This window comes from Glycine soja, chromosome 8, assembly GCF_004193775.1.
Source record: "Glycine soja cultivar W05 chromosome 8, ASM419377v2, whole genome shotgun sequence".
Classification (NCBI taxonomy): domain Eukaryota; kingdom Viridiplantae; phylum Streptophyta; class Magnoliopsida; order Fabales; family Fabaceae; genus Glycine; species Glycine soja.
This window is the reverse complement of record NC_041009.1, coordinates 15516414-15659723: the sequence shown is the minus strand read 5'-3', so window position 1 is coordinate 15659723 and position 143310 is coordinate 15516414. Positions and strand designations below refer to the sequence as shown.

The 143310-nt window shown below is 31.4% G+C and overlaps 13 protein-coding genes, 1 non-coding gene and 2 pseudogenes across 26 annotated transcripts; 8 read left to right on the top strand and 8 right to left on the bottom strand.

The window, feature by feature from the left end:
- Positions 1–3653: 3653 nt before the first annotated feature.
- LOC114421762 (receptor-like serine/threonine-protein kinase ALE2) lies at positions 3654–5965 on the top strand. The gene is made up of 2 exons (XM_028387829.1): positions 3654–5374; positions 5483–5965. Exons 1-2 carry the CDS (start codon positions 5248–5250, stop codon positions 5764–5766), a joined length of 411 nt encoding a protein of 136 aa, XP_028243630.1. The 5' UTR covers positions 3654–5247; the 3' UTR covers positions 5767–5965.
- Positions 5966–5982: 17 nt separating this feature from the next.
- LOC114424851 lies at positions 5983–6105 on the top strand. The gene has a single exon (XR_003669141.1). It is a non-coding gene; the product is annotated as a U5 spliceosomal RNA (small nuclear RNA).
- Positions 6106–13207: 7102 nt separating this feature from the next.
- LOC114422303 (protein ROOT HAIR DEFECTIVE 3 homolog 1-like) lies at positions 13208–22043 on the top strand. Its single transcript, XM_028388596.1, has 23 exons — positions 13208–13351; positions 14246–14395; positions 14933–14999; positions 15082–15184; positions 15639–15709; positions 15882–15945; positions 16045–16110; positions 16223–16270; positions 16360–16422; positions 16530–16586; positions 16809–16967; positions 17489–17557; positions 17649–17740; positions 18274–18352; positions 18555–18720; positions 18972–19096; positions 19501–19763; positions 19850–19946; positions 20030–20194; positions 20480–20584; positions 20671–20765; positions 21048–21144; positions 21364–22043. The coding sequence occupies exons 1-23, from the start codon at positions 13348–13350 to the stop codon at positions 21583–21585; spliced, it is 2427 nt and encodes an 808-aa protein (XP_028244397.1). The 5' UTR covers positions 13208–13347; the 3' UTR covers positions 21586–22043.
- A 4704-nt stretch (positions 22044–26747) lies between these two features.
- Positions 26748–34330, top strand: LOC114422302 (protein HOTHEAD-like). Its single transcript, XM_028388595.1, has 6 exons — positions 26748–27058; positions 27915–28287; positions 31626–31936; positions 32333–32718; positions 33186–33754; positions 33854–34330. The coding sequence occupies exons 1-6, from the start codon at positions 26977–26979 to the stop codon at positions 33906–33908; spliced, it is 1776 nt and encodes a 591-aa protein (XP_028244396.1). The 5' UTR covers positions 26748–26976; the 3' UTR covers positions 33909–34330.
- Positions 34331–34385: 55 nt separating this feature from the next.
- Positions 34386–40687, bottom strand: LOC114422301 (receptor-like serine/threonine-protein kinase ALE2). 4 transcript variants are annotated; one of them, XM_028388590.1, is made up of 9 exons: positions 40141–40687; positions 38225–38533; positions 38001–38108; positions 37802–37909; positions 37279–37650; positions 36861–37154; positions 35948–36349; positions 35605–35848; positions 34386–35218 (listed from the first exon to the last, which is right to left on the bottom strand). In XM_028388590.1, exons 1-9 carry the CDS (start codon positions 40214–40216, stop codon positions 34570–34572), a joined length of 2562 nt encoding a protein of 853 aa, XP_028244391.1. In that variant the 5' UTR covers positions 40217–40687; the 3' UTR covers positions 34386–34569. The 4 variants fall into 4 exon arrangements, with proteins under 4 accessions (XP_028244391.1, XP_028244393.1, XP_028244395.1 ...); XM_028388592.1 differs by having other exon boundaries at positions 35605–35845; XM_028388594.1 differs by having other exon boundaries at positions 37802–37876.
- A 6192-nt stretch (positions 40688–46879) lies between these two features.
- LOC114423944 lies at positions 46880–47224 on the top strand. Its single transcript, XM_028390844.1, has one exon. The coding sequence runs from the start codon at positions 46880–46882 to the stop codon at positions 47222–47224; it is 345 nt and encodes a 114-aa protein (XP_028246645.1).
- A 5725-nt stretch (positions 47225–52949) lies between these two features.
- Positions 52950–58812, bottom strand: LOC114422727 (disease resistance-like protein DSC1). 5 transcript variants are annotated; one of them, XM_028389228.1, is made up of 7 exons: positions 58257–58812; positions 56726–57842; positions 56309–56614; positions 54727–56183; positions 54440–54585; positions 53582–53767; positions 52950–53386 (listed from the first exon to the last, which is right to left on the bottom strand). In XM_028389228.1, the coding sequence occupies exons 1-5, from the start codon at positions 58736–58738 to the stop codon at positions 54534–54536; spliced, it is 3414 nt and encodes a 1137-aa protein (XP_028245029.1). In that variant the 5' UTR covers positions 58739–58812; the 3' UTR covers positions 52950–53386; positions 53582–53767; positions 54440–54533. The 5 variants fall into 5 exon arrangements, with proteins under 5 accessions (XP_028245029.1, XP_028245027.1, XP_028245028.1 ...); XM_028389226.1 differs by having other exon boundaries at positions 53622–53767; XM_028389227.1 differs by having other exon boundaries at positions 53582–53699; positions 58257–58811.
- A 5948-nt stretch (positions 58813–64760) lies between these two features.
- LOC114423485 (chaperonin CPN60-like 2, mitochondrial) lies at positions 64761–72953 on the top strand. Of its 3 annotated transcripts, none has more exons than XM_028390256.1 (17): positions 64761–64953; positions 65166–65297; positions 65539–65695; positions 66151–66329; positions 66561–66656; positions 66738–66842; positions 67585–67671; positions 67762–67851; positions 70245–70325; positions 70479–70547; positions 70634–70711; positions 71270–71365; positions 71452–71551; positions 71676–71779; positions 71906–72011; positions 72215–72293; positions 72526–72953. In XM_028390256.1, exons 1-17 carry the CDS (start codon positions 64894–64896, stop codon positions 72629–72631), a joined length of 1725 nt encoding a protein of 574 aa, XP_028246057.1. In that variant the 5' UTR covers positions 64761–64893; the 3' UTR covers positions 72632–72953. The 3 variants fall into 3 exon arrangements, with proteins under 3 accessions (XP_028246057.1, XP_028246055.1, XP_028246054.1); XM_028390254.1 differs by having other exon boundaries at positions 64762–64953; positions 65580–65705; positions 66154–66329; XM_028390253.1 differs by having other exon boundaries at positions 64763–64953; positions 65539–65705; positions 66154–66329.
- Positions 72954–74977: 2024 nt separating this feature from the next.
- Positions 74978–77843, bottom strand: LOC114422614 (LOB domain-containing protein 22-like). The gene is made up of 3 exons (XM_028389065.1): positions 77288–77843; positions 76515–76997; positions 74978–75341 (listed from the first exon to the last, which is right to left on the bottom strand). The coding sequence occupies exons 1-3, from the start codon at positions 77638–77640 to the stop codon at positions 75209–75211; spliced, it is 969 nt and encodes a 322-aa protein (XP_028244866.1). The 5' UTR covers positions 77641–77843; the 3' UTR covers positions 74978–75208.
- A 1867-nt stretch (positions 77844–79710) lies between these two features.
- On the bottom strand, positions 79711–82315 carry LOC114422299 (mediator of RNA polymerase II transcription subunit 9-like). The gene is made up of 7 exons (XM_028388588.1): positions 82195–82315; positions 81790–82072; positions 81639–81701; positions 81445–81525; positions 81002–81060; positions 80832–80911; positions 79711–80128 (listed from the first exon to the last, which is right to left on the bottom strand). Exons 2-6 carry the CDS (start codon positions 82045–82047, stop codon positions 80836–80838), a joined length of 537 nt encoding a protein of 178 aa, XP_028244389.1. The 5' UTR covers positions 82048–82072; positions 82195–82315; the 3' UTR covers positions 79711–80128; positions 80832–80835.
- Positions 82316–94909: 12594 nt separating this feature from the next.
- On the bottom strand, positions 94910–98517 carry LOC114422297 (protein indeterminate-domain 7-like). Its single transcript, XM_028388586.1, has 3 exons — positions 97305–98517; positions 96770–97166; positions 94910–96192 (listed from the first exon to the last, which is right to left on the bottom strand). The coding sequence occupies exons 1-3, from the start codon at positions 97507–97509 to the stop codon at positions 95202–95204; spliced, it is 1593 nt and encodes a 530-aa protein (XP_028244387.1). The 5' UTR covers positions 97510–98517; the 3' UTR covers positions 94910–95201.
- A 7394-nt stretch (positions 98518–105911) lies between these two features.
- Positions 105912–110640, bottom strand: LOC114423023 (putative hydrolase C777.06c). 3 transcript variants are annotated; one of them, XM_028389623.1, is made up of 13 exons: positions 110414–110638; positions 110029–110162; positions 109787–109902; positions 109103–109144; positions 108537–108592; positions 108332–108408; positions 107210–107329; positions 106969–107045; positions 106810–106873; positions 106645–106695; positions 106526–106574; positions 106180–106301; positions 105912–106080 (listed from the first exon to the last, which is right to left on the bottom strand). In XM_028389623.1, exons 1-12 carry the CDS (start codon positions 110538–110540, stop codon positions 106183–106185), a joined length of 1032 nt encoding a protein of 343 aa, XP_028245424.1. In that variant the 5' UTR covers positions 110541–110638; the 3' UTR covers positions 105912–106080; positions 106180–106182. The 3 variants fall into 3 exon arrangements, with proteins under 3 accessions (XP_028245424.1, XP_028245425.1, XP_028245423.1); XM_028389624.1 differs by having other exon boundaries at positions 105912–106301; positions 110029–110159; positions 110414–110640; XM_028389622.1 differs by having other exon boundaries at positions 105925–106301.
- A 1633-nt stretch (positions 110641–112273) lies between these two features.
- Positions 112274–117455, bottom strand: LOC114422296 (putative F-box/FBD/LRR-repeat protein At1g78840). Its single transcript, XM_028388585.1, has 4 exons — positions 117105–117455; positions 115265–116499; positions 114933–115122; positions 112274–112548 (listed from the first exon to the last, which is right to left on the bottom strand). Exons 2-3 carry the CDS (start codon positions 116438–116440, stop codon positions 114946–114948), a joined length of 1353 nt encoding a protein of 450 aa, XP_028244386.1. The 5' UTR covers positions 116441–116499; positions 117105–117455; the 3' UTR covers positions 112274–112548; positions 114933–114945.
- A 4870-nt stretch (positions 117456–122325) lies between these two features.
- Positions 122326–127260, top strand: LOC114422294 (beta-fructofuranosidase, cell wall isozyme-like). The gene is made up of 7 exons (XM_028388583.1): positions 122326–122518; positions 122692–122700; positions 123408–124264; positions 124577–124735; positions 125912–126147; positions 126401–126491; positions 126940–127260. Exons 1-7 carry the CDS (start codon positions 122356–122358, stop codon positions 127117–127119), a joined length of 1695 nt encoding a protein of 564 aa, XP_028244384.1. The 5' UTR covers positions 122326–122355; the 3' UTR covers positions 127120–127260.
- A 2939-nt stretch (positions 127261–130199) lies between these two features.
- LOC114422295 lies at positions 130200–136803 on the top strand (annotated as a pseudogene).
- Positions 136804–137342: 539 nt separating this feature from the next.
- On the bottom strand, positions 137343–141343 carry LOC114422293 (annotated as a pseudogene). The gene is made up of 7 exons (XR_003668669.1): positions 141144–141343; positions 139640–139818; positions 139372–139479; positions 138636–139268; positions 138380–138544; positions 137912–138302; positions 137343–137821 (listed from the first exon to the last, which is right to left on the bottom strand). The product of XR_003668669.1 is annotated as a protein MAIN-LIKE 2-like (transcript).
- Positions 141344–143310: the final 1967 nt, after the last annotated feature.

Sequence of the window (143310 nt, the reverse complement as noted above, 5' to 3'; positions counted from 1 at the left end):
ATTGTATGTTTGCTGTATTGTCCTTAATGGAATTCACCACTCTCAGTATTATTTTGCTCCTTAAAGTGTTTAATGTTTTTTAATCTCATTGTGCATCTTAATTAAATATACTTTTAAATTTTTCATTCACATTAGAAATATATAAAATTGATTTATATATAAGGTGAAGAAGATTGATGAAATGATAATTAACTCTCACTTTCTAATCAAGTAGTTATTGAATCTCTATCTCTCTTTTTTTCAAATTTTACAATGTTATGAATTCCAAACCATTACTCCCAATTTCAATTAGTTTAAATACCAAAATCTATATGTACCACACACATTAATTTATGATATCCATTTTAGAATGCTATCATAATTTGCTTTTAACTCTTTCATATATTGCGAATGATCTGGTTACAGAACTATATTACCAATTAAAAAAATTGTAATAATTTAATTAATTAATTGAACATTTTGCATCTAAAAATTATAGAAGAACATTTTTTTAATTTTAGAAAAAAATCCTTATTTTTATATTTAAATGGGGTCTATTAAAGTATTGAGTCGGATTTCTTAGAACACAAATAATTGAATAACAAAAATTCGTATATCATATATGGGTATTATTGGATTCCTAAAAAAATATAAAGATAAAAGCTTCTGGCAGTAATTTATTTAAATCTATAAACACTGTATATTTGATTTAGGTAAAAGTTGAAATATATAAATTAGAAAATAGAATTACAGAGAGAATGTACGGATTTAACTCAAGATATTTAATGTGTATTTTTTTCATTTATAGGGTTTTTTTTTTAAATTCTGTGAATACTGACATAAGGGCACACATTGATAAAACCTCAAAGAACAAGTTAAATCAATAAACTAGTTTCTACATTTATCATTATTTTTAATTTTTTTGGCATGAAAAATCTTTAAGTTTTGATTCATACTTTAAAAAAACGAATTCATCTTTGTTATTTATTAAAATTATAAAAATGTTAATTTTTGCTGAGTTAGCTATATTTTATCTTAGACAACGAGACATTATTTTAAAGATTGTAAACAAATTAATAAAATCTAACGCCATTATAATCTTAGTAAAGAATCAAAATTAATTGGTAAATATTTTTTAAGTAAAGATTACATGTGGAGTCTGTGTTCATGTAAAAAACAATTAATATAGAGACAAAGTTTGACATATAAAAAATGTTGAGTTTTAATTAACTTATTTGACTAACATTTAAATTTATTTGACCAAATTAAGGTAAATATTAACTGATTTATAACTTATAAGTTATTAGCTCATGGTTTATAGATTTGTAACTTTTTTCTTTCATTTTCATCTTTACTATTAAAATATTGTTCCTTTTGTATCCCTTTTTTATAATTATTTCTATGTTTCCTTTTATACCCAACTTTTTTTAATTATATAAAGATAAGCAATGACAACCAATCAACTGTCACCAAAAGGGTGACTCATGACATAGCTTCCCACCTAAAAAGGATTTAGGTAGAAGTGAAAAAGAAATGAAAATTCTTGCAGTGAAACTTAATAATCAAGAAGGGTTTAATATGCAATGTAGGTGAAGGTGGTGAACCTTGCGTTATGTGTGTATTCATATGCAGGGGTTGTGTGGTGGGGTACTGGGGTTGGTAGAAGACTAGAAGGGTTTATAGGCCAATGTTGGGCCATTAGCAGTGAAGGAGATTTTATTTTTTTTCTTCTGTTTTTATTTGTTCAGCTTTCTGTACTTTGTTATCCAATATGATACAACTTGTGCTATATTGGATGATATTAATACATATTTCTTTGCCATTAAAAAAAAAAGGTCTGACTATTGAAAACGTTGAAGCTCTTGATTGAAATGTTCAGCTAGTCCCTCAAAGTTCAAAAACTCTTGATTGAAATATATGAATAGTTTTTTTTTTTTTTTTTTTTGACAAAAAGAAACATGGTGACTAACAAACAATCTTGATGTCCTAGCAAGTGTATGAAAGATAAAATTGACTAGTCTCCTAATGAAACCAAGTAAATGGTTTTTGCACATGACTTAAGCTCTCCTTGCACTTTCTGAGAATTGAACCAAATTCAGTAAGAAGATAATGAAATGACTTGATACTATCAACCACATACTTGCAATTCAACTCCAAGAGATACCATTTTGAAGATTCAACTCTTTAAGCCAATTAGCTGCCTGTAATGAACCAATTACCTCCGCTTCATGTACTGGTGGTGGTGGGATCCCATGATAATACAGTTTAATTTGGCCACAACAAAATTCCCTGCTGCATTTCTAATACACAATGCTGGGACGTCAATATAACATTTGAGGTAACCATGTTGAGGTTTTTCCAAATGTGCTGATTTGTCAGACAATACTACAAAAAAGTGTTTTAACGACTTCATTCCCTCGTCAGTTATACCAAAATCGTCATGGAAAAAAAGTGGCGACATTTTTGAAAATAAAGCAACCTTTTTTAATTGCAAAAAAGAAAAAAAGAGCCTAGTGTTAGAGGACAGAAAAAAGAAAAAAAGAAAACAGGAAGGCATTGTAATTACAAAGGAGGGAATGGAGGGGGAGGTGGTTGTGGAGGAGTGAAAGAGAGACGGTTGAAAAAATAAATCCCTAGTTCTCAGAATCTAAGCATCATTCTGATATGAAAAATAATACTATTAAAAGAGATTATGGGCAATGACTAGTGTTTTAAAACAAGCAAAAGAGTCTATTCAGTTATTGGAAGTCTATACGTGGTAATCCGATTGTAGGTTAATTTCGCTCCTAAATAGCCAAGTAAATCTATGCCTTGTACCTCATATCAAGAAAAGTCATGTACTGCATACTTGTATGCATACAACATACCAAAGTGTACCATTGTTCATGTTGTTGGAAATATTTTGTAAAATAAAATATAGAAATAGGGAGAACTTGCAGAAAAAATAGAGAAATTAACAATATAGGTAAATAACCAATATTATTCATAAAGTGAGGGGGCCTATATATATAGGCTTACAACCAATCTGAAAATCCTAAACAACCTAATCTATCTTCTATCATTTTTATTTAAATTAATTAACTGACACAAAATATAAAAGATAAAATCTGCAACAATAACCAAAACATTATCTAAAACTTATTCTAAATTCAAAATTCAGGTGAGGCAATATCTCATATCTCTAACACATGTAACACTTCTCCAGGGCTAGTTTCATATATCTATCTCATAGTTTGCCTGTCATCAATTTTCCTGATAATGAATCCATGATAGAGGCCTATTTCTTTTCCCTATGTTTTTGGATGTGTTTCAATCAGTTTCACATTGTTGTCGATAATTTAGATGTCAACAGCACCAATTCTGTTAACTCGAGAGCTGCAGTGTCAGCTGCTCTTCTCCTGCTTCCATCAGAATTCACAGAGGTATACTTCTTTCTTACTAAATTGTTTACTTTGAGAGGTGGAACAATTGAAATGATTCAACCACATCCTAGCAGGTAGATCTATATGCCAAAGTATGTAGTCTTTCATACACAGGTGACATACGCACGTTATTTGCTGAGGATAAAAACAAGGTATTCCTTGGCTGCTACTTAAGTAGGATGTGGTATGAAAATGTTAATGTCTTTTAAATTCTGATATAATATAAAGTTTTCTTTTCTGGTTTGTATGAAGCAGGGGTGCCTGATTTATCCGAGTATGGGGATGTGTACGAGCTAGGATTTGGATTGGGACATGATAAGCCTCCAACCAGTGCTTTGGTGAAGAAAGAATTTCAACGCAAAATCATCTATCCTTTGAGCCCTCATGAGGTACACAAATACAATAATAATATCTAACTACAAAAGAAATAAAAGGACATGCTATTGCTATGTTGCATTAATTAATTTTCAAGGCATATGATTCTAATGCACGTGCAGCATTCCTATTGCCATGCTAAGGAGTAGATCAAGATTAAAATCATAAATACCCACTACTACTATTATTGTTATTATTATAGTTTATATTAGTTGATCAGAGACATCTTTTAGATTTCAACCAGTATATGATTTTTTATACGTTTGTATTGCTTACCTTAGAAGCATAGGATTTTTCTGATGGCTCAGCTGAATACATTTTGTTATATGCAATGCTATTAGAATATTTCAATGTGACTTGCTATGGAGCAGTTGCTGATGGGAGGACAGAGTCTAGCTCTGTAAGCTGTAAGCTCTTGACTTGCATCTAAGAACTCAGTGATGGAGGATAACTTAGCAGGATTTGTAGCTTCTTTTGACTATTTATGCATTTTGCCAATGTAAAATAAAACTAGTGTAGCTAGAAGCAAGTAAACATCATGTTCTATGTTATGGTATTAGTATCACTAGGGATTTAAGGACAGAGCTTATCTAAATAGTTCCTAGTAGGGACAAATTATTATAAAGGACTTAGCCGTCTGTTTTGTATTTCCGGGTGATTTCTTTAAATTGGTTTTCATTTTTCACTTATCCCAAGTTTTATCTATTTAAGAATCATGCCCTTTCACACTTTCATTTAGAAATACAAATACTTACTCTGGTTAGGAAGTTGGAGAAGTCATGTCAGAAATGCGATTATAATATTTAAAACTGAGGATCTTTTGAAATTTGTCAGAGATGCAGGCTAGGAAGCCTCTTTTAGTTTTATATTTAAACATTAGTCACTGTTGTCAGTAGATAAACAAAAATATTGATTCTCATTTTATTATAATCAATGTTTTAAATTGCGGTCACATTTGCAGTTTTATCGTGGTTCTTGATATTGCAGAAAATTATGCGGCCCTCATTGTGGTCATGGAGACCCCATTGCAATCAAAATCGCAGTCGCAGACATTTTTTTAAACTTTGATTATAACAAATTATTTAGTAGTTAGTACTATATGCTTATATGGTAATGGTAAAATTTGAGGCAAAATTGCCAACAAGTTACAGTATAATGTTGCTAGGCATTCTTGGCAGCATGGGAAGATGCATGCTCTCATACAGGATCCTCAACTTTCTTTGGCCCAAAAGGAACATTCTTTCTTGGTCCAGTCTCATTTTCGGGGCCCTGCCACAATAATGGGTCCCCAAAGATAGAGATAATGGGAACTTTGAAGGCTCCAATCAGCCTCAATGACTTCCCCACCCCCTGAATGGGTTGTGTTTAAGAACTTATTCGGCTTCAATCTCACTGGACTCAATAGTAAGGCAACTTTGGATGCTCAAGGTCAAGAATCCTGGTCAAAAGCTGCTTGCTGCAGGGTCATGAAATGCCACAAGGAGTGAAGTTTGATGATATAACAACATTTTTAATATATAAGAAATTCTGGCAGACAGAGATTCTCAATGATGCTTCTGACTTTGGTGACTATGAAGTGCTCTATGTTCATTATCCAGGTTATACATTAACATAAATTTCTTAAGATCATTTTGTGTTTGTATTTATATGAAGTCAATAAATGTAGTATATTTGGTTTTATTTATCCTTTTGGATAACACACGCAGGCCTTCCACCATCTCCACCTTCAAATGTTCATGGTATAGATGTTGCACCATACCCTGGTCACGGCAACAACGGAACAATAGTGAAACCTTCGGGAGTAGATATCTCAGGGAAGAAAAAAGAAGGGGGTGGTGGAAGAATGGTTATTATGATCGAGCTGTCATCTTTTACTGCCTTTGTTCTATTCATTGGAGTTGCCTGGCTTTGTCTCTTGAAATATGGTTCTTGCACTCTCGAACCTGAACAAATTCCAGATGACAAAATTTCATCCTCTTCAAAGCAATAAGGTAACTTAAAAGTACTGATTCTGTCAAAATCTTGATGGCACTTTAGAAACACTAGTATGAAAATTTATGTTTTCTATAATGTCTTTAAACAAGTAAGCATCATAGTGATTTATTTCTTGCAATCACAAATACTTCTATCCTTTGTTTGAAATCTTGTAATTCTAAGTGAACTGCTTACACCATAAAATGAAAGGGCTGTCATGATGTTTCTTATGGAGTAGTATGACTGACACAAAGTGAATTATTCTTTCACCTTTTACTAAAGAAAACCTTGTGCTTGTTACTTTTAAACAGCACATATAACCTTATTTTTGAAAGAGACTTCCGATTAGAAGGGTTCTGCAATGTCAGTTTCAATTATAAATGTTTTTTTCAATCTAATTTGTATTATTAGGCTACAGGTGACTAGTAGTATGTACATAGATTTTTCGTACATCTAAATCTAATGTTAAGGAGCACTAAATCTAACGTTTGAAATACCTAATAATAATTGGTAATGTTAAGGAGTATCTTTACTTTTTTTGTAATTTTAAAAGACCTAATTTCAAGGACAGAATCGATGTTTTGCTCACTTTAAAATACTTCATCAATGCAGTTTTAAGCGTTTCAGGCTTTTAGCCTTTCAGGTTGCTATGCTAATCTAGTCTTTTACTTTTTGTGACTTCTCTGGACATTTTGCTTGGAAATATATATATTTATTTATTTTGCTTGTTTTAATTTGTCGATCTGATTTTATGAAATTACAGATTATGTTTGGGCTAACACAAAATAAACATTAAAAAAATAAATAATATTGTGTTTTTTGAAATCGTGTTAAAAAATATATTTTGTAAGATGATTTTTTAATAATTATCTTTAAATCCTTACATTTTTTTAAAACAACATATTCTAAGGTTTCACAAATGTAAAAATTAATATTTTAAGACGATTTATAAATCATCTTAAAAAATATAAAAAATGATCTTTAAAAGACTTTTATGTAATGGTGCGAATCTAATCGAGAGGCAGAATTCATGTTAATCAAATTGCGAGCAACTGATATATTGCACCATTCACAAGTATATGAATACCATGCTTTTATACTGTGGTCACGGTTGTGGGTGTGTCTGTTTTGCATCGAGTCAAAAAATATTTATATTGTGAGTAATTATGATGGAAAGATGTGACTAATGCAGATACAATTATAATTTGATTGTGATAATTCAAAATATCTTCACATTGCAATCGTTATTTAAAATTATGATGAATATATTTTTAATAAGAATAATGAATATACGTGTATTAATAGTATAAAATTTTATCCTATCATCTAATTAAAAATCGATATTAGTGATAAGTTGATTAATTTATATATTTATTACTTTAAACATTATTCTAAGAATAACTTCTGATAAATCAACAATATAAAATTAAACTTTTATATTGACTTGACGTCAATCATTCAACTCTTAACAATACTTTCTAAAACAAATAGTAATAATATATAGTTTTTGCTTGAGATACTCTAAATTATTGTCTAAAATTTATTGATAATCATAAAATTATACATATAAGTCTCATTGTTAGTTTAATAAACCTTACTTTTAATTTTGAGATTTTTGACAAATTTTAACTAACAGTCAAAAGCGTGGTAGAATAATATTTTTTTTAGCGATCCTCTTAACAAGAGGTCTACTGTTAATTTAACTAAGTACCATGAAAAATTACTTTTCTTCTTTCTGGTTGGAGTGCCATCGGCTAGACCTCAAGAAATGTTTAGCATTCAATGTATACGTGTTGTGTAGGTGCAATATGTCTTCATCAGTAGAAAGTGATGGGCTAAGGAAAGCAGAGAGATTAAGAGCAAAGTCTTCATCAACTAGTAAATGTGGATTATAAAAGTACAAACTACAAAACATATTTTTTTCTTCCTTATATACACAAGTGGGTGTAGCTAGAATTCAACCATCTACAATAATGAATCATCACGGTGTTAGGTCCTGCTGCAAATATTTTGCTTATATTGCCACGGTGGAGTTTCCGAAAGTTATTTTCAAAATTGCAGTATTTAGGTCATTTTTCAAATTCATTTTAGGAATTTAGGAGTATTTTGTATAGTATAGTTATAATTATAAGTGAGTACATGCTTTAATTTGGAGTTTGTAAACTTAAGTTTGGATTAAATTTAAGTTTTTAAACTGAGTTTGCAAAAGTGTTTTAATAGTTGCTTCTTCCAAATTGAATTTCAAGCTAAATTTTAGTCTAATATACTTTTGGGAAGAATCAAACATGATGTTAAACTATGTTTTTTTTCAAACTGAGTTTGGAGTTTCCCACCAACAAACCAATAGCTAAATTATGTTGCTCAACAAGAGATTAAAATTGTTTAACAATTTTCAAATGTTATATGTTTTAATTTTATTATTGCCAAAATTTCCCTTCCAAACATAAGGTTATAATTTGGTTTAGGTTTACACAACTTGAATTTTGAGGGAATCAAGTTTAAGTTTTACTAGCAATGAAATAGTAAGAATTTGAGAATAAAAAATTCATTTAGTTTAAGTTTTCATTAAGGGGTGAGCAAGGTCCGATTCATTTTTTAATTTGACCTGACTCGAGATTGATTTGGATAAGTTTGAATTTTAAAAATTAGACTCAATGTATTTTGAGAACGAATTTGAGTTATATTTTGAGTCATCTCAATCTAATCTAATGTCTTTTATTTTTTAAAGAAAAATCTAAGTTTTTTTTTTACCTAATATATATTACTAATACTTTTTTAATGTATAAATATGTTATATAACAATATAATATATTTGTAATATTATTATTTATTTTGAAATATTTATTTTAAATATACCTTAATTTTAGTTTTATTATTCTTTCGCTCTAAGATTTAACTTTCTACAATTGTAAGATTAAGATATTGTGATAATAGGTTGGATTGGCCTAATTTTGTCTTTAATTAATTGAGTTTTAATTGTGTCGGATTGGGATAACCCTATAACCGTCCCAGGCTTACCTTTAATTTTCATGGGTTTAAAAATCCAAATCTGAACTCATTTGATGTCATTCATGGCTTTTTCTTCCTACAACCATCATTTTTTCTTGTACACCCAACACTTTTTGTAATATTCCAAAATTATTCTTTTTTGAAAACATACTGATTGTCAATTCGTATGAATGATTTATATGAATTGACAATTCGTATGAACGATTTATACGGATTCACAATCCGCAACGACGAATTTGTAAGGCCATTACCTTTCCCACCTCCTCCTCACCAACTATGCTATGCCACCTCTGTTGCGTCGCAGTACCGCCACCGTCCTTCACTCCAACCTCCGACGCGACGTAGCACCGCCACCTCCCTCTAGTCTCGCCCAATGGCATCGTCGTGCGAGGCTACTGAGATCCTCGTGATGACGCTGACCAAGGAGGGGGAGGGAATGGGTGTTGCATGCGCGAGGTCATCGCCAACTCCTCGCCACCGGCCTTCACTCCAACCTCGCACGCAGAGTGCCTCCCTTTGCTCCATCCTTGTCGTAAAGCGCCTTCCCCTCATGTCGCCTGCGTACTTTGTCATCGCCAATCTTGCCATGAAGGTCCATGACCTTACAGATTGCGAATCGATATAGATTATACGTAAGGTTATTTATGGTTTTTCACCCTAAATGCTTGGTGTAGGAAGAAAAAAGCCGTCATTCATTTGAAACCACCCGAAAACCCACCTGAACCCAAAACCATAATCAAACTTTTTTGGTCAAGTTTTTTGTTTTTGGATTGGGTCACAATACCTTACCCAATCCTAAATTAATTAATGTTTCGAACAACCTTATGATTAAGAGTCTAAGACTAGGTTTTCCATAACATAATTAGAAGTGAAGTCCCTCCGATGGTAAGAAATATTGCGACAAAAAGATCTCCTCATTAACCGTGCCCATTCAGGTTCGATCAATTTGTAGGAAAGAAAAATCAAACTTGACACCTCGACTTATTAGAAATAAAAAGGGAATAGGCATAAAACGATGAAAAACAAGCAGAGAATGCAAGGGTTTGTAATTGTATTATCACCACCAAGATTTGCGGGTAGTATCATGGAAAAAACGAAAGAACAAAGAAAGGTTAGGCATAGTTTATAGGATAGAGGAAATGAACCGAAGGGTTGTCCTTTGAAACAAGCAACGTCTTGGAAGGATAAAAGCACACAAAGACACACATAAATTTCCAGCATTTCCTATGCTCAAAAGCTTGACCTTCATGCTTATGCTTCTCGATATCTTAACCCTCTCGTTTGTCACTTTGTGTCTCATTTCCAATGCTGCATGTTCATATGTGCTTGTTCCCTAATCCTATTATGGCCTCCACATGACCACCACCACCACCCTTATCCAACATCCAAGGAATAATTGAGTTTGGCCACATGGTTAATTTCATTTCGGATCTCATTTACATGTGTCTGTAAATTAATCTGGCATGTTTACATTGAAAAAAGTAATAATATAATAAGCTATATTAGTCAGATAATTTTTATTTATCTGCTCATTTAATTTTTTTTAAATGCTTATTATTTTTGTTGACTTAATTTGCAAGCAATGTTTATAATCATAGTTAATGTGCTACATAATAATGCTAGTAGGTGCAACAAAAATATTTTTGGCCTGGTCACTTGCAGGGCATATATTTGGTTGAAGGGAAAGACACTTTTAATATTTTTGAATGAGGAGGGAGTCTCGATCTCTTCAAAGATTGAATTATTCTCATGAACAGCCAAGTTTGATAGAGTTCCTCTTTTATCTTTCTTCTCATTTGCTTTTATTTCTTTCATGGATTATAATTAAACTTTCTCATTATAATATTGATGTAGTCTTTTTTGAATCATATATAATATTGTTACTTAATTGGATTTGGTTTGTCAATCTAAGTGATCATTTTCGTTTGGTTTGAGGAAAGTTTGTTTATACGTTTATTGTTTTCTTTGGATTAGTTATTATTGGGTTGATTTTGGGCTCTTGACTGGGTTGGATGATCAATGAAGGTGTATAAAATGTCCATGATTGACAAATTTAGTGGATTGCTATTAAATCTATGGGAATGAATTGGGATTTGGGTAAATACATGATTTTTTTTAAGGCAAAGACACGATTGTATGTGAAGGAATAGATAAAATTAATATCCTAGTACATCCGTGGTTGAATTTGTTATTTACTGTCACTTGTCTTATCTACTACTTTTTTGTTTGCACCTTTTCAATTCAGATTCTTAACTCTTTTTGGTACAATCTATTTGAGTTTATCCAAGTACTAGTATTAATTTAAAATAGTACCTGATTACAATCAATTCTTATGGGATGATACTTATTTTAATTCTATATTACTTGAACAATTAAGTTAATGTTTTTTTAAAATTATTTTGAAATTAAATTTAAAATGGTTTTTAAATTTAAAAATAAAGTTCTCGAGTAGTTTTATAATATTCTAAGTTAAAAAATCACTTGTTAGTCAATATTTCTTAAGTAGTATACTCTTAAATCTTAAATTGTGAAATAAAGAAAGAAAGTGAGAAATAAAAGTCAAAACGTTTTTAAAATTATTTTTTGAAATTATCTTTATTAATGAAATTTATTTGATGAAATGTTTTATCTTAAATTTTATTTAATTCATATGACATTAAGTTTTAAAAATAATCTAAAAACCAATTATAAACTTTTAAAACACACGACATGACGTTAACAAGCATATAAGATATAGTGTCGTGGATGCCTTCTAACACTGAGATGAACCTTTACATGCCTAACCTTAATAAAATTATTATGAAAACCAAAACACAGGTTCTTTCTGTCTTCTTCTTTGGTTGTTTAACGATTGGCTTTAAATAAATAATGATTTCTTTAACATTAGTGAAGCTTTAACTGGTGAGTATTTTGATTTTTGAAGATTAAAATAAACAATGTAGGTTTTGAACAGTGAATACTGAATAACGCAACAATAGTTGGATCGTACGTGCGAATAACGCAAGTAATTTGTAGTGAGGAATGATGAGAAACGGAATTTGACGCGCTCTTAATGCATATTTAATTTGCAGTTAAAATGATCAAAATGAATACAAACAAACAAAACATAAGTAGAATATTTTTCCTCAAAAATCATTTTATATCCGATTCCCAAACATACACTTCAAAGTTATATTTCCACGTTTGCCGAAAGCAAGAACAAAGGGCGGCACAGTTGGGTCCCATTCTTCCACCGCCCCCAGGCCATTTCCCTCAGTTTAGAGCATTTTCAATTATTTAACAGTTTTGTACTTTATTATTTAATTTTTATACTCAAATATGACTTGTTTTTAATTTCATTTTCAGCACTATTTTGTTTTTTTTATACAAAATTTCATAATTTATTAATCGTAAATAACTATATGAGTTTAATTTTTATACACCATTATTATAATAATTTTTATATTGTTAATTAATAAAAGATTTTGCTGACAATAACTTTTAAAATAATTATTATAAATATAAATAAAATTATCAATTATAATAATTTTTATTGATCAGTAATATAAAAATTTTATATTGTTGGTAAATAATTTACTTTAATCATATTTTAAGCAAAATTTTAAATTGGTGTCATTTTAAATAAAATATTTTATTCAATTCAATTTATGCATTATAATTTAGATGAAAAATAAAAAATATGTATGCTAATTTTTTAAAATAATTATAACCATCAGTATTCATCTTATTTTAAAAAGAATATAACTATCCTTGTGCGAATATGATAGAAAAAAGTATAAAATCTCCTACTAGTTTTATTATTAAAAAATGACCTAAATTATTCAAGAAAATTAACATGATATTTGACTTAATAATAAAATATTAACATAACTATCAAAAAAACATTTTATCATCATGTGTTACTTGTGTTACTAATTCATCCAATGGATCATTCCACAAACAAAACACACCGATTGGTCACATACAATCATGTACACGACATCTTTCGAAAATTTCTCCTTTTGCCTTAATTTTCATTTACTCATATTTTTTTCTTTCTGAATTTCATTAACTCTAATATCTTTTATAGGTAAGAAGATATATTTTTTTAATAAAAGATACGAATACGAGTATGCAAAGAAATTTTCAAAAGCAAAAATTTCAACCTAAGTTTAAGAAAAACAAAACAAAAATTCAATTCGAAATCTTTTTTTTTTCTAATTCAATGCATTAAAAATAAAAAAATAGAAAAGAAAAAATGATTATGTATCGAGAACTTAATTTTTTTTACATAATCATTTAATTATATAAGATAAATTTTTTAATTTATAAAATAGTTCAATTTGAGATTTGTAATTGTATGATTTTGTAAACCTATTTTATGTTGTTACGAAGTATAATAAAAAAAGAAAAAAAAAAGAGAAAAGAAAAGAAAGAAAAGAAAAAGAGAAGCATAATTTGGAATCAAGTAGTATATGTGAGTAGTTATGGTGATGGCATGGCAATGGTAATGCCCCTGTGTCCTGTGAGAGTCTGAGATCGCTTTTCTCTCTTTCGATCTTCCTTTTCCGCATTTCTCAACAATCGAATCGTTTCCTATCCCACGCTAATGGGTACGCTATTTCCATTCTCTTCATCGTCGATCTGATTCCTGCATTTTTTTTATGATGATGATGATCTAAGCTTTATTCTTCACTTTTTGATTCTCTCTGCTTTCCCAATTCTAACTCCCATCAAAGTTTCAATCTTTTATAGATGACAATTGTTGGGTATTAACGGAAAATTGGTAGTTACACTTGCATGCGTTTTTTTTTCTAACTGTTGCTTAACTTTATTGTTGTTTTATTTCATTTTTTTTTTCAGTTTTAAGTGAAGGTTTGTGTGGGATTTATGGGAATTTGGTGATGTGATTGATTTTGACAATTTGATCCATAATTTGTGTTTTGTATGGCTGATTGGTTGGATCCGGGGCAAGGTTTAGATTGCTGCTATATGTTAAAGGGGAGATGAAAAGTTGAGAAGGGAGTGCCTGTTAGAAGTTCATTTAATTTAATTGTATGGAAAGGAGATTAGTATCCAGACATATAAGGTTGACCCAGTGGTTGGGGAAGGGTCGAATCTCCCCAACTGACATTTTTAACAAAACTAATATTTGCCGATAAAAAAAAAAGATTAGTATCCCTGCTCAGGTTTTTCAATGCTAGTGAAAGTATTGGGGTTTGAATTGATGAATGGAGTGTGGAACCAACAAACAAGTGTAAAGATTTGTTTGTTTATTTTTGGGTACTGAGAATGAAAACTAATGTTCTTACCAGGGCAGGGATGGTCAAGTTGAATTTCATGATTACATGTGTTTCTAGCTGTTTATGTCACAGTGCCATGCTGCAATCATTCCTAAAATTCCGGTTTTGCTTGTGGATCTCAATTAGTGCTGTACTTGAAATTTGTGCAAGTCTTTTGCAGCAATTTATTTTCCCTCTACTAACATGGAGTATTTCCTTATCCAGCAAATAGTGAGACTTGTTGTTCAACTCAGCTTATTGATGGAGATGGTACATTCAATGTTTCTGGGCTTGAAAGTTTCATGAAGGAGGTGAAGTTGGCTGAATGTGGGCTTTCGTATGCCGTAGTTTCTATAATGGGTCCACAAAGTAGTGGTATGCTCTCTGTTCTCCTTAACCTTATTGTTTTCCTTCCCTTCTCAAGCTAATTGGATTTTATAATTTCTTTAACCTGTCTGTGCACCTGAGGATCTTTAGGTAATTCAGATACTTTACTTGACACTGAATGGAGGTGGATTGCTATTTAAGATTCATGGAAAGATTAAATCAAAGTTTAATGAATAATAGCCTCCTAGTTGAATTTGATATAAATTTACAATTTGTTGTTGCATGAGTAGCAATGGGATTTGAACCCATGACCTTTTGCAAATTATCCAAACCGCTCAGGCGCTCACCACTAGCCCAATTGTAGTCTTAGATTTAAAACTTAATTATCGATACAAAATAGTGATTTATGATTATTAGATTTAGTCTCTTGGCCCTTTCAGTTTTTATGAAAATTTCATTTTACCTTTTTAAATTTATTTCTCCTGTTTGCATTTGTTTAAATTTATTTGCATAACGAGATGATTACTATTCCCAATAAAAGGATCTTTATATTATCTAGTTCTTTGTTTTCTTTGCTCTGGGCAGGCAAGAGCACGCTATTAAATAATTTGTTTGGTACCAACTTCAGAGAGATGGATGCTTTTAAGGGAAGGTATGTTGTTGCAATTCTGACATGTCACACAAACCTTTCTCAACTAACTGGGTGGTGATCTGATGTATATGCTTGTTTTCAGGTCTCAAACAACCAAAGGAATCTGGATGGCTAGATGTGCTGACATAGAGCCTTGTACACTTGTGATGGATTTGGAGGGTACAGATGGAAGAGAACGTGGAGAGGTGTTTTTTTTTTTTGGTTATACGTTAACTTACTTTGATAATAGCCAAGGTCACAATTCAATCTATTGCCAGTATCCAATTTCCGTTTGCATATATATTTCTCAATTAGGAATGCAAATATGCCAGTGTGTTTCTAGCCCTTGTGGAACGTATGATGCTTATTATAAAAATTTGTGGAGTTCATACATTCCTGTTGTTCTCTCGATTTACTTGTAACATATCCTCTTGATCTCTTTAAATTTTATTTGTTATTAAATTGTGACCAGAAGAAAGAGTTCCATAACAATTCTAATCTGTGTTAGCATTGTGATGGATTAGGAATAGTTCATAATAATTGGAACTCTTGATTATTTAAACATGTCATTCTCTGTCATTGGCAAAAATTAGAACAGTATGAGAAATGGATAGTTTTGCGTTTTGTTCTCCTTGTATACTGAAATTGTCTTTTTCTCAGGATGACACTGCTTTTGAAAAGCAGAGTGCTCTATTTGCTCTTGCTGTCTCAGATATAGTGCTAATAAACATGTGAGTTTTTTTTCCTCTTTTTTAGTTTTCACCCTTGTTCCATCTTAAATACTGACTAATTTCAGAATTTTTAAGTCTGTGGCTGCTTGTATTTCTTATTTTAATGCTTTTCCATTTTAATCTTCTTTCTTTATGCAACTAATTTCCCTCCCCCTCTGCGATGCTTGTAAAGGTGGTGCCATGACATTGGCCGTGAGCAAGCTGCAAATAAGCCACTTTTGAAAACTGTTTTTCAGGTATGTGTTGTTGGCCTATTGACTACAAGAACTTGAATCTTGAATCTTGAAACTTGTCAATTGTCATTTATTTAACTGCACACTAAATTTTACTTTCAGGTCATGATGAGATTGTTTAGTCCACGAAAAACAACGTTGCTGTTTGTCATACGTGATAAAACAAGGGTGTGTAATAGCTGTTTATTATTATTATTTTTGTAATTATTTGTATGTTATATGTTTTTAATTCTAAATACTTTTATTTGTTGTTGATGTGGTTAACCTTTCCCTTTTATAGACACCACTTGAAAATTTAGAACCTGTTTTGCGAGAAGATATTCAGAAGGTAATGCAGTGCTTTCATCTCTGTATATTGTTATTGAATTGTTATAGACTTTTTACTTACCTTTCTTGCTTTACTCTTTTCCTCTGCAGATATGGGATTCTGTTCCTAAACCACAGGCCCACAAGGAAACCCCATTAAGTGAATTTTTCAATGTAAGTTCTTCATTCCTTTGATATTGCTAATCTTACTGATGTTCTTGTATAGCAAGATTTTATATGAAGTTTATAGTAAATGTTTATTCTTGGTAACAAATGACCAGGTTGAAGTTGTTGCTCTTTCTAGTTATGAAGAAAAGGAAGAGCAGTTTAAAGAGCAGGTATTAAGTTTCCTTCTGATTTACTTGTTGATTGTATGACCCATTATAAGGATTTTGTGGTTGTTTGTCTTCATATCTGCATCAGTGACTATATGTCATCGCTTCTTGATCCATGTGCATAAATTATTGTATTAATTTTCCTTTCATAGTGGGAAACAGTCCTTTTTTCTTGGGTTTGTCTAATTTGCTGATATATTCTGTTCTGGTTTATTTTGAATGTAGGTTGCCAGCTTGCAGAAACGATTCCATCATTCTATCGCTCCTGGTGGGCTTGCAGGGGATCGGCGTGGAGTTGTTCCTGCTTCTGGCTTTTCTTTTAGTTCTGAGCATATATGGAAAGTCATTAAGGAGAACAAAGATCTTGACCTTCCTGCACATAAGGTAATATACATGCTATGACGATGCAACTTTTGCTTTCACGTGTATTGATTTTAGGTAAAATTAAAAATTTGCTCCCTACACTTGACACTTGTTTTCAGTTTAGTTCCTACATGAAAAACTCTAAATTTTGATCCCTACATGATTTTATTTACTAGTCCCCATTGTTTGATGACATTATAATGGTGTTATAGTATTTTTCCTGTAGGGGCTAAATTGAAAAAATGTGTGTTAGGTATAGGGACCAAAATGTAGAGATTTTTTCATGTAGGGACCAACCAAAATGTAAATTTATTTCATATAGGGACTAAAATGAAAAATATTGGCATTGAATTAAACCTAATACTGTTGTAATGTTGGCAAGTGGTGGCAAGGACCATTTCATAAACATTTTTCATGTAGGGACTGAAATGTAGAATTTTTTTTATGTAGGAACTAAAATGAAAAACAATATCAGGTGTAGGCACTAAATTTTTAATTTAACCTTCATTTTATTAATAATTTAAGGGTCAACCTAATTGTAGGTTATGGTTGCAACTGTACGATGTGAAGAAATCGCAAATGAGAAATATGCCTCTTTTGTTGCAAATGAGGTATTGACTTTTATTTTGGTGTGACCTCCAACATATTTTGGCATTCCTAGTTTTACTAATTTTGTTTAAATATCTTTTATTTTCCACTCAGGATTGGTGTCAATTGGAAGAGGCTGTGCAATCTGGTCCTATTCCTGGATTTGGGAAAAAGCTCAGTTCACTCCTTGATACTTGTTTTTCAGAGTGAGTACAGTTCAATTTATATGACATCTGTATTTGTACTTTGTAGTGGCTCAGTTATAGAATACCACATTACCTTATACTATATTATAAACTTTTTGTCCAACTCTTATTTTTTTACAATATTTAGTTTCAGTACTGTTGAGTAGAGCAACAGGACTCCCTCACCCCCGAGCTGTTTTTAATATTTTTTCCTTTTTTGATTTGAAAGTCTTGCTTATCTAGGTCCTATGACTCCATGAGTGAAATTGTAGGTTTAGAGAAAATTACTTAACTTGGTAGTTATGTGTGTTGCACTGTAATACCATCTAATGATTTCTGGTTTGTCTTTCATTACCATTTCATCTCTTTATTTTGCATATTAAGGACTGCTTCTATAGCTGTGATGTTATGTGTAATCATCAAGTAAACTGTAGCTTGAAATAGAATCTTAGAAGTTTGTTGTCTCTATGTTTCATGCTGTTGGCTGTTGCATCATGAAAGAATGAGTTGATGTGGAGTGAAGTTATATTGAGCTATTGCATTTTCTTTTAAAGGTATGATGCTGAAGCCACCTATTTTGATGAAGGTGTGAGATCTTCCAAACAAAAGCAACTACAAGAAAAATTGTTCCAAGTAATCCTTCTCAATTGGGCTCAACCGTTTTCCCTCTTAAAAAATGAATTAATAACTGTTGAAAAAGAAATGATTAATTGATGGTTTTTGAATCAATATGGCTATTTTAGATACTGGATATTGGCCTTACTTCTTCCTCATTAGTAGCCAGTATAGAATTGTGAGGTTTGTAGTGGTTCTTAACACCTTTTCAATTGGTTAGCTTGTCCAACCAGCATTCCAATCTGCGCTGGGACATATAAGATCTGGAACTTTGGATAAATTCAAGGAGGCATTTGACAAGGCTTTGAAGGGAGGGGAAGGGTTTTCTGTGGCTGCTAATAATTGCATCGGGTCTGGTCTGGTTCAGTTTGATGAAGCATGTACAGGTAATAAAAAAAACTCTTTATTTTGTTTATTAGTGAACAATAAATTGAAGTTGAAGGCCAAAGCATATAATGAACATTTGGAAAGGGAAAACTGAGAATATGGATAACCAAGAAGTGAATTGTGTACAATGATTGATTTGATGTGGGGTGCAGAATTGCTAGGTTTTTGGTTTATTACAATGTCTGCTGTCCAAGAAGTCAAACTTACTCTGACTGAATTACAAAATGAAACTGATATATTATTGTTGCAGATGTTGTTATTGAACAAACAAACTGGGATACATCTAAAGTACGAGAGAAACTGCTGCGTGATATTGATGCATATGTTGCAACTGTACGTGCAACCAAGATTTCTGAACTTACTTCATCATATGAGGTATGTTTTGGCATTGGTCATTAATGCCTTATGAATCTGTAAGTGATTTCTGTCAAGCACGGTAATGACGCTATGGTTTCAGGTTGCATATACTATATAGTAAACAGTTCTACCAAAAAATCAGTTTTGAAATTTTAGAATGGTAATATAAGATTATAACTAAGCAAGACTGCCCAATAGCAATACAATCATTCTAGTTAGGGATCAATTGATACAATGTATGTTGTCAATACTCTTTCTATTAATAATGATGAGTCAAAAGTATAAGATACTTCTCGTGCTTAGTTACTGTAGTGATTTAGGCAAGTAGTTTATGAAATTTTGTTAGGCTGTTCCAGTTGGTTTGCTTCTTAATTTGAAGGACTAACTTGTTGGGAAGTTGTCTGATAGTAGTACTATTGCAGGAAAAACTTAAACAAGCTTTGTCTGGACCTGTTGAAGCTCTTTTGGATGGAGCTAATAGAGATACTTGGCCATCAATAAGGAATCTTCTTAGGCGTGAGACTGAATCAGCTGTTTCAGGGTTCTCTGCTGCACTTACTGGGTTTGATATGGATGAAGAAACAAGGCAGAAAATGATTTTGAGTTTAGAGGCTTATGCAAGGGGTCTGGTAGAAGGAAAGGCTAGGGAAGAAGCTGGAAGAGTTCTAATGCGCATGAAGGACAGGTGTGAATCTTCTGCAACTTCTAAGTTGACTTTTACCTGTTCGATTGAGTTTTACTTAGACGCACTTACCTTAACTTTGAAAGCAGGTTTACAATGTTGTTTAGCCATGATTCTGATTCAATGCCTCGTGTTTGGACGGGGAAAGAAGATATACGAGCCATCACCAAGACTGCTCGCTCTTCTGTACGGCATGATTATGAATATTATATTGTTATTGAATTTGTATTTTTTTAATTATCTTTTTAACCATATTTAACGCTTTGCAGTCTTTGAAGTTGCTATCTGTTATGGCTGCAATTCGTTTGGATGATGATGACACTGACAATATTGAGAAAGTGTTAGCAGTTGCCTTGGTGGATTCGTCACCAAGCAGTAATGCTACAAGGAGCATCACAATGGTTGATCCACTAGCTTCTAGCAGCTGGGAACAGGTGCAAATTAATTGTTGGTAGTTCTATGTGATCAATGGATGATGATGATGACACTGACAATATTGACTTGTGTACCCATTTTGGTAGATGAATGGTCTGATTTGCATTAATTAGTGATCGATTGCCCTAAACTGAATATAAATATATCCCTTGCTGTGATGACTTGTGAATTGATTGATATACATTTTAGGCTGCAAAAATGCTATATTTTGGTTTCTCTTGTAATGTTTTGAGAGAATTTTCTATCTTAGGCACTGATCTGTTCTGTGTGAAATTTCCATGCAGGTTTCATCCTCTAAAACATTGATTACACCTGTCCAGTGCAAGTCTTTGTGGAGGCAATTCAAGACAGAGACAGAGTACAGTGTCTCTCAGGCCATTTCTGCACAGGCATGATGCATAAGTTATCAAGACATTTGAATTTCTTGTTGGAAAACATTTTACTAACTGATGTAATATATTCTTTTTATTTTCAGGAGGCCAACAAGCGCAACAACAACTGGTTACCTCCCCCATGGGCAATAGTTGCTTTGGTTATTCTGGGATTTAATGAATTTATGACACTTCTAAGGTGCATGTTAACCCTACTCATCTGCTGTATATTTTTCTAGTTTTCCTTCTCTGGTTTTATCTTTCTCTTAACTTGCTTCTTGCTCCTCTAACAGCGGCTCGGTCTAAAAGTAGTAACTGTAAAGGAGTATTTTTTGTGTTGGAGATAATAAACTGTTTTGAGTATTTGATGGGAATTTTAATAACATAATAATGTTACCTAAAGTACAAACCTAAAGAAAACTCTTCACTTTTATTGTACTATTTAATTGATCTCACCCAAGTTTAATGTTTTCCGTGGCAGAAATCCCTTGTATTTGGGTGTAATCTTTGTTGGTTTTCTTCTCATTAAAGCCCTATGGGTGCAGCTTGATGTTTCGGGTGAATTTCGCAATGGAGCTGTGAGTATGCTATTGTGGTCTTTATAATTTATTTTCCAATCCCGGTATTGATAACCGAGTCTGCCTTGCCTGTTTTGAATTTTTTACAATCTCTGAGCATTTGTAACAAAATCAGCTAATAAACTACTAGGCATTCTATAGTGTTCAAGGGTCTGTTGTCCACTGTTAAAGTTTATAGTAGCCTTCTTCCTTAACTTTTTTTTTTTTTTTTTCCTTCAGCTTCCAGGAATCATATCCTTGTCTAGCAAGTTTATTCCAACTATCATGAACCTTATGAGAAAACTAGCAGAGGAGGGACAAAACCCTGCAGCTAACAATCCTCAGAGAACCCCATCAAAAAACAGTTACAATGATGGTCATGCTGTGTCATCTAGCGCCTCATCTAACTTGACTGCATTGGACAACGGAACTGAGTATGCAAGTCCATTAAAAGATGAGTAGGTCTCATTTTACTGAATACCAATTTCTTCAGTTGGAAGATGGTGGTGTTTCTGGTGGCTGCATGCTTGTCCACAAAATTCATGACTTGTGAGCATTCAAGACATTCAAAGGCATTGGTTTTTTTTTTTTTTTTTTTGTGCAAGTGCCATATACAGGGGGCAATGATTTGTTATGTAGTCCCCCTCTTAAGATAGGTCTCTTTTTCCAATTTAGGCGCTTCAGTTAGTTGGAGAAGTTATGCTGGTTTTGCAATCAATTTTGTTTGTAATTTATCAGTGTACTGAGTGTTTTTTTTTTTTTTTTTTGTGGAAAATTTATTAATTGGATTGTGTGTTTATATTAGATTTTTTTCAAAGAGATACTAGAGTTGATCGTGCTTGCTGCTTGTAATGTCAACTATTGTTTTGCGTGTAACATGGTCTTGGAAGATAAGAGATTTTTTTCTTATATTTTTTGAATTTTCGGCATGCTTAACAATGTTGAATCAATTAAAATTTCAAGATTATCTTTGTTTCGATTTTGTTCATAATTATTTCAGGAGCAATGGTTAAGGAATTAAAAGTAAACAATTTTTTTTTTTTGAAAGTTGTCATGTAATGCTATAAATACATATAGATTTTTAATAAAATTTTATTTATTGATTATATAATAATGAATAACAAAGCCTTGTTTGTTTAATGCATGGATTGTGGCCATTAATGTTTTGGTGACCTGCTGCATTAGAACATCATTCCTTCATCCAAGAGAATAATAAGTATTACAAACGATTTTTTTTTCTTTTTCTCAAAGTCTTACCAAACAAAAATATTTATTTTTATTAAATTAACTTTTAAAAAATGATAGGTAATGAAATTAATTTTGGATAAAGAAAAAATGAGACATAAAAGATCAGCAATAAATATAATGTAAATTGTGATATGTAAGCCAGTAATGTAACAACCTTTGAAGTATCACTAAATTTAAGAAGTGGAATAAGTTGATTAAGGATCAAATTAAAACTTAAAACAACCACATGGACTAATCATATTATAACTGTTTTGCCATTTCCATTCTAACACCACTTAAGTAGAACAAATGAATTTATTAACATATTAATTTAAGATCCATTTGAATTGCCATTGCCATTTGATGTATAACTAACCTTCTACCAGATTTTTGCAGAAGCTCTTAGCAAGAGTAATAACATATTTGTATTAGAAAAATTCCAAGGGAAATATTGCATTATTAATTGTTTTCAATGTGTGTGGATTATTCCTAAAAAAGTGTTTTGATTAGCTTAAATTTTAGGTAAAGATCATTTTTCTTGTCAGAAGCCATTTAATTTGCCTTTGATATTATAATTATGAGCTTTTGAATGTGAAATAAGTTCATCCCAATATATATATATATATATAGACGCATGTTTTGCCTTAAGCCATCTTTGCATGATCTTCTAACAACGCAACATCAATTTGATAACGTATGCGACAGAATAATAGTACTATATAATATGCATTGTGTTACCTTTATTATCTAATATTACGGACATTCACGAACGGCATTAATGTATTATTGTGCCTTTGGTCAAGGACGAAAGTGACCACCATAAAGCTGCGAGCATCTGCCTAACTCTTAAGTTGTGATGCATAATAACTGTGACAAGATGAGAAGTAGTGCTCTGCCACAGGATAGCTAGCTGCTGAATAGCTGTAAATCAAGAAAAACAATATATATATATATATATATATATATATATATATATATATATATATATATATATATATATATATATATATATATATAGTTGCACAAATATATGTATAAAAGGTTTGAGTGAAATTCAGTTGTTATTCAATAACTCATGATAAAAAGAATAATGTTGAAATAATAAAGTTTTAGGTATAGAAGAGGAGAGAGACAAAATATAATGAAACATTAAATTATTTTTTTAGAAGGAAACATTAAATTAATATTAACTAATTTAATGAAAAAATCATAACAAAGTAAGAAAATAAGGAACATAATTATTCAGAAAAAATAAGGAACATAATTAAGGATCATTTTACGGGCTAAATTTGGTAAGACAATTTATTATTTGAAAGTAATGACTAATTAATTTTTAAGTGGGAGAGAGTAACAAACAAAAAGTAACCTCGTTTTATGAAGTTTTGTGTAATTACTCAAAATTTGCTTACTTTTTAAATATTTATAGTAACCTCGTAGCTTTTCAAATAATTAAGAGGGTTATTATAATATATAAGTGTCAATGCATATATATTTTAAACAATTAAGGACAATTAATGTAAAAATTAAAAAAATAGGATGAGTTTTTGTGATATTATGAAATCTGATTAGTATAATTTATTAACATAAGACTTAAATATGATATTAAAGTAATGATCAAATTTTATTTTGGATCTTTAATAATTTTTGTTTTGTTTTGAGTGATTGATATATAAATTTTTTTGTTTAATACTAACTCAATTAGTTATAAATTATATGAATAACCGGTTAGTTATAAAATTATATGAAGAGTGTAGTAGTATTAACATTAAATAACTTTTTAAAAAACTTGAAATAAAAAGTTTGGATCGGTCTGAATGCTCGATGACATGCAATTCCTTTCTTACTAGATCTTGAAGCGACTAGAGGTTCAACAATTAGTAAATCAAAGTTCAAGGAAAAGGAATGCTTGTGAAAGTTGAACCAAACTCATAAATATATACTTGACCTTGAAAGAGAAAAGTTGTGGGAATCTTTTCTCTTTTTAAACAAAAAAATGGTAAAATTATCATCCAATATTTACTTACCTACCCACCTAGCCAGTACTAATGTATCATATATGTGGAAAACTTACATTTTACAGAGATAGATTGGAAGAAATGAAATAGGCAACAAACACAGCTCAGCATGGGAGGCTCGGAACAACCAACCTATATGTCATTCATTGAAGGGTGGCGCCGGGCCCCACCCAGCCTTCCACTTCCATTTTTGGCCCAGGAATGATCAAATGACAAAAAAGTAGGTTTAGACTTGAGAACTTGTGGCACCTACCAATAACCACTGAATTTTTTGGACTTTAAATTTTCACTGATGGTTTTTGGATCACTTGGTCCTTGTTTGCTAGGTATGAAAGTGAGAGGTGTGAAAGTGTAAATATTTCTTATTATTTTTCTTATTTAGAAACATCTTGTTAAAATAATATCATGTTAAATAAGTTATATTAAGAGATTTAGCTCAATTGATTAATTTAACATTCTACATGAATTATATATTATAAATCTTTTATTATTGTCCTTGATTTTTACAGATAAAAAAAGTTAAATAAATTATATGTAGTAATATCATTTTTATCATATTATAATATTAATTGTACTAATTATTTATTTCTTATTTTTTCTTATTTCTTTAGGTTATACACTTGCGCATCTCGCAAGAAGAAAAGAGATAACTAAAAAATAACATCGATGAAAATAGAATAAAATAAAAGTGTTTGATTTAAGAAAAAAAATGAAAAATTAATAAAGTAAAAAAAAAAAACTAATGACGTCAAACCTTTAAATGTTTCTCTTCTCTATTTTCTCTACATTAACTTTATTTGTCACAAATTTCTCTCCTCATCTCCGCTCCATTTATTCTCTAATAAACAAAGGGTTAAGTTAAAGGCTGTAAAAAAATAATTTCCTTTTATTTTAACTTAAAAATGAGAAAAAAGGAACAAATATATGTTTTATTTGATGTCATACTAGCATGTGCAGATTAATGATTCTCGGTTGTCAATGAGATCGAAGCTAGTCATTGCTTGCAACATATATTAAATTAAATAAATGAATATTTCCGCCACGAATTGCCAACTCAATCCTCTTGTTTATATTACTGTCATGTCAAATGCATGATCTCATTTTTTCTTATCATTTTGTTCATATACATTTGCACCCAGCTTCCTTATTTTTATTTTCAACTTTCTATACATAGGAAATAACTTTTCAATTGGCTCGACCATGCGAACATATCACTATATATGTTCTCCGTTGAATGAATTGAATATTTGGATTAATTCTTCTCTTCTCCAATTTCTAGATAAATCAGACAACATTACATCACATGTGTCATGAATACTTTAGAGGTTCATTTTGGACTCATGCTAAAGTTGACAATCCAAGTCATAAAGAAGCAAAGAAATTAATAAAACAATGATCATATTCATATCCTTACATTTATTGAGATATGAGTTGCATTATATACTGCTCTTCCCTCTTCTGTTAGTGCGTGTGAAATTGTGGCTTTCTCTTTGTTAATTAAGATGGATGTATCCCCTTTCCAAAAATATAATGCTCCATGCCCCCACACTTCAGAATCTGTTGCAGCATATGTACAAGTTCGGTTGGTTCATTGGCATCAAAATTAAACAACTAATCAAAATGGGTTAGTAATTTCATATGCATGATTCAAAATGGGTTAGTACTTCTATTGCCATATGGATATATCCAATCCATAAATAGATTTACCAAACAATACCAGCTGTGATCGATGCAGACTATCACCTCAGATTATCAAAAGACAATGCAAAGCATGCAGAAAAATAAATTCTTATTAATAACCCAAAATACAATTTTCTTTTCTAATTTTCTTTCTCGGTGCAGTTTTGTAGATGCTGAGAATGAATGCTAGTATTAATCACTGCTAAGTTTATTACCAAAGGTTAGTTGAAGGGACAACTTTTAGGAAGTTCCCTCTAATCCAATCATCCAGGATAAAGGGCATGATTTTAAATAATGGTCTGCAATCATAATTGTAACTGCAACGTTAACGTATTTTGACTCACAACAACCACATTTATCATGACTGCATCAGTCACATTTTTCTACAATTGTCTGTAATGTAAAGATTTTCTAACTAAGGGCGACTGCAACCGTAATTTAAAATCATGATAATGGATAAAAAAATGAAAAGAAATCACAAATTTTTGGTGGCATATTAAATATGGAACTTTACTTCTCATAGTGTAGGCTGGTGAGTGAGCTGTCTTTGTACAAGCTCATGAACGTGATCAGAAAATACAATTGTCAAATCCAACGGCCAAAGTCTCTTGACTATAACCGCGGCATTCATTTCCTCATTAAATGGATTCAGTAATATTTTCTAGTGTTTTCTAAAAGTATGGTGGGGGCGTGGCATTAATGCATTATATGTGTTTTTTAATTTAGATTTTCTTCATCATTTCTCCTACTAACTGTTAGATTATGTTATTGTGACCATAATCTTGACAAGGTAAGAGGATATATGGAGTATTTTTCATATTTATATGATGTACACACAAAACAAGGCCAATGAGAGGAAGCCACTTATAGGTTGGGAAGAAGCAGCTTCAATTCAGAGAGTGAGTGCTTTTTCTCTGGCCCATGAGATTCCATGGCTTCATTTGGTGCAGTCAATTACAAATTCTTCTTGTGCCTACTTCTATGGCTCTGGAACTTTCTACCTCTATCTCAAGGTTGGTGATCTCTATCCACAACTTTACATCTTCACCCACCCTCTGTGCTTTCTTAATTACATTATTTGTTCAATTCCATCGATCTTTGTTCCTTCAACTTGTGTTTTCAACATTTAATCTATGTGGTTTATTAACTGATAGTAATGACATCTGGTTTGTAGCAACTTGCCACATCATAGATGAGAATTTATGAATGTAGTTTGTGGCAGCAATCTTATCGATCTCAGAATCTAGTGAAATATGAAACCAGTAGTTCTGGGTTTCTTCTGCTTTCATTTGGAGTTTCACTTCTAAAGCATATACACGGCTAGATCATAGACAAAGGTCTAATTTGCTAGTTCTTTAACCTTTAATCTGTTTTGATGATTATGATCATATTATTCATACATACATACATGTGTATGGATGGACTTTTCGATTAAAAAAATACTTTGTGGGCATTGGCTCACCTTGTTTTACGAAACAGTGTAATTTATTATAGTTCTTATTATTAATCAATGTACTTAGAATATTAGTTAAAGAATTATAAAATAAGAAATATTTTTATTGAGATAAGTAAAAATAAGTTTATTTATAACTTTTTTTATGCTTTCATATGATTTTCATAATAAATAGTTTTTTATTTTAATTCTTTAGCTGATGTTTAATGTCTAAGGAGACTGGTTAGCTTTCGTTTTCGTCATCATTTATTATTGTTAAAAATTTTACCATTTTTGTTTAATCTTTTGTGGAGGATGGCTTAAATTTAATTATAACAGTTATACGAATAACACATTGAAATTGAGAATGTAATTAATTAAACTAGTCAAGATGATGGGGGAGTAGTGTTTTGATGAGCAAAATTTCATTTTTGCAGGTAATCAGCACTGGCATGAAAATAGATACCCTTTTATCAGAAATGCAAGCTCATTCTCATCACCATCAATTTCAACTACGACAAGCAATAATGCCTATGACTACATAATAGTTGGAGGAGGCACAGCAGGGTGTCCTTTGGCTGCAACCCTCTCTCAGAACTTCAGTGTTTTGGTGCTTGAAAGAGGGGGTGTTCCTTTCACCAACCCCAATGTTTCATTTCTGGAGAACTTCCACATTACATTGGCCGACATTTCACCAACTTCAGCTTCTCAGTACTTCATTTCAACTGATGGAGTCTACAATTCAAGGGCAAGGGTCTTGGGAGGTGGAAGTTCTATCAATGCTGGCTTCTACACTAGAGCAAACCCAAGGTAACAACTTCTTCCTTTTTTCATTTTCATTTCTTTCTCAATGATATGCAAACTTATTTTGGATTCAAATATCCATTTTTATTATTAGGAAAAAATTTAGATGCAGTTTCTCAAATATTTTTTGTTCTTTTCTTTAATTAAAGTAATAAAGGTTTGCATTAAATATCAACCTAGATTATTGAAGTAAAATTTCAATTATGATGAAGGAATGAACAACATCAAAAACATATATGAAACTGTGTATAAGTTTTGTAATTACTATTATTAGTAGTAGAATACATGAGATATAGTTGAGATATGACCTGGCCTTAATAATAAACTTTAATAATAAATGCACATCATAAAATATTAAATATTTATTTATTTTAAATATTTTTTGAATGATCTTAACCGCACATTTTAACATAGACTTCGCATAATATTTAATAATTAAATATGAATTGTATTTTAATATTTCTAAAAGTTTTCCACTGTTATTTTCATCTATTTACTTTATTAAACTGGACCAGCGAATACACTAGTAATGAATTTGCTGGCAAAGGGTGTTAATAAAGTTCAACTACTTCTTGGTTGTCTGGTAAAAAAAACACCTTATTTTCAAGGGAAGAAAATAAAACTGTTGGTCTGCTATTATATGCTTATTATTATTTTTTTTACTTCACAGTAGTTATGAAAAAACACTTTTTATTTCATTTATATTTTTAATGATTTGAAAATAAAATAATAAAAACAAAATATTTTCTACAATATAGGAGTACTTGTATTTGTTAGCAACTTTTTTTTTTTACTATCTTGTTTTAATCAACATTAAATATGAGTATTCTTTTCTTTTACTATCTTGATTTAACCAACATTAAATGTAAATACTCATTTAACAATTAAATAGATTAAATGACTTATGTTAGTAAACTAATCCACCTCATGTCATATTTGGAAAAGATTAGGAAATACAGAACAAGCTCAGGCTGTGTATCATGTTTTTATAGCTAAGACAAATATTTTAGAAAAGATTAATATAATATTAATTACCAATCATTATATTAAAATTCTGGTTTTTTGAGCTGCAAAACTATTTACCAATATTTTATAATTAAATAGTTATAATATTTCCTTCTCAATAAATAAGACTGCACCAAAGAAAACACTCTCAATAAATAAGATTTTAATTCATCACTTAAAAGATAAGATAGTTAATCATCAATTCCATCTATCTACTCAAAAGATAAGATGTTGCTCTCATTCCAACTCTTATATAATGGAAATAGCTAGTTTCAACACTCAATTATTAGAACTTGCACACTTACAATAGGACCTAAGGTGAGTACCTTGATAACCTTACACTCTCCACGTACGGTCCCGACTATCAAATAATAAATATTTAAGTGAATAGTAATTTAATTTCATTTATAAAACTACTAATGTAAATTATTTTTTCTCCATTTTTAAATATAACTACCTTATTAATAGTTGAGGTAGGTATATTGAAATTATAATGGTATACATACACCATCACGTGCAATTGTATTCTGAAATTAAAGTACTAAGTTTTACATCCATTTGTTTGATTTTGTTCCGCCATGCACATTGTCAATGGAAATATGGATAAGAGATAGAAATCCAAACATATACTATGCTGACTTTTTTGATGAGGAATTTAGATGTTTTTGCTTTTTTGAATACATATTTAATTAATATTAATATGCTAATTAAAAGTAGTTATGCGTCGACATTAGAAGCAGGCACAAGTAGGAAAGAGAAGCAAGAAAATGTTTAGACAAAATTGCCATAAGGTTACAAAACTTCGATTGGGAATTGATTGGTCAGGGCTACCAAGAGGAAATAGTTGATAACCCTATCATTTTCACGGCATTTATGGTCACATCTATTATTATATGGAATTCTTTTCAACAATTAAATGCTGTTGTGGTCCTTTGTTACCCTATTTTATGCCATGGAAGTGATTAGGTGGAACCGTGAAAGTGTCAAATCAGAGGGAAAAAATGAGAGACATTCATTGTTACAAGGAAACTTCTATTTAGTTACAAGGTGCTCTTTATATGTTTGGTCCATCTTAGGAAGAAGCAACTACAGGAACCACTTAGCATAGCTTGTATCTAATCTTCACTTTTTTATTCATGCATGTATCTTTAACTTATATATCTATGTCTTCTTAAAAAGTATTTTTAACTATTTATTTATTTTGAAATACGCAAAAATTATGATAATAAGAATTATTTTAAACAAAATTATATATTTTTTAAAATGGTATAATTAAACTAGTAGTTGCCATAATGATCAATTATATATAATTAAGGTAATTACTTATAATTATTATATATTTTTTATTTTTTTTAGTATTAATTAATACAATTTCAAAAAATAAAATATTAAGGTAATTAATGTATATAATTTATTTTTTTCATTAAATGTAATTGTTAGTTGCTAAAAATTTCTATTTTTATTGATAAAACTACATAACTATATTACGAATCATTTGTGTGTGTATATATATCTATATATATTGCAATTTGTATTAACTAATATAATTACGATTAATATATTTTAATTATGTTAATATTTTTTTTAAAAAAACTAGTTAATTTTTTAATTGTATAATGAAATTAATTAATGTAATTATCAATTATATGCAACTAGGGTAATTACTAGCAATTATTATAGATGCTTGATTTTTTTGGAATTCAATTATTATACTAGCTTGCAGTTATTATTTGAATCAAAATTTTCTGAGTACTAATTAATACATTTTAAAAAAAAATATTAAGGTAATTGCATGTAATTAATGTATATAAGTTATTTTTTATTAAATGTAATTATTAAATATTGCTAAAAAAAATTATTCATAAAATTACATATATAATTATACTAATTATGGTCATAAAAATAGAGAGACAATATTCACATAAAAAAACTGAAAATGAGAAATAAATAAAAACTTCCTAATAGGTTCCTAGCACTTAAGTACAATATTAAAAAACAAGTACTTATCTAATGTAGCAAATCACGACACATGTTCACATTATTAGACAGTGTTAGATGGAGTATTGATGAAACATGTTCCTTATAACATGCACTATAAGAAAAACCTTCTTCTTCTAAAGACAAATGTTAGCTAAATACAGGAAATAAAAGTAAATAAAATATTTCTTGAAAAAGAATTAGCATTCAAAAGAGTAGCCTCTAATAGATGCACCCACTAACTGTGACATTGTCTCACTAAATTTGACTTGGTTGAGCCAACAATCTAGTAATGATCATACTGCTCAGGAACATTTATCTTAATCTCAAATGTCTTGTCTCAACATTACTATGGAATGCAGGTTTATAAAGAAGGTGGGGTGGGATGCCAAGCTAGTAAATGAATCATATCCATGGGTTGAGAAGCAAATTGTCCACCGTCCAAAGTTTTCACCTTATCAGAGAGCATTTAGAGACAGTCTTCTAGACTCTGGTGTGTCACCCTTTAATGGCTTCACCTATGATCATCTCTATGGAACAAAGGTTGGTGGAACCATTTTCGACAGATTTGGCCGCCGTCACACGGCTGCTGAACTGCTTGCTTCAGGGAACCATGACAAACTTACTGTTTTGGTCTGTGCCACTGTCCAAAAGATTGTGTTTGATAGAAAAGGTACATATAATATTCCCTCCCGCTCCAGATTATACAACGACTAAGGTTTTGACACATGTATCAAAGAAATTAATTAATTTGTTGAATTTCAAAGAAAACATTAGGTAACTTTCTAATATATTCTTTATCTCTCTAATTAATGACTCTTTTATTCTTCTTATATACTACTCCCAATCTCCCACTAAGTATTGATTAAGGGTAGTCTTGGGAAAAAAGTATTTAATGCAACATTGATTTTGTAAAACAACATATATTTTGTAACAATTTTTTTTCCCTCTAAAACATCATATGATTTGGAATGGAGGGAGTAACATATATAAAGTCAAAGAGGTATACTTTGAAAGTTTATGACTTTGCTAGGAACTTCAATGACTAAAATCAATGCTACTGTTGCAGGAAAGAGACCAAAAGCTGTGGGGGTTATTTTCCAAGATGAACATGGGAAACAGCATGAGGCTATTCTGTCAAATGATAAGCACAGTGAAGTGATAATGTCTAGTGGGGCAATTGGGACTCCTCAGTTGCTAATGCTTAGTGGAATTGGGCCAAAAGCAGAACTCCAGAAGTTGAGCATCCCAGTGGTCCTTGACAACCACTTTGTTGGGAAAGGAATGGTAGATAATCCCATGAACACAATGTTTGTTCCTTCTAATAGACCAGTTAATCAGTCACTCATAGAAACTGTTGGTATCACCAAAATGGGTGTCTACATTGAGGCTAGCAGTGGGTTTAGTCAGTCCAATGATAGCATTCACTGTCACCATGGTATCATGTCAGCTGAGGTATGCAATATTTCTTTAAATGTACAGAATCTGGCTATAAATAATATGGAGCACATTGGAATCCTTAACAATTACTTCCTCCATTTTGAAATAAGTGTCATTTTAACATTTCATTTGTTTCAATTTATTTGTCAATTTTACAATACCTGAAAAGTATTTATGATCTTTTCCTAACTTTGTCCTTCTTTCTCTGACCTAATACTTAATAACTAGTATTCTTCTTTTAAGAGAAAATATTAGAAACACATAAAAAATGATCATCTAGTCCTATAGTGATCCCTCTTGAATAATATAGGATTTCCTTAATCATAGAGCTCAAATTGCCTATCCTTATAACATTAGAGTCCAAATTCAACATAGCATTTAATATATTAATTATATGATAAGGTCTGCATAGTAGGTTAGAAGCAAGCTAGCTTGCAAGAAAATTGAAGTATTTTTTCATTTTTGACATGATACGACACCAGATTGGGCAGCTGTCTACAATTCCTCCTAAGGAAAGATCACCAGAAGCTGTTCAAGAATTTATCAAGAACAAGAAAGACATACCGGTTGAATTATTCAAGGGAGGTTTTATTTTGTCAAAAGTTGCCAATCCTTGGTCAGTAGGTGAACTCAGGCTGAACAACACCAATGTGAACGACAACCCTGTCGTTACCTTCAACTACTTCAGTCATCCATATGATCTTCATCGCTGTGTCAAGGGGATTCGCTTGGCCATTAAGGTTGTCCAGTCAAAACACTTCACAAACTACACTTTGTGTGACAAGAAAACCACAGAGGAACTGCTGAACCTCACTGTCAAGGCTAATGTCAACTTCATACCCAAGCATCCCAATGACACAGCGTCGATAGCACAGTTCTGCAAAGACACCGTGATCACAATTTGGCACTACCATGGAGGGTGCCATGTGGGGAAGGTAGTCAGCCCTGATTACAAGGTTCTTGGCGTTGACAGACTTCGTGTGGTAGACGGCTCAACATTTGACGAATCACCAGGAACAAATCCTCAAGCAACTGTCATGATGATGGGCAGGTATGTACACTGGGATCATGAAACTCAAAATTTTGATGCAATAGTTATGATACCTACATCTGCATTTGCATCTCAATAATCTATTTATGTTTGTGACAGGTACATGGGGCTGAAGATTTTGAGACATAGGTTGGGGAAATTGGCTGGTATATAAGGAGGAATCCCTTGTGTGAAGATCATGGCAAATCTTGAAAAAAGGTGTGTAAAAGGAAGATAAGAGAAGCACTGTTGCACATCAAGAAAAAAAAAAGCGTTAGTGGTAGGATTGAAAATGAATGTAGTTGGTAGTAATTTCTAGTAAAGGGTGATTTATTAGTAGTCAACAAAGTTATGGCTATTTTGGGACGAAAAAGTTATTGTAAGGACTTGTTTTAACCTTTTGTATTTCCAGGCAAAAAAGAAAACGCCATTCTGAATTATTTAGAAACCTGAAGGCAAATTATAGAAACAAACGTAGAGAGGGAAAGAAACAAAATGGTAGTGTCCTATCAACGCAATCTGTGTAAAAAGCAACAGTTGTTGCTTTCCCTTCCTATTTTATATATATATCTGCATGTGCCACTTAACTCCTTTCAACAAATTAGTCCATTTTTAAATATCAGACAACTAATATTATGGACACGTACCGCAGTACCAATTGTTCAAACATAGTTACCTAGAAACCAACATGGGGACATAGTTTATACATTGACAAAAGTTGTTGTAGTTTGTGACTTTGTTACATTATTATCACAATATTTTCTCTCAAGTGAATCTAACATGCGATTCATGGAACTCGATGAATTCGGTATGGAAAACGCAAGATTACGAAAAGCTTAATGGGATCCATGTTCACTGGAGCTACCTCTAGACAAACTTCTCAACTTCTGCCAGAACTGCCTTTTCTTCCCAATAATTAGAGGCCCTGAACGAGAATACTGCCTGAACGACTCAAATTCCTGACCTGAAGTACTGAGCAACTCTGATGCTGATAATCTTACCTTTTCTTCATTAGATTGATAGCCAGAAAAAGTTTTTTGACACTCTGAAAATTCCACTCTTTCACCTGAAGCTTCGGAAAAAATTCCTTTCACATCGGTTAGAAGACCCTCTTGAGAACCCTTTGATTTTATAAAGTCTGTTTCCTCAAACTCACTGCATACTAGCTTCAAGGCCTGAACAACTTCTCCCATGAAAGGACGTTGAGAGACTTCTGGTTGCACACACATGGATGCAATTGCCGCAACTTTTACCACAGTATCAACAGAAATGTTAGGCTTTACATATGGGTCTATGATCATTTGCAAGCCTTCCTTACTTGTGAGAAGTGGACGAACCCATGTCACGAGATTTTCTTGACCCGGTGGTTGTGACAAATCCACAGGCTTTCTTCCAGTTAGGAGCTCAAGGAGTACAACTCCATAACTATAAACATCACTCTTGACCAGAAGATGGCCAGTCATTGCATATTCAGGAGCTAAGTAGCTGCAAAACAACATGTCAATGAGATGAATTTAGTTTTCATCTTGAGGAACTGTTAAGAGATGAAATAAAACCTTTTAAATGACATCACCTAACAACTTAAGTTTTGCGAAAAGTTGGTTCATGATATAAAAAGTTGAATTTCAACAAAAGATATGGTGGGCTTGTACAATTTTCATACTTCAAACCCGACAACATATGTTTTTGGAGAGTTAGTTTATGACAGGAATGCATAGATAAGGTAAAGTACCTATACAATAAAAATTCACAGAAGTCTGCTAAACACCAAAGATACTGGAAAGAAATAAGTACATTGAATGATTGAATGCATGTTTAACTATCACATTCATCAAAGCATCAACATGAAATGGCTAGCAAGGGATTCTTACCCAAATGTTCCCATAACATGTGTGGAGATGTGCTTGTTTCTCTCATCCAGTGCTGTTCTAGCCAATCCAAAATCTGAGACCTTGGGTGTAAAATCGTACTCCAACAAGATGTTGCTGGCCTTGAAGTCTCGATGTATGACACATGGATTTGAATCTTCATGTAGATAGGCCAATCCCCGAGCTGCACCAAGAGCAATCTTCATCCGGGAATTCCAATCCAGTGGATCAGTTACCTTGTCAGCTACTGGGAAAATAGAGTATTCAAAAGTCAGTTTCTAAAAAAAATGGCGATTTTTTACTTCCAAAAGTATTGATGAAATTCTTGAACTGTGCTTTTGTTTACCATGTAAGTGAGATTCGACACTTCCATTAGGGACAAGCTCATAAACTAAGCAGCGAGTCTGTTTCTCTGTGCATATACCCAATAATTTAACTAAATTTCTATGATGTAGACGGCTAAGCATTTCAACTTCTGCCAAGAATTCACGGCCACCTCGCTGATCATCTCTTTTGAGAATCTTCACGGCTACATCCCTCCCATCATTTAGAATACCTTTGTAAACAAGCCCAAAGCCACCTTCTCCTAATATTCTTGAAGAGTCAAAGTTATTTGTTGCTTTCTCCAAGTCATTCAAAGTAAAAATCTTAGCAGACCCTGTATATGTTATTGTTCCAGAATTGAAGGACTGTGATCCAGAGCCTAGCCTGATCCCTTGAGTCAATGACCTAGCAGCCCCTGCTAAGACTAAATTTAGTTATATTTACTGTGAATTCCACATACAATCAAATATAGAAAACAAATTGATCAATAAATAGCTACGAAGTTTTGAAGCAAAATATCAAGAAAAGTCACTGATAGAGACCAAGATTGAATTAGGCATTACAACCCAATGTTTATCATATTCCAACTTTTGAATTTAAAAAAGCTCATTTGATATGAAATTATTTAGAAGTCCTATCAGATGTGGTAATTTACAAATCATGACATATTTCACATAAATGAATTAAATTTTAGATTAATAAGGTCATTCAAATCCAGTTTTATAAAAAAAATTCATCCATAAATGGAATCAATTCTTTCATTTGAAAGAGAGTCAAAATACTGGGTAAAAGTCTTTTAATCAGGGGAAATTTGTACGCTATAAAGTTGTCTAACAAAAGAACAGTTTCATGACATTAATCATTATAGAAAAGAACTTTCTTTGTACAGTCTCTAAACTGCCAACAAAATTTTGACAGTCATTAATGGCACTTACTTGATTGTTTTGAAGAGGATGAAATAAAACCATCTGGAACTGGTTTATGTTCATGAACATAGGTACGGCATTTCAGCAGACAAAGCCAAGCAAGACCAATGAATACAACAGAAGCGGTAACTGATGACAGCACAATTATAACAATCATTCTTCCATTATTCCCTTCTTTTTTCTTCTTTGGGACATCTACTCCTAAAGGTTTCATTATCGTTCCATTGTTGTCATGTCCTGGATTTGGCCCATCATCTATACCAGAAGCATCTGAGGGAGTTGAAGGTGGAGATGGTGGAAGACCTGCAATTGTTATTGAAAAGTATGAATGTAAAGGGAAATATCTACTAATAAAACCAAACATACCATAGAAATTCACTTTATGAAGAAAAAAAGAGTCTTAACAAAGTCATAACCAATGTATAACCTGGAGAATGAACATAGAGTACTTCATAAGCACCAAAGACGGAAGCATCTATCAGAATCTCCCTGTACCAGAATTTCTTATATATTAAAAATGCAGTGGTATCATCAAATTTTACTCCTTTGGGTACTAAGTCTATGAGAACAGTGGTCTTCTCCAGTTGCTGATTAGCTGCATCAGCTCCCACAATGCGAACCTGGGTATGGTTCAGCAGAACACTTGCTGCAATTTCCTTGGCTAGCTCTGAAACCAACGGAAAAAACTTGTATATTGCAATGTTGATATGGAGTTTAACCTGAAGCGGCCATACACAACCACAAGGTGACCCAGGAGGTGTATATGTCAAGGGCTCCAAGCAAGTTGTCGATAAGCAATCTACATGCAGGATAAACATTAGATAGTTTATTTGGTTTACCCAAAAAAAAATAAAAATAGATAACTTTATTGAGTTGATTGAAAATGAAAAACTAGTGTAATTTTAATGATACTCTAAGCTAATACAATTGCAGGATTATTATTAGATTACCCTTATTAGGAGGTGGAGGTGGCAGAATCAATGTATATGCTGGTGATGGAGTCTTTTTCTTCTTCAACGATGAACCTAGAGGAGAAATTCTAGGTGAAGGAGAGGGTACTGATCCAAAAAGGATACAATAAATAATCAGGTAAATGAAATATAACACAAGTAAACTTTAAAAGCAATGACAAAAAGTAAAATTTTATACCATCCAGGTGACCTGGCAGAATTGCTGGTGATGGTGCAGTTGCAGGGGCATGAATATCCTTAATATTTGGTGAGGAGAAAGGAGGTTGTGATTCGAAGACTGAAGGACCTATTCAATAGAAGTTTACAGAAGAATGAAATTAATTTTAACATTCCAACGTCAATAAATGAAAAAAAAAATTGTGTAAAAAGATTATTCAAGATCTTTCAATCAGAGAATCAAACCTTGATGACTGTATGTAGGAGCCTGGACTGGATAGGTTGGCGCTGCCACTGGAGTTGGATTGGAGAACTTTCTTTTGGAAAAGTGATGCTTATGATGTAAGATAGGAGAATCCACAGAACTATGTGTCCATATAATTGTAGGAGCTTTGTGAATTGACTTGGAAGCTGAAAGTGCAATACTTGCAGGTACACCAGAAGATGACTCAGAAGGTGGGTGTGCAATACTTGAATGACCTTCAGAAGATGACTTTGATGGTGGGATTGCAATACTAAAATGGCTTCTGTCACTGGAATGTTGCAGCTTGGTGGCTACAGATGGAGAGATAAATATTAATTTAGGATAATTATGAGCATGAGCTTTCCTATAGAGGAGGTTATCAACCATAAAATAATTTAATGTAAAACTTCCTAGCTGGATGTAATTGAAAATAGATTAATGCATAGTTGTGAGGAGGTGCGAGCCAAAGTGGAAAGTAACTACGGTGGGGAGATGGCTTGTGCTTCTTGTTTAAAAATATCCATAAAATCTATTTCATTAATTGTCTATACCTTTTTCATGATCTTCAAACTGTTCTGAGGGTATAGTTAGTTCCTTAGAAAGCTAAATTCCTCAGAGTAACTGCTTTGTTTAATTAACTGGAACTTTCCATATCCTCATGGATTTTATACTACAGCCATGGCCTGTTGGGATTTCATATATCAACCTTGTTACAGAATACAGAGTACCCAGGAGAAATTTTTTAATATAGAAACGCACAAAACATTGATTTGTAAGTTGATATTATCACTGAGTTGTCCAGTTTAAGCCTCAGGTTGCACTCCATGACCACAGGCATTCAAAATCAAAGAAGTAAGAACATCTTTTTTATATTGGTGCTTTGTTCTAGTCATAATATTTATCTTATAGACAAAATTCACATTAGTATTTGGATTAGCCTAAAGAAATACAAGTTATATAAATGAGATGACTAGAAACAAAAATTGATGTTGAAGTAAATTTGTTCACGAGATCTTGTTCGTGCAGAAAGTAATGGCAACCAATGCCATACAATACTCATAGGGTGATTATCACAGATCTATGCCTAGCTAAAATTTTCATAGCAATAGAAAAAACAAATTTCATTTCTTATTTTTCTGTATAAGTCTTGCACTGATTATCAAGTTGCTAAATTATTGACACCATCCCCACCAAAAGTGAGCAACCAAGCGCTTGTACAATCCAAAGCTTGGTGTCTACCTAGTGGTTGCACTCTCAGTCTCTCACTATCAAATATACTAACCAAAAACAATGGCCTGTGCCTAAAATGTTAAATGTTAACACTGAAATACAAGGCTATTACCACTATGTTTTTTTTTTTTTTCCGTCTAAGAACCCTGTTCTAATTAGGTATATGATATTAGTCAGCAGAGATCGAACCAATTGCTATACTGATCCAGGTCCCATGTGAAAAATTCACTTAAAATATTATTTCCTTTACGTAATTTGAAAACTTTTAATAAATTCATGATGATTGTCCAAAGCTATTGCATTGCTTTATTATACCAAACTGAACAAAATATAAGGATGCCATCTAACCTTTTCTTAAAAGAATTGAACTGTAGTGAAATTAGAGGTTTGATCAACATTTCAATATTTTCCAATGCGAGTAATGAAGTGTGAATGTGAACTAAAGCGAATCTAGCATACGGGTTAGTTAGTTACAGGTAAGCCAATTTTGATACACATGAACTGCATAGGTATGAACTTTAAGGAGAGAATCATCAAAGAAACCCAATTCAGCAAAGATTATAGACATCCAAAGACATAGAACATGTCAACCGTAACAAATTTTGAACCACATATATAACCAGATACAACGCTCAAACAGTATCCAATATTCAAAAACTAATTCAGAACACCTGAATTATTCTCATACCTGCATATTCATGGACCTGCTGAGTGCAGAAAACTAAATGCAGCTCAATTAGCAAGAAAATCAGCTGCAGTCCCATTTTCTCCTGAAGGAAAATTAGATCAACAACTCTGAAGATCTCTCAGCTTTCTTTCACCAACAACAATTCAGAGTATAATTGAAGAGAATTTGGTAGAAGCAGATGATGAAGAAAAACTTGCTTGTCACATCCAAGTACAAGCACAAGAAAGTCTGCAATTAAAGCATACCCTCAATAATGTCAACCAAAGCATTAAAAAACAGCCTGGAAATTAATGGCACAAGAATGATCTTGGTGGAAGACACTCGTGTGAGTGTTTCCACCTTTTTGTTCTATATTTTTCAGAACTAAAGCTCTAAGGCTTGCAGACATGAGAGTTGTGATGCAAGTGCTACTGTTTTCATTGTTGTTCAGAAAAAATCTAACAGCAGATGAAAGCAAAAAGCACAACCCCACAACACTTTAAGCAGGAAAAGCACGGTGACTCTTCCGTTTGAGCTTGTGGGGTTGGACATGTGTGTTTGATTGAGAGAGAGAGTCATAAATATTTGGCTATAAAGTAAAAGACTGATTGAACTTAATTAATATTTAATACCTTAATGCTTGACCTTCTTTTCAGTTTATCCAGGGAAATGATTCACCTACACCAATACACCATGATGGGATTAGATACCTTGTTACTTTTTTTATATATACAGGGTGTGACTTCGAGAACATTTTGGAAAACAAATTAGAGATTGAATTAGGAAGACTTTTAGGATTGTTTTGATCATATTTATTCATGGTTGAGAATAATTAAATCAAATAAAATTAAAATTAGATACATGGTTCAACTAGAGAATCTTGGATTGAAGGTTGGCTGGTTCACACTAAATTAAAATGCCTAGACTTTTTTCTTCTTCCTCTCTGTTGTTTCTAGCTTTGAAGTAATGTCGAGATTCAACTTATCACTTGACTTTGGTCCTAAGTATATTTTAAATTTAATTATTTATTTAGTTTATATAGTTATTATTTGTATTTTTTTAGTCTTTATAGTTTTAAAGTAATTTTTTTAGTTCTTATAATTTATATTTTAATTTTAATTTTTTTAGTTTATATAGTTTAAAAATAATTTTTTTAATCTTGTATTTTAATTTTCTTTCAGTTCTTATAGTTTAAAATTGATATTTTTAGACTTTATACTTTATATTTTAATTCCTTTTTATCTTTACCTTCAAAATATGAAATTACAATTAACTAAAAAAAATTAACAAATAATTCATAACTAATTTATCTTAAGATAATTTATAATAAAAAAATAGTTGATAATTTATAACTAATTTGTAGTTAATTATTTTTATATATTTTTTTAGTAAGGACTAAAAGATAACTAAAATAAAAATTATAAAGATTTAAAAAACCACTACTAAAAAACTATTTTTAAATTATAGGGATTAAAAGAGAATTAAAATGTAAAGTATAATAATTAAAAAAAATATTTTTAAACTATATGAACTAAAATGTATCAATTGAGAAATTATACGGATAAATAAGTAATTTAACCTGTTTTTTTATATAATTCTTGTAGAAAACACATATTCTAATTTCTAATACAATTTTTCTTTTATCTTTTCAAAAGCCAATTCTGTGTAACTTTAATTAATTCAACGCTAAACCAAAGTTCTACTTTATAGGCTCACGTTTCGATGGCTTATTTTTTCTACTGTATCTAATGGACTTCTTCTGGCCGCAAAATCAACCGTGACATCATAGTTAGCCGAAGGTTACTTAAAAATATAGTAGCTGGAAAGCTTCTTGTTGGAATGGTCGTTTATGGACAAAACCAAGTAAGAAACCACAAATTGAGAAAAAACATATATAGTTAAATTGTTTACGATGTAACCTTTTGTTAATTTGGTTTCGTTAGCACATAATTCATGTAACTTTTTTATACATGCTAATACTTCATGTAAAATAAACGTACGAAATAAGAGGCGTGAATATACCTAATACACATTGTATTTTTCTCTTTGAACTGTTTATTATATTTCTTTATTCGTTTATCTTTCTTAGGCAATACAATTACTTTGAGGTAAGCATGAGGGATGCAAATTGAGTATCCAAATATTCGAAAAAAATACAATGTTGGCATCAGCAATAACAAACGGTGAGTGTCTCTAATAACGACACTTGCATAGGCTTTGATAACAAAGTTAGTGTGTCAGAGAGAAGTGTTAGAATTAGTGATTCGAGTTATACCTAATGAAAGGAGTCCTTTATATAGAGACTTCTTGATGAGAAGAATCGTTAAGGTTATTTTATTGCCACATGACTAAGTGAGTGCATTTAGGTGTTGAATTTCCCATATTTATGACGCATTGACTTATTCCGGTGTAGCCGGATTGAGGTCATAATATTTATCTTAGCATTTGAGGTATGAATTGCTAAAATTGGCATTACTTGAGGGAAGTATTATCCACGTAAAACAGTTACTCCTAGTTGATATTACTTTAACGGCTTAAAAGGAATTATAAGCCTTTTTTTTTTCTTTCTTTCTTGAAGTGTTTCATAATGATCATTGACACTGGACACATTTACCTTATATTAATAGGAATTTTGTTAGAAGGATTTGATACTTAGGTATTGGATAACTCTGGAACATGGTCCCAAACTAGTTTAACGATTACTCATCATAATCAATTTGGTCACCTTCTATGTTAACTGAATAACCTCACATATTAACAAAGGGAACCGAGAAAGAAGAGGTAGTTAGGCAAAGTTGGGGTGATGGAGATACACATATTTGATCCATTTGATGAAGTGTCCCCACCAAAGACAACTTTGAGATTTGGTTCAATGTTTTAGAATGCAGTGTCAGACTCTACCTTTTGCTTTATCATTGTCCATGACATAACAACATAACCATGAGAACAACGTGTGACCCGAAGCATGCACGGCCACTGGGTAACCAGACAATATTCACAGAACTGTCGGTGATTTTGTTCATGATTCATTTTTGCTACTAAATTTGAAAATGACAAAGCCTCCTTGCTAGGTTAAATTATTGGCACTAATGCGGTTGATGAATCCAAATAATGCACTTCATATAAGTGCATTGTCGTACAAATTGAAAATAACTTTCCACACCCATCTTTTTTCCGAACAGTTTATAGATATTTCGCCTTATATATTATTTATGCTTAAATATACTACTCGAAACTAATGGTTTGAAGTCTATAATGTTTTTTTTTTATCCGTCAGAAATAAAATCAAGCACGGTATAGGAATACTTAAACGAAAACTTATCATGTTCTTACATTCTTCCCTTCGTTATTTCCCTCGGGCATCATAATTTATTTTTTTAATGTTACTTTTGAGTCAATAATTTTAATTCTCCATGCATCCAATATTTTTTTCAATACAGCCAACAATAAAAGGAAAAAATCAAAAATATCCTTACATATAACATATACGGATTGTCAATTCGCATAAGGGTTATGGATTGACAATCCGTAAACCTCATAGGCTTACGACTTATCAATCCATAAGTCTTATATGGATTATGGATGTATGAAACTTACTTTTGTTATGACTTTTGCGTTATTAGAACAATGTTCTAGTCAACTAAATTAATAGGTTAATTATGTCAAAAAATAATTAATGTCAATATATATATCACTAAAATTTTTAATGTATAATTAATATGCATATAAGTTTAGATAATAAATTTTATAACATGTTATCTCACCTCATAAATCATATACATATCATACAATTTTAATATTTACATGACACAAATAGAAACTTTACCGATGTAATGGGTATTATAACCGATGTGCGCATACTTTCAATAATAATAATAAAAAAACAAGGTTGCAGTGACTTTAACTTAGATCCGGAATTGATATATTATAACCAATTTACCTGCACACTAACAAAAGCATTGATATCATCAAGTGAAAAAGAACTTAAATCTGGAATTGATATATTATAACCAATTATATTTGGCCTATTTGGAATTTGCCCTGTTTTGCAATAGAGATAAAGCCTCACCCTGCATCTAGCTCTGCACTAAGTTGAAAATACAAAATAAATCAACCAAACTATGCATTCAGTTCATAGATCTTAAATCTAGAATCGATATATCATAGATAGGTAACAAACACGTGAAAGAACCGTGTAAAATATAAGACTTGATAGATATGTACGTGTTTAATTCAGTTTATATAATACTCGATATCCATGCCTTCAAATTTTGAAAGAACCGTGGCATGTTCACTACACCACCAATCTATCAATTAATTCTCTCTTTCTATTTCATGCATATTCACAAACACACATGGTGCTCATCACCTGGTTCAACCCCAAATCCACACCCCAAAATTTATGAAAAACAAATCAATGAAATATACAACGAAACATAAATCAATAAAATGAAAATTGAAGCCATAATAAAATAAAAATGAAAGACAATTTGTTTTAAGAAACCCTAATATGAGACAAGAAATACACAAAGAAGACACAGAAAGAAGAACCTACCAATGAGAGAGAGGGTTGTGATGAATAGACAAAGTAGCACCAAGCACTGAGTCGAGAGATCGACAATGTGACGAGAGAGATAGAGTGACGCAGAGCGAAAGCAGAGAAGTTCGTTGACTAAAGGGTTTATCTCTCTTAAATGTACGGAGATTCACAAACAAAATATTTTATTTTTAATTTTTGTTCATATTGGAGCACACTAGAAGACAGGTGAAGGGCTCTTGCTCAAAGCTCTTATCCATGTCTCCCCCTTAATTCTGCCAAACCATAAATATGAGATGAGTCATCCAGTCTCACTTTATTTATACATGGCGTTCTCCATTGTCCACATGTCACAATTCTATTGGACCCTTTTTTCCATGCAATTATGCAGTCTCAATCTTGTCCCCCTCGTACATGGTACGGGATGAGTGGTTGTGTGTTCGTGATGTGTCAGGTTGCAATGACCCTCTAATTCCATCGCCACATCTTTGTAGTATCTCGTACCTTCTCTGTCGTTTCACCTTCTCGACAATAGCATGAGTTAAGCATCTCAGATGGTGTTCCAATCTTTCGACAAGGAGTCTTTTAGCATGGGTGCACATGAGCAAATCGTTGCTCAAATTGAGGCCGGTGCTCCCAGGATACTCATCCTAGGTAGTATACTTCCCATCAAACATTGAGTCTAGCTAGATGTAAATGCTTAAGGTCAAGCTGTCTTTTTTTCACCCGAGTCAGTAATCCCAAGATTTTCATTCTGGATGATGTATAACCCCTCAAGCATCCAAGAAATTCATCTCGAATTAGATATAACCCTCCAAACATTGAATCTATTAATGCAAGTGCTTAAGACCAAGTCATCATTCTCTTGGAGTCGATGTTCTTGGGATGTCTATTCCGAAAGATGTACAACTTTTCATCTCTTTTTCCTTTCAATTTTTTTAAATCCCTTTTTTATCATTTGGTGTTAAAGATCACTACTACCATCATCCAGTACAATCGATATTACTCCTAAATGTTGTAGAAAGAAGGTTGAATTATGATTCCTAACATTTTTTAATATTTCAAATTATAAATACTGCACAAGAACTTTCTAAGCATTAACTTGGAATCTTAAAAAGGTAACTAAATAAAATAAAGTGCAAGAATAAAAAAGTTGGATTTTTTTACGTTAAAATTTATTATTGAGTCTCTCAATTAATTTTCCCATTGTATTTCTTCAAAAAAAATATAACTGTAAAAAAATGATAATAAATAGAAATCCGTTGATATTTTCAAATTTTAACACTTACAAATAATAATAAATATAACTGTAAAACAAGTATATTATCTTGACTCCTTAAAAAAAACTGATAATGACAATTAATAACAAGATTAGATAAGAGATTTGATTGAAGATCGTTTAATGTTAAAAATTAGATTGAAGGTGGTTTAATAACAGTAAGTATCAAAGAAATGGTAAATTGAGATTAAAGATAAGAAATTATAATATAAAAAAAAAACATTTTAGTTTTAACGTAACGAATATTTTTTATCAAGTGAATTTTGAGACCCATCCCATCTCTATAAATATGTCCGAGTCAGTAAGCTACATTTTAGCGTATGTCTCCCTCGCCCAAACTTCTACCCATCGAACATCAAAGGCACTGATCAAGATCATCAAGAATGAGGTTTAGGTATATCATCTACTCAAATCTCTTGTAGAATATCTGGTGAAGCTTTTGGTTGTAAATATGTTCCTTTGTGTTACAATTATGTTTGTTGCAATTATGTTCACGTGACTTACTTTTATGTTTTATTTTGGCTATTTATTGTATTGTTGCTAATGAATGAAATTAAGTTATTATTTTTCTTTCTCATCACACCAAATGTATCATCCCTTTGCTTCTCTTTTATTCTTTCTCTCAAAAAACCAACAAATTGGTATCAAGAGCTTCTTCTTAAGGAGTCTGTGTGTTTTGATTTGTGATGAATTCTGAAACAAGTTTTTTCCAAGCCATTCTTCCCGTCTTTACTGGGGAAAGTTATGATCTCTGGGAGTCAGAATGGAGACTTACCTGAAGACATTAGATCTTTGGGAAGCTATTGAAGAGGATTATGATGTACTTTCGCTGCTAAATAATCCTACTATGAACCAGATCAGAATTCACAAGGAGAAAAAAAAAAAAGGCAAAGGCAAAGTCGTGTCTATTTGTCGGTGTCTCTCAAACCATCTTCATAATAATCATGGCTCTCAAATCAGCAAAAGCAATTTGGGATTACCTAGAGAAGGAATATGCTGGAGATGAAAGAATACGTAGCATGCATGTGCTTAATCTAATGAGGGAATTTGAGTTGCAAAGGATGAAAGAATCTAAGATAGTCAAGGATTACACAGACAAATTGTTGAATATTGCCAACAAGATCAGGCTGTTGGGTGGTGATTTTGCTGATTCCAGAATAGTTGAAAAAAATTTGGTAACGATGTCGGAGAGGTATCAAGCATCTATAGTCTCATTGGAGAACAAAAAGGATCTATCTAAGATCACATTGGCAGAAGTGGTACATGCCTTGCAAGCCCAAGAACAATGAAGGCTGATGAGAGAAGATCGTGTGGTTGAAGGTGCACTTCAAGCCAAGCATCATGACTTTGGGACTAGTAAAAAGAAAAATTTCAAGAAGAACTAGCCAACAAGCAACAAAAATGGTGCAAACAACCAAAACAAAGGTAAGGGAAAAAGGAAAAATTACCCACCTTGTCAACATTGCGGAAAAATGGGTCACCTACCATTCAAGTGTTGGAGAAGACTAGATGCAAAGTGCAGTAAGTGCAATCAGCTTGGACACGAAGTTGTAATTTGTAAAAGCAAATTTCAGCAACCTGAAGCCAATGCCCAAGTTGTGGAGCAAGATGAAGAAGATCACATTTTTGCTGCAATGTGTTTTTCTATGGCAAGTAATTCAGAGTGTTCGTTGATTGATAGCGGTTGTACAAATCACATGACATATGACAAGTCTACTTTCAAGGATTTGAAGCCTATTGATGTCTTGAAGATCAAGATTGGAAACGGTGATTATATTCAAGCAAAAGGAAAAGGAACTATATCGATTTCAACAAGTTCAGGTGCAAAACTTATCTCAGATGTTCTTTATGTACCTGAAATTGACCAAAACTTGCTAAGTGTAGGCTAGTTGCTTGAAAAGGGATTTAAATTGTTCTTTGAACATAAACATTGTCTTATTTGTGACATTGCTGGTCGGGATGTTCTAAAGGTTAAAATGAGAAATAAAAGCTTCTCGTTTGATCCAACAAATGAGGAATATGCAACCTATTACACTCAAGTTAGTCCCACAAAACTCTAGCACAAGAGACTAGGTCATTGCCATCTTGAAAGAATGCTAGATATGGAAAAAAAAGACTTGTCAAAAGGCTTACCAGAATTTTTTGATAATTTACCAAATTGTAATGCTTGTCAATTTGGTAAACAAATCAGAAAGTCATTCTCAAAATCAGCTTGGAGAGCCTTTCAAAAGTTACAACTAATTCACACTGATGTTGTAGGACCTCAAAGAACACCATCACTAAAAAGTAGTCTCTACTTTGTTCTTTTCATAGACGACTTTACAAGAATGTACTGGATTTTTTTCTTAAAATTCAAGCATTAAGTGGCTGGAGTATTTATGAAGTTCAAGAACATGGTAGAAACCCAAAGTGGCTACAAGATTCAATTTCTAAGATCAGACAATGGGAAGGAGTATACATTAGCAAAGTTTAACCAATTCTATGAAAAAGCTAGCATTGAACATCAACTCACAGCTCCATGCACTCCAGAGCAAAATGGAGTTAGTGAAAGGAGAAACAGAATTGTGATGGAGATGCCTAGGTGCATGTTGTATGAGATGGAGCTGCCTAAAACATTTTGGGCAGAGACAACTAATACGACTATTTTTTATAACTGCTAATATGAGTTATTTTTTATAATAAAAATATATTGAAAATATCTTTAAAAATATTTATTTAGCAATTATTTTTGGCTTAAATGATAAAAATTGATATTTTTATTATTTATGACTTGTAGATATGAAAAAGATGGATTAAAAATGAAAAAGATCCAAAAAATATCAAAAATATGAATAAGAAAGATTTTAGCATCAGACTCAAGTTCACTCCAACAACTATAAAAAGAGAATCAAGCCAATGAGAAAACACACCACCATGGGAGACTCAAAGTTTTCTAGTGAATACATCCTAAGCCTCAGTGTCTCTAGTAGGGAAAATCTTTCTTTTTCCATCAATATTTATTGATTACTTTCTAATTATAATTATAAATTAGAATACACAAAATGCTATCTAGAACCAATTGAGTTTTGCCATGATCATGCGTGATGAAAGGCTTATGTTATGCCTGAAAAATATAGTTTGCTCTTGAATAAAACAGGTCGAACAATGTTTTTTGTTAATAAAAAAGATAGAAATTAACTAAAAGTGCTTATGTTATTGCTCGTCTTCACATCACAAGAGAGTGCTATAACAGGAGCACAACAATTTCATATTGTTACATGAGGTCTCCACCAAATGCATTAATATGCAAGAGTTCTTCAAGTAGATGGTTGTTCATAAATAGTAATAATTTTACACAAAAATGTTATTAGCTTATTTTGCTATAACAGAAAATGCAACAACAACAAAGTGTGTAAACTAAACTAAGCACCCCATTAGTATAATGTTTGTTGGTTTTTCCTTTGGTACATGTTGTGGATAAAATGTTTTGGTACATCTTACCAAATGATTAATATCTTATTGATAAGTGTACTATCATGTCATAGAATCATTATCGAAAAAAGACCTTCTACGCCGATTGTAACATATATTCAAAGACGTCTTTGAAACCAATATCGTTGAAAGTCAAACGGTTCCAAAAAAAAATAATCTTAAAAAAAAATAATTTTTGTAGTAGTGAATAATTATGATAGATGTTAAGATATTTTCATCATTTTACCACATGTACCAAAACATGTTATCCACAACATGTACTAAAGGAAAAATCATGTTTGTTAAGGAGATTACCTCAACTCTTGTGTTTCTTCTGCTTCCAAGTTTAAAGTTTTAAAGGCACGTTGCGAATTTTTTTGTTGGAGGAAGTGTTTCTTCTTGCTCATTAGACTCAGAGCCCTCCATTTTATTTCGGACAACATTGGCTTCTTCATAAATTTTCCTACTTCATAAAATTTTGACTTCAAATTTAGTTTTGGAGAAGCAAGACTCAAGATACTCTTGCAAACTTAAGTTTGCAAATTTTAATTAGAACAAGCACATATTCCTCTGCCAAGTATTGCTTGCACGTCTTCTGATTGCAAGAGAGTGCTATAACCGCGCGAAGCACCACAATTTCATTTTCTTACATGAGGTCTCCTCCAAATCCAATATGCAAGAGTTCTTCAAGTAGACGTCTGTTCATAAACGACAATATTTTTGACAAAAATGTTATTAGCTCATTTTGTCGTAACAGAAGAAAATGCAACAACAACTAACGGTGTAAACTAATCTAGATTAAGCACCCTATCATGGTATAATTGATGTTAGGAAGATTACCTCAAGTCTTTTTAGTCTGTAGATTTTTGTAGGTCTTGTTAGTTGATTATATAGTTGTTTCTTTGTTTTATTTTTTGTTGATATTGTGTTAAGAAAATTTGGTACGAAAATATTTATTTGTTTTTATATTTTACTTTTTTAGTTTTCTTTTAATTTACTAGGCCATTTGTTATTTTTTATGTTTTATTTGTGACTTTAAAGTTTATTTTTATATTTTTATTGTGTTTTATTTTTAAATTTTATTTGTTAATTTTTATTAAAATGTAGTATATACTAATTTAGTTGATTTTATGTTTTTTTATATTTTGCTAGGTCCTTTTTTTATTTTTCTGTTTTATTTGTTGATATTTTATTATGAAAATATTGTAGGAAAATATTTTTTGTTTTGTTATATTTTTTAAATTTATTAGTTCATTTGTTATTTTTTACGTTTTTATTAATTTTTTTAGTTCTTAAGGATGTTTTAAAAATAAATAAAAAAATATACTATGATGTAGGGATATATTTTTTTGTTTTTTATACGTTTAATGTTTATTTTTATATTGCTATTGTGTTTTTTTTTTAAAATTTTATTTGTTAGTTTTTATTAAAATGTAGTAGCAACAAATTTAGTTGATTTTATATTTTTGTTTTTTTATATTTTGACAGCTCCTTTTTTTATTTTTTTCTGTTTTTTGTTGATATTTTATTTGGAAAATGTAATAGGAAAATATTTCTTTGTTTTTTATTGCTTAACTTTTTTTTAATTTATTAGGACATTTGTTCTTTTTTATGTTTTAATAAATTTTATTTCATTAGTATGTTTTAGAAATAAATAAGAAATAGAAAGATTTAGGGAAGCTTTTTTTTATATTCTTTAGTTAGTTGTTATTTTTTTTATGAAAATCTAGTAGCAAAAAATATAGTTGATATTATATTTCTGTATTTTTTATGTTTTACTAGTCCCTTTTTTAATTCTTAAGTATGTTCTAGAAATAAAAAAAAAAAGTTGATACGATGTAGGGAATTATTATTTCTAGTTTTTTTTTACCTTTATGGTTTAGATTTCTGAATTTCTTTGTGTTTAAATATAGCATTTACTATATTTGGAAATTATGGCAGAAGTGCCAATAGTGCATCTTGGTCCACCAGATGAGTCACACTGTTATATTTCCAACAGGTGCATGTGTCGGAGGCTATATAGAGAGAGAAAGAAGATTGTGTCTTAGGATCTACACGAGCTCGAGTCTAGCGCTAACAAGGTTAAGATCATCAAAGACAGCATGTTAAACAACGGATCTGGTTTCTCTGTTATTCATTTTATTTTGTGTTGCCTCTTGAAAATTACAAAATTTTAAATTAAATCATAAAATTAAATATTAACATAAATTAAGTAGACAGTATTAGAATAACTGAAAAAAAGACAACAGAAAAATCAATTTCATTAAACAACAATAATTTCAGTTCAAATAAAGAATTTGTTCTCACAGGCTGGATTTTCATTGCACAAATCCATTTTTTATAAGCAAAAACTACATTCAAAATTAATTAAAGTCACTTAAATTAAAAATAAAATTATTAAAACCTAAAATGAGTTTAATTAATTAATTAATAAAATTACGTAATTATTTTTAAAAAGAACATGATAAAATCACACAGGATAGTGTTACCATGTTAATAATCATTAGAACTGGATGAAGTCATCCGAGATGGTGTCATCAAGCCATTAAAAAACACATGAGCCAATATAATCCCACCCAAGTGACATGTTATTGACTAGTGTCATCCAAATTCAACCTCGCTTGAATCACCCACAGGTAAATAATTTATGGACTAACCCCAAATTGGTATTATCTTTCCAAAAATTACCCTTAATCAATTACCCTAGTAAAACATCATCCATATTGTTTTATTAACAAGATGTTCCAAGTATACATCATCCATATTTCATTCTAGCCCCTGAGCAACTTTTGAGTAATTTCAAGAACCAGGAGACCAAATTTGGTTGACTTCTGAGAACATTATTACGGAAATAATGCTGATATCAGACACGGAAAACTACTTATTCATCATGTCAGCAAATTAAAGAATTTAAATTTAAGCTTCGAATCCAAAGTGGCACTTCCATTGCTATAGTAACATATAAACAACCATATCGTTAATTTGATGTCGTTGTTGTACTTGAGATCAATGACCCAATTAAGATGAAAATGAAACCCAAATATAGACTTATATATAGTTATAATAATGCGAGGGAACCTAGTCCTTGATACAGACCAAAATAAAACACTAGCCACATAATTTTTTCTTTTCTTTCTTTATTTCTTTATTCTCCAGTCACCATACTTGCGTAATTAAAGAAAACCAGCTCCTACGAGACAAATACAGCTTTTGTTTTAGTGAGCTATCAAATTTTGAGTGACTGTGTATAATAAATCTGACGTGTTATATGTATACAAGAATTGCTTTTGTTTTTATAATAATACTTTCAGTCAGCACAACTCAAAGATAACACAACTAAAACTTAATTATATTTTAGACTCACCAACCAAAAAAATGTGGGTTAATAGTTTTTATAAACAAAAAATCACATATATTAACAAAAATCATGTGGACAAAAAGACGGAACATATAACTTTTTTCTTTTAAAATAAAATCTTCTTTAAAAATTTATTTTAGACTTCCCTTCCAATTATTGAGTTGGCCCTACTTCTAGCATCAGTATTACAGAGCTGGTTTAAAATATTAACCAATTCGATTGACTCCCTTCTAAAACACAAATATGGTATCCTACACAACCTACTGAGCACGTAATTCTGAAAAGAGAATTAAAAATCTTACAAGCAATTTCTGAAGTAGCTTCTATTGAAAAGTGTTCAAACCAAGTTACAAGTCGTGCAGTGGCATCATAAAATTTGAGGGCCTAAATAGGGGCGGGGAACAATCAAATTCCAAATTGAGGGCCATGTACATTTGACATTGTGAGCAAGCATTAACTTGTAGATCGAACATGACACTGGAATAAGCAATCTCTGAAAGAACTTGATTTGTGTCTTTCCTTCCACTGTTTAAGAAAAACTTGCTTCCGATGCGTGACAAACCTGAAATATTGCATTTTATATATTTGCCAAATCTCAGAAGCAGCCACCTGAGTTTTACAGAAGCATAGATGGAGCTAATACCTGAATCCAAGAAGAGTTCACAAAATTAAATTAGGTGCAATATTGAACAATTAAACCGAAAAGAAAATTGAAGAAAAGAAAAGGACAACACCACAGCTAATATTAACCATATAACTATGCATGAACAGTAAAAAATAGTTTCAACATAATCTTAATCATCCATTAATAATTGAATAATGAAGAATAGTTCCTCACTTCCTCTCAAGATTGATAAGACAACAGCTTGGTAATTTACCAATCATGGTTGGAGTCTGGAGCCATTTGTCCCTTTTATTAAGCACATCATTATGGATCTATGCCTCTACCAGTTTTCCTTGCAAAATAATTTGTATTAGTCCTCTTAGGCGTACGCATGTTGTCCAACACACACAACAACTTTATCTAGCAGCAGTAAATTAATTGCATAAAGTTCAGTTAAACATGGGCAAGGAAATATACACAATTTAATGTCAGGAGATCGAATAACGTGATATATGCTAATTTGCCATCAACAAAATCTTGATGCTACAACCTTTTATATATATATATAGTGATAGAACAGAGAGAATATACAAACTGCAACTAAAGACCAGTATATCCCATTTGATGATGCAGCGGCAAATAAATTCTGCCCCTTTTCCTTTCATATTATCAATACCATGCCTGATTAAAGGCTTATGTTATGCCTAAAAAAAATAGTTTACTCGTATATAGTCATTAGTATTATTAAAACTGTCTAATTGTGTTAAATGGTGCTACTAAATTTTTTCCCACTTCGTGGTCTTTTAATAATTTGATTCTTGTGCCAATTGCGAGTGTATTTTACAGTAGCTGCCCACTATTCTTTTGCATCAATTATTTTTGCCTTCTCTCTCTCTGTTCTGTGTACAATTTTATTTTCATTAAAATTTGATTGCTTCTTTTGACCGTGCTGTGCATGGGTAGATTGTTCTAGTTGAGTCTAAAAATAACCAAGAACAAAGGATAAAAAAAAAGAAATCTTAAAGAACCAAAAGGCAAAAACAAAGTGACCAGTAACAATAAAACAGATTTATTAATGCTTGATCATGCTACCATATTCACACTCGGCCTATGCCTCAGCATCCTATTGCTTGCACGTCTTCAGATTGCAAGAGTGCTATAATCAGGGCACCACAATTTCATCTTGTTACATGCGGTCTCCTCCAAATCCAATATGCATGATTTCTTCAAGACGATAACTGTTCATAAACAGCAATATTTTTAACCCAAATTTTATTAGCTTATTTTGCTGTAACAGAAAATGCAACGGCAACAAAATATGTAAACTAAATTAAGTATCATTCCTTATGAGTATAATGATTGTTACGAAGATTAATTACCTCAAGTCTTCTGTCTCTTCTGCTTTCAAGTGTGAAGTTTCTTTTTGCTCATTAGACTCAGAGCCCTCCACTTTATTTGTGACCACATTGGCTTCTACTTCATGAATTTCCCTGCTTCTCTCGGGCTTGCATCCTCCTTCTTCAAAGGAACAAATCCAACGAAATCCACACTCTTTTATGTTCACTGCTTCCTGGTTATGTCGGGTTTGAATGAAGAATTTAAATCTAAGCTTTGGATCACCACTGCTAATGGCTCTCCTCTCTTTAACTAGTTCCATTATCTGCTTGCAAATTCGTCCATCATACCATACAAACACATGATCTGTCATAAATTCAAATGGAAGTGGATGAATAAGCATGGAATTTTTATCTAAAACGAAACTTGTTATACTGATCCTTTCATTCTGGCTGGTTTCCAAAGAGCATTCACATCCTATACTTCCACAGCAACCAATGTGGCATAATTTGACTTGAGAAACAACCAAGTAGAAAATGAAACCCAACAGATTAGGGGGAATTTCAACAGTGACCAAAGACTGTGTGAAGTGGCAATGGAACCACTCTCGAACTTTGCCACTTCTAGCTGGTAAAGAGTAGCAAAGCTTTGCTGTTTGATAAATATAATTATCCGTGAATGCATCTTCTAATACTTCTGATGGTGGTGGTTCGCCAATTATTGCATCAAATGAATGTTCATCCAATTTTATGCAGTTAGCAAGCAGAAAAGTGCCGTTGGGTGATTCCAATGGTTCAATCGTTGAACTTAGCACCGTCTGAAGAGATTGGCAGTTCCAGACGAGGAAGCACTGAATGGACTGTGGAAGTGCAGGTATACGTCGAAGCATTTTACATTCACCGACACAAAGACGATGGAGTCTTGGAAGATACTTCAGGCTTTCGGGTAAGCTTATGATGTTGCTATGCAAGAAGCTTAAGAATAGCAATGACGATAACAGCGAGATGCTGTCTGGGATTTCGCCCAAGCTTTGACAATTGTAAAAAGTTAGACCTGTTACTGACTGGAAGCCAGAACTATACAGTATCTTATGTAAGGTGAAGAAAGTGTCACGATCATGTTCCCTTGGTGCAGAGAGTACAATATCATTGGAAAAGTTTTCAGGAAGATCCATAAGACCATAATTAATTGAAGAGGCAAAGATTTTTAGATCTTTTATATGCAAAACTGATGGGGGCAGTTCATTCAAACCTGATCCTTCTAAATACAAATGTTGGAGAGATTGTGACCAAGTATTGCTGCCAAGGCTCTTAAGCGACGTGCATCCACTCACATTTAAAATTTCTAGCTTCGGGAGGGACAAAATTGACGGATCAACGTAAGACAAGCTTTCACAGTGGCTTATTGATACTTGTTTAAGTTTTGGGGCAAGAGACAGATTTGGACACTCCATTAGGTTTATGCAGCCAAAAAGGTCAATTTTCTCTAGATTTGGCAAATTCTGCAGCAACATATAAAGGACTAAATAAGTTAGTACATTTCCTAGAAATTCCATTTTAGACTTCAATTTCTATCAAAGGCAAAACTGTAACATAAATACATAATCGATATGTGAACCTTGCATACCTGGACTCCATGCCAAAGTTTTTGCACATTGCTGTATCGCATGGAAAGCTCAACAAGCTTCTCAGGGCAAAAAGTCGATGGTAGAGATTCTAATGGACATCCATTCCACCCCAAATATCGTAATTTTTTAGGTAAGAATTCAAGACCCTTTGGAAGGTACACTGAATTAATTCTTTTAAAGTTTCCATTCAGGGATTGGAAAGCAAGTAATCTCAAGTTTGGCATCTTTCTGAATGATTTGGAGCTTAGCTTTATATCTTGAATTTGAGACATTTCTAACCATATTCCTTGGATTGCACCAGTTCCCTGACAAATAGAAATTACAATTAATGTTAGTTCTTTAGTAATGATTTGCATTTTTTTTTTTATGCAGAGACACGTTGTTTAGGAAGCCAAGTCAATGTATCATTAACTTACTGTATTGTTTGTCAGTACATCATTGACTTCTTCAGGATCCCACAATCTACTGCGCTGCCCAGGATTGTCAATAGATTCTTCACGAACAATTCCTCTACCCATTTCTTGTATCAAATCGTGCATATCTATGCAACTATCTGTAGTAGAATCATGCATATCTGTAGTAGTAGTGATAAGAGCTTTGTCTAAAAGATTTTTTATCCCTATATCTGCAGAAAAACCGCAGGCATTTAACACTTTTGTCACACTGTCTCCTTTTTGTCCCTTAAAAAAACAAGCAATGTCTAGAAAAATGTTTTTGTCTCCATCATCTAATCCATCATAGCTCAATCTCAACACTGTCTGAATTTCCTGATTAGGAATCTTCTTTAATTTAGTCAGTGCACTATCCCATTCATTTTCACTTTTGGAACGAAGAAATGATCCCAAAACTTTCAAAGCTAAAGGGATTCCTTTGGCATAAACCATTACTCTTTTTGATAACTCCTCATATTCCTCTGTAGGATAGGTTTTGCCAAAGGCATTTAAACTGAAAAGTTTAAGGGAGTTATGAAAGTTCATTTCCTTGACTTCGTGAATTTTTTCAACACCTCTACTTTTAAGTACATGCCTATCTCTGGTTGTCACAATGACTCTGCTACCAGCTCCTAGCCACTCAGCACCTGCTCCAACCAAATTTTCTAGAAGTTGTGGAGTGTTCACATCATCTAGTACGATGAAAACTTTCTTACGCCTGAGTCTTTTTGGAACATTAGAGGGTATCACTTTATTAGTGTCAATATTAATATCTTCCCTTAGTAACTTAGAAAAAAGTTTGTTGCATACGTAATTTAGTCCATGCCTTTTTGATTCCTCTGCCACATTTTCTAAGAAGCAAGTGCCTTCATACTGAAAAGAAACTTTATGAAAAATAGCAGCAGCAAGAGTTGTTTTACCAATACCTCCTTTGCCCCAAATTCCAATGACTCGAACTTCCATTGAATCAATTTTCAATAAAGATTCAATGCTTGTATAGTTTTCATCAGATATGAAAAGGCCTCTAAAGTCATATGTGTACTTGTGATTTAACTTTTGCAAAACAACTTTGATAATATCTTCAATCAAGTCAGTTTCAGTCCTATACAAAGATTAAATAAAAGAATATAATTACATATAATAAGTTAATAAATAAAAGTAAACTTTAATTGAAAATAAATCAATATTTGAGAGAATAAGAAATTCATTTAAGAACAATTACACTTTCATACACCACTACTCCACTAGATTCCACTTGAAGAAATAAAAAAAATAGAATTTATTCCATAATTAAAGTAAAGGCTTGATTGCATTTTTGGTAATGTTGTGATTTTTTTTTAAAAGTGAAATAAATATTTGAAAATTTTCATATCGACATTAATAAGCATCTTGTATATATTTTTGTATTTGTATAAATATATTTGAATTCAAGTTAATTACATTAAAAAAAACTAAAATTTAATAATTTTATAACTTTGTTATAAGCAGAAGCACCATGATATATATGAGAGCACACCTGTATGTGTGAGAATGGAAGCCAGATAAATTGGCTGCTTCATAGAGAGCGTCCTTCCACTTTTGGTTTGCGACTGCGGCGCGATAACTCCCAGTCTGTTTGCGTACCTGCGATGGGTCTACTTTGTAGAACACTGGAATTACATGAACCTCTTCTTCTTGTTTTCTGCATTCCATTAGTTCAACCAGTTCATTCAAACACCAACTAGAATTTGCGTAGTTTTCTGAGAAGATAACCAAGAAGAGAATGGAGCCTTTGATGGCTTTCACGAGTTCGACCCAAACCTCCTCTCCTTTCTGGATTCTGTAGTCTATGTAGGTTTCGATGCTGCTTCTGCCGAGAGCGGCATGAAGATGGCTTGTGAAGTCACCGCGGGTGTCCTCTCCTCTAAAGCTGATGAAAACATCATACTTTTTGGTAACAGAGAGAGAGAGAGAGGAAGAAGCATTACCAACAACAGCGGCAGAATTAGAAGCAGCCATGGATCGATATGCTATTGCAGAAGTAGAATCATAAGCCACCAGATTTCATATCTTTGTTTTTATATGTATTTAAATATATAAACGTTGCTTTATTTCTTTACGTGGATGAAAACGATTTTCTTTTCTTTGGCCAAGAATCAATACTTGATCACGTAGGTGAGAAACAGTCATTGGTCTCAAATGTTATATAAATTCATGGAGTGTCACCCTGCATGCGCACCTTGCAGTTTAAAAAATTCATGGAAAGTACGTACCACAAATTTACTATAATAATGCAAGATTTAACCATTGTGTTTGACCTTTTATAACTTCAAATTATTTACATAAAATACACAAGGAAAGCTGCAACTTCAAATTCAAAGTTAACGATTTTATAGTCACTTATCAATTTATTTATTTTTATTAACAAGTCGATCATATGTTTCACTTATGTATATATAATTATTTTAATTTAAAAAATGGACAGTGTCATTATTAATTTAAATAAATTTGATTGTTCATGAGTGTATCGTCAGCTTCGTGGTGGACCTAGTGGCACTTGAAGCCAGTCACGTAATCGGGGTTTTGGATGGAATGGGATGCTCCTCTGCCAAAAAGTCTTCAGCTTCATATGCTTTTTTATTAGAGGATGGAAGTTGGAACTTCAGTTTTTGGCACATTAATATATCTTTGGACCCAGAAATAGCTAGCCACCAATAAATTCCTTGTTTTTTGTTTCCTTCCTTTTATTTTCCTATGTTCCAAGGAACAGTAACTCAATTAAACTGGACTCCAGCACTGAGCATTTTTATAGGCCTTTGGATTAATTCTAGCTACTACCTTGTTAGAGGTCAGTAACTTGTAATTAGAAATTTTTTTTACAAGATTCTACAGTAAACATTGATTTGGTCTGCAAACCGTGACAATGCAGTTGAAATTGTCTCATGTTTATCCCAACCTTCAATTCATTATGTAATTTTATATAAGAAAATATTAAGGTCAAACAATGTTATTATCTTCTGTTAAAAAAATTTTAAAAAAAAATAAGGCTGACATTGTCTTCTTAACAAAACAAATAAATTAATATGTTGATAATAGTATTGTTGAATTTTAATATCAACTAAGAGATATTAGTTTTTGGCTACTTGAAACTGCCAAAAATTAAAGATCTAGGGATTCAATTAATTAAAACTAATTTAGAAGATCAAATATTAATTAATTTTATGTTTTCAATTACTTTTTATTGCTTGAAAATTGTGCTATTTTTTAAAATTTATTAATTTAATTATGCCTATTAATGGGAAGGGAAAACTGTTTCACAATTTTTCCGCTTCCATTTTAATTGATTGAATCCCGAAATTGATTCAATGTGTCTTTCAAATACCTCGTCAGCTTCAATAATGATTTTGTACCATTGCTAGGGTTTAATGGTTTTGTCATTGCTAGGGTTAAAAGTCAACCACAAGCAAATTTTCTGACGTTGTCACTAGAATCGAATTTAAATTAGATTTGAAAGATCTTAAATTTGAATAGATAGTTAAGATCTTTCAAGCCTGATTCAAAAAAGTATTTTTCCTATTGTCATTCATCTAGAGGGCCTAAAATAGCTCTTGCATGCACTTTTTGTTTTAGCGACCATTTATAGGTTATTGAGTTTACTTAACAATAAAATATGAACTACTACGTACAAAAGTTAAGTATTTTGTTCTTTTCTTCTTTTCAATCAACCTCTGCTACATCATTAATCGGCCTGCATTAGATTTACTTTCAAAAGTGACAATTCTGATCTGGAACGGTGAACAGTCGACACCATGTTTGTGTCGGTTCGACAAACTACTGCGTCGGCCACAAGTCGATGCTACGTCGTTCTTTTATTTATTTTTTTGGTTCAGCATCCATGATATATATTGATCATGTTTCATTAATATTATTAGACATTGCATATTGGGTTCTATATAAGGTCCTTTTCAGAAACTCGATATACTTAATGCCCATTGTTTACCTACTTAATAATCATGAAGTTATCTATATTATGATCATTCTATATTAATAATATGTATACTTCTTGACTTCATCATGTTAGTAAGTCTTAATTATATTCTCTAATTAATTAACCAACATAGACAATGACGGCTTTATTGCTGGCTCTACTGAAGGTGGATATATCATTAAAGTAGACAGCTAGCTATTGTTGGGTCATTAGTTTCTTTTTTAGCAAATCCACTGAGTGAACCAAGAGGCTCACAGAACATGAAAGTGGCAACAATTTTATATGCCAATATAAAATGAAACTATATAAGCTAGCATGTGCTTCATTGTAGTTAAAAAGGACAACTGCCTTCCCTTTTTTAAAATTTATTCGTTTGTATTATTGATGGATAGCTAGAATGAAGTATGTGCTAGCATGTTTTCGTACATAGCATGACATATCCATCAATTACATGCAGTTAGGAAGCAGAAAAACACGCTCGGGTGTTTTGGATCATGGTCCAATCATGGAAATTAACACCGTCTGAAGAGATTGGCCCCTGCAGACGTGCAAGTGCTGAATGGATTTGGGAAGTTCAGGTATACATTGAAGCATTTTACATCCACTAACTTGAAGAAGTTCGAGTCTCGGTAGATACTTAATGCTTTCAGGGAACCTTATGATGGTGCAGTAATATAATATAAAGTATTGCAATGATGATAACAAGGAGATGTTGTCTGGTATTTCAAACAATCTTAATACGAGAAAGACTTTGAAATATTTTAACAGGGTTGTCAATTTTTTTCCATGCGCCTATCTTTTTACATGTTAATTTTTTCAACAAATTATACACAGGATAAGAGAGAAATAAGAAAAGAAAAAAAAGTAAATTACACCCTTATTCTTAGACCCTACACAAACCTCTCTTACTTTTTGCAATTGCATTACAGGGAGACCCCCTGACACGAAATAGAGTTTATTCCGTTAACTCTAAAAGTTCATGTGTTATGCACATGCTTGTTTAATGATAATTTTGGACAAAAAAACCTTCGTCTTCATCCTTTGCAGGCACACACCGTGTTCGTCGTTGATCATGGACATGATGAACAGAAAACTTAACCACACAAAGAAGAGACGGTGAAAGGTGTTTTGAAGAACACCACAACCCAAAATTGGCACAACATCTATGAATAGAAATTAAAGATAAACTTCTTAAAACAATTAACATTTCTTTTGGATCCCCCCAAATGGGTGATTCATTCACGTCCAGTTGCTCTGGGCCGCAATAGCCATTGCTCCCTAATCTTCCAAGAACCAAAATTCAAGCCAACAACGAATCAAATGAATCTGGGTTTCTTTTCTGGTTTCTCACGCACATAGATTTTCCAAATAGCAACCCAAACAAATTAACTTTTAAATACTATGAAAAATTCAAAAATGTAGAAATGACTGACGAAAATGGCGACTTCCACTTCCCCGACAAAACCTTCACGTACACCCTTCCCCCCTCCGACGAAAATGTGTACGGCAAGACAACTGCGCTTGCTTCTCGTTCGTCGCTTCCGCCGCCGCCGCTGTTGAATATTGGGGACTAAGAGTGCTTTCAGAAAATTGGGGCTCACCGGTTTTATGGATTTTTAGTTCTTGAGCTTGCTTGGCGTTGGGAAGAGTTTGTGAGATTCAGAGCAAAGGATTCTTTTTTTATTTTTTTTCAAGTTGCTTCTTGACTTCCATTGCGGCCATGAGATTCTTCCACTGCGGGAAGCCGACATCGGCAGCTGTGGCTGTAAGGAAGCACTGTGGAAGGGGAACTGAGATCTTTGGTTTTGTGATTCAAGGATGAAGATTAGGGAGAATGATATCTAGTGTTAATTTAGGTCGCAGAGGGAGCCAAGACGACTGAAAGAGGTGTTTGGATGTGGTGTTCAAGATCAGGGATGAAGAGAGGCCGAAGAAACACCTAATAAATCCAAATATGGAGGTGAATATATATATATATATATATATATATATATATATATATATATATATATATATATATATATATATATAATCTATAACAATATAAAAAGTACACCCTAAATATATTTTGGTCTCTACTTTTTATGAAACCCTCTTTTATTTCAATTTTTTAATAAAAAAATTCTAAAAATGTTTTAATCACCTATAAAAATGTTGTAGAATTACCAATAAAGTTTGACATAGGTAGTACACAATTGCATGGATTCTTATATTAAAAAAAAGTTGAATAAAAATTATAATCATCCATCTATTTTCTCTTCTATTTCATTCAATTTTCTCTTTATTTTTTTTTCTATCACATCATTTCTTCTAGTTTTTTTTTTCCTTCATAGCTCTCTTGTCTTCCCACCCTTATTTTGGTGTGAACGATAATCAAGACTCAAGTTGAATTCAAGCATACTTATTTTAAAACAGTTTTTTTCCTATTAAAACAACTAAATTTGAGAAAAAAAAATCTTTCTCAAACATGCTTGATTATGACTTTGAACTTAGAAAGGGCTTTTACATCCTGGACCCCATATGAAACTTGAATGAACAAATATGATCTCCCCTTCCCTTTCTGGCCTCCACCAAACCTCCTATCACCCAACATCTTCCATAGTCACCACCACCTAACTAACTTGTAACACCACCAAATCTTCCACCCACGAACCACCCATACTCCATCGTGCCCAACACCACACCGCCATCTCACTCTAGCTGACCAAATCCCGGCCCAACCCCAATCAAACAGAATCGCGCCACCATCCATCACCCTAACCCAATCGTGACCAAGTCTACCATCACCCACAAACACTCTAGAAGGTTACAAAACTAATTCCAAAACCAAATAGCTATTTCAAATATTACAAACATATTTCGACATAGGCATTATGGAATATGTTTCTGGATCCAAAAATATATTTTGGAATACCTATGGAATACTTTTTGTAATATTCTGAAACAACTATTTTGGAATATATTTTCGTATTTTGAAACCACTATTATGAAATATATTTCTTGATTTCATGCCTTGTTCTAGAATAGGTATTTCATAATACATAGATAATCCAAAAAATATATTCTGAATACCTCCTGTTCCGAAAAAATTACTTTTGGCACAAGTTTTCTTGAATATATTTTCGACACAAAAGATTATGTTGGAAAAGGAATGAGTCGATGTCGAAGCAAAGCTCACCTTCAATGGTGTCGGTAGCACAAGCTACATGCCAGCAAGAACCTGCTTCAAAGTTGCGGCGTCATAAGGGAAATGGAAGGGGAGGTGTTAAGGTTTTGAGCGTAGGAAGAGGAGGGTAAGTTGGGGATATTGAAAATTTTGGAGGTGCAGGAAGCAATTTCACTCAGGAAGTAGTCCCTTCAAAATTTCTTATTGGTTTGGTCTGTGTATCCGAGTAACAGCTTATGGGCCAAACATTGTAGCGAAAGGAATTTTCCAGAAGCCAAACAAAAAATGCTCAGCGGATTTTCTTCCTGCACCTAACATATTTTTTCACTGAGAGGACAAAACTAAAAATGCCCTTATATATAGTCTATACAAATTGAAAATTATGGATTGATAATCTGTGTGATCTTCATGTTATTAATATAATGCTCTAACCGACTGAACTAATAAGTCAATTATGTTAAATAATTAATATCGTTATATAAAATATTAAAATTTCTACACATATAAGTTTACATAATAAATTTTATAATAACTAATTTTGATCTAATAATATATTTTTTTACGTATATAATTTTTTATTAAACTTATAATTTTTATTTAAAATTTTTCTATGTAAAAAAATACATTATTAGATCAAAATTAATTATTACAAAATTTATTATGTAAACTCATATATGTATTAAATATACATTAGAAATTTTAGTATTATATATAACAATATTAATTATTTTTTAATATAAGTAACTTATTAACTTAGTTGGTTAGAATGTAATGCTTGTGAAGATCACAAATTCAAAACTGCATGATCATTATTTTAAAATTATTTCATACCAACCCATATGGGCCTTACAATGTCAAAATTAAAGAAAAGTTACTGGTGCAGAAAGAAAATCTCCAAAGTCACATTTCACATAGCAGAAACTTAAACCCTCTGTAAAGCCCTACTTGTTCTCCTGGCTGCCAAGCCATTCCTGAATCCTGATTTGACTTCCTCGGAATTTGATTTCCAATTCAATTGCAATGTATCGATTAGCTCGTAGAGTAGCTTCTTCCATTGCTTCTCCCTCTGCTAAGAACCTCGTAAGAACAACACCAATTGCTTTTCCCTATTTTTTACTCACTCTTTACTCTTTAGACTAATCTCACATTGGCTAGTGCATGAAAATGAGTTTGTTTCTGCATTCTGAATTGCCATTGATTTGTTGTGTTTTATATATATGTTTCTTAAAAGGGTGTCAGTTATCTCACAGTGACTGTAACAGAGGAATGATGACTTTGATTTTTGGGGACAGGTATATGGTGGAGTATTGTCAAGCAGAAATTTTGTGAGCAAAGATATCAACTTTGGGGTCGGGGCTCGTGCCGCAATCCTCCAGGGGGTAACTGAGGTTGCTGATGCTGTCAAAGTTACCATGGGACCCAAGGTATGTATGTTTCTCATTTAGTATAACTGCTACTGATGCTATTGTTGAATGCAATTTTTCCAACATGTGTCTAACCTTTTCTTTTGGTAATTTGTTATACATGCTTGCAAGTTTTTGTTGTGCCAAATTATTCATTTTTTTGGTTGTGATGAGTCTGGTGGACAAAGGTTGACAAGGGGAGTTGATGTGATGGAGAGTAAATTTTATTTTTTCTGCTTTTGTTTTGAATTGGTTGAATTAGGGTCACAATGTGATAATTGAGAGAAGTCGTGGGAATCCCAGGATCACGAAGGACGGTGTGACTGTGGCCAGAAGTATCAAATTTAAAGACAAATCCAAAAATGTTGGGGCGGATCTTGTCAAGCAGGTGGCCAAGGCTACCAACACTGCTGCCGCCTGCCGGAGACGGTGATTACTTTTCTTTCAAACCCAAACCTTTTACGTCGAAAGTGTCCCATCATTGTTTGTGGAGATTTTGATTTTCTTTGATTATATTACTTCAGTACAAGTCTTCTAAAAGCATCCCTGAGGATAGTCTTTCTTAAAATAGATTCGGTATATAACTTGCTTAAGTGATTTTAAATTTCTTATCAAACAGATGTGAAAAATATATAACAAGAAAGAAGATCATGTCCAATGATGGCTATCACTCTTTCATTAAATTTCTTAAATTAATATTTTCTAATATTATAATTGAAAAGATGCTTGACAATATTAAAATAACATCCTCTGAAAATTTCCACCCTATTTCATGTTAGGAAAACATAGGGACGAACTCAGTTATATTTGCCTTTATCTATTCCCTTTTTAATACTCATTCATATCTTACAAGTCAATGTTTCTTCTCTGATTCCAGGTACAACTTGTGCAACTGTTTTGACTCAGGCAATACTCACAGAAGGATGTAAATCGATTGCTGCTGGCATAAATGTTATGGACTTACGTAATGGAATAAATAAGGCAGTTGATGCTGTAATTACTGAGTTTAAGAGCAGAACATTGATGATAAGTACACCAGAAGAGATAACCCAGGTGCAAGGGCTTCTCAAGAAACTTTTCCTTTGCTGAATGAATTTTTGTTAAGAAAATCGATTTACTGTATGATGCTTGTTGCTTGCCTCCTATTATTAATTATAGGTGCATATGCATTGAATATTGTTGGCATTACTTACACCTTACTTACCTGATGGATAAATTAAGTGTCATTCATAAAACTGGGTTATTCATTTTATTGGCTATTCATTTCTTGTATATGACTAGTAGGTTGGAACTATATCTGCGAATGGGGAGCGTGATATTGGAGAATTGATGGCTAGGGCAATGGAGAAAGTTGGGAAGGAAGGAGTCATTACTGTTGTTGTAAGCAAATTTGTCCATTTTTGTGAACTTATTACACAACAAAGTTTCAGTCCAGGATATCTATAATTTTAAAACTTTCAGGATGGGAACACTTTGGATAATGAATTGGAAGTGGTAGAAGGAATGAAGTTAACCAGAGGATACATATCTCCTTATTTTATTACTGATCAGAAGACCCGGAAATGTGTAAGCGCAGACTTATTCTTTAGTCACTAACATATACTCCCTCCGGTTTTGAATATAAGCAAAAAAAAATCTCTTCTATCTTGGTCTCAAATATAATAGGGGTTTTATTTCCAAAGACTCTTTTTTATGCTTGATATCAAGTTCCAATGAAGGGTAATTTAGGGAAAAAAAGTTTTTTTAAATAGGGATTTACACAATTTTAATGAAGTTAACTAATTTCCTTAATAAGTGTGAAATATTTTTTTTTTCTTTTTATAATCAAGACCGGAGGGAGTATGCACTATGTCAAACATTCTCAAAAAATGAACTAGCATGTTTGTCTTACAATAGATTTACCTTAGATTAAAATCTGATGATGATGTATGTTTAGACAAATGTTCTCTTACTATTAGTATAAGTATTAGTATGTATTAGAAAGTCTCCTTTGTCTACTGTGAAGTTCATGCCTTTGCTCGGTAAAAGTAGTCTTATTGTTTTTTATCTTACTATCATGTAGTCATTGGTAAGGAAATAGGGTTCCAGCTCACTTCTCCAAAGCCTATTTTCATATTTTAATATGAAATTTTTTTTATATTTATTATCGATGGCTACATGCTAAGCTATAGATTCAATTTGACAAAAGTATCTTGGTTTATTTCAACATGATGCACTTCATGCAAATAAAAAGCTTCATTCAATTTGGTTAATTTTCTTTGGGTTCAGATGTATGTGATATTAATAAGGGTAATTTTAATTTTGTCAGGAATTGGAGAACCCCTTTATTCTCATCCATGACAAGAAAATTTCTGACATGAATTCATTGCTGAAAATACTGGAGCTGGCAGTAACGGTGGATAAGCTAATCCTGATTCAATGTGCTCATTTTCATTTGCAATTTCAACATTCTCATTATTTACTTTACTATTTTAATGTTAATCAGAAAAAAAGATCACTCTTAGTTGTTGCTGAAGATGTTGAGAGTGATGCGTTGGCTATGCTCATACTCAACAAGCATCACGCGGGGCTTAAGGTGATCAATCACACGCCTTTTTTCCTTAGTTATATTTCCTGCTACCTTATGTTTCAATGAACTTGAATGCTGGATTCTTGTTTGTTACCTCTTTGGCAAGTGTACCAAATCGCTCGTAGTAATAATTTCTCAGTAAGTCGAGTGTCGTACCACAGGGATTTTGTTGCACTTATGTGAAGTAGTTTTCAGTTTGCAAATTGTAAATTTAGTGTATAAAATTAAAGGGCAATTTAAATCTAAGAGAAACTCAAGCAATAAATAAAGAATAAAGCCTAAATACCTACTCCTAAATAAAATAGGGGATAACTACTCCTAAGAAAACCCAACAATGAAATAAGGAATAGCTACTTCTAAGAAAACCCAACAATAAAATAAGAAACTTCAAGCAATAAAATAGGGAATAAAATCTATATAATAAAATTGTTAAGACCTAACAAGTCTAATCAGCCTAGATATATGGATTCAGGATTTGTCTGTTATCAACACCAGTGAACTAATTTTGCCCCACATCTATCCATCTATTTACCCCTGATCCCTCGTGATGACAAGCCTACCTTAATTACCTATCTTCCAAATGCCCTTTGCGAAGACTCAATAACTAAGATGCATTAAGATTAAATTCTAGATGTTTGTTAAAGCATGGGCATTTGGTTAATGCTAACCTATGATTTCTTTCTTTTATTATTCTATTAAGCGTTACCCTCTCCCGAGTGGACTAACCCTTAAAACAGATTCACGTATTCATTCCTTACCCCTAATTAGGTTTTACCCTCTCCCGAGTGGACTAAAGACTAACAGAAAATAAAGACTGAGATACAGAATAAATAAGAAAAACAGATAAAAGAACCTGGAAGGAAAGCCCTCTAAATGATAACCCGATAATTTCTTCTTTTTATTGTTCTATTAAGCGTTACCTTCTCCCGAGTGAACTAACCCTTAAAACGGATTCAAGTATTCATTCCTTACCCCTAATTAGGCTTTACCCTCTCCCGAGTGGACTAAACCCTAACAGAAAATAAGGTCCGAAATACATGATAAATAAGAAAGAACGGTAAATAAAAGAACCTGGAAGGAAATCCTCTTTTTATTGATAACTCTTGAAATGCTCCATACATCATTGACTTTTTAGGCCTGTCAGGTCCTAGCTAGGGGATTAGCCACTCATGGTCATGAGGGCTTTACAATGAGAAGGGGTGAAAGAAAGGTAATAAGAATATAAGAAAAGGGAAGGAAAAGAAGAGAACTGAGTGCCAGAAGTCTGAGAACTGAGCTTTGAGGAAGTGTGTTCGTTTTCCTAGGCTGACCTATTTATAGGTGCAAAATTGGGCTTTGGGCCTTCGTAGTCTCGCTGAGCACGAAGCCTCGCGCTCAGCGCCACCGCGCGCTCAGCGCGTGTCGTGCGCTTAGCGCCTTGCCTTCTTGCGCGCTGGGCGTGTCTCGCGCTTAGCGCCTTGCTGGGCTGGGCTTCTTCTGATTTTCTTCTTTTTTCCTTTATTTTTGCTCCTTTTTGCTTGTTGTATCTCCCTTTTTCACATCTGCAATCAAAATTCGAAATTAATTAAATCTTTCCAAATTAAAGCATAAATAACTGTTAAATAATTAATTCTAAGTTAATTTCAGACCGATTTTCCACTATTAATTTACTATTATTTAGCAATTATCATTGTCTAATAGTGTGTGATCTTTATGCTGCCTACGACTTGCATATGCTTTCTTGTCTTGTTCTAGTGTCTCTTTATCTTTCTCTTTTTTGTTTCCCTTCATTTTATGTCGGGTTGTAGTTTTACATGATGATAAGTGTTCAGTAGATTGATAAACAATAAATTAATGATGAGTCCAATTCAAACAAAATAAAGACAATACCCACCCTTCTGCAAGTGACTACATAAAGGTCATTTGAATTGTGCATTGTCTGTTTACTGCCATTATCTTCTTTCTTTACATCCAAAACCCTTGAAAAATGTTCCAAATTCCAACCACATTAAAGATTTCATTTACTTGGAAGTGAGAAAAGTCATGCTTCAAAACGTTTAGAAATGACAAGAATTTCTTTATTTTTATTTTTTATAAACGCACACATAATTGAGTGGACTCTTATTTGATTCTCAAGTCCTTCACTCCTACCTGTTTACAGAAATGTACAGTAAACTTTAACATCTGTATAAGAATTTTGGTTACCACAAATGAAGTTTCCCTAGTAGTTTTAAAGAGTGTGTATCTGGTGCATGCTTGCTTTTTCTTGTTTGCATGTTAGTTTAAGGTAAGTATTATTTATGGATTTGTAAAATGTCTTCTGTGCTTGACCTTAATATGGCAGGCTACAGCTACTTGGAGTTTTATTTTGTATAAATACTTGTTTTACTTTATTTGATTTCAACTTTCTTGTACTTTAGGTTTGTGCTGTAAAAGCTCCTGGTTTTGGGGATAATAGAAGAGCAAGTCTAGACGATCTTGCAATTCTTACTGGAGGAGAGGTGATTTTCTATCCACATTTTATTTGTCGAATACCCATTAAGGGTGCACTCTTTTTTCTTTTCAAGATTTTAATAACAACTCCTTCTATTCAAGGTCTTGGAACTACAGCTTGTTGTATGTTATGAAAAAGATTATGATGAATTTGAAAACAGGTCATCACTGATGAGCGTGGTTTGTCTCTTGATAAAGTCCAACCAGAAATGCTTGGCACTGCAAAAAAGGTATGTGGCTTGAACCAAGTACCAACATAAGTAATAGTTGGTTCTACAAGCTGTCATAATATATAATATATTATAATGTGCAACAGGTTACTATCACCATTGATGACACTATTATTCTACATGGTGGTGGGGATAAGAAGGTCATTGAAGAGAGATGTGAGCAGGTATCTTTTTTATTTATTGATTTTATTTTTGAAGTATTAGATTTTTACCTGTACGTTATTTATTTTTTAAATATTCTAATCATTCAGATGAATAATTTTTGTATGTATCTATTTTCTGCTTTTCTAATTGATTTTAATGAACATAATTACTAGGTTCTTAACTTAGGCCTTATTCTAAACATGCATTTGGAGCACTTTTTCTTTGCTATCTTTATCCTATTTCCACATACATACAACACTACATGACAATAATTGTTGGGTTGCTCGCCCTTCATTAATAGTGCTTTTATGTTGTAGTTATTTTCTTATAGTGGGTTCATGCCATTTAGTGTTTCATGCGTAGTGCACTGTTTCTAATTTTGCAGCTATGTAGATCAAGTGATGTCTGTTGTGTAGAGACTTATACATAATGACATTTCAGTTTACAAAAGTTGACATGTCATGACAATGTTTTCCAATTGTCATTACTCAATTTAGATTGCCTTCATGTGGCTTATAGTCAAAAGTTGTTCAATTAGAATAAACTTGTGATGTTTAATAATCATATATCTTTTGTAGCTGAGGACAGCTATGGAAGAGAGTTCTGCCACATTTGATAAAGAAAAAGCACAGGAACGCCTATCAAAACTATCTGGTGGTGTAGCTGTTTTCAAAGTTTGTCACTCATCCTTAAGAATACTAGTCTATAATGATTAATTTATAGTCATCATCTCACATGGAAGATGCAACCAAATATTCAGGTTGGGGGGGCTAGTGAGGCCGAAGTTGGGGAAAGGAAAGATAGAGTAACAGATGCTTTAAATGCCACTAGAGCTGCTGTGGAAGAGGGAATTGTTCCAGGTAATTCATTTTTCCTTCTTTCTGATGGGATAATAAGTATATAGAAGAGGCAAGGGATTTCACTTTGTATTCTTAGAACACTCAAGTTCGTCGATTAAAGTTAATATGTAATTGTTTGAACCAGGTGGTGGAGTTGCTCTCCTATATGCTACCAAAGTCTTGGATAACCTTCAAACTCAAAATGAAGATGAGAAGAGAGGAGTACAAATTATTCAGAATGCACTCAAGGTAGTACCATTTGCGGCACCTACATTACTTTGTAGCATAAAGCAACGCTTTCTCTTCTCTATTATGATATTCTTACTTGCTTGGTAATTTTTCATCTTTCCTTACAATGCATGTTATTTATCCCAGGCGCCTACCTCTACAATAGCTTCAAATGCTGGTTTTGATGGTGCTTTGGTCCACAGCAAATTGTTGGAACAAGATGATCATAATTTAGGTTTTGATGCTGCTAAAGGTTTGTAGCCAGTTTGCATATATAATAAAATTACATTGAAATCCATTATGATTATTATTTTCCACCTGTTAGTATTATTTTGTTCATTGACTTCTGTCCTTGATAATGGAGCGGGCTTCCTGTTGGTTTGAAATCCATTATGATTGTTTTTTTTTTCAACTTATCTTTTTATGCTTAGTTGGTTGCTTATTCTGCTAAAGCAGGTGTCTATGTTGATATGGTAAAGGCTGGAATAATAGATCCTCTTAAAGTTGTTAGAACAGCTTTGGTAGATGCTGCCAGGTAAAGTTATATCATCGCACTGCATTTTCTTTGCCTAGACTAGAGTATTGGAGAAAGCTTCTCTAAATTGAGTTTATTTATGAAGTGCACAAGTATGTGTAATTTCAGTGGGTTAAAATCATGATGTATCTTGAATAAAATCAAGGGTGAATACAAGCCTTGTGCATTGCATCTTAGAGACAAAACTGTCTTTGGCTATTATTATTAATTTAACTATTTTGTTCTCATGCAGTGTGTCATTGCTACTGACAACAACCGAGGCAGCTGTGTTGGATAATCCACATGACAAAAATAAATCTCCTAGTCGGGTGCCAGATATGGATGATTTGGATCTCTAACCTGCTTCACCAAATGGTGAAAACATTTTTTTGTACCAATGTCGAATTTTGCTCTTCCTTTTAAGGATGTAGCTGAGGCTGAGGTATATAAACTTGGGTGGCAAAATCTTTGTGTTTTACTGAGTGAGGTTAAAATTATGCAACCTTTGTATTTACAGTGTTTTAGGAAAAACTGATAGGAAAAGATGAAAACTTGCCTCATTCTATAGGTGTTCATCCAATTTATGTTACAAGTGCAAATCAAAGAACTATTGAAAGTCAAGTTTTTGCTCCATTTTCCCCCCTTATTGTAATGCAATTTGCTTTAGTCATCAAATTTCAATTTGGGTTCTGTTCTTGTTTAACCATTCAATTAATTTTACTAGTTTTAACAGCTCTCCTACCTTGTTCTTGTAATTTTAATGATATTATGAAACACTACTATTTTAGAGGATCATCGTTGTCAATCACGCACAACAGCGGGGTAGTGGAGCAATGTGGCACCCTACAGCTCCTAAAAGAGCCGTTACAGAGTGCCTGGCTGTTGCAATGGTAACGATGTGTTTCACGGTCATTTTTGGGGCCAATAGTGAGTGTAGCCGCTGCTTTTCTAAGTAGGCGTCAAATTTAGTTTTCCAACAAGGCAGAGACATTCTGCAACTTTTGATGAGGCAGAGATGTTCTGCAACTTCTGGCTAGACAACCTCTAGTCAAAGGTTTTCCTGCCCTAGTAGTAGTTTGGGTTGTAGAAGCAAGGAACACATTTTGATTTTCTGAAAGATGGTGGATTAGGAAGTAGCAGCTGATGGGAGAGAAAGAGTAAGAGGCTAGGGTTTTTATTTTGTTTCTTGGGTAAGAATGGGCGTTGGCTGTGCACTCCAAATTGAATTACTCTCCACTCCAAACAATCGTACAATTGGAGAGTTTTTTTTTCACTTTTTTTTAATAATTAATCATATATTATAGAAAAATTAAATTCATACAACTTTTTTTTTTACATAGTTTTTTATTAATAAATTAATAATTAGGAAAAGATCAAGAGAAATATGAGATAAAATGGATGATATGATATGAAGAAAGATAGATAACAAAATAAAAAAAAAAAATTATACTATCATTTTGTTGTATGAGTACCTTTTATCTTTTTATTCAAAGATGATATCATAGCTATACCAAAAAGAATAGCATAAAATTTATGACTTTGCCAAAATTAGTAAGCAAACTCTATTAATTTAAGCACTTGTTAGGCTCTGGCAAAACAAGACACCGGCCAATACAGTACAATACAGACACCACAATGCAATTGCAATTTGCAAGCAAGGCTATTCTAAAACCAAATTAAAATTAAAAGGAAAAAAAAAAACAACTTTATTATGCTTGTAAACAAGGTCAAGACAAGAGAGGTTCTTGTAAAGTGTAAACTCCTTGCTATTTGTGTATGATTTCAATTTCTACAAATTAAAAAAATTAAAAGTGATTAAATATAAAGATCATGATAGTTGCTAGCCGTGTTAGTGTTATCATTGGGACAACAGAAACTTGGTTTTTAGACAAAAAATTCATTCAAATCAAATATAAAATTATGATACGGTTTGATTTGAATATAACACCAAATCCAAATCAAATTAAATCAATCTTTTACAGTTTAATTTAGTTTGATTTTGTGGTTTTTAATTTTTTAATATATTATCATAATTTAAAATCTATCCACTAAACTTACATAATTATTATGTTATATTATTTCAAATTACACCGATCTAACTTTAGTAATTGTTACAATATTTTATAATTTTTAACTAGATAATATTTTTCTTAAAACTTATTGAAATTTTTTTTCACATAAATCACATATACAAATTTTTTTATTAATCCAAAGTCATTTGCTATCCCGTTTATATAGATTAAAGTCAACGTAATATAAATATTTTAAAATATATTAAAATATGAATCATTTGATTGCTTTTTTGTTATTGTTCAATTTTGAAAAAATTTGATTCAATCAATTTTTATGATATGTAGATATAATTCAATAGTTAGATAAATAAAAATCATATTTTATATCAAATTATAAAAATAATGTAATAATTATTAAAGTTATACCAACCTAATTTTATATATATACAAGGAACACTCTATTTTTAGGGGTTATATAATAATTCATTAATATGTATCATGAGGTGTCTTCTACTATATCTACAAATCCTCATATATTAAATAGTGCATTTGCAATTAAGTCATCAAAAAGTAAAGACTACCAAAAAAAAAAAAGTAAAAACAACACAAGTTTCTTTAGAGAGTTTTGAGTGTTCTCCCTTCTCTATCCATCTGTTTTATTTCTTTTAACAAAAATTCAACCACTCACTCCCTCTCTCTGTCCATTCCTTTCATTGAATCAGACATCAGGAGTGGGAATACATTATTTATTATTGATTATAAGGAGAGAAAAAAAATAATACTAATTCTGTGAAAGAAATAGTGTAAATAACTCAGCCGCACATATAAGACTTGAAAAATTTTAACCTCTAATGCCAACAAAATGAACGATTTTGTGGAAGCAATTTCTACAATCTATTCTAATTAATTAACACCATGTCCTCATCAGCAAGTACAATTTGTGAGAGTAAACGATGTTGCTGCACCTTTCAGGTCATGGTCTTGAGCTTGTTGCATGCACTGATCAGCCTCCGCTTTAATTACTGCATCGTCTATCTTAAATAAAACTGCTTCATCACTGCATATTAATTATTTAAATAAAAAATTTGATCATGTTAGAAGATGTTACGTAAGTTTGCATCAATAAAACACATAAAAACAACGAATGATAATCATAAATTCATAACTTCGATCATAATAATAATATTTAACTATTCATTTTGTTGGAATTAATGCCTTTAGATATCCTAGATCACACATCCCATTAACTTCTAATTAAACAATTCCAATGCAAATGCCTTTATTAGTTACGACCTACAAGTGGATGTTCCATAAGGAAAAAGTTGCACGCACAGCTCCGTGCTATTTAATAGGGAAAGAGGGATAATTGTAAGTAATGTGATAGGAAGAGGAAAAAAAAAAATTAGTGTTAATACTTAATAGGGTGTTTGTTGTATAGAGTTGTTCACATGTCATTACTAGTTACATAACAAGCTTTAATTAAGGCAGATTCTAGATATGCATGCTAATCGCGAAATAATTCTTGATGTTTTGAGTGTCTACAGCTTGAGAAGAGAAACTATTATGTAGTTTAAGACCATATATCAAGTGTTTATTCAAATTTTATAATTTACAAAATACTATTAATATTTAATAATAACTTATTATATGTTATGTGAAGATTAATGAAGGGCATTGTATTAAGTGATTGATATTATAGTCTTAAAAAAGTAATTGATATTATTGATAATATGATATAAAAGAAAGAGAGATAAGAGAAAAAAAATAATACACAAATTTACACTTTTAAAACACATTATCAATATTTATAATTTTTTTTTATTTCTTTCTTCATGTCACATCATAATATATACCTATAATATTTATATTTTTTAGAAATAATATATAAACATCTCATTATTTTAAATATCTTTTTAATACTTATCATAATTATCAATCCATATCTCACGTCATAAATATTATTATATCTATATTTTTTTTCTCTCTTCTAAGTGTTAAAAAACAGTATAGTAGGTGTCCTTGTAACATTTTTTATATTTTTCTCTTTTCTCTCTTTCACTAGGTGTACATATATAATAGTATATTGGGTGTTGATGAATACTTTTCTCAAAGAAGAATGTGAAGAATTGATGGAATGTTTATAATTTGTGAGTGTCCAAATTTCAGCATCCATGCAAATGTTCCAAGAAATGATATCATGGCAAGATATATATACTATAAATTTACAAACCTGCGATGGACTAATTCTTCAGACTCGAACCCTAACTCACTTCTCTCATCAGAATCCATGTCAATCCCCAGCACCGGCTTGTGATCATACCCATCGCTAACATTACTACCCTGCCCTTGCAACGACAACGAAGAAAGAGACACAGCAGTGTTCTGCACAGCCCACGTGTTTATTTGTTCCTGGAAAGCAGTGCCGTCGCTGTTTTGGCTTCCATGACCATTTTCATGCATCATAGCATACTGCTCCTGTTGTTGTGGCTGAAGACACTGATAATGTTGTTGCTGGTCGTACAATCCCATTGGATCAGCATTCAAAACCTCGCCATCGCCATTGACAGCGATATTAACGTTGTTTGGAGCATAGATACCATGTTGTTGTTGTTGTTGTTGTTGAGCCTGAGCTCTAAAAATGGCGAGTTGTTGAAGGACGAGTTCGAGTTCCGCCCTATAGTACTCGATCTGGGCCTGGAGATCGAGAATGTACCTATAACAGGGAGAAATCAGATTGACTCAAAGGGAGAAGAGGGTGTTAGGCTGGGCCTAGGAAACCCCAAATATGAACTCAAACCTAAATGACAAAAAGATTATACTGAAAGGTCTTTATATTTATATTATACTTATTATTTATTTATGTTTTAAATAATATTTTGACACATGGATAATTAATATCCATCAATGGACGTAAATTAGGGAGAGAAGTATCAGGTTCGAATCATCCAAATAATATGTCTAACAAAATTAAGAAAGTAACATTTGTGGATGAAAAAAATGCACCTATAGCAACCACCAACTGGATCTGTAGCGCGCATGTCGGATTGGTAAATGATGGTACGCATGGCTTGGTCCTTGTCCTGAGGGCTGAGAAGCTTGATGATCTTGGTGATGTTGCTCACGCCAAACAACTTGTGCGCGTTGAGGAACTGGCGTTGGCGTTCGTGAGGGAAGTAAGGTGCAAGAATGCAATCGGGTGCACACTTTCTGCGTTGGTACTTGCATGCAGCACAAGCCTGGGTAGTGCTGTTGCCATTTCTTGGTGATGAGATTCTGTTACTGTTGTTGTTAGGGTTATTGTTGTTCATGGCTTTTTGGGGAGGGACAAAAAAAGGGGTGTGAGATTTCGGCTGCATCTCCGGCGGGGAAGGTGCTTATGGAAGGGACCTTTTTCTGGGGCTTAATTTTTTCTCTTCCCTTATTTTCTCGGGCTTTGTTTGTTCAGAGCAATGGGAGATGGAGAGAAATGGGAGGAGGGACATATAGATATAATACAATAACGGATCTTAACGGTTTTCGTTTTTGCTAAGTGTTATTTATGGACTTAATTAACTTGTTTTGCCTTCTATTTTTGGATGCACTATGATTAATTAGAAGTGTTATTATTGGATGGTGGTGGAGCCTAAAATAGTATGGGTTTTAATATTTCGTGTATTTATTTGATCTTATTAGTGTTGTTTTGCCTTTCGTAGGAAGCAAATGTAGATTTGAAAACCAAGTCAAAGCATCCAAATAAATATTATTAATTAAATTGATTACTACTATTACATATTCATAGAGTTATACCGTTTGAGCAAACAAAGAGCGATTCATTCGGAGAAACTTCGAGGTAAAGGCTGGTGAAGGATTAAGTGTAATGTATTAGTGGCTGAGTATTGGCTTATACAAATTTAACGACTAACGTGTCACAATGTAGTTAAGTGCGTACGTTTACAACAAGTACGTGTACAAGTTTTAACAGTTTGTGTTTGGTATATGCTTAAATTTCTGTTACTTCAAATTTTTCATACATTAAAATTTCTTTTGGATTTGGATGCGAATTTCAACAAGAGTATCTCTCACAAATTAATGAAGGGGAAAAAATTTTAAAATTAGATATAAAAAAACTAAAAAAACAATTTAGATATTAAATTCTAATCACAAAGCTAGAAACTGCACGACATGGTCGAAGAGTGAATTTCTTTCTTTCTTTCTTTTGCATGGATTTAGCATTGCGTGCTTCGATTCACATAATTGGCAACTTAACACTGCACCCAAAACTTATGTACAATGACACAGATAATACACATTGGCAATAGTTTGAGTTCTTTCAGCTCATTGATAATCACAATTGAGGAAAATCGAGACCATTGCTAACAAACATTCCTTCTCTTGGTAAGTTAACAGCCAAAATACCAACTGTGTCCGTTCCAATCCTAAATAGTATTTTACATTTCTCCTTTTTTTTGTTATTTTTTAAGAAAAATTATTTGTGTATATCTATTATTTTAAAATTCTATGTATTAATTACTATTTTCTCAATTATACTTTTATCAACAATGATCGAGAGAGAGAAAATAATGTATAAAATATCAAAATAATCAATAAGAAAAATAAAAGATATATAATTGAAAAATTAAAAATATTTAATATAAACAAAAAGGTTAATTAATTTTTTCTTAATCTATTTTATTGTATAACCTTAAGAAGTCATACATTATTCATTAAAAAGTAATCATAAGTTTTAGAGAAAAAAGTTTTGACAATGATTACCTTAAAAATTATATAAACAATAAATTATGATTAAATTATAATTGAACGATAATATAAAATCATCAATATAATCATTAAACTCTAAGATTTAACCAATATTTAATATATATAATTTTTTCTGTCACTTGTCTTGAGATCAAAAGCCAAAAATATGATTAAAAAAAAAGTGAAAGTTCTAATATGATCAACTGCTCATACGGCATCAGTTAAAAATAAACCACAATAGAAAGGTATAGAAATGAAAAGGACAGTCACCATGTTACAACTTTATCTTTGCTTCGAGGCTCGCCCTCTGGCAGAGTGAGCTACTAAATGTAAAAATTTATAAATAACAAAAATAATCTATTATCGTACCATTTTAACCTTAGTTTCCTTCTTGATTAATCTACACTCTACAACAGTTCAATTAAATGAAATATTTGAACACAATATGGGTAATGATCTCATACTCGGGCATGAATTATATAGCAACAATATCAGTTTTTTATTTTGTTTTGTTTTGGGCCATCGGAAATGATCAATTCACAGTTAAGAATTTCACTTCACACCATCTAAAATATATCAGATAACACCCTCGTGAAACGTATACACAGTTGCAATAGCTGCACTTTATCCTACGCTTTTCATTCCTTTGGGGCTAGAGGCAACATTCAATGTTCTCTAAACAATTTTGGTTAGTGTAATGAATGACATTATTATGCATTCAATATCAACGAAAATACTCAATCCACAGCTGGTAATCCAACATTATAGATAAATGACCCAAATACAATGCAGGGGGGGCAACCATTTTTACATCATCTATCAGTAACTTTACATTTCTCCAAATTGCCAGAGTTTTCTCTTAATTGAATGCCCTGCCTCTCTAATACAGGCAACAGAAGCTAACAGTAAAGATGTGTCATTGATTTAAACCTACTTTGAACTTGTTTCATGGATATAGAAACCTTGATAGGAGCCAAAACATGATAAGTAACTTGCAGAATATCTATTGAATTATAAATTCATGGCATACTCCAAGGTAGTTTTACATAAATAATCCCAAGATGTTCTGGGAATGGAGAAATTCAAAGCACTTGTCTACCGTGAGATCTGTAACATAAGATTGAAACTTAAGGTCACAAAAAGCTTCAAGTTTAGCCGACATACATAATGAACATTGAATCAAAACCATGGACTATCTGGAACACAAATGGACGAAAGTGATATCTAGTACACTTAATCTCACTCTAGCATCAAGTGTGTTTTAGAATTGAATGTCTAACAACATAATATTCAGCCAGTAGTCCAGCAACAATATAATATTCAGATCAATAAACAAGACTAGAAAGCAATCAAGATGGTGGCACACAATTTTGATGAGAATGCCAGTTAGTCATCTTTAGTGGTTTGGAATTTGATGAAAAGGACAATATACATGGCACGAGTGTCTAACAACTTTGTTCCCTTCTTTGTATTGGCTCTTTGAATGGATACATGACATCAGTGCATAGGAGGGAAAAACATAAAAAACAGGACCAGAATTGTTCAATCCATTAAAAGATATAAAAACAAAGAAATCACGATCTTTTCTCAAACCAAAGCACACAGCTATACACATTAATCCTTTAATATCGGCAGATAATAGAACATGTATTGAAACATACATCTTTAACTAATTATCAGGTATAAGTATAAATAATTATTAGCATTTCTGCTAATCTTATTTTTAAGATAGAAAACTGGTGATCCACTCCTAGTAAAACATGAAGGCTACAGTCTATTAAGAAATAAAACCCCATTTAAGGGTGCCTACCTATCTATAGCACAACATTCTCTACTGGCTCAGACCTAACAAGATCCTCCACAGATTTTCTGTAATTGCCAATCAAGTCTCTGGAACATGGGAAAACAAACACATTTATTTAGCATCTAGAAACTTAACTAGACAGAAATATCTGATAGAATTTGTACAGAAATACAGACCTTCGCTGATTTAGCAATTGCTCACTTTCCTCTAGCTTCTTCTTCTGTCCCTCAACTGTCTGCATTCAGCATCCAGAAAGCACTCACGTAAGGCCAAGAATAACCCTAGCTTCAAACTACGAGTTAAAGATGTTTTTGACCACAAGCATATAGAGATGTACGACAGCAGATTTTCAACATCATTAATGTGGATTTTAGTTTATCATGCATGGCTCACGTAGCAAAAGATAGTCGGAGTATAGACTATAGAGAGAGAGTGCAGAATGTTCATTTGATTAAAGGCAAAACCAAAGTAGAGCCATTCAGTTTCAGCAGACTATAGAAACACAGAAGTTTGATGTTCAAGTGTTCAACTATCTTGCCTATCCTATTTAACAATTAATATATATATATATATATATATAAACAGGAGAAGAGTAAAGTCAGACAGAATTGCAGATTACCATAGCCTTGGTGCTAATGGAGCCAGAGATTGAGTTTAGCAGCTGCAGGCACTTCTCAAAGTGGTTGCTCGATTCATTGATCTTCAACCAATGAAATCAAACAATAAAAACAAAAAAATATTGAAAACCCTAAAAAGAAAAATTGAATAAAAAAAATGGATTAATCAAAAGAGTGAAAAGAGGAAAATTCAAACCAATGCATCTGACTGCTGATCCGGGGTTCCATGTTCGATAACCTCAGCCAAATTCTCCACCAACTGTGCCCATAACAAGCAATTCCTTTATTGAAAAGAAAAATAAAAGAATAAGTAGATGGGACTAAAGTATTGAAAAGGGTTACATTACGTGTAAGAGATGGTAGTGAGAGGCCAGTGACTGGTGAAGGTTCTGCGGCTGTTGTTGTTGTTGCTGTTGCTGTAGAAGACGCTGCTGCTGCTGCTGTTGAAATGGAGATTGAGGCGCTAGTGCTTGCTGAAAAGGTTGTGACTGGAGAAACTGTTGTTGTTGTTGCAGAAAGAGGTTAGGGTCCTGGTTCGATTGGGATTGGGAATTGTGGGTTGGGATCATTGTCCAGCTTCCTCCAGAAGAACCATAGTGATCCATCTCGCTCTCTACAATTATACTGATTCTGCAAAACAATTAACCCCTTTTTTCAGCTTCAGATTCTATATCCTACCATAGATTAATATCAAACAAAAAAAAGGGATTTGAATTTCAGAGGTGTTCTGTGAAACAATCCCTAGTCCCTACAATGCCACGGGAGCAGATACATTTTTCCCTAGTTTTCCAAAATCCGTATGTTAAAATGGATTTTGGATCCTTAAACGGGTAATAAATGTGGATCAGATTAAACTGGATTGGGCCGGTGCGGATTTGGCAAATTGGACGTTTTTGCCCCGGTTATCAAACATACAGTGCCCCCTTATTTGTTAAGGGAAACATCCCAGAGACTATAGATTCACTGCTTCCATTCTATTCTCTTTCCCTCTTCTCATATCATTTTAAGGTTTCAGTTTTCATTCATCGCTTGCATCTCCTTTTTTTTTTCTAATTCCAGGTTTGATTCCTTCTTTCTTTGGAACTTCAACTTGATGTGTACTAGTGAACTCTAAATTTTCCTCAATTTTTTTCTTAGAGAATAGATTGGCTTCTGTCTTAGGCTCAGAATCGAAACCAAAGAAGGAAGCAATTAATTGCCGTAGAATTTTATCCACCCATAAATTGAGATCATTTTGTGGCGGCGGTAGGCCGAGAATGACTGAGACCATGCCTAGTTCTTACAAAATTATAGTATTATAGATTGATGGCAGTTAGGTCCTAAATTTGTTCACTTTTATCCGTAAATTATTTGAAAACACAATGTTAGATAAGAGCATATAACAATTTTGAGTAAGCATTGTTTTTGTTTAAGTGATTGAACATTGTTTTAGTCATTCTCTCATTTGATAGAGTGTGCAATCTCTTTTTTTCAGAAAAAAGCTAAAGGTAAATTTTATTAAAGTAAGTTCTAAAAGCACAAGTAGTGCCCGAAGAACATTGTCAAATAGCAGAGTAAAAATTGTGCCAATTCTAACACATAAGCTACAAGAATAAAAAGCCAACTTCAAATACACTGCTGTTTCTCTTTTTAAGAATAACATAACCAAACCCCCTAATGTATACCATTGAAGCTTGCATTCCATATGTCAGCCTAAAACTTTGCTACTCCATACAATTTATAGATAATTCAAATCCTTGCCAAAAAATACTTTAGCCATAAAAAAAGCCTTGCTTATCCCTGTTTCTGCTAATGACAGTATCACATGAACGAAACTTATATGCCCATAAAGCCTTGCAATTTGTCCAACCACTACCTGTTTGACACATTGTTCCTCTAACACAAAAATTTGGATTTTTAGTGTGTCTTCCAATTGCTTACACTCCATAAGAAGCCTCTAGAGCATCATAATTTTTGGCTCAGTCTTTATACATCTGTAATACCAAAAACTGTCTACACATACCACCACACAGAATTGATAGAGTGTGCAATCTTCAGAGTCTCTTTTATAACAGATACCAAAACATGGTTAGTAATTTTTAAAGGATTTCTGAATAAGACAATGGCTGAGAAGGATTTCTGAAATTCTTTTCTATTGTTATACATGGTCAAGAAATTGGAAAACTAGGGAAAAATGTATCTGCTCCCATGGCATTGTAGGGACTAGGGATTGTTTCACAGGTCAATAGTATAAGGATTTGTTTACATTTATATCTCATTAGATTGGTGACTGCTGGGAAATATTGTAATTGGTAAAGGAAAAAAAAAAAAAAAAAAAAAACATATTTCTTACATTGAAGCCTATTTTGCTTGCGATATGTCATCTTTCAGTTAGTTCAGTGCAATAATACAGAAATACCATATATCTGTCCACCGAAGAGTCACAACCATTGCAGACTGTAGTTGTTATTTTAAACATATTCTGTTCTACCTTCAATACAAATAGCTTGAATCTGGGTGAATTTTAGGAAAGTAAACCATTTCATTATTGGATAGCTTCAACGAAACTAAATTCATATTAGGTGATGGGAAGAGTTAAAATTTCCTCTGGATGTTGCCTTCACCTTTTCTTTGTCTTACAGTTCTTAATGGGCATCATTTCATGTCAACAGGTAGCTTCGGATCTTCTTCATTAGGTTCTGGTTAATTACATTATTTCTGAATTTTTTATTAGAGGTGAAGGCCTACTTACAGGATCAACAAGGTTTTGGTGTTTGAAAGAATTAAAGTATAAAAAAATAATATTTGTACCACACAGGTTCAGTCACTACTACAAAAAACAAGTCTAAGGAATAGAGAAAATCAACTTCAATGCTTTCAGTTTTAAGTTTTAACCCAGCTTTTGATCATTACTCTAAGGTATCAAATTATAGAGGCTTCTTTACTGCTAAGTATATGCTGGTCTTGTGATTGAACTCTTTGATGATAATTGGATTGAATACAACAACAACTATGCCTTATTCCACTATAGGGGATCAGATGCTTGGATCAATTGGTGCCATTGAGATCTATCAAAAACCATATATCAGAATGCAGAATGGATGGAATATGTTTTAATAATGATATGAATTCTACTATTGTCATAAGACCATCAACTTTTGAAAGGGATAAGTCATCTCGGAGTTTCATTTTGGTTTGGGCATTTTGTTCTTCGGATCATTCTTCAAAAGCTTAATCTGAGTAAATTTATAATGTTTGGCTAGAATACATACTATTAGTAAGTGAAGTCCGGTAATTCTCTTTTTGGACTTGATACATTACTACTTAATGGATACCACTTATGATCCATGCAGATCATTTTTCCCCTGGAATACAATCCTTTGTACAACCAAACAAACTGTTGATTAAATAATGGTTTTAAGTTGTCATTATCTCTACTACCTTGCCAAGATTAGATAAGAATGAGGATTTTTAGGGGTTAAAAAGCAAATCATCTATGTTCACAATTGTTTGGTTGTTGGCAACTTGGCATGCATTTAGTTTGTTGATGTTGCTAGATTGATGAAAACCATGGTGATATGGTGTGCTATTATCATCTTATGTTGGGTCCTGGTTCATGAACTTATTTGGTTCTGAATTACTTTTTTACAGCTAGTCTGACCTAGATATGGCAATAAAACCAACAGTTGCATTAAGGGCTATTTTTGTTGGAGGCATAGCAGCATTTGCTAAAATAGCAGGAGCAATGAAAGCTGCAGGTGGTGCAAAAATGGGTGCAGCTGCTGCTGCTATGACGGCAGCAGCAACTGCAGCTGTGGCGGGGTCAAAACAAGAGCAGACTGATGCTTCTCAACAGTCTCCAAAATAATGATCTGTATCTTTTCTTTTCATTTCTTCCTGTTTTACATTGTGTGTTGGTAAGTTTCTGTAGCTTAGTTGAAGATTCCCGAGTTTAAGTGGAAGAAAGAGGCCATATGCGAATTATAGTATTGTAAGATGGTGATAACCTCTTCAAAGTCTTTGCAATAAGATTACACTGAATTTACAGTTCCTGAAGTTTTAGATGGAGCTATGGATGGATTTCTTAGACAAAACTAAAGTCTCAGTCGAGTAGTTTGTGAATTAGAATTTGTAAATCTTATTTTGCTAAGAAATGAGTTATCTTTGAAGTAATATGTGGTGTTTGCACTTTAAATATTATTGATAAGATAATTTGTCAAAGTACATATAGGAAAAGGGTTTGGATTAGGTTATAATTTTTTTAGAAATAAATATAAAATATAAACTCAATCGTAATTGTTGTAAGGGGAGTGGATTCACATAGTTCCTTCCTGTCAATTGAGCTAATTGTCCTCACACTGTCAATCTTAGCGTGAATAAAAGGATATTTTGACACCTTTCTTTATAAATTTATTATATTGGGTTATTAAACAATTTGGCCATTTGGGTCTATTTTCTATTAGTGGGAGTGACATGAGTTTTTTTATAATATTGAAAAGGATTAAATAAATTTTCCATACCTAGAATATAGTTCATTTTCAAAAAACTATCTAACATTCATTTTTTTTCCTTTCAAATATCTAGAAAATTTTTGTTTCATTTTAGTACTTGTCATCAAGTTATATCCGTTAAGTGATGATGTGACAGACGAAGTGTCATGTCATCATGCTTAGTCACTAACCATGTAAACACTTTTTTCATGTCATTAATTTTTGTTTTTAAATATTTAAAAAATAAAATTTAAATGAAACTGAGTTTTTTATTGTTTTGGAAATCGTTCATACCTGGCAAACAGGACTTCATGTTCTCGGCAATGGTATTCACTTTCTTCAATGGCTTATTGTGAGTGTTATCAAGGTATTGACTTCATGTATTTTGTGACTTCATCGTAGTGGTTCCTTTGTTAGTGGCTTTCTTCTTCACAAACGTGACTTCATATTCATCTTCATTCACGTACGTCCACATGTATGTGTTGTGGCATTCTTGTTGTTTAGTGGTCCATGTTGTCTTTGAAAACGAGAGAGGAGTCATTTTCGAATTGTACTAAGTAATGTTATTTTATGGTATTGTTTATTTTCTTTTTCTTTGTTAGTGGTCCCCTTGTCTCCCATGACTTGGTTGCAGTGGTTCTTATTTTGTATAGTTGAAAATTTTTAAATTTGTATTTGGGTTTTTTTGAATTTTTTGAAGGTTCATGTATTAAATGATTTCGAGTTTTGTGTAGGGTTGGTTTATGGTTTAACTAGGTTCGATTAGGATTGATTAGTTTTCAATAAAGGTCTGATTAATGGCAGAATTTGGTACAAATTGCAGAATTAACATTCATATGTGTGTGTATTTAAAACATTGTTTCCATATGTGTTGCAAGCATGAGTTTCAAATTAAAATTGCATCACAATGTTTTCTTTCAAAGAGACCATGTGATGTAATATGTTGAGACTAGCAATTTTGTAAATGTCATTGATATAGATGTTGACAAGTGGTCATTCTTTGAAGCAATTGGGATTCTAAAAGAAGACTTTAGATATGGTGATCAACCAATGAGGCTATGGTGGAAAGGTGGTGATGGTGACTATAAGGAAAAGACCATGGGCAGTCATGCATTGGAGTTGTCTAATTATGTGATTGCTAATAGTTTTGAGGTGAAGTTGTTTGTGGAATACGCCGGTGGTAACGAGGGGGTTGTGGATAACAATTTTTCTCAAGACAATAGTTGTGAATCACTAAAGAATGTACAGTTAGATGAATCTGAGGAGGAAAAGACAATTGGACTCGATGATGATTTTGATTTACTTGTTCTAAAAATTGGTAGAATGAAAAATAAACAAATAAAGAGGATGACTTTAAAAAAGATGTATAATATGAAGGAGGAATGTGATTCAAGTGATGATAATTATCCTAGTGTTTTTGTTCATAAAATATAGACTGTTGCACAATTAAAATAGTAACTGAATCAAATTTATTACATACAAAAATAAGGAGAACAAGTTCACAAAATAACAATAATAGAAGACCAAAATGCAACTAAATCATCAAAGATTTCTAACAAATTAAAAAAGAATTATAGCTATATCTTTTTATTCTTTTGAGCCCGCAGTAATGCATATAATTCTCCAGGAAAAAGAGAGGAAATAAATAACATAATATGCTTGCAATGTGAAATAAAGAAAGATGTGTTACTTTTATCAATGAACACCTTGGAAATGAAGTAATTGATGGGAAGAGAGAACCGAGAAACAAGTATGTATACATGACATATATAGACGAGAGAAGAAAGAGATGAGGGATTAGTCAAACCATGCAGTAAAGTTAGCATTTCTTTTGCCAGAGGAGAGGAGAGGGAGAGAAAGCATCTTTTTAGTGTTGTATACAATGACAAGTCAACTAGGGCTACATGGCTGTGTATATAAGGCCATCATAAAAAAAAACGCAAGAAAACAAAAGAAAAGTGCTTCACTAATTCCTGTCAGCTCACACAGCTTTTAGAGCACTACAAATTGGGCTTTTTTTTTTTATCAACAGGCGCATTTGCATTTTTTCAATTGGGCCACTTTTAAATAATTTTTATAAGAGGTAAATTATGAGTTTTGAGATAAAAATCATAATATCTGTTATCTTTTTTTTTAACTAAAGTCATAAATAATTTTATAATTCTAATTAATTATTTTTATAACTTTAAAGTCATAATCTATTTATTTTTTTACTTTTATGACTTTAAAGTTGTAAAAAAAATATTGACTTCAAATTTGTAAAACTTTTTTTAAAAAAATTAAAATTGTTTTGGTAAAAGTCTTGTTCTTTTTATAAAAGTTTTAAATTTTTTTTGGTTATTTTATTTTGTTTTCTAACTTTTTAAAATTGTAAAAATTTTATTTATTTAATTGTCAAATAAATAATTTTAATTTTACTCGTTAATAATTTTATTTAATACGGAATATATTTTTTATAATTTTATTTTATGTGTTATATACCAAAAAAAAATTAATTTTAAAAAAAGGTTTTACAACTTTGAAGTCGTAAAATAATTTTTTTTATGACTTTGGAGTCTTTAAAGAAAAAAAAATTATAACTTAAAATCATTAAAAAAATTAATTAAAATCATAAAATTATTTACAGTTAAAAAAATTATAACAGATGCTACCATTTCTAATTGAGAACTCATAACAACTCATTCAACTTATCCTCTTTTGAGAGATTATTTAAAAGCTACCTCAATTGAAAAAATGCGAAAAAAATAAGTGTCCTCTGTTAGATAAGAAAGCCCTAAAAATTGTTTGCCTTCGCTTTTTCTAGTTTAGTCTGCCAGACAAAAAGCACTACTACAAACAGTAACGATAGAGAAGATAGGGAGGAAGAAGGAGTATATCAAATGGCCATGCCATAAGGGACTGTGCTTTTTGCTCTCTCTCTACCTTGCTAGACAATGCTACTACCCTACCTACACAACCTAGCCCACCATCCTTTCCTTTTTTGTTGTTTATTTGTCTATATATGCACCTTCCTTTTCTCACACAATGAAAGAATTCTCAGCACTTGCATCAAAATAACTAGCAGCTATTTACCATGTCATTTAGCTTCACCCTTGTTAATTACAAAAAAATAATTAAATAAATAAACAGTGAGTTCATATACATGTAAGGGATTAAAGTCTGACTCCTTTTGAGAATGAACTAAAACAAGTAATGAGCGAGTTTCTTTAAGTTTGTTTTTTCTTAAAAAGGTTTTATTTTAATAAAATAAACAGTTTTATACTTTTTAAATATGTTTGTTTAAATTATTTTTACTTAAAATAAATAATTTTTGGTTTATTTCAAGAAAAAAATATTATTTACTATTTAAACAAATTTTTTTGAAAAAAGTTTAAACAAACTTCCCCGAGTATCTTAGCTTCTAATCACTAGTTGTATCTCAATATTTTTAATAAGATTTTTTCTATTTTTCAAATGACATTATTTAGTATATTTTTAAATAAGACCTATATAACTGTTTTTTTGTTGGAAAACGTTGTAAGATGTAATTTGATGTAGAAAATTAACTCCACCTCCATTGGTGTGTTGAAAAACTCTTTTCCCCCATTGCTGCAGCTACACGATAGAGGGGTAATGGTAAATTCATCTAGAATTCGTTGATTTCAATAAGAAAATGGCTGACAAAGACAACAGAACAATTACTCCTAGAAACTTGAGCATGCACGCAGAAAACATAAAACCAATGCGATCAAATTTTGAAACCATTCTGTCCGAATTTTTTTGTTGAGATTGACTGAACATGTGTAGCGTTCATATATACGACCAATTCAAATCATTGGTAACGTGTTATGGGGTGCTCATGCGAAGGGACAAGGGTGATCTTCTGAGTGTGTTAAGAAGTTAATTATGCCCCGTGACTTAATAGAATACTTTCCAAAATATTTGTTTTTTTATCCACGGTATGTATTTTTTTTTTTTTTTACAAAAGAAATAATCTTACCTGAGTTTTGTACTTTTGTAGGATTATTATGTCTATGAAACTCTATCTTTAAATATTTAATACAATACATACTTATTTGATGAACTTAGAGATAATTAATCATACAAAAACAATCATGACTCATATACCACGTAAAGACTTGCATTCAAATTTTGTCTGCTAACATAAAAACCTCGTTGGTCACTTTCTATGTATTTTTGCAAGCAGTTAGTGAGTCTTAATACATGTTTTGACTTGACTAGACTCCCCAGAATCTAATTTATTTGAATTTTTTCGTACAAGAAATAATTTATTACATGATTATTACATGTTTTTTTAAAGAACAATATTATTTTTATGAATAATTAACTATTAGAATACAATAATATGGGATATATAATTACACTGCTTGTCATTGGTGATGTATGATAATATATTATTAAATTTTATTGTAACTATTTTAAAATTGACACATGAAATAATTTTAATTTGATTAATAGTAAACAATTTACATTGATGTGCATCAAAATAAAAAAGTTTTATTACTATGCGATGCTAAAAAAAACTTTTACACTATAGGTTAATTAATAAAAGTTCACTATTAATATGACTTTTAAAATAATTATAAAAATAATACAAAATTATCATATAAATTATATATAGTTGAATGATAATATATAAATTTATTTTATACTATATCTTATTTACTTTGAAATAAATTCTTGTTCATAACATTCTTTATCTATTTATCATATTCACTTTTATTTTATTTTTTTATGTCTCCCTTATTATAAAAATTATTTAACATACTAAAACTTTTTAAAAAAAAACTCTTATTTAACTCTTTCCTTTTTCATATGTAGATTGCATTGGGATTCAGAGGAATCTTTCGCTGCACATATGTTTTGCCTTTACAAACCAATGAAATTAGAGGTACCAACACCACTTTCAAAGTTTCCTTATTATACCTATATCTACTGCATTGACCTAACAATAGCATATACCAATTAAAAATAATATAGGATAGGGTACGCTAACCATCTGTCTCACATTTCTCATATTATTAAGTTGCTATACAAACATATATATTTATTACATATAATATACCTTGTATAATAAAATCCCCCCCCACAATACAAATATATACATAATATATATATATATATATATATATATATATATATATATATATATATATATATATATATATATTCTATTCCTTCAAGCCACATTGAGTTTCTTATGAACAATAATCAAGATTAAAAATCAATTGACAGTTTATTATAATATATTATTCAAGTAATATGTAAGTAAATGTCTTCTGTTTCATTACATATTGTATAGATGTATACAATATGTAAAAAAATTATAGAATTATCAAAATAATATTACATGATTTAATAATTAGACGAATAAAATTTAATTATTTTCTGTAAAAGTTAATTATAGACGTGTTATTTTAATTTCAATTGATTACAATATATTCGTATATAACAATTTACTTCTCTTTCTCTCTATATGTGCAGTTTTTTTTTTTTTGAAAGATCTATATATGTATAATTGAATATTAATATATTTTTTAAAAAGTGAAAAATATATTAATAAATTTCACAAAGACAAAAGTTGATGAAAAGGTTCGTCCCTCGGGATTGAATCCCATTTGTACACACATCAGGTATCAAAGAGAATCTTATTTTTTTAATTATTTTTTGGTTTTAATCTCTAGAAAATCACCAAAACATATATTTAAACAAGGCGAACATGCATTTGTATCCTATTTACGAATCCTCTCCATCACAAAGAATCCAATGCTTTTTTTTTTCTGCATACCCATCGTATATCCGTTATAAGAAACTTTATACTTGCATGCAGCATATTTAAATTATTCTATACTATTAGCTAATCACAAATTAAATTAGTTAATAGTATAAAAGAAATTAAATTTAAAAAATACACTAGTAATGCATATATCAATTAAACTCTTATTATAGTTATTAATTAGGTAAAAAGTTAATAAATTAAAAACATAATAAAATATATGTACATATATAATTAATTATAAAATATTTAAATTACCTTTTTATTTTTATCAATAATTATAATTATTTACCTTTTCTCTCTCAAATGAATTATTCATTGTAAAGGACATAAATCTTCAAACTTTATTCTTGGAGATCACGCATTGTTGCTGTGATCGAACATGTATCGTGGCCAGGTTATGTTTTGTCTTCATGCTTTTGTTTTCATCTTGTATTTGGGTATCCTCCTTTTCAAATTGTCCATGACATGAAATCAATTAATTTAATTAAGAAAACATTTATTTTGGCATATTAATTCGTCTCAAGTGATGATAAAAGAAATTGATAATTTATTTTGGTTTCAGTGGTACGGCCTGAATAAAATCTTCATGAATATGATTGAGCATTTCCACTTTGAGAATACGCATATTCAAAGTAATACGAAAAAAAATTCCATTTCATAATTACCAAAATTAGAAACAAATCACTGATGATCGTGAAAAGGTTAATTATGCAAATTTGATAAAGTTGGAACTCCGGAATGGATTAACAGTAACAGTAACACATTTATTTAAATGAAATTGATCTCGCTTGGTATAATGAAACTTTTATTTATTTACTATTTTTTTTTTACTGGGGTTGCTTAATTTCCCTCAAATTAATCATTACCATGAAACTTTTATGAGCTTAAGAGAACTCGAATTTAACTGGAGTTGCAAGCCAGCAAATTTATATTAGGCATTAGAATTTAGACAGCGAAAGAATTTGAAGAAAACGATATTATCACATGTACTCCACGTTAATTTTTTTTAGCAGTTTCCAATAAAGATTTTCCTTTCATTTTTTTGGAACCACGGGTATTTAAATATTGAACCGAAAATCCAATGACAGATACAGAAGGATTTGATAGAAATAATTTTAATTAGTTTTAAAAAAATTAGTTAAAGTATGCATTCTCAAACCATTCATTGCCTTGCATTTATTTTATTCAATTTTTTTCAATATGTCGGTAGTAATCAAACTTTGTCGGTAGTAATCAATTAAGTTTGAAATACATTTATAGTATACTATATGTAAATCATAAATCACAAAAAAAAAATTGAAGAAATAAATCACCAATTATGACGTTGATAACTAAATTCTTTGGCTAAAAAATAAAACTGAATTCTTTCTTCTCATATTAGTATTTTGATTATTGTGTCACATAATGGTTCTGCAATCCGGATTTCAATTCCTCACTTTTTCTTAATAAATATACCCATGTCAATAATTAAAATATTGTTCCTTTTAATTTTTTAAATTGATAAGGCATTGGACATCGGTTATATTTTTTTTTTATAAAAAATAACTATTAATTACCAAAAATAATAGGCCACTTTAGTTTTTATTTTTAAGGGAGGTCACTTTAATTAGTTATGATGACCCAAAAATTTACTTATGTTATTATAATCTATGTAATTAAAACTTATCCTAAAAAAATCTATGATTAAATCTCTCATGTTTTCAAATATAAATGTCTAACCTTTTTTAGAAAATAATTTTTGAAATTTAATAAACGGAAAAAGAAATTTAAAAATTGAGGCAGATGCAATCTCTAAATCTATTAAGCTTAATTAAAAAATATCGTATGGTTGATCGTATTTTTAACATAATTTTAAAAATTGGACCAGATGGATATGTTCAACTAGTCCAATATGTTAAGTTCAAAAATTCTCTTATCTCAAAACTGATGAAATTTGGTAAATATAAAAATAAAAAATCAGTGGAACCGGCTCAAAGCCACTGCACTGACCGCAGAAAATAAGTTTGAATTGTATTTAATTAAATAAAATCATTTTATATTTTTTAATCAATAATAATTTTTAAATTTAATCTAAAATATTTTTAAAATAAATGAAAACACATACGTAGAGGTTACACGTAGGTATAAATTATTCTGTCAATTATCATTAATTTTTAATCTTATAAAACATACAATTTAATATTTATATCAATTTACATTTTCTATATCTTGATTTCTTACTATTTTATATTATTTCATTACTATAAATGTTAGATAATATTTTTTTTGGGAAGGTAAGTGAATATTTTTTGAGGATGGCCATTTTCAAGCACAAGATGTGTCTGACAAAAGTCTTAGAATATTAAAAAAATATAAATTTAATTAGTGCCTTCAATAGTTCAATCATTGGATTGATTTTTAAAAGCTATATTTTTTTGTAGTCTTTGAAAAAATGGACCATCTTTGTTTTTAGTCGTCAAATTTCAAAATCATAAGTTTTGGTCTTTATTTTTAAAATATCCAAATTAAATTTTAATCCCTAAAAAGCCAACAAGTTTTCATCTCTTACAAAGCTTGGATGTTTAAAAAAATATATACAGAGATTCAGATGATAACTTACAGTTTTAAAAGTCGAGAATTAAAATCAAAGATACTTGCTTTTAAGGAGCTAAAATAAGAATACCATTAACCCTTATCTTGAAATACTTAGTTCACTTCTCTAGCTACTTTCTTTGACATTCATGTATATATGCACTATAAAGATCAAATAATGGAGTACTAAGGACTTATCTAGTTATCTACCACAATAAATATATCTCTCAACTTCAACCCAATATATAGTATTATAAACGGCTAAATATTCCCAAAACAGAATATATAAAAAGATTTATTTTGATGATTATCAATATAAAAATTGTTCTATTAATCAATTGAAAATCATCATAACTTTACTGCTATATATGGTAATATTTTAATAAATAATGTAAAAATATTTACAGTGTATTTCAGTTAAATAATCTTAGGAATTCCATTTATATTATTATTATTATAAGATCGTTATAAATTATCATTTATTGATAGTTTCAATTAGACGTGAAATAATCTTAGGAACCTTTTTTTTTATTTTATTTTAAAGATCTACTAAACAAATTTAATAGTTAAGCAATTAATTGAGTAATTTAACCTTCTATAATACTATTATAATTATAATATACGTCTACTATCTAGTTTTTTCTTATATATAATATAAAATTCATCTGTGTAAAGATGAACACAATATTGCGATCCGTAAATAAGTACATAAGGAATGAAAACATTGGGATCGACTCAGAAAGGTCCTTCCCTTTGGGAAGATCGAAAAGATTATAAACAAAAGTTATACTAATTTAAAAAGAAAAAAAAATTATATATATAGATGACGAAAGGATGAAAAAGAAAGTCCACATATACATATATATATATATATATATATATATATATATATATATATATATATATATATATCACATTATATATATGGAGGTAGCTATAGCTAACCTTGCCATGGCTTTTGAGACTGATTTTGGTGATCATGGATGCAATTTCCAATGCCGGCAATGGTGAGAATATCAGTATGAGAGAGGGGCCTAAGACCCAAGAAATCTCTAGTCAACCCTTCGTTAATATTTCCAGCTGCACCAGTACTACTACTTGTTTTTGAGAATGTGTCATGCAAATACAAGTTATGATGATCATCATCATCGAGTTTCTTTGAGCTCTGAATGAATGCATCCTCAAAAGGGGTTCCCTCAAAGGCAGAAGGAGAAACTGAGAAAGAGTTGATAACATCATGAAGAAGGGATGGTGCAGAAGAAGACACAGCAGCACCAGCTTTATTCCCCAATGGTGATGATAATAAGCCATGGCTGAACACTGTAGCAGTTTTAGTAGTTGTTGTTGTTGTTGTTGAGGTGGTGGTGTCTTCACGTGAGGACAAGTTCAACCCAAAATGAGCACTGGCAGAATCAGCAGAATAGGACACGTGAGCATGATGGTGGGGCCCAGTCATGGCTGGTGAGGAACCACTTCTGCTCATGGTTGCACCCATCTGAGCTGCTTTCTGCAGCAATGCTGTGGCTGACATGTGTGGGGGGTTAGCGACTGTTTTGTAGGCAGCAAGAGTGGGACCAAGGCTAGGGTTAGGATTAGGGTTTTCCTGGTGAGGAGGAGAGAACATTATGGATGAGGATGATGAGGAGAGATGATGATGGTGATGATCAACAACTACTGTTGCAGCTGGTGGGCCAAGCCAAGGGGGCATTTCTGTCCTAACATTGAAACTTTGCTGCTCTTTTTTCAATGGGAAGGCATGGAGGTTATTTTGAGGGTTGAATTGGGTTTGGAGAGTACTCATTTGGTGGTGAGAGGAAGAAGAAGGTTGTTGTTGTTGTTGTTGTGGGGGAAGAAGTGGGTTTGTGATGGCTCTTGCACTCTCCTCTGCTAATGCATCACAGAAAGCTCTGTGGGTTATGAAACTGTCCCTCCTGGAAAAAAAAGTACCATGAACAAACAAAATTACAAAACCAACAAATGTTATTAAAAAACTGTTGTGACAGTAGTGTAGAATTATTGACTTTCTCACTCTCATCCTCTCTCTTACTTTTCAACATTCTTTAAAGACATGTAGATATTCCATTAAAAAAAATTCCATACTAGGAATGTCCACTCTCTCTAGGGAGGGATTATGAGAAACTGCTATATCAATGTAATGAATTTAATGTCTCCTCAGTGCATATCATCTTGTAAGAAGGAATATAAGGAATGTGTAAAAAGTATATATTATAACTATGACAAGAGATTAACTTATAATAAAGATAACTCTTAAAATTTCATTTTAAGAAAATAAATGATAAAAATGAGAAATAACTCTAAAGAGTTATTTTTAGTTGATTTCTCATCTTATATTATTAATGGAATTGGAATAGAAAAAAAAATTACTTTTGTGAATTCATCTTAGTCAACCTAAGAATATTGAAATCCCATCCTCCATAAATGAATATTATTGATGTGTCTTAACTAAACTGGACTTGTATGTAATACAAATGGATTTAGGTTAGTTACCTTGAGAAGAGGGTTCCACAGTCACATCTGTACTCCCTAGTGCCACAGGTTTTGGAGTGAGCTTTCCAATCTGATTGAACTGCATACTTCTTGGAGCACTTGTCACATTTCCACTTCTTCTCACCGTGCTTTCTGCAGAAGTGCTTCTTGATCCCAGTTAGGTCCCCCAGGGCCCTTGATGGGTCATGATGTACACAACTTGGCTCTGGACACACATACACCTTCTTCCTCACCTCTTTGCTTGTTCTCTGCTTCAGTTTCCATGGCAAATTGTGCCCTCTTCTGTGAAGCTGAAGGTTCTGATCTCTTTGAAATCCTTTGTTACAGATCTCACAAATGAACCTGTTTGTGGCAAGAAGACTCTTGGGGGACAAGGCTATTACCTCAGCATCAGGGTCTGAATAGTCAAAAACAAAAATAAATTAAAAAACACATTAAACTACACAAAAAAATGACATATATGTATTGACTACTAACCAAACCAAAACAAATGAGGTTTAGACTTTGAATAGTTAAAATAAGAAGAAGAAAAAACCTGGGTTGCCAGGGAGGTTTCTCTTTTTCTTTGACTGTTGAGTCTGAGATGGTGGTTGAGCCATGTAACTGGTTCCAATTTCAGTTCTGTTACCTGAGGAAGCAGCACTAGCTTCACCAGATGCAGAAGTCAAATTTGACATGTTTTCCTCCACTACTACTTGTTGCTGCTGTTGGTGGTGGAACATAAAACCCTTCATCTCCATATATATATATATATATATATGCAAGTTTTAGAAACCTAAGATTGTGGTATAGGCCATAGATCTTGGTTTTTTCAAATGCTGGGAAGGTTTCTGGGATCTAAAGGACAAACCTTACCAAAAATAGAAAGGGAAGAAAAATGAAAAAAAAAAAGGTGGACTACAGTCTACAAAAGCTTAGACTGGAAAGAAAAAGAACAAGACACAACAAATTAAGAAGGCAAAAAGATATTGATATTAAACTCAGAAGTAAGTAATAAGTCTCTCTATATGACCACTACTAGAAAACTTGTTACTAGTTTGGAACTGACCAAAGAGACAAGCTTTTGTTTTTATGAAAGAGCAGAAGAAAGAAACAAGTAAGAGAGAGTTTATGATGAAGAGAAGTGGAAGGTGAAGCAGATGGTGGTGTAGCCGCAATCCGTATTTTTCTCCTTCATGGTTTGAAAAACCATGCTTGATAATAATAATAATATATATATATATATATATATATGATAATATATATTACCTAGGAAATAAATAAATATATAAAATCCAAGGAAAGCCACACAAATATGAACAAAAATATAGACCCTGTTGTTTAAAAGTTTAAACTCATTATCAGAAAGAGAGAATGAGAGAGAAGAGAGAGAGGGGTGTGGATGAGAAGAAGAGGATTCTCTGTGTACCTCAGCTAGTCCAAAACCACAAACACAAAATAGGGGAACCTTAAGGGCTACGGCTAACTCTGACGTTGAGCTTTCTCTCTTTCCTTCTGTTCTCTCTCTCAACCCCCAGGAAAAAAATCACTACAATATATTTCTCTCTTTATTGTGTGTTTTTTCTTTTGCTTCAAAATAAGAGTTAAAACTTAAAAGTGTTTTGGCTAAAAAGAATAATTAAACTTTTGTTCAAATACACCCTTCTTCTTGCTTGGCTTTCCCTTCTCTTGTAAAGTAAGCACAAAAAAGCAACCACAAAAAGAGAGTATCATTTGTATACACAGATAGAGAGAGAAGCTAAAATTCTATTATTTAACTAACATCATGGCTGTTAGACCCTTCTAGTTCTCGGCTTTCTACATTTTACAGCGACATGATTGATTTATCGATTAAATTCTAACAAGCATGGCTAAAAGCTTTCCCTTATTAATTCTTTTTTATATAAACTATCTGTGTATTTAATTCAAACTTCTTTTCATCATATCCTTCATTTCATTATCATTGTAACGATTGACTTATAAAAAAAGCTGAATATTCTGACAAATTTTGCATGGTTCTCTGTATTATTGAATTAAATAAAATTGTAAACAAATTAAATAGATCTTGTTAAGTTGTGTGGAATATGGATCTAGAAAGGCAAAGCTGCCACCCCTCTTTCTCTCTCTCTCTCTCTATCTATCTATCTTTCTTATTCCCATCCGTATCTTTATCAACCACAATTTTTGTCGACCCAGTCATTTTCATTTCAAATTGGTCATTATCAGTATGGAAAAATTAATTAATGATGCTACAAATTATCATGTGGGATTAATTTAATCTTTAGAGCATCAACTTGGACACTCCTGTTGTGAGGATTAACAATGCTTCCTTGACACTTGCACTAAAGTTGACTCCACAGTCAAAAGTTGCAAAAAAATTCTGATATTGTTAGTTATTAAGAGATATTAAACACTTAAATAAGTGGTAAAGAAAATTTAGTTGTTACTTTATTAATGTTGTAAAAAATTGAGTCATTCTTATTTTCAGTGAGTTTCTGATCTTAATTAGAAAAATATGTATATGTGTAACCTTTTTTTTTGTTACAGTTTTTAAATTAATTCAGTGTGTGTCTGTGCATGTTTTGTGACTGTTAACTCAAAGCTGAAGCTAATTTGTTGTAGTATTTCTTTTAATCTTTTGTACATTACAAATTCTGAAATTTCAGTACACAATAACAACGTGAAGATGTATAAAATATTGTGATTTAGTATGTAAGATAAGATGTCACAGTGATAAAGAGATTAAGAGCACAGTTAACAGCCATACACGAATCTTGAACATATATATTACTTGCAAAACTACATTGTTTTCTGCTTGTTCAGCTTTTCAAAGGGCTGTGTTCCCTACACCGTGAATTGGTTTCAAAATTTGGCATTAGAAAATCATTTTAATTTTGTCTTGGTCTTGTTTTATTCTTCAATGATTAATTTTTTGAAAAGGGGATCCTGCACGACCCAAGTCTCAATATGCTCTCCCAGCTCATCCTTGCTATTAACATAGTATTTACAGAGCACAAATTTAGAACTAGCTGGTGAATACAATAGTACATTTATTATTGCAAGTGTGGGAGGATATTTTAATGTTTATATATATTTTGTAGTATATGTAAAGTTTTCATTGAAATGTCATCATGCACATTTGGCATAATCTATCCCAACATCCCATATATCTAAGTATACCAGTTCGAAGGAAAATTACGTTACTGACTCTTTAATTAAGGACAGATTCACATTAGGTGTTTAAAGAAAATTACGTTGTTTGACTATAACAATTACAGATCTGACTGTCTAGGAATAAACTGATTTTTGAAGATTATCAATTTTCTGTGATAGAGGTTATTAGCAAGATTAAGTTTCTTCTGTATAGACAAGTGCACCTGTTGCATTTGTTTTAGCATCTTGATATAGGTCTTCTTGTATTAGGGAGACTTTTGATTTTCTTTAACTGCGGGGTATGTCCCGCTTATTATTGTATCATTTTGGGTTTAATATAATTTACATTTTTCCCCCAAAAAAAGTATACCAGTTCCAAAGTTGGAGAAAATTAATTATTCATCTCTAACTTTTTTAGTAGATGCAATTAGATATTAAGAAAAAAAAATCATTCTAGTTAAGGAAAAGGATTGAGTTGTCAAAAAAATTGAATTCCAACTATAATTCTTGTTACTGTCACAAATGGATCAAACACATATTATTCTATTGAAGGATCTTTTACTGTACTTATGATCTTCTATGCCGAAGGGTCTTCTATGCTGAAGAATATTTGGAATCTCTTGCCAAAGTCTCGAGTGTGTGAGTATCCAATAGAGCAGAAAGGGATATTTACAAAAGACACTTCAACATTCAAGTGAGGGTTCAACTCAGAACTATTAATGATATGCAATGCGTATCTGAAAATGAATCAGTCCTATTACTTGAGGGATTCACCCTTTTTATACTAACCATGTTGGGCCTATCACATGTAATTATACTAGTTATGTAATACTCTTCCTAATCATGCTTAGATACTTCTAATCAAGTGATTATCTTTAAGTGGGCTTAACGATGATAATCATGATCAACTGAGACTTGTTGTTTGCACATGTTGATGGTCGAGACATAATATTCGACATATGTGAATGTGTAGCTGAATGATGTGTTCTTTTTTGGTGTGTCAGATACCATATGATCAAGTACTTATAATTCTAAATTTGAATTCGATCATATTTACTTCTTAGACTTGAATTGGAACAAAATTTCAAGTTATTTAGGAGCAGGTTGAGATGACTCGTACTCTGAAACTGTAATGATGGTAAGCAAACTGGTTTTCAAATGTATAATTAACTACAATAAAATAAATTTATTAGTTGGTACTTGATTCTGAACTTCTAAAGTGTAAATTTTATACTTGTACTATTGATATGATTTGATATACATATTAATTAGTTTAGATGGCTCCATTGACAAATCTCTGCCTCTAACTATAACTGCTTAATTTTCATGCTTCTACTCATCTTGTTTATCTATTTAGTTGCTTGCATTAGAAAAATAACATAGGTCGAATTTTGGAGTCAGGTCTATCGGAAATATCTGCATTCGAGATCAAACTTGTGGCATGAAGACAAAAGTACATATATATGTACATGTTCTCCAGCAACCCGTAAATATTAATATTTAAGTAACATAAAAGTTATTTACATGTCATTGTATTTACGAAGTAGCGTTACTTCAGAAGAAGAAAAAAAAACTAAGTAGCATTAATGCAACTCAGTTATAAATTAATAAGTCTATTCAGAAGTCGAGTAGAAGAGCAATTAACCATGTTACTAGTCACTATCGTGGAAACGTACCACAAGGGCACTGCAACTAATCTATAACTTGATTATTATAAAGAAAATAATTTCATTTGGGGTCATTTTTCTTTTAAATAATTTTATCCTTAATTATTATAAATTACTATAAGATAACTTTCAACCGTTACATCTTTCAAAACAACATCCAACTGCATGTATAATTAACTTTCAATTTGCACTAGTTAATGTAAGCTTAATATATGGGGCAAATTAACTACAGAATTTACAACATTCACATGTATATTATATGTATAATTTGTTTAATTTAGACTTTTATAGTTATATTTTTTTAACCTTATATAAATCTATGTACCAAAAACAAAACACATATATTTTTCATAATTTATATAATAATATATAATAACAACATGAGTTTTTTCAGTTGATACACATTTTTCTTAATAATTTATAGAATTATATAAATCAAGAGATATGAAAATAATATTAAAAAAAGTATTGCTCGATAAAATTCCGTTGAATTTCAAAGCATTTGAATATAATTTATCTTAATGCATATTATTATTTATGTCAATAATGCGATGACGACTCCAAATAATTATTAATTCTGTGCTAAGTGGTTGGTGGGCAAAAAAGTTGTCTTCGAAAGTACGCTTTAATTTTGATATTTCAGATGATGTTTGATGTCGCTGTGTGTGTAAATATATTCGTCACGAGTAGTGTGTGTATATATAATATTTAATAAAATTAAGTTATTGGTATATATATTGATATATTATATTAATAGACAATTTCATTTATATAAAAATAGAAATATGTTATAATACAACATACTGTTAATAATTTTAACTGTACTAATAATTTAATTTCAATTCCACAAAAGTTATGTCAATAGAAAAAAAAATAATGTTTCATTTTTTATGTTGATATATATATATATATATATATATATATATATATATATACTTTTTTTTAGTAATAATAGTATATTTATAAATACATTCATGGAAAAGGAATCATCTTATTATAATTATAAAAAATATTGACCTAAAAAAATTGGATATATATATATTCATTACAAATGACACAGGTGTTCTCATAACATAAGTTTATTCGAGTTGTTAAGACTACAATATAGATAGGAAATGATTCATTTCTAATAAAAGAAAAATTGGATAGTACATGATAAAAAGTGCTTTTTATCATACTCACTTTTTTTTTATTAATAAGACTTATATAAATTAAAGAGCAAGATTAAAAATAAGTTGATTGTTTCTCTCTATAAAATAAACATGTAACCCTCTCAAAAAAAAATGTAACAACAAAGTAAAATAAGCACCACAGATGGAGATGACCTAATGAATTTTTTTTTTTTTTTTTGTAATCCAATGTAACCACAGCAATTGCAAATAGCAAATAAGAAATGAGATCATTTTATTTATTTGTACAGTTTTTTTCATCTATATTTATTTGTAGAATCTAATAATGTGACTAAGGACAGCATTCTTAGCCGTTAGCATTGGCCAAAATGATGATGAGAGTATAATTTGTCGCCCGCAAAGGTAAAGCAAACTAGAGACAGTGTGAAACCCAAAAGGTCAAAACAATTATCTGCAGATCTGTGTATAGAGATGATAGAGGAACACACCTCATGCAAATGCAAGTACCAAGTGCAGAAGATGAGATGGCTAGATCAAATCGGTAGGCCCCACATACAAAATATCATGAACGGGTTCAGGTGCTTTCCACTCCATTGTCAATTTGTCAAAACAATTATTAAATAAAGGATTGGTTTTAGTTCAATTCTCTGAGTTATATTACAAATAAAATTATCTAAATTACTCATATTAACGATTAATTTAAATATTTATGGTAAATTGTAGTACTTGTTTGAATGTTACTATATTGTTAAGCCTTCATTATAGTTGATTATGAGTTTATAAATTAATATTTTTCTTCTTCTAATATGATTTATTTCTTATTTAAAGACCAACTAAAATTTAAACCTGAAATAGTTGATTACAAATCTTTATCACTTATGCAAATGTTATTGGTAGATTTAACAACGATTTTGAGGTTTGTTAAGTTTATGGATGGGGGTAGTGTACACTGTACAATATAAATCCCACGTACGTGTATGTATGGTTGTGATGTGTTTGGTCTGGCAAGAAAGTGGACCCCTCTGAGAAAGATCACTATGCATATCTGAAAATCTCATTTTCATGAGCACAATCACACGGCAATTTTACATTGCATTATTATAGGTAGGCATATGCATAGCCCACACACCCGTGAAGGGTGAAAAGGACAAGTGATAGGGAAGAGGATCCCGTCTCTCTCATCTCATGTGCCACATAAATATAACCATCAATAAATAATGTTCAACGTTTACTCCATTTTCAGGGGAGGAAAAAGATAAAATAGAAAAAAAAACATGATCATACACCATTTCATTAATAATAAAAGGATTGATTAATCAGGAACATAAGTAAAGGTTTGTGAATTAGAATAAAATCTATACGTTCTTGCAAGATTGTAAACGACTTAATTGACTTGTTTATTTTCATACAAAACTCACCTAAAAGTTATGAATCAAATTACACAAAAGAAATGTTAAATATTGAAACAAATCAGATAGATAGATTGAACGTTATTATTTAATACAAAACTTTCATGTATTTTTCTTAAGTGACAAAACTTTAATGTCGCAAACATATAAGTTATTGTCACTTATATATTGATCGGTTACTCATTTTGAAAAGAAAAAAAAAATACTGTACACTTAACATCAATAATGTGGGTTGGGTCACTTTGTGGTGATGACTTAGTGTGTGTTTGAATTACACAAACATACACTTCGTGAATCTGTTTTGCATATTGAAGTTGATTTGGTTAGAAGCTACTATTTGTAATTTTTACATTTTTTTAATTATTAGACATAGTTTGAGTCTTGATGCACATCACCAAGAGTCTAAGACATCATATCAAACACACACTTAGTCTTTGTTTAGTTGGATATATTTAAGAAGAAAGGAAATTATAGAGAAGGAAACAAAGAGGGTTGAATAGTCTTACATGCTAAAGTTATGGTAAGTATCGGTATAATATATTTTATCATTAATACAAATTCAGAATATTTATGTTAACAATTAAATTTTTATAATCAATGACAGATAATCGAATATAACTTATTAGTAAATAAGCTTTTTCATAGTGTCATTTAACGAATAAAGTTAAAGATTCTATTCGTTATGAATAATTTTGGGAGTACTTGTTGAATTGGACTTCCATTATCATCCTTAATGATTGTGCCTTAAAAAAATTATACGGAAAGAGAGGAGTTGTGGATTGTGATATGACGTAACAGGAGGCAAGCCATACCCAACTTTACAAATGTTCTTTTTCACATGCCCTCATGTCTCACATTATACTCCCCACCACATTATGACCCTAGTCCATTTTTTTTCTTTAGCCCTTCATAAAATTATGTATTAAATGAATCTATCCATAATTGTATTTATATATTCAATCCCTGTTCAAACATACATTTTGTATGATTCTATTTGTTTAAGAAAACAAAAAACCAATATTGACTAACTGCCTGAGTAATCTTCCCAAAGATACGTTTATATCACATCATTTTTGGTAAATACAGGACTAAAACGTGTATTAAATTTTTACAAGGAATAAAATCAACACATCAAAATATTTTGAGAGAAGAAAAACATATTTTATATAAAAAGAAAAAGAAATAAAAAGAGCAGAATTAACCCCCCAAAAAACCTAATATCCTGTTCAAACACTCGACCAAACATGAAAATTCTGTCTAAAGGATGCAACTTTATCATCATATATTATTCCAAAACTTGGCAAAATCTATCGTCCACTCATAATAAAACTGCAGGTATTACGTGATCCATTTTGCGACCAACAAAAATGAAAAGTACTAGCTTTTCTGAACGTAACACTAATCTTTGATTGACTCAGTGCGTAGAAAACATGGTGGACCATAGTCTCAACTCAACATGAATTTCTATGTGGGTGGGAACTGTATACTATAGGCCCCAAAAAATACAAATAATAACAATAAGCTCCAATTGCGTTCATGATAGGGCAACAATAGTATACACTACTTGAAATGTCTGATTGTCACTGTCAAAGTACCGATTCCAACCTACTGAGACTTTCAGTGTCCAAATCTACTAAAATTTAAACACGACAATTTTTGTCCTCCAACATTGTTAAATGGTTATACACAGACCTCCTTTTAAGTGGATCTACCCATTAAAGTTTCTCAAGTAAACTGAAATGTCATCAACTCTTAAAATTGGTAATGTGGACTTCATTAAACTTTACATTATTAGCTCTCCATATAGTACGATCATATTAAAAAAATTAAATCTTTCATTGCAAGGAAAAAGAATCATTTGTTACATTTGTGGTAATGGTATCATCCTAGGTGATTCTTGTCTCTAACAGAGGCAAGGAGAAAAGAAAGAATGATCAATGATGATAGGAAGAATGTAGAATAGATGCAGGAACCTGCAGAATGTATGAACTTGTAAAATTATTTGAATGTTTATTTAATAATTTCTCTTTGAGAAAAAAAAAAAAAGTCATCTTATGAAAGAGACTGTATACAAACTAGAGTCTAATTGGTATACGAAGCCCGTCATAGCTCAGTTGTGCATCAAGGCCTTCAGACTCCAATAGCTTCGCAAGGGAGTCATTCACTTCTTCATGATCCATCAGATGCATCATACCTTCAAATTACCAATAAAGAGATATTGAAAAATTAATTTTCTAAAGCATTGTACATTGATGGAAAAAAGTAAATACTAACTGCCCCACATTTTTTATTTACTAATTTTGAACTTCTAAAGGGGTTCTATCAGGCTTCCTAAATGCATGATCAATGAGCTGAAGTAGATTAAGGCAAGAAAGTAGAGCAAGCATTATGTAACTAGAAGGCTTAAGCTAAACTTACCGGTAAAAAGTGTTCTTTTGGGTTGAATTTTTCGCACTTCGTCCAAGGCCTGGAATGGAAGATCAGAATAAATTTCCTTTGTCCAAGGAATGTTTTACAAACGTGAAACTAACTATTACCCTTTGAAGTCCAAAATGTGTAGAAGTAGAGCAATCAGGCCTCAAAGCATCCTGTAAAATCACACACAATATGAGTGAGGGAGAAATCATACTAGTAATCCCAGTTATGCCATGTAAAGATAAGGCACATCTGTGGCAAGATAAAAGGATGGGAGGGTAGATCACCAGGATTAGAATTTCACAGTCCTTCAGAAGTGGATATGTTTCTTCAGGAATGTCGCTGACATCACTGCATATTTAGACGCACAATCAACCCACATAAATAGATGATAAAGCTGAACTGAATTATAAGCAAGTACTTTTCCACTTAGGCAGAAGCATTACCTAATGTAACATATATTACCAAAACGAAAACCAAGGGACCGATAATTCTGGCCGTGCCACACTGGTAATGGGGTGAACTGAAGTACAATAATAGAAGGGGTGAAAAATAGAGCCAAGCCCCATCCACAAGAAGGAACATGTCAGAAATTAACTGATTGAGCAATAGGTGAAAATAGAGTGAACTGGGACAAAGTACAAAAACACCCCATTTCAAGATATTGAAACTAATAATAGTACTGACCTTCAGTCCATGTACAAAAAATGGTTCTTCTGATACGATATTGAATTGCAACTCTGAGACTTGGGCACCAGGTAAGATAACACTAGTATCTACTAAATAATAATGGGTCTTTGTCATCACCTGCATATTTCAATAATGAATACATGAATAAATTCATTATAAAAACATATCCCAACAGTTGCTCATTGAAGCAACAAATGGTGAATGACTCAGCAGATTATTAAAAATGAAAAACACAAGCTTTCCTTGTTTTTCCCCTCCGCTCCAGGATAGAGCTACAAGTGCTATTAAGGGGAACTCCAAATCCACAGCACAGAAGAAATTAAATATCTAAAATGGATGACAAGTAAACCTTAAGAAATCAAGCATATTATGCTCCATCTTGAAAGTTAAAAATTAAAATATTGGAAAAGGAAGAAAATTCCCTGAAAACCTTTATTTTTCAGCTAACAGCGATCTAAATAATGGCAATTGTCTTAAAAGTAGAGTAGATTATTATGAGACAATCATGACTATAATGCAGGATGGGCAGCTTCTCTCTTAGGCATGACTTCGGAAGCTCATGTAGTGAAAAAATTGTTTCATCAAGCAAATTAGAAAAGATTGAACCTTTGAAGATATTAGATAGGATCTTCTGATACGCAATTTTTAGGTCTTCAGCCTATACCAGAAGAGGAAGATTTGATTTCTTTCAGATGACCATTATTATTAGGTTTCAGTACACACACTTTTCAATAGGCTAGTTTAAGCAGGTATAGTTAAAGCCAACTTTTAACCCTTATCATATATTAACTACAATTAGTCATATAAATATTTTCTAAATGTATAATAAATTTCTGTGGTGTAAATGCTGAAGCAGGTGTATTATTGGCATTAAGTAGCTATAAATATATACTTCAATAACATTAATTGTACACCCCAGAGAAAAAAAGAATGAATATCAGACACAACATGCACAAGTTCATAATTTCTCATGAAAAGCATTAATTTCTTTAATATAATGCTTAGATATATAGTAGGCCTTTCACCCTTAAATCATAATTACAATGTACATATACAGATAATAAGCAGAAAGTAAAATTGACAGCTTGGATTTTAGAAGAAAAGTTAATGGGAAAGGACCTCAAAGTCACGCTTGGCTACATATATTGGAATATGAGGCTGAACATTGTTTGTCCAATCTCTAAGATCATCAAGACCTGGGTACAAGAAAGAAGCAGAGCTAGTTTATATGACCAGTCAGATTTCTTATGATTTCATCCAAGCATTATTCATGTCATATTGATATTAATTATCCACAGAATATTAGAGAGTATTAATGTCAGACCTCCGATTGCATCAGCATGTGAATGAGTAATAATGACCGCATCAATTGTTCTTATCCTGACAGAAATAACAGTTACAAAGATATACATTCAAGGCAGATAAATACAAGAAAATCTGTAACACCATCTACTTAATAAATTTTAGGGTCAATAGTCAAGATTCCTCAAGAAAAAGCATTTGAAACAACAAAGAAATGCCACTTATGTACAAGTCTTATAAGATTTAATTCTCTTAATTTGTTTAGTATTAAAAAGAATTCCAGATATTTGATAAGCCCAATTCATTTTGCAGGGGTACTGATGCTTGCACAAACTTACGCTCATACACTCCTTACAGCCTTCCATTCAAACCATTGGATAACCTTAAATGACTTTTCTGAATGGTCCAAATTGTGTATATACCACATAGTTTGTGCAAGTTTCTTTTCCTAATATGCATGTCCTTTACTAACCATTGTTATTAATGTTGCATCATATTCTTTCCTAAAAAGAAAAACAAAACAAAACAAAATACATCAAATGGAGAAACCATCTCATGTAACAATGTCCATAACAGGTAAAAACTAACCCAAAAGCAGGAAACCACCGGAGAGCACTGTGATAGAAAAATCTGCAACAAGTAAATTAATTTGTTATCAGCACCCAAATGAAGCTCATGATCCAATCATATCCAGGTTTGCCTTGAAACAGAACTCAAATGATTTTAAATCCCATCTTAATATATCCATAGCTCAGACAACACTATATCCTAACACACAGTGTATATCATTTCCATGACTGAACAACTCAAACTTAATTAGAATCCAATCCACACATATGTATCTTTGAGACAAACAAGAAGAGACTCATTGACACCCATAACTCTATCACAACCAAGAAGCATACATATGTACCCATTTACATGCTACTAGCTAAGCACTTTAAATCATTCAAGACTTTTCTACAGCATAAACCGTGATAAAAAACAATGGAGTATCCTTCAACTCCAAATGGATCAATTTTAGGCTTCTTCTGCATTCAATACAAAAATTATACTATTACTAGCAACATATTCAAGGAAAGCAACAACCACTAACAACTAATTTGTCCATGTTCCAGCAGAGTCTTGACAAGTTCAAAACAAAACCTAGAACACATCACGAAATCGCATATACGGAGTAACATCAATATAAAAGGAAGATAAATCCCATCCTCCTAATTCCTAACCCAACACAATCTGAATGCATACTACATAGTGCAACTAAAAACATACTTTCCAGCATCTATAAGAATATTATTGTGTGTTCCTGAGGAACCGGGGTGACGAATGAGGATGCTTGTGTTAAGTCTCCTATTCTTATTACCCGGTTGAGCAGCTTTTGAACACACCTGCAATAACCAATAACCATAACACCAAAACCAATAAAAACCCAAAAGATTTAATTCCATGATGTCAAATTCATTCATCCATTACAATAACATGAACATGGTTGTGTGTTAAATAATGTTATGTACCTCACATTTGTGTAAAGGATTAGTCAAGCAGCTGACACGTGGAACCCCTTCACTGGTTCCAGTCCCCAAAAATATAAGCTCTGTTTGATCACCACCAAATTCCACTACTCCACCATCTCCCTTAGTAGAAGCTTCTGCAACAACACGAACTCACGAGTCAACACGAACTCACGAGTCAACACAAATTGTATGTAATAATAATTTAATTATACATAAATCAATCCACAAAGATTGAATTTTTTTTCAGAAATAAAAAGAATAATAACAAAAGATGTCTAATTTGGAACAGACAACAGTGTTCCAATTGAAAACATAGGTTAAGGTTAGGGTGCCATTTGAAAAGCTGTTAATAAAAAGAAAATAGTGGAATGGAAGTAGTGGTTACTGGAGTGGATGGAAGAAAAGGGAATGGTGGAAGAGGGACGGCAGCGCCATGAATATGAATATGGAGAGAAACGAGGCGCGAAAGAGAGGAATGGAGAAGGAAGAAGACGAATGGATGCAACCACCATTGATTTTTGATTCAATGTCTATGTAGTGTTTGTGTTGTGTTGTGTGTCAGTCACACAAACAACTACACACGTTTGTATTGTGTTGTGTTATGCCTCTCTTGGCTATTTCCCACGGGAAACATAAAACAAAGAAAAAGCTAATTTTAACTTAATTTTAGTATGTGGTTGGTTTAACCTTAGATTAAACAAACACATTCTCATGTATATTTTGTGAGAAGAATGTATTGGTAATTTTTTATTCAAAGATCATTTGGAGGTCTTTCAACGATAAATCAAATATGTATATAGATTTTTAGTTTAAGTACATGTTTAGTTTGTAATTAAAAATATTACAATAAGTATTTCAATGTAAATCAAAGGAATAAAAATAAAATAAAAGCAATTGCAATAATATTAATTTGTTGATAAAAAATATTCTCTTCAAGGTAATTTTGCAACTGCAAACTAAATATGCTGTAAATCACTGGTTTAGTGGTGGCGTGGTGGAGTTTGAATGATGTGTGTATAAGATGTTAAGTTGTAATTTTGGTGCAGTGATTGTAAGAAAATGAAAAGCACAGATTACTTATTTTAGTGGTAAAGAAATTCTTATTAAAGAATAAATTTTCATTCTTAAATACAAATGTTCCGTTGGCTACATAAAAAATCATCTTCTATCAAGTGGCCAGTGCTAAAAAAAAATTCGGAAATAGTAATCCTATATTCTATTAGTAATTTTCTGATCAATTTCTATTGTTGAGAGAGTTTTTTAACTCAATTTTTTAAACATTCAGGTGATCTGATGTATACATTTAGAAATAAAAACACCAGTCAGCTTATTAGAATTTTTCTTTTACTTCTGTAGCTGCATCTTGTATTCAATTAATTAAATATATCTTCGCAAATTATAAGGACAGGATGCCAACTCATGATTTCATAACGACATTATTATGTTTTGCAAATTTTGTACTATTTTAACTACAAATTTGATAAATATTTCAACATCTATTGATTCTTTTTCCTTTTGTAAAACTCATCTTTTAATATTACTAAACATATTATTACATAATATATTTGATAAGGAAGTCGCTTGCTGCCTTCTTTCAAAAATGTTAAGAACACACTCGTTTTTTAAGAACACACTCTACTACATGGATAAAAATGCACAAGAATTGAAAGTGGTAGAAAAACTTCTTACAATATGAATTATATTTCCAGGGGGGAAATACACTTCTATTTGAAGCAGAGGGAAAAACTAAAAAGGATTGTAAATATATCCTTTATTTAAGGATTTTGATATTTTCAACTTATAGATTTGGGAACTTCAAAAATTTTAACTGTGATTAAACTCGTTTTCATTTATTCAAGGATCGTATGTGTATTCATATAAATTTATTGTTTTATTTTGTTTGTTCTTTTCATTTAATGTTTAAGAATTAGTTCTTAAAACTTCACATAATCAATTTTATGCTAACCAAATTAGATTTGCTCCTGTTTTCAACATTCTTTTTTCATACTTACATTTGTTATTCATTTATGTATTTCATCTAATTCTTTTTCTTCTAATATAAATAAAAGCAGAAAGAAAGTAATTAAAGACATCAAAAGAAAGAAAAAATTCATGGGAAGATAAAGCACCTAAATTGATTTTAATTCATAAATAATTGGAAGGGTTAAATTACTATTATAATAATAAAGGTGATTGTCATAAAAATCAAAAATTGTCATAATCTAATTAAACACTATTTTTCAACTATTTTAAAATAAAAAAGGTCTGTATTCATTCATTGGGGGAGGGGGGAGATATGACCATAAAATGAGAGTCAAGATACAAATTTGCAAAAAAAAGTATTTGAATTTCTATTTCATTATAGCCTGTTTTTCAAAAATCAACCACATATATGAATATATCCCAGTTTCTTCCCAATCAAATTATACCAAGCACTAATTCTTGTTTCAGATCATAAGGATCCAAGTATTGGGGTTAACTTTAACCTCAGCATGAGCCAAACCTCCTCTGCAAAGTATCCTGCAAAATCAAGAAAAAAAGACGTGTGGCAAATTGAGAAAGCTCTTAAAGTTTGAAATGCACAACACCCCCCCCCCAAAATGCCATAGTCACAGTTGTTTGTTCATCTTCTAAAGAATTTAATGAAACGCTATTCATCATTACTCTGCAAGTCACTGATCCCTTCCTTATCAGTTACAACCAACATGCTCCCGGAAATTGATAAAAATCAATAAATGGTAAAATTAAAACTCATTTAAATGACAAAAAAATAGATGCCTAGATACAAGATTTAGGTTGTCAATTAGTCATTACATCAAAAGATAGAAGTTGTGTCAAATGTTAGAGGTGACATTTTTCATTTTCAGTATATATAATTTCACTAATAATTATGAAAATACCATATTGTTTTCACTTCTTTTCCTATTTTTAAAAATTTTGCAAAATAAATGATGAAAACAAAATACCAAACACCCTAAGTATTACATTGACTAAAAATTTCACACCTTGTTTGGTAGCTAAGATGGGAAACAACAACGGATGTAAAGAGAGAGTAGAATAAGAGTAGGAAAAATATAAGTCTCATAAACTCTTAACACTGAAGTATTTCATGCATACTAGGAAACCAACCAAAATGTCACAAATTGTAATTAGTGTATACAAATGACAAAATTACTTTTGTGAAAAATCAGACACACATTATACATTCGTCCATTTTTAAATACCCCTCCCTAGTAGCCTCCTCTGTAACACAATTATCAATACCAGCAAGCTGGCAGCTACTTTGATCATCACACAAACCATCACTCTGCTCAAAAAGAAGACTACCTATCAGAAGGTCCTCACTATTTTAGCTATACAGACATACAATCAGCATTCTCTAAAATCCCAACCCAACAACCACTCCCAGCACCTCCTTGCCACTCTACTTTGTAAGACATGAGTCTTTGTAACACAACACAAACAACGAACTGGAGCCCCAAAATCTAAGTAGTCAATCCCGAAGAGCAGCCCCCCCCCCAAAATGCCATAGCAGAATAGCAGATAGTGGGATGACCACAATTGCAAAGTCTAGAATATAACATTTATAATTTTATAACACACAAAAATACTGAAAATAGAAAAATACACAATTAAAAAGTAAAAGACATAGTCATACATAATTAATACGGGGAATTAATAGAGGGACTTAAAAATGTTGAGTTCTCATAAAAGACTGGGACTTAAAATGGGAAGAAAAGAACATTATTAGGTCAGTTTTGTAAGTTACAAAGGGAAAAGTAACCATCACCAACAACCGACAACAATTAATAGGGGGTCTTGTTAAAAAGGCTTAAAAGATAAAACAGATTTAAAACATTTACAATGGGAAAAGCAACCGACAACAATTAATAGGGGGCAGTATTGAAAAGGCTTAAAAGATATAGCAGATTAAAAAAGATAAAGTAAAAGATAAAAATAAATCAAAAACCCAAATCCAAACGACAAGATTCATGGGCCAATTCAAGTTTTTGATCCCACGCTGAAATTGTGCCTGCTCATTCATGCATCCCTTGTTATTTCACCACAAACTGCGGCGCCACCTGCATGTTCAGTATCAGCTCCCACCATCCACAATTCGCCGCTTATGCAGCACTATTGACTACTTAGCCCAATATTATTACAAGCAGTGGCAGTTTCAGCTTGAGACAGCTAAAAGTGTTGTAATCATTGTTTCATCGTGGGTGGTTGTTAAGCAGGGAGAGAAATGCTACCACAACTCAATGACAGGGGAGACTAACTAGACTGAGGAAGAGAGGGTTGGGGATGAGGGTGAGTGGGGGAGATTTTTATCTATCCTATCCTACTTTTTTCTAATCTAGGCCCAGCCACTTGATAAATTTTGAACTAAAATGCTGAATAAGATAAGCTTATTCTATCCTATTGGCTCACAAACAATGGAATTAGAATAGGATAGGATACCTAATCCTATCCTATTTTTCTTATCCTATGCCTTAGCCACCAAACAAGCACTGAAAAGAGAGAGTTGGTGCAAACAACTAGCATTGACCATATTAAATGGTTCATCAAACTTTTGAACATGCTAAAAAAAAGTGAAAATCAGTAAATCCAAAATACATACAAAAATTAAAGGCAACAGATATAGTTGTTGTCTTAAAGTCTCAAGTCATGGTAAAACGATATGAGCAAAGTAAATGTAAGACTTGGTAGAAACTTGATGAAGTTTAGTATCATGCATTGATTAAAAACGTTAACTAATCATTTGACTAATTTTATTTTATTTTAGAGTGGTGTGTGATCAGCTATGACAAACAAAATAATGAACATTAGAAATAAGATTGAAATACTATTATCATAGTAATATAAAGAGAATAAATTATTTAAGAATGAAGATTTATGAATACCTTTGAATACATTCTAAACAGTCACAATCTCAAAGTCTGCATGCTGAGAACAATTGCGGAAGTAGGCTGTTATATGGTCAAGGTTGTTGATGAAGATTTTATATGTTGATCCAACTCCAAAGTTCAATGACTTCAATTTAGTAGAAGGCAAACATGCTGGCTTCACAAGGGCTGACGCTCCACAAGTAACCTGAAATTGAAAAAAGGTTTTAAAAAATTAAACTTGGGCCATCAAAATATATTTCATTTGACAATTCAATGAAGAAACCCATTCTCCCTCACACACACACTGTCATATGCACAAATATATAACCACAGAATTTTCTCCATACCTTAACTGTACAGAAGGATAGTTTAACAGCTTCTGCATTATGATGTCCCTGTAACATATTGATCAAACCATGTAAAGTCTCCTCTTTTTTCCTTCGACGACATTTTTCCAATCGATCATGTGGTTCATGTATATCAATGACCAAGCCATCCATAGAAGGAAGCCGAAACTCAAAAAAGGCACAAGGTGTAGAATACAAGTAAATGAAATTGGAAAGCTGTGGTGCAGCAACTACAATCTTGCATTTAAAGCGGTTGCACATCAGATTCAAGTTACTAAGTTTAGGAGCAGATATCACAAAATCCTTAGGGTTCAAATCTGACTTAAAGGACATTTCACTTAGGTGCAAATTCTTCAAATGGACACAATTAGCAAATGGATCCAGACAGTCAGTTCCTGTATAACACAGAATGAAGTTATTTAGATGCAGAGTTGTCAAAGTTGTAAAACCAAATAGTTCTGCCAAACTTGCAAATGGATTTGAAAAGTCAGCTGCAACAGGATGCATTGAAAACTGTTCCAGATGCAAAATGTCCAATGATTTGCAACCTAAAAGGGATGATGACCCATTCGTAGGATGGCAATCTTTTAACTCGAGCTTTTTCAAAGATTGGCAAGTAAATAAAGAAAAAGGAATTTCAACTGGTGGACTGCCAGAGGTTCTGCCAGCAGTTTTTGCCCGGAGATTGATTTTGATTTCTTCCACCCCATGTGATGCTGCATATTCAATAACCTTATTCAATAGACCTTGATCTGTCGCATAATCTACCCCAAAACGGTAGTAAACAAGAAGTTTGACATGAGAAGAATCGCGATGGTTTAGGACCCACAGCACAAACTTCTTAAAGTCAACCAATCGCATGAATGATTTGCTGCTGAAATTCAGGCAGGGAACTGAAGCCCAAAGGTACCTCCACCGCTTCGATAAAACACAAGTTTGAATTGCATCCTTTGTTTCCATAAATGACAAGATATGATGGATAATACAATCCGGCATGTCACTAAGTCTATCCTCACTTTCCTCCATTTCACAGTTATCTACATTTTGAGAGGCCAAAATTTCAGTTTTTGACTTCTTCAAGGGAGGACCAGATTCCTGAGAATCAGCCTTCTGAATTTCAGCTTCACAGCACTCAACTGAATCAGTCTGGTTGAAGCTGCAACTCATGTTTCCCATCAAACCATTCCAAATTTGAAAGATCCAGTGATCAGCAGCAGTACTCCTCTATGAAGAATCTGATTAAAAACAAGAAAAATGGAAAAATAATGAGAAAAAAAGAATCAGTCTGTTCAGATAAGAGAAGTTATCAACATCTTAGAAATACCAACAAAAAAAAACTTACTACAATCAAGACAAATTGTGTTAATCTTTTTGACACAACGTCTGGCAATAATTAAAACATGACAGTAAAAATAACTTTCCCTGCCCATCAAAATACACTCCCACAATTCCCCTACACCAGAATTTCTAAGTTTAAAACCTTCTCCTCAAATTCAATCCACAAACACACTAAAATAAACTTGCCCTACCCATCAAAATACACTCCCACAATTCCCCTACACCAAAATTTCTCGTTTTTAGAATCTTCTCCTCAAATCCAATCCCCAAATACACTAAAGTTTGAATCTTGACTCCCAAATCAAAGTACCCAAAAACCCCACAAGTAAAATTCCCCGGCCAATTAAATTCAAGTGATCAGTAACAACTAAAAAAAAAAAAAAGCCAACTTTACCATTCCGTGGTTGAAAAAATCACACAAAGGCACACCCCAACAGATTGTCAATTAAAAACAAAAAGAGAAATCAATAAGCAGTTGAAAAAAGGAAGAGGGGTTTTGCACCTGAGACAGGTCCTAGGAAGAAGTGGATGATGATCATGTTTGAAGGGCACGCGCTCTGAGAAGCGAGTGTGTTGGAAATTCTGTCTCTAGATACTAGGGAGAGCTTTTTGTGTTATGTTGTGTTGTGTGAATGAAGAAGGCGTGGAAATGGAAGAAGTGGATGAGTCTCTCTCTCTCTCTCAAATTACTACTAACTCAGCTTCCAATTCAATAGTTTAATTGCATCTTTTTGGTACCACGCATTTGCTACGACCAAAGTCACACTTATGTTTTCCCTTGGCCTTTTGGGGTTTCTATCTCTTCATTTCATTCTTCCAGTAATGGGAACGGAGAGAAAAAGAGGAAAGAATAACTTTCTTCACCCCCTTGTAAGTAACAATTAAGGCATGCTTATGATTATTTTCCATGAATTATTGTAGAATAATGTACACATTTGTTTATTTATTTAATGAGTTAAATATTTATTATGTATTATTAGTATAAAGAAAATAATTTTCCTTACCAGTGTTATTATGATATTAACTAAAAAAAGTAAAAGGAATAAGCTTTTATTATGGAGATACAGAAGAACGTAACAAAAATTATAAACAACTTAATTTTGCACTCTTAATAGATTTTTAAAAAAAAATTCTTAACCAATATTATGAGAATGCCAGTTAATATTTATCTACGAAAATTCAATTAATAAGAAATTATAATATGTACTAGCTTCATTCATATTTATAAGATTCATATTTATAAGACATTGTTGGCTAATTTATACATAAGAAAATTAATTAATTTAGATATTAGCATAATATTTATCTATAATTAAAAATAAATAAATTTGTTCTTAATATTATTAAGAATTTATTCATCTTCTTCGATCTTCAAACGAGAGAGAAAGACATAATTTCAAGTAACATTTAATTATAGGCTAAAATAAATAAGAATATTTTAATAAAAAATAGTTAAAATAAAAGTCTTATAAAAGGAACAACAAAATTTTAAAGTTATATCTTTTAGATAGGAATAAAGGAAGTATAACTTTTAAAACAATCATTATAAAAATCCCTTGTGATTAATGTAGTCTGGTTTTTCAATAATTAATGCATTCTGACTTTATTTGAATTTTCCAGCGTTGTAGTAATTAATGTATTCCGATTTTAATAAATAAATGTTGAAAATAATTTTTAAAAATATAATATATTAAGTTTTTAAGATTGCAGTAATTCAATTTTAAACATTTAATTATTCAATGTATTTTTTTCAAATGATAAACTCTGTACTTCCTCTATTTTAAAATAACTAATATTTTAGCATTCAAAATCTATATTGGATGACGTTTTTAGTTTTTAATAAGATATTAAAACTTTTATTTTAAATTATTTTCCAAATAAATTACGCCTATTTAATAATTTTTTAGTATTGTATTTATCAATTTTTCGACCACCACCATTAATGACCCAGTAGTTACAATTTAGAAAGAGTAAGAACATTTTAGTAAAAAAAAATTAATACGTAATTCATTTATTGTTATTCTTAATATATATGAAAAGAAATCTTAAACACTGATGACGTTAGAATGAAGAGCGTATTCATTTATATTTTATTATTGAATGGATCATTAAATGGACTTCATTTCTATAATTTTTTTGTGTCATTTTGAATTAGTCCCTATAAAAAAATTAATGAAGGTTAAAAGTAAATAATCTATATATTATAGAGATTAAAGTAAAATTTTAAAATATGAAGGATTAAAATAAAATGACAATGATGAAATAAAAAAGGGGATTTTAAAGGGACCAAATGTCAATAAATACTTTTTAGAAAATAAAATAAAATAATTATATTTCATGAATCAAAAATATATTTAAGCCTTTTAAAAAAAATTAATGTTTACTTATAAGTAAAATTTACATGAAAAGATAAATAAATTCCAACATGATATGTATGGTTGAGAGATAATTATATCTATTAAGTATGTAATTATAGAATCAATCATTGGGCTCATGTATAAGAAATTATATTTGTTGGGTTATCTCTTTAAATGAATTTTAGTGTTTTGATAGACTAATCTCTAGCTTTTGATTTGGAGATACCCTAGATTCACCCAAAGTAAGACTTGAAAAGAAATATTGATGGACTTCATTCAAACTGAAAATATAAGAAAATATATTAATTTAAGTTCATAAAAATTAATTAATGTCATTTAATTTTGATAGTCTCAATAAAAAAATTTATCAATTTCTTAAAATATCCTTTACAATTAATTACATAGTACAAAAAAAGAGAAGATCATTAGAAATAAAACTTTAATCAAATAAATGATATTTTAGAAATGATAACATTAAATAAGAAAAAATTAGTTAAATTTTACTTATATTTTATTCCATTGCACATATAATTTTTTTCTTATATTTAAGTTGAAGGCAATAACATTTAATGCTATAAATGTAAGATTGATTGATAGTTGTTTTAGTTTGGTACATGTATAGGTGTTTGTTTGCTTGGAATTTTACAACACAACAAAAATAATTTTTTGTTGTGTATTGTGCACATACCCATAACAAAAATGTGTTTTTATTGTGTATTCAAATCAAACTACATAACAAAAATTTTCTTTGTGGTAGTAAAGGACGTGACTTCATAATACATAATGAGGTTTGTTAATGGGATATTCATTCATAAAAATTAATGTATTTATTCAACTACTAACAAAATAATACATTATTAATTAAAATTAATCAATTTGAAAGTTTTTACTAATCTTTGATGAACTGGAGTATTTGTTTTTTATATATAAGATTATTGTAGATTGTTCACAACATTGAATTGTTCAAAATAATAATGTGTTTTCGACAAGGATATTTTTCATTGTGTATTGCAAAGTTACACCTCCCAATATCGATTATTACACAATATTTTCCGTTGTAGATTGTTAAAAAAAAAAGTGTTTTTGTCAAGAGTAATTTCGTTAAAAAAATTAGGTATGATTTTAAAATAAAAAGTGTGAAAATAACTAAGCCCATTACAATCTAAACGTGCACCCATAAGTCACTAGCTCGCTATATACTCCGAAAAACCAAAACGTGTGTGATTGTGGATTGTTGCTTTCTGCACCTTCAATTATTGCTTCCTGTGCCTCAATGCATTCTAGAAAGTCCAAATTTGGAATGCAATTTTACATTTTGGACTGAGCTTTCCGATATATAATGGGGTGCAGAAAGTAATATTGGACGTACAAGAAGTTTTTGTCGTAATTGTGTTATAATTTCGTATAGATTGGACCGTGAGCGTTAAAATAGGCCCAACTCAAAGATTCTAGACAAGGTGAGTAGGTTGGACTGCCACTTGATTTTGATCAATAAATTGCAAATTGACTGTGTGAACTGAAAAGTGATATATGAGAAAATGAAATAAAAAAGTAAATTATTTGTTTAAACGTTAATATAAATGAACACTACAATTTCCTATTAGAAAATTAGTCTCATAATTACACTTACAACCACATTCAAGTAAAGACTAAAAAAGTTAATTTAAAAATTTATGATGAAGTTTTCGCAAGTTAGAAATCAAACACTAAATTAGATCATAATATTTATAATCCTCGCGTTAAAGTGGGGGTTTAGGATAAGTTTCACACGGGCCTCACTCATATTATAAAGAGGTTGACAAAAATATGGTTTTACTATATTCATGATATGAAGTTACTTTAATTATATATATATATATATATATATATATATATATATATATATATATATATATATATATATATATATAGGATAATTTTTAAATAAAAGCTTATAGGAAAAAATCAAAGATAAATGAAGAATTTTTTATATAAATCAAAATTAACTCATACACTTTCATTTTTATAGAAATTTTATCATTTAACTTCTCAGAAAGTTGAGATATATAGTTAAGTTGATTTAACTTAAAAAAAGTTTAAGTCATTTACTTATTTATTTGAATAGTGCCAGGGCCGCCCCTATTTATGAAATCAGGGGATGGTGTGCCATGTTCCTTATCGAAAATAGAGGAGCAGCCCCTTGTAAATTGTATTTAATTTTAAATTTTCTTAGCTGTACAAACTTCAAAGACAAATTTGATTAATATTTAACGAAGTCAATCACCACGGTAGTCCCAATGAAATAAGAAAAATAATACTAACCTATTGGATTATTTATATATTACAAGAAAAATGTCTGACATTGAAAGTACGGGATAATGAACAATTTATCTTTATGTGTTGCTTTATTTATATGATCAGATATCGAATTTCTATTATACGCTGAAAAAACTTAAATTATTGTTAGCCTAATGATTAATGACATAATAATATTTCAACAATTTTTCTGGACTACTGACATATATATAATAGTTTTATAATAATAATAATAAAGTTGTAGTTCATCTTTCACAAACTTACTAATGAGGATATAGACAGAAAGAAAGATTTTTTTACAACCAAAAATAGTTGACAATATCTGGAGAGGGAAAGAGATGGAATATATATATAGCTTTTGATAATTATTATATTATTTTTACACACTATCAAAATAGTATATGTCAAATTTTATTAAAATTAAACAATAATAAAAATAATAAATAGATAATCAAATAATTCATATTTTAATATATTTTTAAATATTTATATTATATTTATTTTAATTTATATGAATAAAATAATAAATAATATAAAATTAATATAAAATTTTAGATATATAATCTATATGAAAAAAACTTTAAATCTAATCATAAATTTTTTAAAAATATTATTTAATTAAAAATTATAAAATGATATAATAATTATTAAAATTATATCGATATAATTTGATTCTTTCTATATATATATTTAACAGTTTAATCTCATGTTCGTTCGTGTGTATAAAATAAAATAATATCTTCATAAATAAATCTTCATACCTTTAAAAGTCTCTCTGCCATTAATTAACAAGAAATACAGTATATTATATCCGTAGCAGGTGATACTATATAGTTGACTTCAAAATTTTTGTCACTAAATCTTATTTACACTTTGACGTGTAAAATACTTGTTACTTTCCTCATTGCTTCTGTCATGTTTTTGAATTTTCACTCAACACTTTTATATACGTGAAACAAATTTCACTCGGTAAGCCATGATTAATTTATATTTTTTGATCCATTCACAAAATTCCACCATAGCCAGCGGTATTATTATCTATATATAAATAGGAAAGAGCTCACCCGCTTCTCTCCACAACATTACCACATAGCAATTGCCATGACTATGTCTACTATTTGGCTTTTGACTCTCTTTTCTGTCATTTATGGCAGTGCAGCTACTCATCACGTTTATAGAAATCTTCAGAGTGTATCTTCTGATTCCTCCAACCAACCTTACAGAACTGCTTATCACTTCCAACCTCCCAATAATTGGATAAATGGTATATATAACATATTTCCTTCAACTCATCTTATAGTTTCTCATGTACCCTTTATTCCTTTCTTTCTATTCTTTTCATTTGTTTTTGTTAATTTATGTCTCTAATTAATCTCTTGTTTTTTTCAATTGATATGTTATCCTGAAATGGACATGTGGATGTATTTGGACTTGAAGATCCCAATGGTTAGTTCAGTTCACTTATATGAAGAATCTCCCTCAGTGCATCTTTTTTACTTTCTCTTTGTAGTTTCTTTCGATTCATGTCGTAATATCATCATCCCTATTCTCATATTCATCTAAACAACAATCATTTCCGAAATTCTGGAAATTCAAAATGGTTGAAATAATGTTGAAATGCAATTTATATAAGAAAACTAGGAAGAGTGCAGAAAATTACAATGTTTCCCAAAGTTTGTTTAACAGCACCTACAATGCCGTAGAAATCAAATATAACGTAAAATATTGAGCTAGATCTCTATAGACTGGGGCCAGAGTAAAAGAAAATAAATGAACACATCATTGATTAACAAGTTTCTTCCATTTGGTTGGCTTTGTTCTATAATATAATAAACTGATGCATGTAGATAATAGTGAAGTCAAAACTACTTATCTTTCTTTATGTTTCTCTCTAATTGAAATATAACATGCTAACAAAAATAATTAGGAGAGGAAGTGTCATTATGTGTTATTTTTTAAATTAAAATATAAAAAGACGCGTAGAAACTAGAAAGGACTCATGATATGAATCCACAGAAAAGACTCATGATAGTCTTAAAGAATTCACAAATCACAAGTTGATACGTGCCATTAATTTTTCTATCTCTTATTATTTTGTGCTGAAAAATAAAAAAATAAAAAATTGTCCTTACTTGGGGCTTTATAATTGTCAGGACCATTGAGATATGGAGGACTCTATCACCTGTTCTATCAATACAATCCTAAAGGTGCAGTTTGGGGAAATATTGTGTGGGCACATTCAGTTTCAAAGGATCTTGTGAATTGGACCCCACTAGATCCTGCCATCTTTCCATCTCAATCGTCCGATATAAATGGTTGTTGGTCAGGATCAGCCACACTACTTCCCGGGAACAAACCAGCCATTTTGTATACTGGAATTGACTCATTGAATCAGCAAGTTCAAAACTTTGCCCAACCAAAAAATTTGTCTGACCCATTTCTTAGGGAATGGGTTAAGTCCCCCAAAAATCCCCTAATGGCACCAACTAGTGCTAACAAGATCAATTCAAGTTCATTTAGGGACCCCACCACTGCTTGGCTAGGCAAAGATGGGCATTGGAGGGTACTTGTTGGAAGCAAAAGAAGAACTAGGGGAATGGCAATCTTGTATAGGAGCAAAGACTTTGTTAAATGGGTTCAAGCCAAACACCCTTTGCATTCAACCCTAGGAAGTGGCATGTGGGAGTGTCCTGATTTTTTCCCTGTTTTGAGTAATGGCCAATTGGGTGTTGACACGTCGGTGAACGGTGAATATGTTAGGCACGTGCTCAAGGTTAGCTTAGATGACAAAAAACATGATTACTATATGATTGGGAGTTACAATGCTGCCAAGGATGCATTTATCCCAGATGAAGAGTCTAATATATTTGTTTTAAGATATGATTATGGAAAATACTATGCCTCAAAAACTTTCTTTGATGATGGGAAGAAGAGAAGGATTTTGCTAGGGTGGGTCAATGAATCCTCTAGTGTTGCTGATGATATCAAGAAAGGATGGTCTGGAATCCATGTAAGTTCAATTCATTGCAATTTCTTAAATTGTTATTATTGGTTTGCTCACCATGTTCTAAAATCAAGACTTCATCAAACCAAAAAGTGTTGACTCTAGGTTCAAATAATTAGATTTGTTTTTTGGGCATGGTTTATGAAATTATGATAAATGGAATATAGTTTAAATAATAGTAGTAGCATGAGCCAGCTCATACCATGATGAGAAAGTGAGGCTCCACAGTTTTTTTTTTCCTTTAGAAAATGAAGTTGACCTAGTACTATAGAAAACAGTGAGGGTGAAATTTAATGAAAATGCACATGTATTTTGCAGACAATTCCAAGGGCTATATGGCTTCATAAGTCTGGTAGACAGTTGGTACAGTGGCCAGTGGAAGAAGTTGAAAAGCTACGTGCATACCCAGTCAACTTGCTACCCCAAGTGCTAAAAGGAGGCAAGTTGCTTCCAATTAATGGTGTCACAGCATCACAGGTAAGTTTTACTTGCTACAATCTATAGTAACAATAATACTAATTATAATCAAGGTTCTAAATTATGTTCAGGATCATGCTTGCAATAATTTTAGAAAAACTATACTATAATATTGCTGAAAATTAGGGTCAAATTCGCCCAATATAATCATAATTTACGGTCGCAAAATGGTTTTGAAGACCACCCGATTTTTAATACTACACTGGTATACTATATGTATTGTGATATACAAAGTCCTTGTATTTTATATTTGGAACAATTTGAAGTCTCTAGGTTTAATAACTAGAAGTTTAATCGAGAATACTCAAATAGAACCGATCCATAGGCATACAAAACAAAACTATAGGTTCCAAAGTAAAAAGAGAATGCGTTTAATATCTTAAAAGCATATATAATATATCTAATTTTTTTCTTCATTTATTAAGTAGGAAGATTATAAAGAAGATTTATAATGATTTTATTTTTTCCTACTCACAGGAGTTCAGATAAAGATTTTTTTTTATGCTTCAAATAGAACATGTTTTAAATTTATACTAAAAATAATTCCGATTTTTTTTTTACTTTGAATGTTGTGCTACGGTGGGCGGTGGGTAACAAGAACAAACTTTTTAGCTTATCATACTCTTTTCCATAGATTCTCTCTTAATTAATTATTAAGTGGAATTCATGTATAGTAAATATGTAGATTTCATTTTTTATTTACTGGGTCTTTTCTTTTCCAAAATGATGAGACCTACTTGAATTTCAATTAATAAAAAAGAATGTACTGAAGAAAAAAAAATTGTTGAAAGAATGTTACTAGTATCCTTAGATGCTTCTGTCTTAGATGTTAAACATACGAACACTTAATAAAATATAACTTTTATGGTACATTAGATCTATTGATTTTCAGATTCTATATATATATATATATATATATATATATATATATATATCAAAATTCACTATACCATCCTTATATTAAAGTTCAAATTTAGATAGAATATATATAGAAATTGATCACTATAATAAACTGATTTGTTAACATAATTTTAAGTAACTAAAAATTAAAAGACTTTGTTGATAAAACTCACTTTAGTGATTTGTATTGATAGATAATGATAATAAAAACCGACGAATATATTTGTTTTGACTTTTAAGTTTTAACACCAATCATTCGTCCTTTGCTCTTTGCAGGCTGATGTTGAAATTTCGTTTGAAGTGAGTAAGTTGAGAAAGGCTGAAGTATTGGACTATTGGACAGACCCCCAAATTCTATGTAGTAAAAAGGGTTCATCCGTCAAAAGTGGTTTGGGCCCATTTGGTCTGCTAGTTTTTGCTTCAGAAGGTTTGCAAGAGTATACATCAGTTTTCTTCAGAATATTCAGACACCAACACAAATATTTGGTGCTCTTGTGCAGTGACCAAAACAGGTTTGTTTTGTTTGTGTTGTGTTATCTAATTATTTCCATCGACTCAAATTTAATTCTCTCCACATTAAGGTTACGTTTGATTGAGTGGAAAAAAATGAAATAAAAATCAATTGAAATAAATTTTTTAAATTAAAATAGAATGTAAAAAATGTAAATCATCTTATTTTCTTATTCATTTTTCCTTTTTTTTTCTTTCTCTTTTTTAACTCAAACGAATGGAGCCTAACTCTTATGATATACAAATGCATGACAGGTCTTCCTTAAACAAAGACAATGATTTAACCTCTTATGGAACTTTTGTGGACGTGGACCCTCTTCATGACAAGCTATCATTGAGAACCTTGGTAAGTTCCAACTGATTACAGCAAATGCATGATGATCACATTAATTAGAAAATTTTCCAATTTGTCTAAAATCATGAGATATTATGATGCACAAACTTTCTTCAAATAAAAATTTCTATGGATTGTAGTGGCTCACAAAAAGGATGCATTCAAATCAAACTTTTACGTTTTAACAAGTGCATGATTTTAATATAAAAAAATAGAGGTATACTAGTATTTCTCAGAAAATATAAAAAAGAATTTTATATACACGTATTCAAACATTTATGCACAAAAAGATCATTTGTAAACAGATAAGTTTAATAGTACTGATGGAGATAAAAACGAAAATCACATTATGTGTGTATATTGAAAGTCATGGCTATAAAATTTCTTATCCTTAGTATTTTCTTTTGTTCAAATGATCTTTCATTGTTCCTACTAATGCACAAGTTTGTCACTTCCACAGATTGATCATTCTGTCGTGGAGAGTTTTGGAGGAGAAGGAAGGGCTTGCATCACAGCAAGAGTTTATCCCACGTTGGCAATCAATGATAAAGCACAACTATATGCTTTCAATAATGGAACTGCTGATGTCAAGATCACAAGATTGAGTGCTTGGAGCATGAAGAAAGCACAAATACATTGAAAGTAAGTAGAGTGGGAGAAATGGAAGAACGATGAAAGCTCATGATGACAATTTTTTTTTACTTCTTCTATTAATGCCTCCAAATATCATTAACGCAACAATAATATGCTTGCCATTCATCTTATATATTCAGATTTAATATTTGATAACTTAACAAAATTAATATATATATATATATATATATATATATATATATATTTAAGAAAAAGGGTGCCATTAATTAATTATATTCTGACACTCCTATGCTTGTCACCAACGTATTTTACTATTTGTTCTCACCACTTTAGCTTCACTTTGAGAATGAGTCAACCCCTTGTTTTATTCAAGGCTATATTGGAAAAGTTATTTTAATTAGTTTTTAGATTTTTTATTATCTAAAAATTTATTTGACTTTCTGATAAATAAGTTTTATTTAATAGCTTAGAACATTTTTTATTAGAAATTAAACATAAAAAAAATTAGAAACCTAAAATAAAATTTATTAATTTATCATGCACTTAAAATATATTATAACCAAATATCATATAAATATCTATATTTTTATTATTTTATATTTTTTTAACTATTTTAATGAAAATGATTTTATTGAACACTTATGATTTAATAATAGAATGATTCAATTGTCAAACCTTAATTTTGTTTGGAAATTTTTTTTAAAAAATAAAAAACAAAATTTAGAAAAATGAAAAAGAAATAAGAAAATAAAAAAAGGAAACAGAAAAAAATAAGAAATAAAAAAAGGAAAGAAAGAACAGAAACATAAAATAAAAAATTAAAAAAGGAAAGGAAGAACAAAAATAAAATAGAAAAAAATAATAATAAAAATGGAAATAATTATAAAGGACAGAATGAGAAATAACACTATAAAAGGAGAAGGTATAAACACAATTACAAAGAAAAAGAAAATTACACAAAATAGAACACGCATAAAATAAGAAGAGGCACGACTCCTAAGAAGATAAAAGAAGTTCATTACATCACCTTGTTTGGCACTACATGATAAATGAATGAACCATTGGTCACACGTGAGACTCTTATATATATATATATATATATATATATATATATATATATATATATATTGTAAATATTTGTTGTGCATTTTTTTTTATATAATAAAAAGTAAAAAATAAAAGAAAAAACACAAAATAAAAATTCCTATTACACCACCTTTTTCACCCTTTTTCACATATACAATTTCTTGCTTTTATTTTGGACCTAACCCATTTTTTTTATAAAATAATTGTACATAAAATAAATACTATTAGTCACACCTCTATTTACATGTACGCCCTCACTCTTGTCCAAATGAAGTAGAAACTACTATTTACACCATCCTTTTTGGGGTTTGGTTCTATTATTTTTTATTTATTTTTTATTGTTTGGTTAATTTTTAGTATATTGTAAATATTTTGTCACTTATTTATTTCCCCCATGTTTTTAATCTTGCGTCCCTAATTACTAAGTGTATTCTCCGCTTCTATTTTATTCCTTTCTATTCTCATTCAATTTATTTGTGTGTGTCTCATCTATTGATTACTTAAAGTTACGTTAATCATTTTGAAATTCTATGTTAGTATTCTTTAGTACACGCTTACATCTTGTGCACTTCATCCTAGTTTTCGATTTGCTTGGTGGTGTTTTAATAAACGTGTGGGTAAATTTAGTGAATGTCATGTTGGGTTTTCAACTTGTTTGACTTCACAGTTTACCACAAATTCAAAGTCTTTTTTTTTCACATTCTGTGCACTCCAAGTCAGGTCTCTGACTAGCTTGGTGGTGTTTTAATAATGTGAGTAAAATTTTGTGAAAGTCATACTGGGTCTTTGATTTGCTTGACTTTATAGAGTATATTTGAGATTCTCAATTTTCTCTACAAAATTTGCACATTACTCGAGATAACTTGTCCAATGCATTAAGTGATTCTCTCCTCTGTTTTCTTAAAATTCAACGACGCTTCAAGATCTAACACCTTAACGGCTTTTTATCACACAATTAAAAAAAATCTTTCAAAAAAAATCAACCCAACACACAAACTCTTTTCTATTCAAAAAATTATGTTAGTCTGATTTCTTCATTACACTTGAAGATATGTAGGAACAAGGACAAACCTCTTGTTGACCTAAAAAACTTTAAAAAAATCATTTTTTTCCTAAAAAATAAAAATTCACTTTATTTTTCTAAATAAACAAAAAATATAATGAACATAACTCATATTCTCAAGGGAAAATAAATAATTAAAAGGTTACTTTATTTTTAGCACACTCGATTAAAGGTTGTCGTCTTCATGACGGACACGAGGGATACTAGCACCTTCTCTGTGTATAAACAATTTTCGAATCTTTTTTCTCAAACCGTAGATTATTCTTTATCCTTTTTTTATTTCACGACATTTTCCTTTTTAAATAAGCATTGGTGGTGACTTCGCCCGTTTTTTCTTCTTGGAAGACCTCTTTCTTTCTCATTTTATCATTATCCTGTCATGACCCCACGTTGCTACACCAATAACATTACATAAATTTTTGTGCATAAAAAATCTAATGTATACAATTTTATTAGACTACATGGGATCAGGTTATTTAATCCCATTTTTAATTTGGGTTAGTTGGACAAAATCTTTAATAATTAAGCTTAACAAATTTCAACTTTAAATTCTATCTGTTCAAATCTCAAGCTAACTTATTTTCAATTAGTTTTGTAAAACAAAATTATAACAAGATTTCTAATTATAACAAGATTTTCCCATGAATCATTTACAAAAGACTAGAAATACAATTTAACGTCCGTAAATACTTGGAAGTGTTCAAGTCTCGTTAATAAAAAAGAAAAGTCCCATTAGTCATTAATACTCTGTACCTTGAAGAAATGGTCCAACTGGAGCAGATGCTCGTTTTAATTGACTTCAAAATTCTGACAAATGGACCAAAGTGGCTTCATTTTTTCTTTTCATATCCTTCTCAGTTTTTTCCTACATTTATTCAACCCAAAATTGGGGGTTGAAAGATTAACATTTCCTTAATTTCATATCTTTTTGATCCATTCAGAAAATTCCACCATAGCCAGCAGTTTTTTCTATATATATAAATAGATAGGATAGCACACCTTCCCTCCACAACATTACCACATAGCAACCATGATTATGTCTACTATTTGGCTGTTAACTCTCTTTTCTGTCATTTATGGCAATTCAGCTTCCCATTATCTTTATAGAAATCTTCAGAGTCTATCTTCTGAATATTCCTATGATCAACCTTACAGAACTGCTTATCATTTTCAACCAGCTCGGAATTGGATAAATGGTATGCATATTTCCTTCAACTAATAATAATCTTAAATTTTCTTATATACCCTTTATTCATTTCTTTCTATTCTTTTCATTTATTATGTGTACAAATATTTTGTCTCTAATAAATAGTTTATTCTTTTGCTTCTTGTTTTTGTCACTTGATATCTAATCCTGAAATTGGACTTGAAGATCCCAATGGTTAGTTCAGTTCTCTTATGAATCTCTCAGTTCAGTGCACCTTTTTTTTCATGTTCTTTTATGAACTTTCCTTCAATCTATCGTATTATATCATCAATTTTCATTATCCCTATTGATATATTTTTTTATTAAAAATAACCGTAATGACTCGATTCATGATTTAATTATATTTTAAGTAAGATTCTTATAGAGTGTATTTTGGGATGGAATAATGTAACACTCATCGGGCCCCTATTGTTATATCTATATTCATTTCAGAATATTTCTGGAAACTAAAAATGGTTGAATTGTAGAGTGCAGAAAATTAAATGTTTCCCAGAGTTTGTTCAACAACAGTCCTTTCAAAGCCGTGTAGAAATCAAAATATAGTGAGTCAGATTTCTACTGTAGGGCCAGAGGAAAAGAAAATAAGCATGTAAACGTGATGCATGCACGTAGATAGTAGTGAAGTAAAATTACTTATCTTTTTTTTCTCTATATGTTTCTATCTAATTAAAAAATAACATGTTAACATAAATAATTAGGAGAAAAAGTATCGTTATGTGCTATTTTTATTTGAATTAAGATAATAAAAAAAATACGGGCAGAAATTATTTGAGATAACAATTTTTAGAATAAATTATACCAACTATCATGAAGTCTCTTAAAATTATACAAATTCTTCATTACACCATGTTTTCCTACAAGAGAGGTTAGTATAAATGTTAAAAAAATATGATTTTGTGTAATTTAACAAAATTTTAAGTGTGATCAATATAATTTACTTTAATTTTAAAATTCTTAATTCACATGTTAATACTTATCAAATAATTTACTATTTGCACCGGTCTTTTTTTATAAGAAATAAGTAATAGTATATTTTACACTATAATTTATTTTTTGTAAAAAGTAGCAAAGATAATATCTCTTAATGTGCATTTGTTTTGAGGTACCATTTGTATTTCCAAGAATGTTATAACCAGGAACATTATTCCTCTTGCATATATTAAAAAATGTCTTTGGTTACATTCTAATATCTCTAGGAATATCTTTTTTTCAGAATTTAAAATAATTTAAATATATAAGTGTGTTAAAAATACTACTAGACTTACATATAAGAAAAATTAACTAATTTCACATTAATATATAAGACAACTTTTTTGCTTATATTTATGTCCAAAGGGAGTAATTTTTTAAAGGAGTATTAATAAGTAGCACATTTCTTTAAATACACAATCTCTAATTGATTAAAATTTATTAAAAATTACAAAATTAAGATAGATAATATTAAATAAGATGTGAAACCCACGAAAATTTATTATTTTGAATAAATTTCAACCAATAAAAATAATTATATATTTTTAAAAGAATATATTAGAGAATATGCTCTTAGCATTCCTCAACTTTTTATGTTCCTATCAGAATATAAATTTCTCACTCCTCATAGTAAGAATAAAAGTGAAGAAAAATATAATAATATATTTTTTTAAGAAATTAACAATATTTAGAAATAATATTTTAAAGCTCATAGCAAATATGAGAATATTACAAATTTACATATAAGTTTAGCTACTGTATGTTTGCGTTTTTTAATTTTAGTCCTTATAAGTTTTTTTTCTTTTTTAGATTTTATAAGTTTATATTTTTTTAATTTTATTTCGTTTAAGTCTTTTTCCTCTATTTTAGTTCATCTAAATTTGTGATTTTTTTTTTCAATTTTAATCCCTAAAGCTCGAGGACTAAAAATAAAATAAAAAATTACAGGAACCAAAATTAAAAAAAAAAGAAAGAAAGGAAAATTTACAAAAATTAAAAATTTTAAAAATTATAGGGGCAATAATTAAAAAAATTACAAAAAATAAATTCATATTAAAGTATTTTTATATTTAGATTTGGAGAAATAATTTTTTAATCAGTAAAACAAACACAGTTTTATATTAAAAAAAAATGTCCTTACTTGGAGTCGGGGCTTTTGGGTAGGACCAATGAGATATGGAGGACTTTATCATGTGTTCTATCAATACAATCCTAGAGGTGCAACTTGGGGAAATATTGTGTGGGCACATTCAGTGTCAAAGGATCTTGTGAACTGGACCCCACTAGATCCTGCCCTATTTCCATCTCAACCGTCCGATATAAATGGTTGTTGGTCAGGATCAGCCACACTACTTCCTGGGAACAAACCAGCCATTTTGTACACTGGAATTGACTCCAGGAATCGCCAAGTCCAAAATTTGGCCCAACCCAAAAATTTGTCTGACCCATTTCTTAGGGAATGGGTTAAATCACCCAAAAATCCTCTAATGGAACCAACTAGTGCTAACAACATTGATTCAAGTTCATTCAGAGACCCTACCACTGCTTGGCTAGGCAAAGATGGGCAATGGAGAGTACTTGTTGGAAGCCTAAGAGAAACTAGTGGAACGGCACTTTTGTACAAGAGCAAAGATTTTGTTGATTGGGTTCAAGCTGAACAACCTTTACATTCAACCCTTGGAAGTGGAATGTGGGAGTGCCCTGATTTTTTTCCGGTTTTGAAGTGCTAAACAACATGATTACTATATGATTGGGAGTTACAATGCTACCAAAGATGTGTTTATCCCGGATAACGGGACTAATCAATTTGTTTTAAGTTATGATTATGGAAAATACTATGCCTCAAAAACGTTCTTTGATGATGGAAAGAAGAGAAGGATTTTGTTAGCATGGGTCAGTGAATCATCAAGTAGTGCCGATGATAAGAAGAAAGGATGGTCTGGAATTTATGTAAGTTGTTTGCAAATTGCAATTTCTTATTTTGTTATTGAATAAATCATCAAATATATTTCTTAAGTATTACCTTCTATCATAAGTAATCTTTAAAGTATTGAAATTACATTATAATTTTGAATATCCACAAACTATTAAAGATTATTTGAACTATTTCTTAATGGATTAAATTATATTGGTATAATTTTAATAATTATTATATAATTTTTATAACTTGATATATAATATGATTTTTATTTATTCATAACTTCAACTTCGTATCCTATTGCCCAGAGGCTCTTCGCTATGCTAAGGTATAGGGGAGGGATGTTGTTTTCGGATTCGAACCCATGACCAACAAGTCACCAAGGCACAACTTTACCGCTGCACCAGGGCTCGCCCTCATTTTTATTTATTCATATTTTAGTATATTTTAAAATATTTATATTATATTAATTTTAATTTATATGAAAGGAATAATAAATGATTTTTTATTAATATGAAGTTTTATACATGTGATTTATGTGAAGAGAATTTTCAATCCAACGATGAGTTTTAAGAAAATACTATTTAGTTAAAAATTATAAAATGAAATAATAATTATTAAAATTATATCTATATAATTTAATATTTCCTTAAGTGTATATATATTGAAAGATTACTTATATAATTTTGTTACGAACTATTTAAGGTACAAAAAATACTACTTTGTTGACCGTTGGTCTTTGCTCAATAACTTAGATTTGCCTTTTGGGCATGGTTTGAGAGATGGATATGGTTTAAAATAACATGAGCCACTTCATACCATGAGAGGGAGAGTGAGGCTCCACAGTTTTTTTTTTTTTTTTTTGTCTTCTAAAAATTGAAGTTGACCTTAAACAGTACTTGAAAACAGTGGTGGAGAAATTTGATCAATAATTAATGCACATGTGTTTTGCATAGTGCAGACAATTCCAAGGACTATATGGCTGCACAAGTCTGGTAAACAGTTGGTACAGTGGCCAGTGGTGGAAATTGAAAAGCTACGTGCATACCCAGTCAACTTGCCCCCACAAGTGCTAAAAGGAGGCCAATTGCTTCATATTAATGGTGTCACAGCAACACAGGTAAGTTATACTTACTACAATCTAGTAACAATTAATAGTACTGATCTACTCAAGGTTTTAAATTACCTATGTTCAGGGGATGATAACAAAAAAGTTTTTTTTTTTTTTAAAATATTGTGGCAAATTAGGATCAAATGCGCCAGATACAACCCATAATTTACTGTCGAAATATTTTTGAAGACCGTGAAATCTTTAATAATGCAACCCCAAAAATGATTTGAGACAACTCCGGGTTTACATTATCTGATTAATGTGAGTGAAATTGAACTTCAACTTCTTAAATAAAATCTTGAGTTTAAATTTTGTAAATAAAAAATAAAACATGAATCTCATTTTTTATTTTTTTAGTTCTTTTTCTCAAATTAAAGTGAAATTTAATTTCAATAGTAAAAAAAGAGTGTGTTGAAAAAATAAAGTGTTAAAAGAATATATTACTATTACTCAAGTGTTAAGCATACCAACACTTAATAAAATTAACGTAGCTTTTATATTTTTTTTATAGGCGACGTAGCTTTTATATGATACATTAGAGGCTTTCTAAGTTATTGATTTTCAGATTCCCTCAACCATCCTTATATCAAAATTCAATCAACCATCCTAATATTAAAAGTGCAAATTTAGATAGAATATAGAGAAATTATTAACTACTACTATATTAAGCTGGTTTTGTTAACATTATTTTAATTAACATAATAAAAAAATTATAGAAATTAGAATGTGAGTTTTGTTTCTAAAGCTGGTCTTGGAGTAGATAGAATATATATTTTATTATTCTTTTATATTTTTAATATAATAAATATTTCTTTCTCGGTTACTAGATAATGTTAATAAAACCGATCATGGGTATAATAAGAGCAATAATTTGTCCTTTGCAGGCTGATATTGAAATTTCATTTAAAGTGAATAAGTTGAAAAAGGCTGAAGTATTTCCAAATTCTGTGTAAAAATGGTTCATCCATCATAAGTGAACTGGGCCCATTTGGTCTGCTAGTTTTTGCTTCAGAGGGATTGCAAGAGTACACATCAATTTCCTTCAGAATATTCAGACACCAACACAAATATTTGGTACTCTTGTGCAGTGACCAAAGCAGGTTTGTTTTGTTTGTGTTGTTTTCTCTAATTATTTCCATCAACTCAACTTCAATTCTCTCCAAGTTAACTCTTCTAATATACAAATTCATGACAGGTCTTCCTTAAACAAAGACAATGATTTGGCCACTTATGGAACTTTTGTGGACGTGGACCCTCTTCATGAGAAGCTGTCGTTGAGAACCTTGGTAAGTTCCAATTCATGAAGCTACGAGATATTAAGATGCACAAACTCTTTTTTAGAAAATCAAATTGTTAACATCGATCATATATGCACAAACGTTCTTCAAATATTGTAAGTCAATTTCTATGGACTGTAGTGGCCCACAAAAAAAGTTGCATTAATACAAGACTTACATGTGCATCAGTATATGGTGCAAACATTTCAAAAATAAAAAGTCAATTTCAATGTATTGTTAGCCAGCAAAAGTTGCATCAGTATGAAACTTACGACAAGTGCATGTCACATTGATTAGAAAATTTTTCCAATTTGTAAAATCATGAGATATTATGATGCACAAACTTTCTTCAAATAAAAAATTTCTATGGATTGTGGTGGCTCGCGAGAAGGCTGCATTCATAAGAAACTTTTAAGTTTTAACAAGTGTACGATCTTATTAAAAAAATAATAGAGGTGGGTATATATCACAAAATATAAAGAGAATTTTATATACATGTATTCAAACATTTATGCAGAAAAAGATTATTTGTAAACAGATAAATTTAATACTATCGATGGGGATAAAAACAAAAGGCAATATATGTGTGCATGTTAAAATTCATGGCTATAAAAAAATTTCATCCTGTAGTGTTTTTTTTTTCTTTCCTTCAAAGGATCTTCAATGCTCCTACTAATGCACAAGTTTGTCCCTTCGACAGATTGATCATTCTGTGGTGGAGAGTTTTGGAGGAGAAGGAAGGGCTTGCATCACAGCCCGAGTTTATCCCACATTGGCAATCAATGATAAAGCACAAATATATGCTTTCAATAATGGAACAGTTGATGTCAAGATCACAAAACTGAATGCTTGGAGCATGAAGAAAGCTCAAATAAATCGAAACTAAGTGGAATGCATAGAAGAAACCACAAATAAATTGAAACTAAGCACAAATAAATTATGAAACTAGTCATTGATGATGTTGAAATTTGCAAAAAGAGAGACGGTGTCCCTAAAGAGACTCATCTATGGTTATAATAAATTTTTTCACGTTATTACTATCTTGCAGTTGTTTTTTCCTATTATTTTGCAAAAGTGTGAATGTCAATGTGTTTTTGGATGTTTTTGTCTCCTTCCAGTGCATTTTGCGTAAACTTTGCCTAGTTTAAATTAAAGTTTAAACGTACTTTATTTTATTGGATAAAGAAAAAGATCGTGTGATTTTCTTATTCTTTAAATTAATATCATAGTATCACTGGTAATCACATTATGCATTATTGTGGGTGGGGAGATCATGAAGCAACTAATAGAATAGCATAAAGGCATTTTGTTCCCAATTGCAAGACAAATAAAAAGATGAACTGTCAAATGCTAATATAATATATATATATAATACCAACAAGTCATTATTTTGAGTTGTATTATATTTGGTTACCTTAAGTAAGGTTTCGAATTCAAACTTTGTAAATGAAAAAACATGGTTATGAGAAAAGAAAAAAAAAATTCAATTAAAGGTGATCAGTCAGATGCTTCGAAGGAGATTAATCATAGACAAAACCGATGGATATTCTATACTAATAACATGATTAAAAAATATAATATATATATATATATATATATATATATATATATATATATAAACATTTAAAAACCAGGCCATACATCAGCAACATGGGGGTGGATCCAATAAATGCCTAAAAGGATCAAATATCAAATGGAACTTTACAGTAGATACTTACAAACTATCTGCATTCAAATGTCTCAATTTTTTTTAATGTTAATAAATATGCCATCCTCTTCTATAAAATATACTCTTGTAGTGGTGTTGACCATTTGAGATTATATACCTTCGTCCTTTACCAACCTGAAGTTATAAATATCAGTAGGCTAAGGTCAGGATTAGCTTTGGACTGTGCTCTATTCTGCTGCTATTCATATTCCATACTCAGATGGTCCTTTTGCCTACCTTTCCGTTTACCCTTCTTTTTCACTTTCTCATTTGGAATTTCTTCAAACTGCCCTGTTAAACATTTGTGCACAATGTTTATCACTTCATCAAGCAACTCTCTATTATAAGAATCCAACCCTTCTGCTGAGACTATATCAGCAATATTTGCAATTTCCCTCATAGCAGTAACCTGTAAAAGCATGTAGCAGTCAAGTAAAAGTATTGATATTAACATACATTCCAGTAAAAGACAAACAATGATAACTAAGCAAAGAAATACTGTTCTTTGATACTCTGATTCCAGGGATGATGTGACTCTCCTGATATATTTCCGGGTAATCTTCTGATACCACTGCATGTACTCACCCTCATCAGCAATGTCACCACCTTCAACAACATAACCCAAGGTTCTGACCACTCTGAGAGCCAAACTCCATTTTTTCCATCAAGTCTACCCCGTGATCCACTATACAACTCTTCCTCTCCCATCGTTCCACGTATTTTGGGATAGTTTGATGCATGCCAAATTGCCTTAAGCAACGATCGGGAAGATGCCTTTCCACTTTGTCGAAACACAATAGCATAGTCCTAGATTCCCATAAAATCAGACTAGCTTTTATATCTTCTGGTATGGATGAACAGTCCATGTCATTGTAAGGTAGCCACTGGACCTGTGTACCAACACTGCACAGATTTACTATTTTGTTCTACTTAATTCATTAAAATAATCCACATTATTAACACTTACATCACATGGATTAAGAGAGTCCAAAGCCTTTCTGTAGGACACTACATTACATTTCATCCAAGCACCACTTTTCCCTTTTCATTTAAGCAGAAAGGGAAAGCAATTATTATCAGGTTCTTGATTAAATTTTGGCAGTCCAACATTGAGGCGAGAATAACACCAGCACTAAAAATAATAATAATAAAATATTATTCAGTCAGTATTGAAACTGAAAGAATCAGCAAAAGAAGAGAGTAAAGGGAAGTAATGTTATAACCTGTACTAGAGTTAAACAGCCACTAATAGTGCTTTGAGATTTAAGAGAAGCATTGCCAAGTGCTCTATATAAAAATGCTAATGCTCCTGGACCCCAAGCAAACTTCCCAGCCTTGTCAAAGTCTTCAAACAAAGAAAGGTAAATAACAGGGACTTTGTTCCCTGTTGTTGTAGAAAATATTGTACTGCCTACTAGGTATAAAAGGAAAGCACAAGTACATCGCTCAATTTCCTCCTGTGATGCATCTTCAGGACACTCAGAGAAGAACTCCTTCAGCCAAGTAAGCTTCACCATTCCACCATTCAGGTCCTCAGGTACTCTCCCTAATAATTTTTCACAAACTGAACTTGGTGCACTTATTGGACCTATCACAGGTTCTCCATCAATAGCCAATCCAAGTAATAGTGATACATCTTCAAGGGTTATTGTCAATTCTCCAACAGCTAAGTGGAAGGAATTTGTTTCTCTCCACCGCTCAACCAAAGCTGCTATCAGTGCATTGTCAAGACTCATAGCAGGAAGTAATTGTAGGTAACCAAAACCAGCTTTCCCAACCAACTAAATCTGTTTAGGTGTGAGCTTCCACTGATCAAGCATTGAAGTGTGTTCATGGCATCTAAGTACACCACGCTCCTGTGGATTTGGAATGACTAATATCATCATATCCAATTATATGAGTATTGAGAAATTTTCATATGATTTATTAAAAATTATAAATAAAATAATATCCACCTACATGTCCATCCCAAACTGCTGAAAATATATGATTATCTTGATCATAAAGAACATAATTATCAATTGGTCCAGGATCTTCATTGAGCTCCATTTAGGAAAGAAATGAGAACTATCCAAAATACAAGAATCACAAAAAAGAAATAACTATGAAACAGCCCAATTGATGCAATAGCATATTATTAAATTCATTACCATTCTTCATTAAGCAAAGATAAAATAACATGGGACAAGAGCATATCAAAATTGCAACTAATTGTTTCGGAGCTGACCTTCAGATTAAGTGTCAGTTTGATATCTGTTTTGCCAATTGGAAATTGCAGCCCTCATATACGGTTGAGCCAAGTTTAAGTGAGGGTCAAAGCATGGTTAAAGCTGCTTGACTTGCTTCTACAAAACTAATGGGCCAAAGACCTTTCTTCCAACTTATCCCACTATTTTGCACCACCATCTAGATGAAAAAGAAAATTTTCATGTTTAGGATATAAATCTTGGACTATTGTCACTAAAAGTTTAAGTAACAAAAAACACAACTCTGCTTGCAAAACAAATATATACAAATCCACTAGAAATAAGCACCACAAAATTTTCACTGCATTTATATTAAAGCCGTCATATTAGGGGATTATTTTATTTCTGTAGCTTTCTCTTTTGATTTTAAACTTTATGGTCTAGTAAAACAAGGCAAAGGAATTCAAATTCTTTTGGCATTATAAACCAAACAGATCCATGATCCATTTTTCCATTGTCACTGCAAATTTCACTAACATAGAACATTCTACTCTTATTGTCCAATAGAATTTTCCAATGAGTTTGATATGCAGTTCACAATCATAAATTACACTTGAAGCATTTCTCCAAACTCCACTTTATCCACTTGGGGTTCCTATCACTTTAAAATATAGACCTGAGAAACCTAAACAGTGCAACGTGTTATATGATGTGATCCCCAATCTCCATCTCCAGTAACATTGCTAACCTGTGTCTTGCCAAACATACATAATGCATTCTACACAGTCTTACTCTTACATAACTGTAAACCCTTTCATTTCAAAGCTTATCTCTACAACTCCAAAATGCCCACAATTCAATTTTATAATTCCCATCCTTGACAACCATTAGCTTAATCATCCACAGTAGTGATAATTTATCACTATTTTCAGCTTGAGATAAAACCCTTGCCGAACTTGGTACGGTAACTTATATGTTCTATCTTGGTTAAGACAAGAAAGAGTATCCAAACCTAAATGGAGAGCCCAATTTTTTTCCCACACAAGGTCTTCTTTCTATCATGACAATAGTAAAAAGGGTTGCATAAAGCAGAATTTCAGAGAAACCAGCTTATAGCTTAATGGCACCCACCCAATTTCCTTTGATAAACTCTTGATCCCCGGTAAGTAAGTTTTCAATGCTCTCTCACACACTTACCCTACCTTCCCCATTCATTTCCCTACTCTCACAAAAGGATGAAAATTGCTAAAAATTGCTACAAGTTGCTGTTGATCAAATAATCCTCACCAGTTCTCTAAGTAGAAAGTTCCAATTTCCCATTAGAGTCTGATAAATTTCCAAGTTTCCAAAACATGTCTTATCTTTCAGACCTTAAATGAACGACTAACACAAGACAGATTTTTCTAGACCCTAAAGTGGAATCCTAGCAGATAATTACAAATTCTAGGCAAAATGAAAAACCCACCAAGAAAAAAGGTCAATTTATTCAACACATTGATACAGTAAAGAAAGAGAGAGAAGGTGGAACTATAGTCCAAGAAATACCGTCCTAGTCGATGAGAAAGCGAGTGAGTCACCGTGTTTCGAAGAGGACGAGGAAACATAGTGAAACGCTACAGCATGTCTAAAAAAGATCTCGGTTTGACGTTGTTGGAAGCAGCTTGCCACTGCCAGTGTTGCCACCCACAAAACTGGAACCACACTGGTGGCGGAGATGACCAAGGATTTGATGCCCTTTTTTTTTCTTTTTAAGTTTTTTTCTTCTTTCTTTTCTTAAAAAAAACACTTTTTTAATACAGGAATAAGAGACATTTAAAAAAATAGAATAAATTAAGTTTTTTATATTTGGAAAATAGATTATTTTTATATTATTATTTAATATTTATTTTTTCCCAATTAAGTACCTAAAAAAAGTTGTTTCTGCCACGTCATCAAACTTTTTTATCATTGACACCTCAATGTTATATTATCAGTTTCTTCTTCTTGTCTTTCTTTCCCTTATTCCTTACTTTTCCTTTTCAAACGAAAATCACCACGTCATGTCACCACTGCTAACCGTGTCGTTCACAGCCACCAATGCACCCTCCAACCCCCTCTCCTTCTCCTTCTTCCCCTTCTCCCGTTCTTCCCCTTACCCAACAAAAAACAATCCATCCCACGCCACCAACAAAAAACAACTCATCTCACCTTTTCTTTTCCCTATCAGCTCCGAACCCAAATCGGTTTTGCAACCGCAAGCAACTTACCCTCTCCTTATAGGAACACTTTCTCAGCATCCCATCCCACTTGCTTCTTCCAAGGACATCATTTTCTCCAACAACATCGACTCCACTAAACACTCCTCTTCGTGTTGTTTTATGTTTGAAAAGAGGGAGAAGGAGAAGAGAAGGGGTTGGACAGCATGATGGTGGTGATCGATGACACGATCGATGGTGGTGGCGTGACGTGGTCCACAGTGGTGGTTTCCGTTGGAGAAGGGAAAGAAATGGAAGAAAGGGAAGAAAATGATGACTTGGCGCTAAGGTGTAGTGATAAGGCTTGATGATTTAGCATCATTTAACGGAAGAAAACTAACGATAAGTACTACGTTAAAACAATTTTTTTTTCAATTACTTAGTTGAAAAAAAATATATTAGATAATAATTTAAAAATTACCTATTTTTCAAGTATGAAAAAATTAATTAAGTCAAAAAATTATAATAACTTATGTTTCACTCAACTAATTCATGTAAACCTTTCACAAAGACACAATTTTGTTTTTAAGAAAATAAATACCCAACTAAAAGATCTTTCTCTTGAGAGGACACTTTGAAGTCAATTTTATTAAAGATGATTTTTAAATTTTATAAAAAAAAATTTACAATTAGTCTGTTTTGTTAGTTGTTTACTATTTTACATTAAATTTGTGATTTTGTGATAAGTTGTGGTTGAGTTATTCTTTACATGCTCGAGCTCTTTGATTGTTATTAACTTTAAATTAAAGAATAACGAAGATTTAAGGTAAAAAAATGCTTAAGTTATAGGAAGTTAATAAAGAAGAATTAATGATAAGAATTGTAAACTTTAAGTATCATTTGAGACAAACAAATTTAAAAATATGTATTGTAATGATGTGATAGATTAACAAGGTATTACATCATCAATTATGTGATGATATGACAGACTAATAGAGTGTTACATTATTATTTAATAAATTTTAATTGACGATAAATACTAAAATCAAACATAAAAAATTTTAAATAGTAAAATAAAAAAATGAATTTTAGATAGTAAAAGTAAAATGAATTATGTTATAAATAAAAAAACATATTTGAGTCTTTTTAAAGTATGTCATAATTGTGCAACTCTAAGTTTCAAGATGTCATGAAATTCAATTTAAAACATGTAAGGTATGATAATATTTGAGTTTTAAAACCCTCCATGTATCATAATCCCTTCATTTGCCTTATTGCACTTTTGCCTTTTCTTTTCTTCTATGTGCTTTCTACATTTTTTCTTTTCTTTCTTTCTATACTTTGCATCCTTTGTATTCCTTTTCCACCACTACGCACCTCCCATTTTCCGTGAGAGAGCCATCATGTCTTTCTTGGATGCAAGAGAATACATTTAATTATATCATCTTGATATGTTTCAATTTTGTTCCCTCCACAGTTTTTCTCGAGTGATCATCTTTTTTTATAATAGAGGATCTATAACTAAGGAGGTGTATAGT

Excerpts from the sequence above, each read along its gene's own strand:
- LOC114421762 (XM_028387829.1), top strand. The coding sequence starts at position 5,248 with ATGCCACAAGGAGTGAAGTTTGATGATATAACAACATTTTTAATATAT. Across the intron at positions 5,375-5,482 it reads GCTCTATGTTCATTATCCAG|GCCTTCCACCATCTCCACCT; the intron begins GTTATACATTAA and ends TAACACACGCAG.
- LOC114422303 (XM_028388596.1), top strand. Across the intron at positions 14,396-14,932 it reads AATGGGTCCACAAAGTAGTG|GCAAGAGCACGCTATTAAAT; the intron begins GTATGCTCTCTG and ends TGCTCTGGGCAG. Across the intron at positions 16,968-17,488 it reads TTGACCTTCCTGCACATAAG|GTTATGGTTGCAACTGTACG; the intron begins GTAATATACATG and ends ACCTAATTGTAG.
- LOC114422302 (XM_028388595.1), top strand. The coding sequence starts at position 26,977 with ATGGCTTCATTTGGTGCAGTCAATTACAAATTCTTCTTGTGCCTACTT. Across the intron at positions 28,288-31,625 it reads TACACTAGAGCAAACCCAAG|GTTTATAAAGAAGGTGGGGT; the intron begins GTAACAACTTCT and ends TATGGAATGCAG. Across the intron at positions 31,937-32,332 it reads GATTGTGTTTGATAGAAAAG|GAAAGAGACCAAAAGCTGTG; the intron begins GTACATATAATA and ends CTACTGTTGCAG.
- LOC114422301 (XM_028388590.1), bottom strand. The coding sequence starts at position 40,216 with ATGGGACTGCAGCTGATTTTCTTGCTAATTGAGCTGCATTTAGTTTTC. Across the intron at positions 38,109-38,224 it reads TCCTACATACAGTCATCAAG|GTCCTTCAGTCTTCGAATCA; the intron begins GTTTGATTCTCT and ends TCTATTGAATAG. Across the intron at positions 36,350-36,860 it reads ATCCTCTTCAAAACAATCAA|TCTTAGCAGGGGCTGCTAGG; the intron begins GTAAGTGCCATT and ends AACTAAATTTAG.
- LOC114423944 (XM_028390844.1), top strand. The coding sequence starts at position 46,880 with ATGGCTCTCAAATCAGCAAAAGCAATTTGGGATTACCTAGAGAAGGAA.
- LOC114422727 (XM_028389228.1), bottom strand. The coding sequence starts at position 58,738 with ATGGCTGCTTCTAATTCTGCCGCTGTTGTTGGTAATGCTTCTTCCTCT. Across the intron at positions 56,615-56,725 it reads ATGTACTGACAAACAATACA|GGAACTGGTGCAATCCAAGG; the intron begins GTAAGTTAATGA and ends TCTATTTGTCAG. Across the intron at positions 54,586-54,726 it reads GAAGAGACAGAAGACTTGAG|TTATCGTCTTGAAGAAATCA; the intron begins GTAATTAATCTT and ends GTTTATGAACAG.
- LOC114423485 (XM_028390256.1), top strand. The coding sequence starts at position 64,894 with ATGTATCGATTAGCTCGTAGAGTAGCTTCTTCCATTGCTTCTCCCTCT. Across the intron at positions 67,672-67,761 it reads TACTGGAGCTGGCAGTAACG|AAAAAAAGATCACTCTTAGT; the intron begins GTGGATAAGCTA and ends AATGTTAATCAG. Across the intron at positions 71,552-71,675 it reads GGAAGAGGGAATTGTTCCAG|GTGGTGGAGTTGCTCTCCTA; the intron begins GTAATTCATTTT and ends TGTTTGAACCAG.
- LOC114422614 (XM_028389065.1), bottom strand. The coding sequence starts at position 77,640 with ATGCAGCCGAAATCTCACACCCCTTTTTTTGTCCCTCCCCAAAAAGCC. Across the intron at positions 76,998-77,287 it reads CCAGTTGGTGGTTGCTATAG|GTACATTCTCGATCTCCAGG; the intron begins GTGCATTTTTTT and ends TCCCTGTTATAG. Across the intron at positions 75,342-76,514 it reads GAAGAATTAGTCCATCGCAG|TGATGAAGCAGTTTTATTTA; the intron begins GTTTGTAAATTT and ends ATTAATATGCAG.
- LOC114422299 (XM_028388588.1), bottom strand. The coding sequence starts at position 82,047 with ATGGATCACTATGGTTCTTCTGGAGGAAGCTGGACAATGATCCCAACC. Across the intron at positions 81,061-81,444 it reads CCATTAGCACCAAGGCTATG|ACAGTTGAGGGACAGAAGAA; the intron begins GTAATCTGCAAT and ends TGCTGAATGCAG. Across the intron at positions 80,912-81,001 it reads CAATTGCTAAATCAGCGAAG|AGACTTGATTGGCAATTACA; the intron begins GTCTGTATTTCT and ends CCCATGTTCCAG.
- LOC114422297 (XM_028388586.1), bottom strand. The coding sequence starts at position 97,509 with ATGGAGATGAAGGGTTTTATGTTCCACCACCAACAGCAGCAACAAGTA. Across the intron at positions 97,167-97,304 it reads AAACCTCCCTGGCAACCCAG|ACCCTGATGCTGAGGTAATA; the intron begins GTTTTTTCTTCT and ends TTGACTATTCAG. Across the intron at positions 96,193-96,769 it reads TGTGGAACCCTCTTCTCAAG|GAGGGACAGTTTCATAACCC; the intron begins GTAACTAACCTA and ends TTTTTTTTCCAG.
- LOC114423023 (XM_028389623.1), bottom strand. The coding sequence starts at position 110,540 with ATGGTGGTTGCATCCATTCGTCTTCTTCCTTCTCCATTCCTCTCTTTC. Across the intron at positions 106,575-106,644 it reads CACATTTTGGACTTCAAAGG|GCCTTGGACGAAGTGCGAAA; the intron begins GTAATAGTTAGT and ends CTTCCATTCCAG. Across the intron at positions 106,302-106,525 it reads CAAAAGAACACTTTTTACCG|GTATGATGCATCTGATGGAT; the intron begins GTAAGTTTAGCT and ends GGTAATTTGAAG.
- LOC114422296 (XM_028388585.1), bottom strand. The coding sequence starts at position 116,440 with ATGGGAAACATGAGTTGCAGCTTCAACCAGACTGATTCAGTTGAGTGC. Across the intron at positions 115,123-115,264 it reads TATCCTTCTGTACAGTTAAG|GTTACTTGTGGAGCGTCAGC; the intron begins GTATGGAGAAAA and ends TTTCAATTTCAG.
- LOC114422294 (XM_028388583.1), top strand. The coding sequence starts at position 122,356 with ATGACTATGTCTACTATTTGGCTTTTGACTCTCTTTTCTGTCATTTAT. Across the intron at positions 124,736-125,911 it reads ATGGTGTCACAGCATCACAG|GCTGATGTTGAAATTTCGTT; the intron begins GTAAGTTTTACT and ends TGCTCTTTGCAG. Across the intron at positions 126,492-126,939 it reads AGCTATCATTGAGAACCTTG|ATTGATCATTCTGTCGTGGA; the intron begins GTAAGTTCCAAC and ends TCACTTCCACAG.